The sequence below is a fragment of the Girardinichthys multiradiatus genome, chromosome 3 (assembly GCF_021462225.1).
Source record: "Girardinichthys multiradiatus isolate DD_20200921_A chromosome 3, DD_fGirMul_XY1, whole genome shotgun sequence".
In the NCBI taxonomy this organism is placed as follows: Eukaryota; Metazoa; Chordata; class Actinopteri; order Cyprinodontiformes; family Goodeidae; genus Girardinichthys; species Girardinichthys multiradiatus.
Window position 1 is genome coordinate 46,079,296 of NC_061796.1, and position 144,179 is coordinate 46,223,474.

The 144,179-nt window shown below is 41.2% G+C and overlaps 3 protein-coding genes and 2 long non-coding RNA genes across 7 annotated transcripts; 4 read left to right on the top strand and 1 right to left on the bottom strand.

Moving 5' to 3' along the window:
* Positions 1-3,427: 3,427 nt before the first annotated feature.
* On the top strand, positions 3,428-49,555 carry LOC124865335 (lamin-A-like). Of its 2 annotated transcripts, none has more exons than XM_047360338.1 (13): positions 3,428-3,612; positions 11,215-11,575; positions 35,685-35,841; positions 36,443-36,568; positions 38,665-38,835; positions 39,380-39,505; positions 39,604-39,824; positions 41,668-41,965; positions 44,380-44,487; positions 44,569-44,688; positions 44,774-44,833; positions 45,625-45,777; positions 47,251-49,555. In XM_047360338.1, the coding sequence occupies exons 2-13, from the start codon at positions 11,244-11,246 to the stop codon at positions 47,284-47,286; spliced, it is 1,908 nt and encodes a 635-aa protein (XP_047216294.1). In that variant the 5' UTR covers positions 3,428-3,612; positions 11,215-11,243; the 3' UTR covers positions 47,287-49,555. The 2 variants fall into 2 exon arrangements, with proteins under 2 accessions (XP_047216294.1, XP_047216293.1); XM_047360337.1 differs by lacking the exon at positions 3,428-3,612 and adding an exon at positions 9,339-9,953.
* Positions 49,556-49,585: 30 nt separating this feature from the next.
* pear1 (platelet endothelial aggregation receptor 1) lies at positions 49,586-111,407 on the bottom strand. Its single transcript, XM_047360335.1, has 20 exons — positions 111,238-111,407; positions 77,356-77,466; positions 74,953-75,054; positions 74,777-74,877; positions 69,074-69,166; positions 65,587-65,833; positions 63,944-64,046; positions 63,685-63,821; positions 61,532-61,744; positions 60,216-60,390; positions 59,995-60,115; positions 59,718-59,881; positions 58,440-58,542; positions 56,218-56,370; positions 55,924-56,142; positions 54,459-54,568; positions 54,240-54,366; positions 53,741-53,803; positions 52,360-52,554; positions 49,586-52,045 (listed from the first exon to the last, which is right to left on the bottom strand). Exons 2-20 carry the CDS (start codon positions 77,460-77,462, stop codon positions 51,894-51,896), a joined length of 2,685 nt encoding a protein of 894 aa, XP_047216291.1. The 5' UTR covers positions 77,463-77,466; positions 111,238-111,407; the 3' UTR covers positions 49,586-51,893.
* Positions 65,731-69,153, top strand: LOC124865336. The gene is made up of 4 exons (XR_007037549.1): positions 65,731-65,854; positions 68,267-68,574; positions 68,785-68,921; positions 69,022-69,153. It is a non-coding gene; the product is annotated as an uncharacterized LOC124865336 (long non-coding RNA).
* Positions 111,408-112,819: 1,412 nt separating the features above from the next.
* On the top strand, positions 112,820-114,392 carry LOC124865397. The gene is made up of 4 exons (XR_007037573.1): positions 112,820-112,927; positions 113,627-113,667; positions 113,998-114,175; positions 114,255-114,392. It is a non-coding gene; the product is annotated as an uncharacterized LOC124865397 (long non-coding RNA).
* A 14,012-nt stretch (positions 114,393-128,404) lies between these two features.
* On the top strand, positions 128,405-132,089 carry gpatch4 (G patch domain containing 4). 2 transcript variants are annotated; one of them, XM_047361327.1, is made up of 8 exons: positions 128,405-128,547; positions 128,892-129,018; positions 129,101-129,174; positions 129,262-129,354; positions 129,612-129,731; positions 129,856-129,971; positions 130,953-131,003; positions 131,105-132,089. In XM_047361327.1, the coding sequence occupies exons 2-8, from the start codon at positions 128,940-128,942 to the stop codon at positions 131,721-131,723; spliced, it is 1,152 nt and encodes a 383-aa protein (XP_047217283.1). In that variant the 5' UTR covers positions 128,405-128,547; positions 128,892-128,939; the 3' UTR covers positions 131,724-132,089. The 2 variants fall into 2 exon arrangements, with proteins under 2 accessions (XP_047217283.1, XP_047217284.1); XM_047361328.1 differs by having other exon boundaries at positions 128,542-128,682.
* Positions 132,090-144,179: the final 12,090 nt, after the last annotated feature.

Here is a 144,179-nt window from a genome sequence, read left to right on the forward strand (position 1 = left end):
TAGGCTGTAGGTCCATGGTAACTCTGGGGAAGCTGCAGAGATTGACAGCTCAGGTGGGAGAATCTGTTGACTAGACAACCATTAGTTGTGTATAAGTCTGGCCTTTAGGGAAGAAAGGCCAGAAGAAAACCACAGTTGAAAGAAAGGCAAAATAAGTCCCATTTGAAGATTGCTACAAGCCATGTAGGAGAGTCTGCAAACAGATGAGACCAAAAATAACATTTTTGACCAACATGCAAAACGCTAAGTCTGGAGGAAAAAGTATCACCACACATCACCCTGAACACACCGTCCTTATGGTGAAACATGGTGGTGGCAGCATCATGCTGTTTGGGTGCTTTTTTTGAGCTGGGCAGAGTTGATGGAGAGAATTCCAGGGCAATCCTGGAAGAAAACATGTTGGAGCCTGAAATAACTTTTACTGTGGTGGAGGTTTACCCTCCTACAGGGTCCAAACATACAGCCAGAGCTACATTGGAATGGTTTTAGAGCGTGCAGAATGCACACTACACTAATGATCCACTACTTTGTGTTGGTCTGTCTCAAAAAAATCAAGTTTCCAGGGGTATGAATACTTCTGACACTATCAAGTCCCATTGGTTGCTTGTCATGTTTCGAGCTATAATCTCAACCTTTGTCCTGCTTTAAGACCTCAAACCTGCAGCTCAGATTTAGTTTGCTGATAGTAGCCCTTTGGTAATCTCCAGATTTCATCGTTCCTTTCCTACATGAAGCGTCTCCAGTTCCAGAGGCAGCAAATGAGCCCCAAACTGATATTTTTCTGTCCTTATGGTGTTTCGTATACGGTCTTTTACACAGACCACCATTACTAATTTCTCTGTCCAATAGATCAGAACAACCACCTTTAGTTCTGTTCTTTCCTAAATGCTTTGTTTGTTGTTCCAGATCCATAAAGGCCTACTCCACGTTTGAGACCCTTTAAATGTTGTTAGATGTTAATATTTGTAATCAAGCTTCAACTTTCACAGACTTCTCTTCCTGACCGTTCAGCATCCCATCCTGAAGCTGTTTCTGCAGGGTTTGCAGGATGCTGCTGGGTCCCAGATGCCTAATTCACTGCTTAATTCAGGACAATGAAAAATAAAACATATGAGTTTCATTCATCTGTTTAGTTTATGGTGCTAATTTGTGGTTTTATCTAAAGTCTTTTTTACAACTTTAGATATTTTATTAAATATTTTAATCAGGCAACCTGGACTTGGTTGCATTTTTTTCTAGTAATGTTCTAAATAAAAGTACAGGTCTGAAGATCTGACTTATCTTAATTTCTTCATATTTTCCTTACAGACAACCTAATCTTCTGAAGTTGTCTTGATTAGTAGTTATTCAGGCATTCAGAAGGCCTTTCAGTCATTCTTTGGACTTTGGCCTCTTGTTCACTCATTTTCTATCCAGAACCTAAACATTTTCAGAGGATTGTTACTTTTTAATAAACCACTTAACTCAGAATAATAAATTATTCAAACACTGAAACTGAAGCATGACAAAATTAAAAGAAGTTTTAGACTAAAATCCTTAAATTCACATTAACTGGTAATTATCTCCAGTAGTGAGTAAAAGCCCTCTTTAAATCGGGAAATTCTTCGGTTATGACCCGTGAACTGTTCAATTCAATTAAAAACTGCTTTATTAATCCCAAAGGGAAATTAAATGTTGTTGTAGCTCATATTATGAAGGTTTCTTCAAAGAGTCGTTGTAGATGCTGATGGCTGTGGGCAGGAAGGATCTCCTGTAGCGCTCCGTCTTACAGCAGATCTGAATAAGCCTCTGACTGAAGACACTCTGTTGTTGTAGGACAGTCTCATGAAGAGGATGCTCAGGGTTCTCCATAATGTTCTTCATTTTATGAAGAATCCTTCTTTCCACAATGATCTCCAGAGGTTCCAGAGGAGTCTCCAGAACAGAACCAGCCTTTTTTATCAGCTTGTTGAGCTTTTTTAAGTCCCTGGTTCTGATGCTGCTTCCCCAGCAGATGATGGTAGAAGAGATCACACTTTCCACAACAGACTTATAGAAGATATGCAGCATCTTGCTGCAAACACCAAAGGACCTAAGCTTCCTCAAGAAGTACAGTCTGCTCTGTCCCTTCTTGTAGATGGCTTCACAGTTGCATCTCCACTCCAGTCTGTTGTCCAGGTGAACACCGAGGTATTTATACTCCTCCACCACCTCCACTTCTTCTCCCATGATAGAAATAGTTTTTGACTTATTCCCGTTTCTCTTAAAATCTACAATCATCTCCTTTGTTTTAGTCACGTTCAACATGAGATGATTGTTTCCACACCATGCCACAAAGCGGTCCACCACCTTCCTGTACTCAGCTTCTTGTCCATCTCTGATCCACCCCACAACTACAGAATCATCCGAGTATTTCTGCAGATGACAGGAGTCTGTCTTGTACTGGAGGTCTGAGGTGTACAGATTGAAGAGGAATGGTGAGAGTACAGTTGTACTGCATTGAGTTATCAAGCCAACATAAAAGGTTGACATCTTGTTATTTTATCTCCATTAAGAGAGAACAACACTGACACAAAATTTAATACAGTAGACCAGACATTCCAGTGTTTTTATTGCCTTTAAAATATTTTTAAGGAGAAAAAGCTGGCATATGATTGTATTATTTTCAAGCTGAGCTCATGTCCTTCCTTTTCCAAGACCAGTTAGGATGTCCCACTGATTCTCCAAGAATGTGGAAAATCATGAGGTTAAGGCTAAAGGAAGAAGTGATAATGTATTTGGCCTTAAATTACATCTTTAGACACTTTGTTACCAGCAGCCTGTTACAAAGACACATCCCATTTGTTTTTATTTCTTAAACTAAATGTGTGTAAAATACAAGTATTAGGTTTAAATACCAATAAGATGGTCGCCACCATGATATCAGCTGAAAACGAACAATGAATTGAAGGTGATGCATATCTCAGGTTAGGGCAGGATGTGCTTATATTTCTTAAAGGTATCAGACAATGTTTTGTGCTGTAAATAGTTTTAGTTCCTGACACGTTCATAATGTTCCCCATTTTCCACGAGGATTGTGTAAAACAAACAAACAAACAAACACACAACAAACTTAAATGCACAATCTCAGTTTATTTTGCATGATAGATAAAAAAATGGAAAAGGAAAAACTTAAAGCGGCCTTTATGCTATGTTATACTCTAAAATGTATATTGTTTCAATAATTATGTTTTTAAAGGATGGACATTGATAATAAAAAAAATTTAAAAATAATCTCTTTATCTCGAAAGGAGTAAAAAGCTCTCAAATCAAGATAAATATATTTAAATGTTAAACTCAAACCTTTCTGTAAAAACAATTCCCTCACCACCATAACCTGTTAAATCCTGTCGCCAGAGGGCGCCCGCGAGTTTCTTTGTAATTAGCAGAGATTGGCAGCCTAATCAGCAGCGCAGGTCTGCAGGTGGTGACTGTCTAGAGTCGGCTCGGTTCGGCTCTGCAACTCTCCGTTAAGTTCAAAGCAACCCTTCAGAGAGGAGATAAAGTGATGATTAACCGGCCTGTCGACATTTTTAAAGGTCAGCGGTGACCGTGAAGAGGAGAGGCGTGTTTGAAACAGTTGTAAGATAGAAGGTAAGGCGAGAGACTGAAAGGATCGCTGGCTTTCAGAAGAAAGTTTTTCCTTTTTTCTTCCTGTGTGTTTTATTAAAGTAGGCAGACAGTCAGGGAGTTGAATCAGTTCATGAACTTAGTGACACAGGCTGTGGAAAAGAAAAAAAGTTTCAGTGTAGCGTTTTAGCCGCTAGATGGCGCATCATTTTTTGTTAAACGAGTTAAGGTAGCAGCAGGGGGCGCCAGAGAGGCGCAAACTGGGAGGGTTCAGGATGATTCACGAGGAACCAGAAACTCACATTTTAATCAAACAATGTCAATAGAATTACTCTCTAAACCGTTATTATCTGCTTTGATTAACTAAACAGCATTCTGAGCTTCTCAGACCACCATGATGGACCACCTGTGTTCCTCATGAAGAATGACGGTGTAGAGAGCAGAGTGAGGTCAGCGCTTCTGTTGTGGCCACATTTGGGCATATCAGACAGCTTAGCTCTAAGCAGACGAGCCTTTCTGTTGGATATCAGCTTTCATTCAGTTTCTGTGGATGTTGAGGCCTGGATGGAGGGACTCCAACGCAACCTTGGTCCTCAGATGGTCATCGGTTTGCCAATTTTAGATGTGTCCTTGGTCTAACACACCTAATTCAAACGATTGATTACCTGCTCAGCGTTTCATCAGGTTCTGCAAAGATCTGTTGATGAGCTATTGATTGAATTTAAGTGTGTTGAAGCAGGAAACATTAAAAACATGGATACTACTCTGACTGGTATGGGTCAAACATCTGGATTGATTGAAAATAACGGCTAGTTTCACACATTAGTGCCTTTTAAATATTAGGTTTGATGTACTGATCTAGTTCATTATCAATTTTTAACCTTTTTTCTTTTAGAAAACAAACTTTCTTCATCTGTTTCTTAAATGTCTAATTGGTGGCGGATGTGTTGCTGTAACTGGCCTGTTTCTGTACGATCTGATCGTCTTCATTTTCACTTTTCATTTGGATTAAAAGAACAAAAACGAAGCAGCTTTTCTGGACTAAGAAACACTTGATCTGCTTCTGCTCCAGTATGAAATAAAATGAAAAGGAAGAAAGTCAGTTTGCAGAGCTGCAGCCTGAGTTTGTCCATAATATCTATAAACTGGTAATGAGAGATCGGAAAATATAAATGGGAAAAAAAGAACAAGGAAGTGATTAGTTGGAACATGTACTAAAAATAAAGACATTAAAGTGAAATACTTTTCCATTCTTTCTCGGTTAATAAATACAACATTCTGATACTGATGATCCAAAACAGGGAAGAATTTTAGGTGTTTGACCAATTTTTTTTTTTTTTTTAATTGTAGCATTTTAGTTTTAAAACTCTGACATTTTCAGTTATGGACCTGACTGCAGGCAGAACCAGTTTGATAGCTGTACCCTCCTAATTGCCTTTCCAATGTGGCCAGAATGGGTTTTTCCATTGTTATGGTGAAAAACGCATGGATGTTCCTTGGAAAGATGTATATCTGTGTATAGTAAAAGTCATACAGCTGGGCAGTAATCACAGAACATGTACAGGACTCTTTCTAAAGCACAGAGATGGCAAAGAATGAGACCTACTGATGGGAACAGCTTGTGGTACCAGATCTCATATTCAACTCGGTGAACCACAAGCATAGATTTAGAAACGGATGAGTCACTCTTTCTGAATGTTGGCACTTTGTCACCAGCGTTTCCTCAGATTTGCGTTGGGAGACTTACTTCCTCCTCCCTTCATGGTTTCTATCGCTCAGATCAGTCTACAGCTTAGATCAAAGATGGTCCTGGTTGTTTTCTGTTTGTTCCCATCCCAGATTCTATCAGAACGATCTGAGCCGGCTCCACCCGGCTTAGTTCTAACATGATTTGCATAGGCAGCTAAAGTCACAAAGCAACTTTTGTTGGATGTTGGGCTGCATTCTGGAAACCTGAAGCTACTTTCTTAATGATTTCCATCCATGAGTGAAGGATTGTGAAGGAAACGAAGCAAGCTATTAGTTAAGTTCAGATAATAAATCACGTTTCCAGCCTAACTTCAGTTGTGAATATTTAAATAGTAATTTGAATGAATGTAGTTTGCAGGAATAAAAGAGAAACATGGTTGTTCTGCAGAGCTTGTATGAGCTCTTCCTCAGGTTTTCAAAGATCTGAAAAGGTTTTGCTTTTTTGTTTTTCGGTATCAAAGCTCCTTTTTTCTTGGAAGAGAAAGAAGTAAGAAATATGTAAGTGAGAAATAAGTTAGGAAATGTGTTAGGTTTTATTTTCTCTGGCTCTCATTGTACAGGTCCTTCTCAAAAAATTAGCATATTGTGATCAAGTTCATTATTTTCCATAATGTAATGATGAAAATTTAACATTCATATATTTTAGATTCATTGCACACTAACTGAAATATTTCAGGTCTTTTATTGTCTTAATACGGATGATTTTGGCATACAGCTCATGAAAACCCAAAATTCCTATCTCACAAAATTAGCATATCATTAAAAGGGTCTCTAAACGAGCTATGAACCTAATCATCTGAATCAACGAGTTAACTCTAAACACCTGCAAAAGATTCCTGAGGCCTTTAAAACTCCCAGCCTGGTTCATCACTCAAAACCCCAATCATGGGTAAGACTGCCGACCTGACTGCTGTCCAGAAGGCCACTATTGACACCCTCAAGCAAGAGGGTAAGACACAGAAAGACATTTCTGAACGAATAGGCTGTTCCCAGAGTGATGTATCAAGGCACCTCAGTGGGAAGTCTGTGGGAAGGAAAAAGTGTGGCAGAAAACGCTGCACAACGAGAAGAGGTGACCGGACCCTGAGGAAGATTGTGGAGAAGGGCCGATTCCAGACCTTGGGGGACCTGCGGAAGCAGTGGACTGAGTCTGGAATAGAAACATCCAGAGCCACCGTGCACAGGCGTGTGCAGGAAATGGGCTACAGGTGCCGTGTTCCCCAGACCTGGGCTACAGAGAAGCAGCACTGGACTGTTGCTCAGTGGTCCAAAGTACTTTTTTCGGATGAAAGCAAATTCTGCATGTCATTCAGAAATCAAGGTGCCAGAGTCTGGAGGAAGACTGGGGAGAAGGAAATGCCAAAATGCCAGAAGTCCAGTGTCAAGTACCCACAGTCAGTGATGGTCTGGGGTGCCGTGTCAGCTGCTGGTGTTGGTCCACTGTGTTTTATCAAGGGCAGGGTCAATGCAGCTAGCTATCAGGAGATTTTGGAGCACTTCATGCTTCCATCTGCTGAAAAGCTTTATGGAGATGAAGATTTCATTTTTCAGCACGACCTGGCACCTGCTCACAGTGCCAAAACCACTGGTAAATGGTTTACTGACCATGGTATCACTGTGCTCAATTGGCCTGCCAACTCTCCTGACCTGAACCCCATAGAGAATCTGTGGGATATTGTGAAGAGAACGTTGAGAGACTCAAGACCCAACACTCTGGATGAGCTAAAGGCCGCTATCGAAGCATCCTGGGCCTCCATAAGACCTCAGCAGTGCCACAGGCTGATTGCCTCCATGCCACGCCGCATTGAAGCAGTCATTTCTGCAAAAGGATTCCCGACCAAGTATTGAGTGCATAACTGTACATGATTATTTGAAGGTTGACGTTTTTTGTATTAAAAACACTTTTATTTTATTGGTCGGATGAAATATGCTAATTCTGTGAGATATGAATTTTGGGTTTTCATGAGCTGTATGCCAAAATCATCCGTATTAAGACAATAAAAGACCTGAAATATTTCAGTTAGTGTGCAATGAATCTAAAATATATGAATATTAAATTTTCATCATTACATTATAGAAAATAATGAACTTTATCACAATATACTAATTTTTTGAGAAGGACCTGTATGTCCTCAGGATGAGGGTTATGGTTTACAGCTAACAAGACCATTTCATTTCTTTTCAGTTCTTGTTTATCTGTCGAGTCCGTTCTTGTTTCTGGACCTGATCTATGACTCAGAGTCTGTTGGTGTTGATTGTACAACAGCAGGGGACCTAGCAGCTGTTTCAGTACCGAAACCTTTTTTAACTTTACAAGACCGAGCTGAAGATTATTTCAGGTCGTGCATGAATCCATAAAGCCTGTTTAAAATAACTTTTAGGAAAACCAAGCAGTTGATCATACAGCGATGGAAATAAATGATGAAATCCTCGGCTGATGTTGGACATTTGCTCCATTACAAAGAATAAAACACGCTCTTATTTTTAGGGAATTTTTCATGGAAAAAGTCCAGGAAAAATGTATTTTCATGTCATTGAGTGAAATAAGTAGTCGTTTTTCTGCATCCTAGCATGACCTTAAACAAGGTAGAGAAACCATGGTTGGCCAGCCCAGGATGAAGACATTTCTCAGAGATGGTCACCAGGTTGCACTCATCTCTGGAGGGATTTCAACTCACTAACCTTTACCAAAATGCTCGTAATCCTCCAGGTTTTCTCAAAACTTCGCCTCCCCTCCATAGATCTTGCATAGATCCAGTCATGTCTCATCTCCTCTCTTATGGCTGAGGGAAGAAGGTTCATGTCTAAGATTTTATGGTACATGACTAAGTCCAGTGAACCCTGGATGACATGAAATGACCCCGTACCCTCTGCAAAAAATGGGCCCAAATCCTTATGCTTCCACCTCCGTGCTTCACTTCATGGATGTTCTTTGGGTCTTGAACAGCATTTCACCTTGGTCCACCTGAGCTGATTTAAATGGCTAAGTTACCACCTCTGCATGTCATCTAGCTCTGCAGAGTTCTGCTAATGATCCATTTTATTTAATTCCAGCATGTTGAACATCTAAAGCATGCAAGACATGAGCCCTTGAGGACTTACTGTGGATGTTCAGTGGTAAACGTGGGACAGTCTTCTGGGTTTGGTCTCGGTAACGTAGAGCTTCAAGGTTTCAGTTTGCTACAGCATAGAGTTACCAGTATGGTTCTTGGTATCTGTGGTACCAGCTGCCTTCAGATCATTAACCATGTCCTCCCTGATCCCTCACCTTTCATCCTCATCCTAATCCCTGGAGGTAATATTCTACATTGATCTCCAGGCTGAGGTTTGTTTTTAATGATGGTCATTTTATATTCCCTCCATTTCCCATTAATCACGCAAACGGTTGTCACCTTCTCACCAAGCTTCTTGATGATGTTTTTGGACCCTGATCCAGATGGTGTAGCTCTACCATCTTGTCCCTGATGTTCTCTGGCTGCTCTACATTCCTGGTTTCTGTAGCGTTAAGCTGCCCTCCCCCTAATGTGAGGGCGGTAGCGGCATGTATTTTTGTTTGGTGAAAAGCAAACAGCACAAGATTACAAGATAAGCAGAAACATTTTCTGAAGAAATGTTTTTTGGCCGCCTGCCCGGTGTTATGCTGATGTTGTTTCCAGACAAGCTGGAGAAGTTGACGTGGAGAGGAGGGAAGGCAGAACATGTGAGCTGTGTCTAACAGGGATGTGTGACTCGGAGGCAGTGTTCTCCTGGAAGGCCAACGCTGCACCCGGGATACTCCCTAAGCCACTGCCCCATGCCCAAAAACAGAGACACCGTCCTGCCTCATGTGCACACTTTCCATGGTGAGGAGATAAATTTCCTCTGCATCCCAACCTGATTGGACCTGTGATTTCGAGAACTCCACCCCGAAGAAATAAATATAAGATCTGGGTCAGTTTGTGTCAGATGTCTTAGACTTTCAGGTTAAATGATGGGATTTATTCAGCCGTTCTTTAGAAACATATACTCTTGGATTTGGACTCATTCTGTCTTGGATTCTGCTTGGACTCTACTCTGACTAGTTGTTTCAGTGAGGTTGGTCCTCCTGAAAAGCTGTTCCTTCTGCAGCAGAATTTTCTCTTTGCCCTCAGCTTCTTTTTTCCAGCAGAATAACTGGGAGTTCAGGGTGTAGTCTGCACATTTCACACTCCTTTCAGCTGGCTGGGAGCTGCTCGGCATCACCGTGTTTTATTGACAGACCACTTGCTCCAACCGCTGAGGTCAGTTTGCGCGAAATGAAAAGGGAAACGATAGGAACGGTGCTGAGGGAGCTAAAGCTAAAGTCTGGCTCTCCTGGCTCCTCCTCATGGCCTCCCCTCCCTGCAGCTCCCGCCTCCCCCTCTCCTCTCCCTCTCCAGCAGTAGGTAAATGTGCTGCAGCGACAGCAGACAGTTCAGGGCTCGAGCCAAAGGCGTACACACCCACCAGCCTAGAGCAGGCCTGCATTTTTCCACCGATCCTTTTCACACGCTGCAGCCAACACTCCCTCAGAGCAGCAGATAAACTTCCAGAAATCTCCGGCGCTTTCAGTTTTATTCCCTCCAGCAGACTGCAGGGAGGAGTTTCTAACAGCTACGGTAAGATCCACACTTTCCTCACGTGTTTCTGTCCTCTGAGATTTCGTTCTGCTGTCATATGTACGGCTCATCTATTCCATTTGTTGAGGAGTGTTGTGGAAAACTCAGCTTTTCCTGGCTGTTAAGAGCTAAACGTTTGGTTCTGAAGAGCTTAAATTTGCGCTTCATTAATTCAAAGGTATTCCAGAGATTTTCAGTGTGAGCGAGCGTGAGTTCATTTCTGTGGGCGGGTCTGAGCGTCACCACCCACATGGGTGTGCCTGAGTAGACTACGTAGCGCTGATGATGGGATACATTGTCTGGCCACTCCTGAAACAGAGTGGGCTTCTTCTCTGCACTGTTTAGTGTCTGTTTGGAGCGGCTGCTGAGAATGAAACATTCACAAGTCATACCTGGTCAGGCAGGTTTGTAGGCTGTGATAACAGTGGATTTAACAGTTACAGTTTCAAGGATGGCTTTTCTTTTTCTTTTCTAAAAAGAGTTCAAATAAAAACTTCTTTTGTTTAATCTTTATTTATACCCGAGAGTCTGTATCAATCAAACAAAATATGTATTTATATAAAAGTTTGAGTATTTAAAGAAAATAAAATGAGTATAAATGATTCAGGAAAGTTTTCTTAACTGAATAAATGTATCCAATCCGAGCCTCATCCTCAGTCCTTTAAAATCCTTATGTGGGCATCCTGCTACACTGTTTAAAATATGACTCAACACTCAGATTGGTTTATATTCGGTGGTGCTGCAAGCAGTTTTGTGCAAAGAAAAAAAAGTTACAGCAGAACATGTTGATCTCCAGAGAGGCGAAGCAATTACAGCTTTTTAGCTGTTTTTCACTTTAACTGAAACGCTGGAAACGCCCAGGGAGCAGAGGAGGAGAAGGAAGAGAGATGTTTTTATTTATTTTGCCCTCCTTGGTTGCAGCTTTATGGGTAATTATGGAGGAGTTTAAAAGCCCAACGAGGTGGAAGAAGTTTGTGGATGTTGGCACAGTTTCTACTGAAAACCTGTGATATGTAGGAGAGATGTTGAACTGAAGGTTGGAGGGGAGGTGGTGACTCTAATGCTGCATTTTATATAATAATGTTTTTTTTTTAAGCCCCAGAGCAGGGATAACAACAGGACATGATAATAAATCAGGTTTTACAACTTGCTGCACTAGGAGTGAATATTTTTCCCCAACAGGAGCATTTCCTGTTGATTCAGTGCAGTGTTTCCATTCAAAGCAGTTCCCTTCATTCACTCACCCTGTCCTCACCCACAGCTCACCCCCACATCTGATCAATAACCGCCATGGAAACCCCAAGCCAGAAACGCCCTCGTAATGCCGTCTCCCCGACCCGCATCACCAGGCTGCAGGAGAAAGAGGACCTGTGCAACCTCAACGACCGGCTGGCCATCTACATCGACAAGGTGCGCTCCCTGGAGGCGGAGAATGCCTCGCTCCGGCTGCGCATCTCCGAGTCAGAGTCCGTGGTCACCCGCGACCTGTCGGGCATCAAGACGGCCTATGAGACGGAGCTGGCTGACGCCCGCAAGACCCTGGACATGGTGGCCAAGGAGCGGGCACGGCTGCAGCTGGAGTTGGGCAAGATCAGGGAGGAGCACAAGGAGCTCAAAGCCAGGTAGGAGCAGCTTTGTACGGCAGCAGATTCCCATGTTTACACTCAATAAATCCTACAGATTCAATATGGAGTCACTGTTTTATGACTACTGACTAAATTAAACTGACTTTAATGCAGCGCCTCTGTGCCGTGCAGCAACATCAATGTTATAACAGTTATGTTTGTAGGGGAACTCCCTGGATTTCTGCCCCCTGCTGAGAGATCTTCTGGTTTTCCTGTGTGCCAGGAAAACCAGAAGATTCCTGGTACTTTTGATTGGTATTGCTGGTATTGCTGGTATTGGTTTTTGTGGAACTTTGTGGACAGAACTGCATGAATGAATCTGATGGTAGCAGTTTACTTTGAGGCTGCTCTGCCCGCAGATCACACCCAGTTTTCCGAACAACTGAGGTGGTCCAACAACATAACTCTAACAGGAATGTTGCATAGAGCCATAATGAACACTTCTGATGACGATCCCAGCGCTGAGTCTGTGTGACTCATTGATGAAGAAGCCCAGTTATTCTTCATGCCTCGGGGTGGGGTTTAGAAGTGACACACCTCTGCACGTACCCCTGTTGGGCATTATTCAAATAGCTTTCGATTCGTCAAGTATTGTCCTGTGAATACCAGCCCAATATTTCAGTGGTAGTAAAACAATAAATGAAAGAAGTATTTGACCGCTGGCATTATTGAACTGCAAACTCTGCACACACATGGAATAAATTCACAACTTTGCCCCAAACTATAGGAATTTATTCACAAAACAATTCAACTTCAAGTTAAACATATTTCAGTTAATAAACTCTTTACTAGGCTACAACAATTCAACTAAACTACCCAGAAAAATGAAGGAATACAGAAAACTAATGAACGATGTACAAATAAAGGAACAAGTGAACAAATAAACTGATGCAATGATATGACAGTTCAATGAGGATATTTATGTTTAAGAACCACAGTTTATCTTGAGGAATTTGTTAAAAATAATTATGGACAGCACCTGGTATGAATTAAAATACTCGGGTCACAATGCAAAATAAGAAGGTAAGTAAACGTTAACAAAATAATATTTTAAAGAAAGATTTGCTAGAGCAGTCAGTAAGTTAATGACGTTTTTGAATAACTGATTCTTAATGTTGTTTTAATTAGCCACCATTATTTTAGTAAAAATATTTAAGCAAATATTATTTGCCTAATTAAAAATAAATAATCTTTTGGAAAAATGATCTTAATTTTACTTTAACTAGCCATCACATGGAGTTGTGGACTACTAAAATGGTGCAGAGAAAAGTCTATGGACTCAAGATGGCGACGAGTGGCATGTAAATATTTGACCTCGCTTGCGCTAGCATTAGCAGTTAGCGGTTTTGGTTAATAAAGGGAAGTACCTTCTTTATCAACACTTTTAGTTCCACGCGTGCTTGAATTATCATTAGTACAAGGATTAAGATGTAAATGAGCAGCCAATGTCTGTGGAATCCACTCATTACAATAGTATTTGTTGTAACCTTAAAACACAACAGAACACACTCGCCTCAAGGCTTAGAGGCCTGTTAGCATTAGCTTCACCGGGTAAAAACAGAAAATTCAACATTAACAGGATTTAATCTCTTATTTTTCTTCTTTGAATATAAATGCTTATTTATATTTCTAATGGGGTAAATATAACATTTGAACACTTCAAAATAATATAAATCTGCATATAGCAGATTTTTGGGTGGTAAATAATGTTTAATGAATAAAAGACTGAAGGATTATTAAATGTTCATGTAATTATTTAGGCCTAAGCACAAACAGTCCAGGTTTGCATTCCTAACCTACGGTGATGGAGGGTTACAGGTCACCTAGATGTTCTGGAGTTGATGGAAAAAATGTTTTTTTCATTAAAAACCTGCAGCTTGACTGCCAGTTGGGGCAGAAAAATGTTTATGACACAACATTGTTGCATTATTGGGTATCATTTAATGTAATTAGTACAGGATGATTTTGTCATAACTCAAACATGCATTTAATTCTTCTTAAGTTTTGGATTCTGCTTTCAAGCAGGGCCGACCAGTACTGTCCAGTTGACATCATGTCCTGCTGCTGTAGTTTTTCTATCACATCCATAAAGCTACAGCTCCTAATCTCTCTGTAATGCTGTGATACTTCAGGTAGGATTCAGGCCTGAGATTCTAATGTTACGCTTGAGCTCCTGCTACACAGTTCTTCAGACTTTTGTGTAATTCTTCTTCTTCCTGTAAAACCTACTTATATCCAGACCTTAGGCCTGATGAAGATTGTTTCATATTGTATTTATCTCATTTTAGCATCAGCTGCATTTAGGACCTTATGCTGGTGTTTTTGGGAACTATAATAGAAACTATAATGGAAATGGAAGATGGTAGTTTTGATAATGTAACTCGCAATTAAAAAATAAATATAAAAACCTGAATCAAGACATCTGACACCTTTTCTTTTTTTTTTTTTTACTGTTTCAGGTCAGAGAAAGTGAAAGTACTACAGGTTCGCTATTCGCCCACAGCAATTTACAGCAGCTCCTTTTACAGCCTTTCCTCATTTTTGTAATTTTTTCAGACAGACCACCACTGTTCCTGTAACATCTTAAGGGACGACCATTGAGATTCTATAATGTCATATAATTATTTCTTCACAGTCTGACTTCACTGAAACTGAACATTTTTAAGCTTCTGGTTTGATGGCTGAGAGCCTCACACTGTTTCCTGACAGTTTCTATGTTCTGATGCAGGATTGAAGCCTGCAGAGTTGAACTATAAGCCCTGTGGCTTCAACTTCCTCCACCCATTCATTCCATTCATTCCTACTTGTTTCCTAAATATTTTTTAAATGGTTCAGTTTTTATGCAGTCTTTCTGTTTCTACTTTGAAAGATGCATAAGTAGCTAGAGGACACAGATGTATTTTATCATGTCTCGGTTTGTCCTCATTATATTAGGTTTTCATTGTTCTATCAGTGGTGACTTTGTCTGAAACCAGCCCCCATTAACTGCTGGTGAAAGATGGTTAATATGAAAGTGTTGAACACTATTCAGGATCTCCTGTGTGATTCTGCTGTTTTCTAGAAGCTCATCTTCTGACGTCTGTTTGGAAATGTCCCTCTCTGCTTTTATCTGCTGTGCTTCAGCCAGCCTGTTTGCTGTTTGGTTTCCATGGAGCTTTGAAGCGGCGGTGACTCAGGTTTTTTTTTTGAGGCCTCTGGAATGGGGTGAGTGGACTCTGTGTGATGGGAAGTATTAATAGACTCTGACTCCCTGCTTTGACTTGAGCCAATCTTCAGGCTGCAGACACTCGCCAGCAGCTTCTTACATTTGTTTGGCTCCTTGTTCATGTCCTTGTTTTCCTCTGAATGTGACGATCGGCAACAGGTGAAACTTTGTCCAGCTGAAGGGACACACCTGTTCAGCCTGAAGGCATCACTCTGCATCTCTTCACAGACAGCTTTGTTTGGTTAACTACAACACATGTTTCCTCCCGAAAGAAAAACCTCAAGCTGTCTGCTGAGAAAGCCACCCAGTCTCCCTGCAGCACTAGTTGATTTTGGAAATGATTAAAAACAGTTAGAAACGGTTATGCAAATATGAAAGTAGGTATACTGAGCTGGTTGGAAGCTAAAGCTCCTTTTTGATGGTCTAGGCTTAGAAATATTTCAAAACATTTAAACACGTAGCCCTGAGCTATTTGCTAATTTAGGGGTGAAAGTGTCTCCGAAGGTTGTTGTTTCAATTCACATTTCTCAGTATCTTATTTTGGCAGAATTCACCACAAATTAGACCAGAACACCTAATTTAATGTGGCTTAAATAGCTTTTAATGCATATATATATTTTTTATTTGTTAGGCTTAAATAACCCTCCAGCATCACCTTTTAATACATCTGAAGCTATATGTAATCTAATCTCCAGCTAAACAATATATGCATTGCTGCAAAACATTTATCTAAATTCCACTAGAATTTCACGTTATTTAATCTGATTAGACACTCTGTCTGCGCGGATGAAGATCCACTCACCTCGGCATGCTGAATGCTTGAACTGGCTGAGCTTTGCCCTCAGGGGGAAATGCCATCGTCTCCGGATTAATTCATATAATTATTTGTCCTCTTCAGGGCGCTTATAGACTGTGCTGTGTGCTAATACCACTTTAGTTGCAGCCCAAGATGGTCAGTTGATCAGAGTATAGAGAGAAAGGAAGTGAAACACAGGTGAGGGAAGTTCTTGCATAGTAGCACGTCTTTCATCTCAAAACATACAATATCTGTACGTTTTATAAACTAGCCACAAACGTGACAGTACATGTTTCGCAAAATGTTTAGTTTCTTTCCACACTTGTAAAAATTAGTTTTTTAGACACACGTTCATACATGGTACATACAAGTCGTCCTCAACCTGAAGGAACTTCTGTATGTGACCCGATGAGAACAATTAATTTCCCTCAGTGGTGAAAAGTGTTTCACCCCCCCCCCCAAACCCCACCATAGCAAATATGCTATAAAATCATTTAAAACTATCTGAAGGAAGACACCACTTCAGGCATTTTAAGTTCTCCACAAACTGGATGCTTCAGTAGAAAAGACTTCAGAATCCAGCTTTGGGTCGGTTTGTTTCAGTCTCTCTAATTCATCCAAACATTTTCAGGAGGACAAACTTTTCTGCTGGAGCACATTCCTCCAACAACTCAGCAAGCATGTGAAGACTTGTTGGTGCAGCAGTACCTCTTGCACACATCACTGCGTCCCTGCTGTACCATTGTTCTAAAGCAAACAGCTCTTTTCTGACAGACACTGATACTGATGTTCAGCTGAAGGTAAACAGACAAACCCTTTTCCTGCCCAGACACAAAGCAGAGATCCGCCCCACCTGTTGTGGTACAGGGTGGGGCTCCAGGTTGATGAAGCTTTTAGCTAATTCTTTTATTTTCTTTTGGAAAACTGTCTTTAGATTTGGATTAAGAAAGTTATCTTGTAGACAGAACATGGTCTGACATGTTTCCCTGCATACTGAACGTTAATAATGAAGCAAAGATGGTGCGCATGGTTCTGTGGGAACATTCATCGCCATGCAGGAAGTAGATTTATCATGCAGCACATCCCTGTTTCCTGGGCCCTGAATTTTTCACTACTGGGTTTCAGTATGTGCCGTCAGAATTAAACATTAATTTCTAGGTCTTTGCAGTGTGTGATGAATCGTTGCCCCTTACTAATGTTTCTCATTATGACACATTTAAATTTTCTGGAAATTCTCTCTGTGCAATGGGTCTCATTTTCTGTGTTCAATTTTAGAACTGCATGGTACCAGCCCAAACACGCTTAAGGAACACAGACACTGAGAAACAGAAGTAAGATCATGTTTAATAATAATGTGTGTATTCTGTAGGGGAAGACAAGGAAACAGGTCATCATCAGAAGTGGTCTATCAGTTGTAGGTTGTTTCAGTGAGTAAAGTTTCTATATTTAACCTGAGGGGAACTTCAAGATGTATCTCAGAGGTAAAACATTAAACAACTGTGCTGTTACTGCCGGGCCTTTGAAGGACATCAGGAGGATTCATTAAAGCTGCAGAGATCAAATGTCTCTGTCCAAAAATTTAGAAAAGGAAAATGTGCTCTTCTTCACATCAGCTGGTCAGCCTGGCCCAAGTGTGATTGGGTCTTAAGCAGAACTTGACTCAGGGCTCCTCTCTGTGTTAAGACCATCAGCACCAATGACGGGGTATTAATACAGATTCGGTGGAATCGGGTGGAAGGGGCCAAGGTTAACTGGCTTAGAGGGATCACTGATAACCGAAACTCAAACATGAAGAAGAGATTAACCTGGAAGCTTTAGACTGTAACTATGGTAACACAGTGATCAATGATGATTATTTTTAACACTTTTACAAACTGGCCCACTTCTTTAAATCTTGAATTTTGAATTAATTCACAATTCTTTATTTAATCTTTGCTGAAACCATCAAATCAAATTTAAAATGATTCCCATTTTTAGCGAACAAATATAAAACTTTAGATCTACAGTCTGTGTTAAAATTCAAGCATTTATGGGAGGCCCCTGGTGTTTCTGTGGCCCCAAGCTTAGTTTGCTTATGCCATGGTTTGTTTTTGGTACTATGGAGACATCATTGAACAGTTTGGCCCTCAGCTATTTGGAGAACGTCTGACTACCTGATGACTGGAGCAGATCCAGCTGACGTCAGCAGGATGAAACTTTGCTTGACGCAGCAGCAGCTCTAAAAGGATGGAAACGCTTCTGTTTTTTTTAAATTCTGGGTATATTTATTGGATTCTTTTGGCTTGAATCTTGGATTCTCATAAATGTTTCTAATTTGGCTTTTAGCTATAAATGCACAGATTTGACATTGATAATTGAAGAATATAAAGATGATGATAAAAAATGGTGAAGTGTAGGGATCAGTTGGGACTTTTGTTCTGGATCGATCCACTACCCCTCACCATCAAAACTACCAGCACCAGTATTTCCTGCAGCACACAAAATAGATCCAGCAGTTTGCAAATGTTTTCTGCTCTAACAGAAATAATGTGCAAATGTAACTATGATTGATTAATTTAACTTTTCGGACATCCCCAAAACTTACAATGTGATTGTTGCCAATATTGTTTTTTAATTGAAAAACTGTCCCAAAGGTTTTTAATTAAAAAAATTTTTTTATGAACTGGAGAAAGCTTCATGATTTTCATCAGGAACACTGCAAACCTTTTTCAACTACGTCTGTCTTTTAATTGATCTGTTATTCCTAAATGAGGATCAATAGTGATTGGTGACCATATCAGACCGACCTTCTGCTGCTGTGACCGAAGCTTTAAACCTGACGGTCATCACCAGGTCAGTTGGAATCTCCTGAGGTTATGAAGAAAATGCTCATTACTACAAATCTAAATGATTCGCTGATTAAAATAGTATATATGAACTTATAATACCATTTAGTTTTACAGTCAGTTTTCAAACAGGAAAAATGCCAGAGTTGATCCAACTCTGCCTGGAGACGACGAACAAGAATTTCTGAACACAAAACTATTGAAACAGGCAGCAGCCTTATGGAAAACACTGATAGACTTTAAATGATATATTATATAATTATAGAGAAGCATTGCTCCAGTTCTTTATATTTATTAAATAAAAACAAATGTTTTGTGTTCGGTTAGAACAGCCTCAAGCTTTCCACTGAATAAGAAATGAAATTCACATGATTCATTAGAAACCTCAAATATTTGAATTTAATGTCTGAAAAATTCAACTTCACCCACTAGACAGAGTGCTTGAATGCTCTTCAATGTGAATAATTTTTTTGCCCTAAATAACAAGATGTTATGTTGTTTCTGTTTTTAAATGTTTTTAATTTTAAAAAATCATTAAAACTGTTGAATAATTAAGAAATGAGGACTGTGACATGCTCTGAAAGAACTGGACTCCTACTGAAGCTGCATGTCTGACCACTTGACTCATAATTGACTGCATCACCATTACATTGTGCCTGCAGCCATCACAAAGCGTCTCTCCGCTGCATTTATCCTCCAGGGATCATTGCTTCCGTACGGCTTTCTTCACAGCAGGCATAATGAGCTGAGATTTCAGGAAGAGCACTGGTGGAACTAATAACTGTAATGGTTGCACCATCACATGATGGTGTCCCACTATGTCATGATGGTGATCATTGATTAGTGTCAGAACCATGGCACTGGGTCATTTGATAATATATTTTTTTTCTCAGATGTGTCCTTTCTACAGTTATCAGCTTCCTAAACGATAAATAAGTCTTTAGATTACCGAGCCGAAGCAGGCAGCAATCTGCCCCCAGCTGCATATTTCATCGTCTTTTCTTGTCATTTGATCACATTTCTCCTCCGTTTCCCTTCGGCCTCCGGGGGAGAACCCTTTGTTCTCTTATGATGATCTCAGCTTTGATTGTGTCAGCGGACAATTGTCTGTCAAAGTGAGTCATGACATGGAAGATGTGAGCTCAGAGAGCAGTCTTTTGTCTGGGAGTCATGTAAACTGAATCACAGAGCTCTATCAGCACTGAAGATGCTCGGGGGTGCCAGAAAATACCTTCTATACGAGGCACCATATGAGAAAAATGATTCATAGCTGGATTATCTCAGAGTTGCTCAGTGCTGCAGACAGTTTTCAGTTTTAGGGACATTTCCTGGTTTTATTGCCTTATTAAAAAGAGACATACATAGCATGCTGTATAGTGCAGTGAGCTGACCTGGAAAACAGAACATCAGGTCCGATCAAGCAGCCTTTTGTTCATACAATGAAACTGGAATCCATGAGAAGAAACATGAAGGCATGAAGCTAATTGGGAACTACCTGTAAAAACTATAAAAAAATATTGGATCCGGGCATATAAACTTCCTTCCTTGAGATGGGTGCTTGGAGCCAACAACTCAGGAAGGAAACCCAAAGATTCCTCTCCCCAGTCACACACTGCAGCTCCTAATGGGGAATACCAAGGTATTTTGTAGAGATGTAGTGTCAACAAGTTGTGGGTCTTGAGGGGAATCTTCTCTTAGTGGGATGAACCAGAAAACATCTTATTCAAACACCAGAACCTCCAGTGTAGAGTCATTTTAATTGTATGGGTTAGCATCTCAGTCTGTGAAGATGCGGACCTTCTCGTCTCATCTGCAAGCTTAGCCATCCTACAGAAGAAGCTCATTTTAGGCGCTTGTGTCTAGGACCTCGTTCATGAGTCCCATCTGTAACTACAGTAAACGTATTTGCCCCCCTTGGCTTTTTACCAGTTTTGTTACATTCCAACCCAATAGATATAATTTAAAAAAAAGAAAACACCCCCCTTTGCCACCATGAAGCCCATAAAAAGTTCTGGTGCCACCAATTCCCTTCAAAAGTCCCATAATTAGTGGAATAAAGTCCACCTGTGTTCAATCTGTGTCACATGATCTCAGTATAAACACTTTTTTTCTGCGAGGCCCCAGAGGCTGCAGCACCACTAATCAAGAGGAATCACACCATGAAGACCAAGAAGTTCTCCAAACAGGTCAGGTATAAGTCAGGGTGGGGTTATAAAAAAATAACCGGATTTTTTTATGTTCCCCTGGAGCTCCATCAAATCAATCATCTTCAAATGGAAAGCACATGGTACCAAAACAAACCTGGCAGGAGAGAGCCGCCCACCAGAACTCACAGACCGAGTAAGGAGGGTATTAATCAGAGAGGCAGCACAGAGACCAAAGGTTACCCTAGAGGAGCTGCAGAGTTCCAGATATTCTGGAGCTAAACCTGTCAGTCTGCCTCTGATCTGAGATGGGGATGGAGGTTCACCTTCCAGCAGGACAATGACCCAAAGCATACTGCTATATCAACACTTCAGTGGTTTAAGGGGGAACATTTAAATGTGTTGGAATGGCCTAGTCAAAGTCCAGACCTCAAGATGAGGTCTAGAAATCAGGATTTCTTAAATGCAGTGCTAGGTGCTGAGGTTCTTTGTTCTCCTACATGTGTACCAGACTCAACAGTTGAAATAAAAGTCTATCCTGTTCAGTTTGTGGTGATGAGAACCTGGCTGTTCCGAAGGCTCTTTGTGGGTTCAGTCTCTAACAGAAGCCACATGTGGCAGGCCCGTAAATGTGCTGGATGGAGAGCGTCCATGTTGGCCCCACTGGTGTGCGAGTAATGACAGAGCGGGCCTGCAGCAGAGCGGAACTTGGTACTGATCAGAGCTTTTGGCAGCCTGCTGTACTGCTGGTGTGTGTTTGTAGAGTTTACAGAAATGGAGTTTCCATTTCACAGCCGGCCAAGCTCTCGATGAGTCACTCGCTCAAGGACGGGGTAAATTGATTTAAGATGGTTGGTCTCCCCCCGCCTTTCTCCCAAAGAACTTCCATCTTCTTTGGATCTTTTACTCTGTTCCTCTCCATGCCTCCTATTTGGGGCCTCAGATGTTCCAACTTGGTTAGACATGCAACATGTTTCAGTGTCCTGATCTGCTGAAGCTCGCTTTGTGCAACATAACGGATGAGTGGAGCAGTTTGGATAATCCAAGCAGGGTGTTCTGCCAGCTTTCAGCATCTTTGTGTTCAGCATTAACTGTTGCTTTTGTGTGTTTGGAATGAGAACCAGAAGAAACTCAGATATAGATCCAGCTTTGACCGTTTTGATGTGGTTCCTTTTTATAATGCAAAACTTCTGCATTTATTTGGAGGCTGATTGTTGTCGTTTCACATCTGAATGGTTCATATCTTTGTAGTTTCATTGTTTGAGGCATCTTAACCATTGTTGGTTCATTTGGTTTTTTTATAGCCACATCTGGCAGATCGTGTGGAAAAATGTTAGTTTTACTCGTAACCGTTTGGGTGTGGTTGGCAAGAGAAGACAATTACAGGATACTTGTTGAAGTTGATAAAGGAACATTTCTTTAGCATTTTACAGCTCACCTGACGCTGTGTGAATTATCCTGCAGAGTCCATGTTTTACTCCAACTGTGAAGCTCTTTCTGTCCCCCTGTATCCTGTGGACTGCAGGTTAGGCTTCTCAGCACCGAGCTCTCCCGTGCTTCCAGTATTTCCTGTGTGTCAGTGTTCAATGCCAGTTGGTTGTGGCCTTGCATGTGAACGCCCAGCCACCAGTCTTCTCTCTCAACCACAACTTGATTGAGCTCCAAGTATGAAATTCTTCTTTTTCCACATTTATGAAGCGGCTGCAGCCAAAGATCCTGAAATCTTAAGCTTCATAAGCTCCACATGGGTTTAATTATTCGCTCATCTCAGCTTTCTGGCTTTTTTTTTTTTTAAAGCTCCTGGAAAAGGTGCAGCCATCTTTGACGAGAGGCTCAAAACAACAATCTGTTACTACGTGGAGCCTAAACGAGGGTGGCACTGGATCTGGCAGTTTCTTGGGATTAAAAGCAGTTCTGATTCAGAGTAATATGAAGTTCCAACTGAAGCACTTACAGTAACCTTGCACCTCTCAAAGTCAGATATTCCTGTTTACTCAAACAGAAAGTTTCCAAACAATGCAGCTCAACCTGTTATTAAAAACGATTCCAGCTTTGATCAAGGCTGCTGCCTCAGAGGATGCTAAAAGTTGTCTTTCATTAGAAGTGCAGACGTTTTTCAGGACTGAGCAGGATGTTTAAAATGAAGTCATTTCAGGTCTTTTTCGTTTGCAAAGCTCTGTGTAATTTAGTGGGATTTTATGTAAAAGATCAACACTGAGAAGTTCATATTTTTGAACAAAATAACACTTTCTTTTCTAAGCTTTTTAACAAATGAAAAATCTGAAAAGTGTGGTGTGCATCTGTGTTTAGCCTCTTTTACTCTAATACCCTTGAGGTTAACCTTTCAGCAGAATGACGACTCCACACCTGCAGCTTTAATAGTAGAGCTACTATAGTGTTATGTAGATCAAGGAATATTCACATGTTGGAATGTCCTAGACAAAGTTCAGACCTAATTCCAGTTAAGAATCTGTGGCGAGCCAAAAAACTGATCAGACCCCTTCGTTCCAATCTGACTGAGCTTCAGCTACTATACAAAGGTCAAACCCTACAATGGCTTTATATGCAAAGCTGCCCGAGCCCTCGGACCCGAAGGCTGAATACTTCACGGCACAGCTTTCTGATGTCTGTATTCAGTGTGTATTAATACGTTTACAAGGTGCTGTAGACTTCCCTGCAAACATTAACAAGTTCTTATCTCTTCTTTTTACTAACATTCCTTATCTTTATCAAGTAAAGTTGCAAAACTTTTATTTCAAAAGATCTTCCTGTGAAGAGTCTGTTAACCAATCAGGCTTTATTAAGTTGAGTTTAGTTCATGGTTACACAGATAAAAACAATAACACAACAAATAAAACCATGGTGAAAATGTAAAAAGATATTTAAAATCTGCATAGATATAAAATCAGAGGCAGTCTGACTCACTCTGAGTCATCAGACTATCTGGCAGGGAAGGGAAGGGACAGTTCATGTTTTATGTAAATACTGACACAATTCCAGGCGTTAACTGTGGGTGTGGACAGGTCTTCATTCTTCAAGGACGAATGAATCTTTTTACTACATGAAGTTTGTTTCAGTCTGGACCAAATCACGCGTGCCTCCTGCAAGCCGGCTCTCTGCAACATATCGGACACGGTCGGCATCTGTCCCAGTTTTACTGCCAACACAGAGAGCTGTGTTCTCCACTGCCGCCACATGTGGCGCCGTACTGGTGGCCCCTGGCAAATACTACTCATGACAATCACGAACAATCCCTCTCATTGTGCTCTTTGTCTCAGAGGAGACCCAGAAAACGGTCATCTGCCATCCTGGAACGTTTGTTTTAGAGTGGCCATCTTTGTGAGAAGCCCTTAAACACTGGCTGGAAGCTGCAGGCTTTTGTTTGTTTTCCAGTCCTGCTAACGGCTTCCGCATCACTTCCAGCATGTGGAGAAACTAATCCTCTGCATGTGCCCATTCTGCATATTTCTGTGGGCTATTCCCCAGGCTGTTCAAATGAACACATAATTCTGGGCAGGGTATAAGTGAAGTGCCAGTGTTTTGTGAAGTAAAACATATAAGATCACGACAAGCTGCCTTTTTTTCCACTTATAATGTCGTGTTCCATTCAGCTGAAATACAATCATTTAAAGTAAAGGAAAGAATAAAGAAGCTCAAACATCCTGGATGTTTGACCTCTATTATCGGGTATTTCTGTGTTGGAGCTGATATGATACATATCTGGACCCTGCCAATGACCCGACTAAAGATACATGAACAGGAAATTCAGCATCCAACCTTAATCCAGTCCGATTCAACGATACAATAAATGAGTTATTCAAGAGAACGTGTGGAAATTAAGAATAATTGTTTATAATTCCTGTGCAGTGGAAAATGAATAATCTTTCCTGCCGCAGACGCCATGCTAATCAGCTGTTCAGGGACTCAGCAGTACACTGAAAAAACCATTTTCCACATTATAAACATTCAAATATAAGTTAGCTTTAGAACAAAGCATCCCAATAATTTGAACTCTGTGACTTTTACAGGATGCTAAAAGTATTTTGATTGTTAAAATGGGAAACTGGCTTTACTCTGAATCTTTCAAAGAATATCATAAATAATGGAGGAAGAACTTGTTGAACATTTTAACAGTACACATGAAAATGCACACAGCATTTACCCCACAAGCCATACAATGAGGTGTTTCTGCAGGAATAATAGTTAGTCAACCTGATGGACTGATTAGGTCCTAAAAACACTTTAAATGTAGTCTTTGTCCCATTTGTCGCAGTTCTCTTTCCAAACAGTAGGAGTCGCCACTAAAGAAATAAAACTGCTCCACACCAGAAATGGCAGTAGAAGACTTTCACAGGAGATTAATCACAAAATGTAACTATATTCTGTGTTCACGATGAACCTGATTATAATGATGGAAATATTTACATATGCATGAATCTTGATGTCATCCATAAACTGCAGCTTATCACAGCTGCTCTACAGATTCAGTTACCATGTCCATGTCAGCATCTGTAAATCTGTATAAATTCACTGTAGCTTTACCTAGAGGCTGCACATGAGCAGATGTCAGCTCAATGCGATTCACTGTAATTGGCAGGTAAAACTCATTGAGACTGAAGGCTAAATTTAAACCAAAATATGTGCATCTTTTTTATTTCTCACATTTACTTCCTGAAATATTTGGTCTGTTTTTACTTTTACAGAATATTTCACATTCATGGTGGGAAAAACGTTTTTAACTAATCATTCATCATTTCATTTTTACATCACAAAAAGAGGTGGGGAGACTCTTCTAGGGTCCTCCGTATTAGAACAGAAGATATTTGACCCCTAATAGAGCAAGATCGATTTGAAAATATAGAAAATAAGCTCAAGAAAATGGGTCTCACGAGACAACAAAGCAGTTAGGTGTTTAAAGCCAAAAACAAATCAAAAGTCTAAGGCTTGCATGGATTAATGGGGAAAGGGTGGAAATGTAGTCCCAGACATGCGGCTCTACACCTCTTCAGTTTAAACTATTCTAAGCATTGATTGGTTGAGATTCTTAGCCTATCAGCAGGCAGGGAGGAGTGGACCCGACTGAGTCACTGTTGTCCAAATACAACAGTCAGTATTGTTAAATACTTACAACACCAGTTATCTCAGCTGTCTTAGTACTTATTCAGTGCATTTATTGCTGCCTACAGAAAGTTGTCAGCCAAATTAAAACAAGATTGGATCTTCTCTCTGGAGGTCTCATGAAGCAACAGAGCAGTTCAAACACCACATGATGAACACTTGGAGAAGCAGATGAGGTTACAGACCCTGAAATGGGTGAAGGTCTGTAAAACAAAGAGGAACATTTGTCTTCGGTTTGGATTGATATCCAGTTTGTTGTACCTCTCATAACTCTTTCAATAAATATTATTTATGATGGACATAGTTGTTTTAGAACAGCTTATTCTTACTGAGGTACCCTGAAATGATTAACCCGGTTCTTTTGGACCTACAGGCTCCAATCCCATTTAGCAGCATTTTTCCTCTTCATTGTTCTGCCTATAAACAACTTAGGATATTTTTATGGCTGCATGAAAACAAGCATGGCTAATATTTTGGTATACATTTTCAATTCAATTCAGTTTTATTTATGTAGCACCAATTCACAACACATGTCGTCTCAAGGCACTTCACAACAGTCAGGTTCATACATTCCTATTAATCCTAACAATTGAACAGTGCAGTCGGAGTTAGCTTTTTATTCAGTTTTGAACAGGCTCATTTCTTGCAGCCTCTCAGCTCTGCTGTTTTTATTCTGTTGGCCTTTAATCGATTTCATTTCCTCGTTCTATTCCAGGGTCCCTGTGTTTGTTTATAGAAACCCCATTATTCACCAACCTTCCTCTGAGTCACCCCTTCCCTGTAGGGTTCCTCACATAGAGCTGCTTTGTGAAAGGCTGCAGTATTTACACGGACTGTGGGCAGAGGAAACGTCGACCTTCTGGGGCTCAGGGAGAGCCCGGTCCATTTTCCCATCTGCCCAGTGTTTGAGGAATGAGTCATGGGGAAGCACCCTCCCACACGAGGCAGCCAGATGAAGGGTGCAAGGTCTTTTTAATGGCTGAGTGGTCACTCAGATGAATGTGGGAGGGTTAAGACCAAGGCGTTATATGCGTGTGGGGGTGGGGGGGATAAAACATTTGTCTTTTCCAACTCCGTTTGCAGCAGCAGGATTTCCCTTGGTTTACAGCCTGGGGAGGTTAGATGACCACCAAATCAAACATCTGAAGGAATGGTGGTGCTATTTTTTTATTAAAAATTACATTGCTGCCAGTGAAATAATATAATTAGAGCTGCAGAAGATATGAACCATCATCCCAACATTAGTATTAACAATAACTCAGTATTAGAGGTTGTCATTTTTGTGAAGACATATTTCAGGTGTTCAGGGTTTGGCCCTGATGAATGTTCTTACTAGCTGAGATGCTAAGGCTCATGGAGAGACTGCTGGGGACATTTTATACAATGGTAAACTAAGACGAGTGTCTGCAAAGTGTTCATCAATAATACCGCAATTATCATGAATAATGTTATCATAATTTTGCTAATTCCAGAGATTAACACCGATCTGATATTTGATTCACTGATGCATGTGGCGAGCGAAGGAACCCAGGTGGTTCTGTTGGACCAGCAGTGATAAAATGTTTGATGGTTTAAACGTTATTCCATGCACACAGTGGTGGAAGACTAAAGCTGATTATGAATTAAACGCCCACTAAATTCAAAATAACATTGTAGAAAGTAAAAAGGACGTCCAAGATTACATTTTTATCATTAATAGAAATCTAGAATTATAATTGACTTAGTAAGAAATAAGCGAGCAACTAGATTACATTCAGAACTTTGTCTTATTAAAGCTATTTTAACCCACAGGAACTATATGATGGAAGATTTTAGTGCTTTTAAAAGTTTAAATCTTTTTTTTCCCCAAAGGTGGAGAAATGATAATCTAAAGATGTTGGAAATGTTTGTAAAGAAATGTGTTTTATTCAGACAAGCTGGATCATTAATGCTGAGAAGTTTCTTTAGAGCCAGTAGTTGAATCAGAGCAGGAGGGACGGTAGCAGACTGAGCAGATTTGTTGTGCGTAGCAGCAAAAAACCAAAGATTTGGTGAATATAGTGCAAAGGTCAGACGATGAGCCTGGACAGGCTGGTATATTTGGCTTTCCTCTGAGACATCCAAGATGAGAAAGAAACTCTACAGCTGAGATTTTCTTTGTTTCCTCGATCTTTGTTGCTGCTCTGATCTTTTGAATTCCTTCAGAGTTGCTCAGAGGTGTGTGTGTGTGTGTGTGTGTGTGTGTGTGTTTTTTCATCCGCTGCATCCACAGCCACGTAAGCTACCGCGGCTGATGACCAAGGCCTTGGTTACCACAGCAACAGCATAGCAAAACAGGGCTGGAGTGAGCAGGATTTTTTCCCCCGTCTTCCAGTCGGTGAGGCGGAGTTTGTTTCTTGTTACTGGGATGGACAAAGATATAGCTGTGAGTCATCCTGGTGCCCGGGAGCCCAGCCAAAGCATTCCTCCTCCCCCTTCATCACTCCCTCCTCTTCTCCTCAGATTTCTCAGTTCCCCCTCCCCATCTCTTTGTCTGCCCTTTTTCCATTTTTGTTATGCAGTCCTTCTTTATAAACCAATTTCACCTTCCTCATGAAGCCTGTGCTGTGAAAATGTCCAAAAAGCTTTTATTAGAACAGAAAAACCCCTCCTGTTTGTTTCTGTTAGTGATTCCTGACCTCTGGGTGCAGGATAATACATTTGGAAGCCTCCCCCTTCTGCACAAAGGTCTCCATTAGTTTGCACACTTGGACTGCTCTGCTGCCTTGTTTTTTGTGCAACAGTCTTTGTGTCTTGATCAAACAGGCTTGTATTTCTTCACTTATTCATGCAGTCTGAACTGGAACGTAGTCTGCATGTGTTTGCTCATCTGTTGGTTTAATACCATATTGGTTTGGCTCCTGCTGGTTGCAATGGTTACATTGATTGTGAGATTGTTTGAAAAAGGCTGCAGAGTGGCTCCACACACCGTGACAACTTTCAATGCTTTAAAGCTTTAATAGAGCGAAACATAAACAAAAACTCGGGTTATTTACTGGATTCTATCATTGAAACATGTCTGAATAAAAAGCTTTGACTCTGGATCATCTGAATTGCACATAGAAGCTCATACCTGCATTTATCTCTTCCACCATAAACATTTCATCACACCAATTTAAGCTTTTATCTAATGCACAGATGCAGTTAATCTGAAGGTACTGCTGTCAAACCGCCCACATCATTACACAGTGAAGTACAAAACACAGCCAAGGATTTAATGTCTCAGTTTTTGCCTAAAGGCGCCCTCGAAGTGTTTGTGGCTTAAATCCAGCAACAGCATCCTGGACACAGCGGACACGAGGGAACACAGAAAAGCTAAACTGCTGTCACTTTAAAGCACGTTGTGGGTATTATTTAAGTCAAATCTATTCCTTTATGAGCAGATTTACACTAAGAAACAAAGTGCTGCACATCCTCAGGTAAAAAGTGCCAAAAGAAATGTAAAAACACAACATTTCAATATTAATTTTTATTTTTTAGAGCAAAATCACTCAGTTTAAGCTGTTTCCAGTTGAATTGATAAGTTTCTTTGTGTTGACATTATACAGTCAAAAATGAAGCCAAAAAGGGACAGTAGGGTGTGTTTAAATGCATGCGTAAGCAGGAAAGTGTTACCTATTGAATGGATTAATTAAGTGACCTCTATTACACCAGGAGTTTTGGCAGTTTGCTGCTCTGAGGGATAGAGGTTTATGTTAACACAATGTCAGGACTGAAAGACATCAGCAACGACCTAAGAGAAGCTTTAATTCTGGGAAGGGTTTATTTGACCGATTCCAAACCATCTGAAGTTCATCATTTTAAAGACAAATTATTCAAAAGTGGAAAATATTTAGAAAGCTGCCAATCTTTCCAGGAAACGACGTCCCAGCAAAGTCACCCTAAGTTCAGAGGGTGCACTGTTCAGAGAAATGACTAGCTTCATCTCGGACTCAACGGGCATCAGTTAGGAGGTTAAAGTTCCTGATCAATTAGTCAATTAGAAAAATAATGAAGAACTATGGCTTGTTTGGAGTGGTTGTAGGAGAAAACCTCTTATGGCAGCAGGATTTAGGTTTGCAAAGCTGCATCTGAATGAAGACTGTTCTTTGGACAGATGAGACCAAAGCAGAGATGTTGACCTTCATGCATAGCAGCATGTTTGGAGGAAAAATAAAAGCAGCATTTAAACACCAACTCCTTATACCTGGTGTCCAGCATGGGGGTGGAGGGCTGATGATGTGGGCTGAACGGGGCACCTTGCAGTCATTGAGTCGACCATGAACCCTAAACTAGTGTTTGAGTGTCAAAGGTTAAAGCTTTGTCCAACTGGGTCATGCAAGCAGTGGAACGAAGATATTGGGGCAAAATTAGTTTAGAACAATGTGAAAGACCGAAGGAATCAGAGAGAATATCTACTTGAATGTATTGTTGCTAAAAGTGATTCTGCAGGCTGTTGGATCAAGGGGTGTACAAATTTTCTATTTTAGCTCCATCGTTGGGAAATACCAGCGTGAAACCTGTTGTACACTTGAGAGTACACGTAATTCATTTTAGAACCTGGTTAAAACCAGATTATGTTGTGATTCCCCTGATGCATTCAACCGTAGAAACAAACAAGTTGTACTTTAGTTTTCCCATAACTGTAAAACCACTGAAGGAACAGCAGGAGGGAATTGACTGGGGCCCATTAGAACCAATAAATGTCACTGCAGCAGAACAGCGTAGCCATGATCTGCTGCAGAATCGGACTCTTTAAAGCTGTAACGTCTAATCAAAAAGCTTCATTCTTTCAGCTAGAATTTATTTCAAGTTATAAATATACACACATCATAAATCCAGCTTCTCCCTGCCTGTTTCATATTGTACAAGTCAGATTTTACCCCCTTAACTCTACAGTTTGTTAACGATGATTGTGGCGAGTTTAAAATGCTCAACAAGAAAAACAGCAGCGGTAAAACGAGTTGTCACACCTCCCAGATCCTGCGAGCACCGAGGGTTGCAACCAAAGCAGCTGACCTCCACGATAGGTCATTTTTACTACAGCTGTGTTGTCTTGTTGACCTCGGTTACTGCTCCGTCGGATGGGTGCGTTGTGAAAGCCGCTTGCGGCGGATATGTTGGAAACGACGGGCAACAGTTAGCCAGGAATTCAGGGAATTTTTACAGTCTGAATCTGAAGGTCTGGTACACCTGGATCGTAAAGGCTCTGATCCTCCTCCTGGAGACCAGACCTGGCCATCCTGTGTCCGTGCATGTTGTCAATCTAACATACATGCAGGGTGCCGTGAGGCAGGCATTTAATTTGGACTGCCACCAGCGATGTTCACAGGAAAGCTTTAATACATGAACATCTGTTCTACACATCTGCTCATTTCTACTGAAGAGGGAAGGCCCTGACTGCACTGCTTCTTCTGACATGCAACACGTCCAGCTGTCCAGATAAGCAGATCAGACAGGTACTGATCTCTGAGCTTCAGTGTTTAAAGTTTGGCTTTCTTCTCTGCTTTATGTAAAGTTTCAGCTGCAGAAACATTCTGAAGAACCTTTGGTGATATTTCATCTTAGAATGCTTTTTCCTAATGTTGATGGACCATAATTCAATATCAGCCACTATCAATCTGGATGGCTCTAAGCTCTCAACAGTTACATCCTCTAACCCAGGAGGGATGATTGTACTGAATCCCATCGGACACTGTTGGTTTCTGTTTTCATTTGGTTTCATTTCTTTGATCAGACTTGGGTTGTTGGATTGACAGAACCAGACAGAATGTGTCCTCTCTTCTCCTCCACGTTCCTCCAGTTTCAGGATAAATTCCAGTCAACAATCCAGATGGTGACAGCGGTTCATCCTTAGCATAAATTGTCCTTATGAGGTGAACGGCTTGGGCAGCAGTCGGGTTCTGACCCGACTGCTGGCCAAGCCATTCACGGGCTGGGATATTTTCACTGGCTGGTGCTGATGGTTCTGTGGAGGGTTCCTTCATAGAAGCTGTTCAAGTTTTAGGTCAGAGCTGCTGCTTTTTAGCACCGCTTTTTTAATGTTAGCGGTTTACAGGTCCTTCTCAAAATATTAGCATATTGTGATAAAGTTCATTATTTTCAATAATGTAATGATGAAAATTTAACATTCATATATTTTAGATTCATTGCACACTAACTGAAATATTTCAGGTCTTTTATTGTCTTAATACGGATGATTTTGGCATACAGCTCATGAAAACCCAAAATTCCTATCTCACAAAATTAGCATATTTCATCCGACCAATAAAAGAAAAGTGTTTTTAATACAAAAAACGTCAACCTTCAAATAATCATGTACAGTTATGCACTCAATACTTGGTCAGGAATCCTTTTCCAGAAATGACTGCTTCAATGCGGCGTGGCATGGAGGCAATCAGCCTGTGACACTGCTGAGGTCTTATGGAGGCCCAGGATGCTTCGATAGCGGCCTTTAGCTCATCCAGAGTGTTGGGTCTTGAGTCTCTCAACGTTCTCTTCACAATATCCCACAGATTCTCTATGGGGTTCAGGTCAGGAGAGTTGGCAGGCCAATTGAGCACAGTGATACCATGGTCAGTAAACCATTTACCAGTGGTTTTGGCACTGTGAGCAGGTGCCAGGTCGTGCTGAAAAATGAAATCTTCATCTCCATAAAGCTTTTCAGCAGATGGAAGCATGAAGTGCTCCAAAATCTCCTGATAGCTAGCTGCATTGACCCTGCCCTTGATAAAACACAGTAGACCAACACCAGCAGCTGACACGGCAAGCCCAGACCATCACTGACTGTGGGTACTTGGCACTGGACTTCTGGCATTTTGGCATTTCCTTCTCCCCAGTCTTCCTCCAGACTCTGGCACCTTGATTTCTGAATGACATGCAGAATTTGCTTTCATCCGAAAAAAGTACTTTGGACCACTGGGCAACAGTCCAGTGCTGCTTCTCTGTAGCCCAGGTCAGGCGCTTCTGCTGCTGTTTCTGGTTCAAAAGTGGCTTGACCTGGGGAATGCGGCACCTGTAGCCCATTTCCTGCACACGCCTGTGCACGGTGGCTCTGGATGTTTCTACTCCAGACTCAGTCCACTGCTTCCGCAGGTCCCCCAAGGTCTGGAATCGGCCCTTCTCCACAATCTTCCTCAGGGTCCGGTCACCTCTTCTCGTTGTGCAGCGTTTTCTGCCACACTTTTTCCTTCCCACAGACTTCCCACTGAGGTGCCTTGATACAGCACTCTGGGAACAGCCTATTCGTTCAGAAATTTCTTTCTGTGTCTTACCCTCTTGCTTGAGGGTGTCAATAGTGGCCTTCTGGACAGCAGTCAGGTCGGCAGTCTTACCCATGATTGGGGTTTTGAGTGATGAACCAGGCTGGGAGTTTTAAAGGCCTCAGGAATCTTTTGCAGGTGTTTAGAGTTAACTCGTTGATTCAGATGATTAGGTTCATAGCTCGTTTAGAGACCCTTTTAATGATATGCTAATTTTGTGAGATAGGAATTTTGGGTTTTCATGAGCTGTATGCCAAAATCATCCGTATTAAGACAATGAAAGACCTGAAATATTTCTGTTATTGTGCAATGAATCTAAAATATATGAAAGTAAAATTTTCATCATGACATTATGGAAAATAATGAACTAAATCACAATATGCTAATATTTTGAGATGGACCTGTATACCTTCGACTATTTTAAGTCTTCTAACTGGTGATATTTTTCCATTATGTCATTATTTTTTTTTACTTTTAATAAATTTGTGGCAAAGTGAGCAGAGGTGATCAGGTTGGCTCCACGGATCTGGGCTGGCACACCCAACCAAAAGGTCCAACCAGAACTTCAGGATTTGTATTGTGCTGTTCTCAGTGGTGTGCTGTTTGAGTGAGGGAACCAACACACACACACACAAACCAGTGGCTCCACATACAGTGGGGTTCCTACCCTGACTAGTAAAAGTCACTTTTACCAGCAAAACTGCATTCTTCTAAACGTTTTGCTGACGTTCGGATCAGAACCGGAGCTTCTACCCACCTGTCCAGACCCCTGTGTGTCCCATGAATTGATCTCTGGGCTGTTTTTGCGTGACAGATGAGGCGTTGGCTCATCAGAGTTAATTCGTGGCTGCGATGGTTAATCTTAATGCTTTTATCCTAAGCAGCTGGACTTTGGTCTTTTTAACTGTTGTTTTTACAGTCACTGTTTCATTACACATTAATTACAGTTTTTATGCAAGTCTTGCAGCAGTCATGTTATAATCAGGCAGCAACACATTATGGTTTTTTACTGCAACCGTTGTAGAAGCTGATTCAGAAGTTTTGAATGAATGACCTGCTGTCGTGGTAAAGTCTTGTTCATTGAACACGTATATTTGTTGTTCTCGTCCTGTTTTATGGCAGCTGCCTGTGAACCAGAGCACTGTAAGGTCTGTGTGAGCGGCCTGGAAGCCATCTCCCTCAGCAGATGGTCGTTATTAGTGACAATGAGGACTAACCCACAGGGCCAAATGAAATAACGAGCCCATTTCCTCCTGAGCTCTGCATCAACCCCCTCCCTCTGTCTCCTCCTTCGTCTCCATCTGCTGGAACCGTTTTGTTTTTTCCACTGGTTCATCCGTTTTTTTCCTCAACTTTCACTCTAAACTGATTATTGCAGAGATGTAATGAGGGGGGCAGTGCAGACAAGCACATGTGCAACAAACGTGAAATCGCTTGAGATGGACCTCAGAGGGATCTTATTCAGTTTGGATGTTTTCCAACAAGACCAAGTGTTAAGTGATGTTCAGGGACAGCTGCTGGTCTGATTGGTACCAGTTGGTCCGGTGGTGGTGCTTAGTTTCACTGATTAAAAACTAAGGAAGCAGGATGTGGTTAGTCGTTACAGTTTTGAGTCTTTTATTATTGAATTATTAAATGCTTATTTAGGAAATATGTAAAAATAAATGTCAATACCTTGTTTAATTTAACGGAGTTTAGTTGTTGGACCTCAGATTTCTGTTGGATTCTGTTTGGAGTATAGAAACTGGATTAGTTTAGGATAATGTGGGAATGACCTGATTTGTATGCAGTTTGGTCCAGATGCAGACCAGCGATGGGGATGTAAATGAGCTGGGACGTTTGAAACACACCCAGAGGGTGGAGTGCTGACATCACACTTTAAACAGGCATGTTTTTGTCTTGTAATTTTCAGCATGTGAGGCATTTTCTTTACAGTTTGCCCCCTTGTGTAATGGAGGGGAAACACTGCACTGGTTGTAACTTTGGGCAGCTATAACATCTCTGAGCTATAATGAATAATGAGTTAACTATAATCATCTACCGCTCTCACTGATTTACATGTGGACTTTGTTCATATTGGACAGTTCCTTCCAGCTTTCAGTTTGCTTTAGTAACCAAAACTTGTTTCTTTTTGCATCTATTTATTCATTTAATGCCACCTAATATATTTATTCATATATATATATAGTTATTGTTTGATAATTTGAGGATGATTATAGTTGGTCCCATTTTCCTGTTTATTTTTAAGGTATTGTATTAGTGTGCAGTAATGTGTAGTTCTTACACAGAGTCTGTTGTTCTGCATGCTATGTGACCCTGATACTTTGGGCCGATATCATGTGGGAAGTGTGGTTAAAATATTTCTTTATTCACCGTTTCATGTTTGGTTCCATTTTAATTCATCAGTAAAAGCAGTCTGAACAGGTTATTCTAATGTAAGAAAATAAATCACTGAAATGTTCTTTACATGCAGTTGTACAAGTACAGAACTTTATTTGCAACATCATACAGGGTTTCTAAATATTTTAAAGTTACCATTAAAGTTGAAATACGAAATAAAGGGTTAGAAAGTTTTTATACTGCTTCATTTGTTCGCAGATTACAAAGCTGTTTAATAAAAAGGTCAGAATGCTGTGATGTAACAGAAAAGGATGAAAATAGCTGGTTTGTATTGAAGGATTTGAGATTTTCTCCAGCAGTGGAACGATGAACACATTCAGCAAACTAACGCCCACATCCCATCGCTCCTGTCTCCACAGGAATACTAAGAAGGAGTCGGACCTGGAGGCAGCCATGCTCCGGCTGAGGGACCTCGAGGCCATGCTGAACTCCAAAGATGCTGCCTACACCACTGCCCTGGGGGAGAAACGAAACCTAGAGGCTGAGGTGAAGGACCTCAAGGGCCAGCTAGCCAAGGTAAAAACAGTCTGATTCCAACTAAGGCCTCATGTGGTTTCTGTGGTCAGGAAAGGTGCATTTCCTGCCTTAAAGCAAATATAAATCTCTGGACTGAAGTCTGGTTTGTAGTTTTTGTAGCTTGGCATCAACACAATTCTTCTAAATCACACAGGTTTAGTTTTCCTGCTCCTTTTATGACCAAAAGCCTGCAGGAAAAAAAGAAATCTTGACGTCACCCTCATGCGCCCACAGGGTCGCTCAGGTTTTTTACCATCAGTTTTCCACCTGTTACAGATGCAGCCAGCACTCCCTAACATCTGAAGTGATTATCTCTGCATGCATGCATGTTTTCTTGCTTCATGCAGAAAACCATCATTGAGAGAAGTAATTTTCTATAAAAACCCTGCGGCTGATTATGAATGAGGTGGTGGAGGCGAGACAGAGATGGTTGCATTTTCTGCTGTAGGTTTTATCAATGAAGCTTACCTTCAAACTCAGAGCTGTGGCTGTGCTCCACCTACTGTCCAAATTGAGGAACTGCATCTTTTCTGTTCAGCGTTCAGTTGCGCATATCATAAACTAAACTAAATGTCTTTTTCTCTCTCCTTCTCTTTTCCAGCTGGACGTTAACTTGGGCGATACGAAGAAGCAGCTGCAGGATGAGATGCTGAGGAGGGTGGATGCAGAAAACCGCCTGCAGACCCTGAGGGAGGAGCTGGACTTCCAGAAGAATGTCTATAACGAGGTGTGTGCTCCTCACCTCAACATTTCTACAGGTCCTTCTCAAAATATTAGCATATTGTGATAAAGTTCATTATTTTCCATAATGTCATGATGAAAATTTAACATTCATATATTTTAGATTCATTGCACACTAACTGAAATATTTCAGGTCTTTTATTGTCTTAATACGGATGATTTTGGCATACAGCTCATGAAAACCCAAAATTCCTATCTCACAAAATTAGCATATCATTAAAAGGGTCTCTAAACGAGCTATGAACCTAATCATCTGAATCAACGAGTTAACTCTAAACACCTGCAAAAGATTCCTGAGGCCTTTAAAACTCCCAGCCTGGTTCATCACTCAAAACCCCAATCATGGGTAAGACTGCCGACCTGACTGCTGTCCAGAAGGCCACTATTGACACCCTCAAGCAAGAGGGTAAGACACAGAAAGACATTTCTGAACAAATAGGCTGTTCCCAGAGTGCTGTATCAAGGCACCTCAGTGGGAAGTCTGTGGGAAGGAAAAAGTGTGGCAGAAAACGCTGCACAACGAGAAGAGGTGACCGGACCCTGAGGAAGATTGTGGAGAAGGGCCGATTCCAGACCTTGGGGGACCTGCGGAAGCAGTGGACTGAGTCTGGAGTAGAAACATCCAGAGCCACCGTAAACAGGCGTGTGCAGGAAATGGGCTACAGGTGCCGCATTCCCCAGGTCAAGCCACCTTTGAACCAGAAACAGCGGCAGAAGCGCCTGACCTGGGCTACAGAGAAGCAGCACTGGACTGTTGCTCAGTGGTCCAAAGTACTTTTTTTGGATGAAAGCAAATTCTGCATGTCATTTGGAAATCAAGATGCCAGAGTCTGGAGGAAGACTGGGGAGAAGGAAATGACAAAATGCCAGAAGTCCAGTGTCAAGTACCCACAGTCAGTGATGGTCTGGGGTGCCGTGTCAGCTGCTGGTGTTGGTCCACTGTGTTTTATCAAGGGCAGGGTCAATGCAGCTAGCTATCAGGAGATTTTGGAGCACTTCATGCTTCCATCTGCTGAAAAGCTTTATGGAGATGAAGATTTCATTTTTCAGCACGACCTGGCACCTGCTCACAGTGCCAAAACCACTGGTAAATGGTTTACTGACCATGGTATCACTGTGCTCAATTGGCCTGCCAACTCTCCTGACCTGAACCCCATAGAGAATCTGTGGGATATTGTGAAGAGAACGTTGAGAGACTCAAGACCCAACACTCTGGATGAGCTAAAGGCCGCTATCGAAGCATCCTGGGCCTCCATAAGACCTCAGCAGTGCCACAGGCTGATTGCCTCCATGCCACGCCGCATTGAAGCAGTCATTTCTGCCAAAGGATTCCCGACCAAGTATTGAGTGCATAACTGTACATGATTATTTGAAGGTTGACGTTTTTTGTATTAAAAACACTTTTCTTTTATTGGTCGGATGAAATATGCTAATTTTGTGAGATAGGAATTTTGGGTTTTCATGAGCTGTATGCCAAAATCATCCATATTAAGACAATAAAAGACCTGAAATATTTCAGTTAGTGTGCAATGAATCTAAAATATATGAATGTTAAATTTTCATCATGACATTATGGAAAATAATGAACTTTATCACAATATGCTAATATTTTGAGAAGGACCTGTATTTTATTTCAGTTTGCATCTTTTCTGCAGGGTGTTTATTTTCTTCTAAGAAACTACTGGCTGGTTCTGCATTTCTCCTCCAGAGGTGCTTTGCTGGTGCACTTTTTTCACCTTCCTTCAAGTGATTTCACTAAAAACTCGTTGCTGTGATTCATGCTTTCTTCCTATAATTACCTTTTAATCTTTTGTCGGTTATGGTAGCAGCCAATCAAAAGTAGACTAAGATTCCGTTTAAATTTGATGATAATCTGCTTATAGATTTTTCTGCCGCAGCTCTAAAGTAATTCCAGCACAGCAGTTGACTGATCAATACAATTATGTCTACAGAGGTCTCTACAGAAAGATGGATTAATGTTGTTTCAATGCTGAAAATGCATAATAAATGGAGATGAGTTAGAATTTCTTTAGACTGGTGTTCTTCAGCAGCCTCTGTTTGAATGCCTCTTGTTTCGTGCAGGAGCTGCGCGAGTCCAAGCGTCGACACGAGTCTCGGATCGTAGAGATCGACGGCGGTAGGCAGCAGGAGTTTGAAAGCATGCTGTCCGATGCTCTGAGTGATCTGAGGGCGCAGCACGAGCAGCAGGTTTACATCTACAAGGAGGAGCTGGAGAAGACCTACAACTCCAAGGTAGGAGGCACAGCTCTGTCGCCACCTACAGGTGTCCAGCAGTTTGATTTAAGAAAAATAAAAAGCCTTTAGATGATGCAATGTTCGGCCCTACTTAATTCAGAATCCCCAAGAAAAATGAGTCTAACAAGCGCAACTGCTGCTCTGGTAATAAGGAATTTGAATGAAGAGTTTTTTTCTGCCTGAAATTGAATTCCAAATAAAAGTGTTGCTGAAATAGATTTTTTTGTTTTTTGTTGGAGGAAAAATCTACATCTCAGATGGTTGGAGGAAGTGAGACGTTTATATTGCTCAGAATATTATTTAAAGCAGATTAGAACAGAAAAAAACATGAATTAAGAGCAGAAACAAACTCTTCGGTAAATAAGATGTCAAATATTTATTTACAATTTCTTTCAGTATTCTAAACATTATAAAAGTAACTTTGTTCAATGAAATAAAATGAAAAACCTCAACTTCAGTGCTTGAGCAAAGACTGGTATAAATGAAAGTTTTTATATTAAAGACTGTGTCGCTGTCTTATGTTTCCATCTCCATATTCCAGCTGGACAACGCCCGTCAGTCAGCGGAGAGAAACAGCAACATGGTCGGAGCCGCTCACGAAGAGTTGCAGCAGACCCGAGTCCGTCTGGAGGGCATGACGTCTCAGCTGACTCAGCTGCAGAAACAGGTACCCACTCCTCCTCCTAGTGCTCTTACTGAACCCAAGCATCCATCAGTCGCCGTTTTTTTCTCTGACCGAACATCATCTCTGTGTGTTTGCAACAGCTGACGGCCAGCGAGTCCAAAGCCCGGGAGCTGGAGGAGTCTCTGGCGCGAGAGCGGGACCTGATGAGGCGTCGCTTGGAGGATAAAGACAGAGAAATGGCAGAGATCCGAGCACGGATGCAGCAGCAGCTGGACGAGTACCAGGAGCTGCTGGACATCAAGCTGGCACTGGATATGGAGATCAGTGCTTACAGGAAGCTCCTGGAGGGAGAGGAGGAGAGGTGAGTCGAAGTTTGAGTTAAATATGAAAATGTGGGACAACCAGAAAGCTGCTGGAGGAGAAGCTAGAATGCTAACAAGCCACAGAAGGATTGGATGTTGGCAGAAATAGGTGGATGCTAAGAACAAATTGTTGGATGGTGTTAGATAGATGATGTCCAGAAGGGTGTAGATGTTTTTTTATCTCCACAGCAGTCTGGATAAAACCCTCATCCTCTATAAATATAGTGGTTTTACCCAGCTAACTTAGTTTATACTAAACCTTCATATTACCAGCAGATTTATCATGTTTGAGACTCCCTGCAGCAGGGACTCATTTTGTCCTCTTTTACAGACTTAGAAGTTTCTTCAGCGTGGTCCCAGATGGGCCAGATTTATATGCATTTGCATGAACCTGAAAGACACTTAAAGACCAAATATTTAGTGAAAAGGTCTCAGAACCAATACAAACAGAATCTTCTTTAAGATGGTTCAGATTTAAGGAAGTTTTAGTGTACTTTAGAGACCAATTGGTTTTTCTCTCATCCACTCAATGTTCATACGTATACATAGTCCCCCACTAAGGACCAGACCTTTTGTAGCCCTCTGGTTCAAATCCTAGCTGGATATATGGTCAGTCCTCTTGACAGAACCGAGTCAAGTTGGTGTCCTGGCACAGACCCGGGTTTTCAATAAAAACCTGTTTGGGATCATTGTCCCGTTGGAGCGCCTGACTGTGTCCAAGATTTCACTTTGTGCAACTCATCAGTACCACTGGCAGAGAAGCAGACCCAAAGCATGATGCTACCACCATCATGCCTGACACTTGACTTAAAATTCTCACCTTAACTCTTTCAAGCATACTTCTTCTTCTAGTGGCCAATAACTGTTTGTCTCATCTGAGCATCAAACCTTCAGAAGGAACTTGGCTTGTCTGCGTGGTTCAGCGGCACATTTCAGTGGAGTTCGAATGTGTTTGTTCAGTCTGGAACAAGTGATTTTCAAGTGATTTCAGTCCATGGTGAGGGAAAAGTGTTCCTCCAGTATCTTTCAGTTCACGGCAGGCTTGATCCTTGATGTTTCCTGAACATCCTCACCAGTTTTCCTCCATCTGAGGGACAGTTTTCTTCCCAACTTTGTCAAGGTGGCGCCACATCTGAATAACATATGGTTGCTTGAATAAATGAATCTTTAGGTGGAAACGGCTTCTAAAGACTTAACCAACTTGTGTAGATCTAAGATTCTCTTCCTTATTTCTTGGCTGAGTTCTTTGGACCTTCCCATTGGACTGGTCCGCCCAGTGAGTTCTGTTGAACCGAACCTTTTTTATGCAGCAAAGAGAAACTGCAAGCTGCACTCAATCATGATCACTAACCAGGAGCTAACAGAAGCTTCGGCATCACTTATTAAAAGATTTAACTGAATGTTTGTATGTATGTGGATCATTTTCAGCATGTCTGGATCCGAAGAAATCACTGAGGAATCCAACCATTGCTTTTTTTTTTTTTTTTTTCAATCATTGAAGAGGTTTTGTTGATAGAAACGTCTGGTTGCATATTTAAAGAAGGTTAATATGATTGAAAGTCTTTATGTATTTTCACACCTTAAATACAGCATTAGAAAATAAGATCAACATAAACAATCATTCATACCAAGCACTGGTTAGTGTGGCATAGAGTTTGTTAATATAGGTTTCATTTGATGTAATTTGAAGTGAGTTTCAGATATTTGCAGGTGAAAAAATCTGAGATCTGCTTCATTTCTAAAGTGTTCAGAAACAGTTGAATCAATAAAAGTAGCAAAGTCCAAACTGTTTGTTTTACTGTCTGACCCAGCATATTGAAGGTATCCCTGTGTCCCCCCTAGGCTCCGCTTGTCCCCCAGCCCTTCGTCCACAAAGGTCACGGTGACCCGGTCATCCGGCTCGGGCCACGGCAGCCGCCTGATCCTTTCCTCTGCCGCTGCAGCCTCCAGCAGCCGTAACTCGTCCAGCGCCAGCAAGAAGCGCCGGCTCAACGACAATGACAGCGAGACCTCCAGCATGGTGGGCGGTACCGTCACCAAGACCCGGATCAGTCAGCAGGCCTCTGCCAGCGGGCGCATTACTGTGGACGAGGTCGACCTGGAGGGGAAGTACATCCGTCTGAACAACAAGGCCGACGAGGTAACTGTTCCTCTGCTGCCTCCCAAACTGGGAACTTTTTACATCACTGTCTGCGGGCTTTATGCTCCCTCTCCTCCGGGTTTGTGTGTTCAAGTATGTTGATGAAAATCCAGACCATAAAGTCCTAAAAAGTAAAAGTATTCATACAGGTCCTTCTCAAAATATTAGCATATTGTGATAAAGTTCATTATTTTCCATAATGTCATGATGAAAATTTAACATTCATATATTTTAGATTCATTGCACACTAACTGAAATATTTCAGGTCTTTTATTGTCTTAATACGGATGATTTTGGCATACAGCTCATGAAAACCCAAAATTCCTATCTCACATAATTAGCATATTTCATCCGACCAATAAAAGAAAAGTGTTTTTAATACAAAAAACGTCAACCTTCAAATAATCATGTACAGTTATGCACTCAATACTTGGTCAGGAATCCTTTGGCAGAAATGACTGCTTCAATGCGGCGTGGCATGGAGGCAATCAGCCTGTGGCACTGCTGAGGTCTTATGGAGGCCCAGGATGCTTCGATAGCGGCCTTTAGCTCATCCAGAGTGTTGGGTCTTGAGTCTCTCAACGTTCTCTTCACAATATCCCACAGATTCTCTATGGGGTTCAGGTCAGGAGAGTTGGCAGGCCAATTGAGCACAGTGATACCATGGTCAGTAAACCATTTACCAGTGGTTTTGGCACTGTGAGCAGGTGCCAGGTCGTGCTGAAAAATGAAATCTTCATCTCCATAAAGCTTTTCAGCAGATGGAAGCATGAAGTGCTCCAAAATCTCCTGATAGCTAGCTGCATTGACCCTGCCCTTGATAAAACACAGTGGACCAACACCAGCAGCTGACACGACACCCCAGACCATCACTGACTGTGGGTACTTGACACTGGACTTCTGGCATTTTGGCATTTCCTTCTCCCCAGTCTTCCTCCAGACTCTGGCACCTTGATTTCCGAATGACATGCAGAATTTGCTTTCATCCGAAAAAAGTACTTTGGACCACTGAGCAACAGTCCAGTGATGCTTCTCTGTAGCCCAGGTCAGGCGCTTCTGCCGCTGTTTCGGGTTCAAAAGTGGCTTGACCTGGGGAATGCGGCACCTGTAGCCCATTTCCTGCACACGCCTGTGCACGGTGGCTCTGGATGTTTCTACTCCAGACTCAGTCCACTGCTTCCGCAGGTCCCCCAAGGTCTGGAATCGGCCCTTCTCCACAATCTTCCTCAGGGTCCGGTCACCTCTTCTCGTTGTGCAGCGTTTTCTGCCACACTTTTTCCTTCCCACAGACTTCCCACTGAGGTGCCTTGATACAGCACTCTGGGAACAGCCTATTCGTTCAGAAATGTCTTTCTGTGTCTTACCCTCTTGCTTGAGGGTGTCAATAGTGGCCTTCTGGACAGCAGTCAGGTCGGCAGTCTTACCCATGATTGGGGTTTTGAGTGATGAACCAGGCTGGGAGTTTTAAAGGCCTCAGGAATCTTTTGCAGGTGTTTAGAGTTAACTCGTTGATTCAGATGATTAGGTTCATAGCTCGTTTAGAGACCCTTTTAATGATATGCTAATTTTGTGTGATAGGAATTTTGGGTTTTCATGAGCTGTATGCCAAAATCATCGGTATTAAGACAATAAAATACCTGAAATATTTCAGTTAGTGTGCAATGAATCTAAAATATATGAATGTTAAATTTTCATCATGACACTATGGAAAATAATGAACTTTATCACAATATGCTAATATTTTGAGAAGGACCTGTACTTGGGGGTGTAGCAGTACATCCAGTTAGAGGTGATACATGATGTCTGATCCGTTCCAAGACGAGACAAGATTGTGTTTTTTGAGTTAAGGTTTCATGAATAACCAGCTTTGTTCACAATGGAGAAATTATCTCTGCATTTAACCCATCCTTTAGGGAGCAGTGGGCTGCCATTGTGCGGCGCTCGGGGAGCATTCAGGGGCGTCAGAGTGGCAGGCTGTGGGATTCGAACCAGGGTACTTGTGGCCTCTCCAGGACGCAAATGTTCTGCTCTCTAACCACTAGAGCACCACTCCCCGGGAGTGCTTGGAAAACGCTTCCTGTGTGTCTTTTTAGAAATAAATTAAAGGTTTCAATGATTTTGAAAGGTGTTTTAAACAGTTTCTGCTCAGTGTAGAGTGATACAGTTCATAATTATAAAACAAATAATGATGACATTTTCATAGGCCATTTTTTTCACATTTGTCTGCAGAGATTAAATTAAACATGGCTGAACTCACCAATTAGTTGAACTCGGAAGGCATGTGGATGCACAGGGTTTCATTTGAGGGGCTGAATGCAAATGCCTGCCACCCTTTTCAGTATACAAAGTGTCTGTCACATAAATTTACCTGCCTAATAAACATTTTTCTCCCTGTTCACCTTTCTGTCCTTCAGGACCAATTGCTGGGCAACTGGCAGCTGAAGAGACAAGTTGGCAATAGCAATCCCATCATCTACAAGTTTCCCAGCAAGTTTACTCTCAAGGCCGGAGCCACTGTGACTGTGAGTTCACCTCATGGGTTGCTTGATTGTTCTGGTAAACCAGAACCCAATCAGTGATTAACTCTGACCCAAACTCTGCAGGTCTGGGCTGCATCTGGTGGAGGAACCCACAACCCTCCCACTGATCTGGTCTGGAAGAGCCAGGCTTCCTGGGGCGCCGGCGACCTCCTGCAGACCACCCTCATCAGTGCCGGCGGAGAGGTTTGATTCCAAATCTTCCAGGTTTTATTTTGTTTTTCTTTCAGTTTCCAAGTCTGAACGTTTTTCTTTCTGGATCCATCAACAGGAAATGGCCTCGAGGAAAGTCATGCGCACCCTGTTCCAGGATGAAGATGATGATGACATGGTAAACTCTTCTTCTCTAACAGTCGGTTTTAAATGAGGAGGAGCTGAGTTGTACTTACTAGAGACATTAATGGAGCATGGTGTCTTTTCTGCACCGGTGGGAGAGATGTCTACACCTAAAGTTGCTCAAAACACTCCTGATTGATTGCATATAAACACCAATTGAATGAGAGGTTTACAAAGAAAAATGTCACTTATTCCTCCAGAAGTAGAAAAACCTCTGCCTGTTTATCCATCTTTTTCCAAATTTAACTACGTCACATGTTGCATTCAGTGTCTTTTGGATTCAGAAGTTAGAACTGTTATCTTTTTGCTTTTCTAAAGTTTGCAAATAATTAGAAATTATATATTTGACTTAATTCAAAAAGAGTTTTTTATAATCTGATTTTAATATGTTTATTGTTTAAAACTAACCAAACTGTGAAAAGTCTTTATTTATTGGGTCAGTAAATGCACCATGAAGCCTAAATGAGATCAGTTGTTCCACACAGGAGCCACAGTGAGACTCTGTTTACAGAGCTGATATTCATCAGAGAAATTACAGCATGAGACAACATGTGACTGCTGTTTGTTGTTAGTTCTCAGTGTTTGTAACTGTTATAAAAGCTAAACTCATGGCTTAAAAAGAGACTGTACCAGAACCAAGCTGCAGAAGGTAAACGTATCGCTGCAGAGAAAAGAACTTTGAAATCCTGTTTAACCTTAAAGCATTTCCTTCGGACATCAGAAAATCTCACTTTTTTGATCTAAAAAGGAACTTGTTTATTGACTGTTGTTTGGCGCCCCCTGCAGGGAGCTCACAGCACCAGCGGCGCAGACAATGAATACAACCTGCGCAGCCGCAGGGTTGTTTGCGACTCGTGCGGACAGTCGTCGGATCGCTCAGGCGGATTGGAAGGTTTAGGAGGACATACCAACTTCATGGGAACCAACGAGCCCAGACAGGTACCGCCCAGTTCTAGTGGTCATTATACAGCATAAAGAGGTTTTATTATGGGAGATTACAAGCAAGCAGTTTATTCCAGGTTAGATTCATTTAAAAATAATCCAGTTAATCACGAGACAACGTTTCAACTGGACTTTAAACAAAGAACTACATTTTTTTCTTGACTCCAAATTTTTCACAGAGAACTAATAAAAGAAGGTACATTTTTAGTTACATTTTGAAATGTTGTTCTTTTCTTTTCTTGTCCTTCTTTCTATAAATAAATCAATTAAATTGAATTTGATTTGATGGAGCGGGGAAATAAACTGTCACCCAGGTTAATTTCACAGTTTTGTAACATGTTAAAGTGTTTGAAAGGCCTGACGATCGAACTGGACCATGTTTGAGATGTTCTGCTGTAGGAGCTGTCCTCTATGTTTTAATATCGGTACATGAAGGACTGCATGACACATTTTGAACCACGTTCGCAGCTCCAACATGAACTATTTCTTGTTCATTTACAATATTATGTGTAAAAATCTTCCATGAGGTCATGCACATATTAGTAAATCATTAATCCCACGGCCTGGCAGCAGGTTTATCCTCTCCTGACGTCTGTCGTTTCTCATTAACGTGTTTTAATACTTTTATTGTCAGAAAACAAAACAGAAGATTTGTCTGGAAAGCATCCATTTAGGTCCTCACAAAGACAAAAAGTTGCCAGCATGTGTGCTACTGCTGAACTTTGTCTCTGCATCCTGCAGCTAAGAGAAAATGCTACAGCCCTTTCTGCATGAAGTATCCAGGGTTTACCGATGAAAAACATGCTGTAAATCTTATTCACCCAAATGAAACGGCGGTAAATGACATCAGGCTGAGCTGCACTCCCCTCAAGTTCACAATGTAAAAGACAGCATTGTTCAGTTAAAGGATCTAGAAAGTGAGAGCCACACACAGCACAACACGGTCAGTTCAGTTCAATTAAGGTCATAGATCTGGACTCCACTCCATGCAAACCTAGATTCCATCAAGTGCTGTAAAAGCTGCCTGTTGTCACCCTGAGCCTCATGTGTGTCTGCTGACCTGCATTCACTCTTGTGGCTGAGGGTCACTGTTACCTGATGCCCTGACTTCCCCGTTACTGAGCTCCAGGTGGACTAAATTAACAGTCGGTGAGTTTATAAGAAGCTTCATGTTGGCGTCAATATTAATTCACTGTTGCAGTCATTAAAATGTTTCTGCTGGAAAAAAGTCGGTCCCCTCAAACTGTTGCAGAGAGCAGCTTTGATTCCTCAAAGACGGACTCATCCTGGGATCAAGGAACAGATGTTTGTGTTTCAGAAAGGTCAAATGTTTGACTTACATGCAGGACGAAGTCTGAGTTTTGTTGCGAAACATCCAACATAGTTAAAATAGAAAACACAAAGTCTCACATCTCAGGAGAACAAAAAACACATACATTTGTATTTTTTTTTCTTCTTCTTCTTCCTCAGGGTCGCATGAAGCCGGAGAACTGCTCCGTCATGTAAAAACCAAAGAGCACTTCATCTGAACCTACCAGAGCAGGATCCTTTTCTACCGTCGGGATATTTTCTTTATTTTTTTATATGATGAATTTTTTTGTATTCACATTAATCAGCAGGTTGGATCTGCTTCAAGGTTTTTGGCAATGGGCTCAGGATGTTCACAGTTCCTTATGTTGAATTCATTTTTCCTGCATGTCTGGTGTGCAAAAGCTTGTTCTGGCCTCTGCTCTGTCCGCACACTCAGCTCCACTGACCAGCACTTGGATCCGATCCAATCCGAGTCGAGCCGATCTGGGGAACCCAGACAAGGGGACTTCTCTGCAACCACATGGACGGGAGGAGAACAAACCCCCGCAGCTTTATTAATCATGCTGTTTGAATACTTCTGTTTACACTTTGTTTGTTGGAACAGTTTCACTTCTATGTTTATGTACATCAGACAAAAATCCTCAAAGAAAGACTGTTGGCTCAGGTTATCAAACAAACGTCTTGTATATTTGCTTTAGGTGATATAGCAGTGCAGCTGTGGCGCACAGAAATTATGAAATTATCTTAAGCTTGATCACACAGATAAACATAAGTTATAGTTTAGAGCATCTATAGAAGATGGTGTGCAGAGTAAGTTTAACTCTGATATTTTGCCTTTACTTCCTTTTCTCTTTGTAAGGAGGCTTTATTATTGCAAGATTCGCACAGATTTATCAGGACCGTAGGATCACTGACAAACAGCCCAGAAGGAGTGGTTTAACTGGTCCAGAAGCAGAGCAGCAATGGGAGAAGGTTTTATTTTTGCAGAGATCTGGCATTTCTAGACCAAGCATCAGACGGCATCAAGAGTGGAGTGATGGGATTATCAGGCAGTGTGTGGAGTATCCAGCAGTCAGTCCAAACGGTGGATGACGGTCAGGTAATAGAGGAGACCTTGTAGACACAATAGACAGCTTTACCAGCACCTAATGCAGTTTTATAGGGGTTTAGTAGTGGGTTTGCTTGAGGCTGGTTGATTGCATCTTGCAGACCTTTGGCATGTGGACCGTTTTCTCTACAACTCATTGCAAGATGAACCAGCATACCTGGGTTTCCTCACACACAGAACGTTGGGTCATTGTGAATTCTGTACGCCCCACACACACCGGGCTGTTCAACAATTTGTCCTCATGCAAACCCACCATGTGACCCCTACCAAACTCCAACAAGTGCTGGTAATACTTTCTGATGCTTTTATGCGGCCTCCTCTGTGTCTGCTGAATTTAACTCACGGCTCTGGATGTACAATGCTCCAGAAACTGCCTGTTGTCAGTGTTGCTGCACTCATGAAGAACCTCTCTGGTGCCAAGTCATTGCAGATCCAGTCATGCACATTCCCATCACTGGGCTGCATGTGGACCAAATGAAATCATTCCTCTGGGTTTTGCACTCTGTCAGTGAGAATAGGAAAATATTTTTTGGGCTAGGATTTGGTTAAATAAAACAAACAGGAAGCTGTTGGTGGCAGAGTCCAGCAGCAGCTATACTTTTCTTTCCTGTTGGCAGATATAAATGCACCTTCAGAGGAAAAAAAACCTTCTCTGGTCACATGATTCCTGCTCCAGTCTTGTGACGGTCAGCCGTCCTCCTCGGATTGAGTCGCTCCTTAAAACTGGTCACAAGGGCTTCTTTCTTTTCTTTCTTCCTATTGAGCTTTGTGGCTTTAGAAAGATTTTTGGGATCTCAGATTTTGAGACTTTTTGACTTTATGCACTGCTTTTGTAGAGAGCTGCAGAATATATGCAAGCAGGTAGGTTTATGCATTAATACTGCATGTAAAAGTTTATCAATACCAAAAGTACTTGAGTTTTTCTTGTTTTTTGACTGATTTGTCATTCAGGCCAAATATATTTTTATTATTAAAATCTAATGTTGAATCCTAAAGTGCCTCAGCAGCTACTAACAAGACCCATGACCTCCATCTGAGGGAGCAAATGTCTAGTTTTGGCCGTGTTTTTATGCACAGCTGTTTGCTGCAGCCTCAGAGTTCAGATGATTTTATATACAGAATTAGTTTTTTCTGACTAACCAGGCAGTTTCAGAAAGACTAGCTTTTCTTCAGGCTGCAGATTGTGAAGGTCTTCCTGTTTAAGCCTCATTAATCACCTGAACATCTCAAAGGTTTAAAATTTTATCCAAAGTTGTTCTTCCATGAAGTAGAACAATGATTAGAAATGGAACAGCCATGCTTGACTCGTAATTATTGTTTTTCCTAAATGAAGCTGAATAAAAGTTATTTTTCCCAGTTGTTTTTCCTCCAGTTCATCACAACAGCTGAAAGTGTGAACATTTTTATTTGCATTATAAAAACACATACATGTACCCACAGTTACATTGAGAAATACAAGATTAAATGTTTTTAAAAAACATGAATATTTACAGCATAAAGTACATTCAGGTGGAATTGGAGAAATCAAACATTTTCTGCAGGTTAGAAGCAGCTGAAGACGTCAAGAAAGGTCTACAAACAGGTTGGCTTGACTCCACCGGGCTACCAAAGTCAGTTGGCAGAGGTGAAGAGGGCAACCCGTGTCACTTCTAGTCTCTGGACAACTTCATGGCAAATAACGTACATGCTCAAAGCAAAGCTTCTGCAGCCTCCCAGTCGCACAGCTCCATGACTGGCAACAATATGCAGGTTTTGTGCATCTGCTGAGAGGTCCATTAAAATGCAACACTAACATTAAAGCATTTATGGTTTTTATGGATGGAAGTCAATAAGGCCATTCCTGGACATGATGGTGTCGACACTACATACATGCATACATATGTACTACATAAATATTCAACTATATTTTGTTGCTGATCTTTGGCTTATCCAAGACTTGCCCCTTTTGTCAAAGCCCAATTCCCCTTCAAATGTGGAAAATATATTTTATATTGCATCAAATTTAAAGGGATAAAATCCTGAAAAGGACTGAATGTTTGACAGCTTTGAGCAAGTTTGAGAAGTCATTTATGAAAAAATGAGCACTTTTTTTTTTTTTTTGCCATGAAGCCCTCTAGAAGGAGTGAAATGCTTCAGGGTGTAAAAGACATTTTACTGAAATTAAAAGTTCAGTAACATCCTGTAGAACGACCAAAATGATCACAAAACGTTGGGACAAAAGTCCTAATAGGGTTCAGGGTTGATCTAACCGAAGAAGGGAGGTACAGCTGTATGATAAACAGACCTTTATCTGATGAAACATCTTTATGTTCCTTTGTTCAGGCTCCTAAACACTGTGTAAATGAACAGTTTATATTGAGTTGAGTTTGAAAACTGATTATTGTTGCTTCTTTCATTAAGAAATATGACAAAAATGTAACAGGAAGATTATTTTCACTTCAAGCTAAATGATTCCTAGCTCCAGAGAGGAAAACTTCTGGTCGAGCTCCTCATGAAGGTCCTTCAGACTCAGGTTACCATCAGGGCAGAGCTTGCACAATATTGGCTGCAGCTGCACAGACGGTGAGGTGAAGGCCAAGAAAATGAGCAAAGCTTCTGTCCAAACCATTAAGGACAGAACAGATTCTGAAAAGAAGCTTTCTAGAGAAGAAACTATCATGAGTACTGTGTGGTGCCAACAGTGAAGTATCCTCTGACGGTCTTAGGTTCTTCGAGCACCATATCACAGGGCCAAAATGACTTCAAATGTTGGTCAGAAAACTCCCCAAATCAACCCTGACAAACTGGGATTATTTATCCGAAAAGGTGGAGAAACCAAAGCCAACAAACTGGGAACAAGTCCAAGCACTTAGCAGACAAGATTGGGTCACTGATAGAAGAACGAGCATCACTCCAGAAAATATCAACTCTTTGCATAAATTAGATGTTAGATAAAATCCTTTTAAACATCTGAACTGTCTTTAAATCTCCCACTTTATGTTAACCCAAAGAAAACAGAGGCATCAAGGTCTCAACAGGAGTCTTCGTCTCCTTCCAGCCGCCGCCTCTCCAACTGGGACTTAAGATGTAGTAAGGAAAGAGATTTGGACTTAATGGATCTTTAAATACTGTGAGATATGAAATAAAGTTAATTTGTAAGCACAGAGAGCCGCTTATTTACAACACTCCTCTGTTAATGAGCAAATCAACAATAGTCCTGGGAACAATTTAAAGAAAGCTGGTTGTTGAAGACATATTTACGTCCATATTTACAGAGTTTTCATCCGGCAGCAGAAGGAAGCCACATTTAGGAGCAAGACTGACTCAGTAATTCTGGTGATTGATGCTTTTCTTCAGTTTTCTTAAGAGAGCAAAACCAAAAAGAGTTCATGAGAAGCTGCCGGCTGCAAAGCTTTTTTGTTATTAATGTGTTCTACCTAAACAAATTTAGAAAAACAAACTGAAAACACTTCCCAGTTTTCCAAAGGTTTAGAAGCAGCTGAAGCCCCTCTGATGTCACCAGCTTTTCTCACCTGCTGGCTCTGGATGTCTGTCCTGGTGACAACAGTACCATCCGATGCCCACAGGAGGGCATTGCTGCTCTCAACCAGGGCACCAACAGGACCTACTGAGTTTATAGGTGAAGAGCAAACAGTCTGCTCTTCTTTATCGTCCCCAAAGGAAGGGGGATAAACTTGCTCTGCCACCCCTCCTCTCACTGAAACGTTCTTCTCGGGGCGGGCCGGGGAGAGGGAGGCCGGCGGACTGGAGGCAGGTCATAGTGTCCGGGGATGTGGCTGTTCACAGGGAGGTCATAGTGGCTCTGGGGGTCTTCATGGGATTCGTGGCCGAGGGAGCTCTGACGCTCTGAGGATGAATCAAGACAACAGGAGGGTGAGGAGATCTTCACACCTGAAGACAGAATCTTACAGTTCCACGGCCTTAAATGCAATCTTAAATCAGAGTCAGGCCCTATGGGAAGCATAAAAATAAATATTTACTTTGACTTTTATTCTAATGAAAATATATCTAACCTTGATTATATTCATCTGCTGACCAACATTTTAATATGTTTAACTGACAAACATTATTTAGACTCTGATTATTATTACAAGTGGTGCAGAAATATAATAAATGGATGATCTAATTAAATAATTAACTCCTGGTAAGGCGGGGCTCACCTCTGCGTAGCGTGGCCATACTGAATGGCGGGGAACTGATCTCGGTGTACGCGCGATCTCGAGGCACGGCCGACTTCATCTCCATGTAGCTGCTCTCTGGAGGGCAGAACGGCAGGCCCGGCAGGTCCTTGATGGTGGCGTACGGATTCTCGCTGTTCAGAGAGCTGCTGCTCACCGCCACAGAGTCCTTCAGCTCTGCTCACAGACGAAACATAAAAACAATTAACAGGTCCCTCTCATAAGACTGGGCTTGAAAGGCCCATGTACTTGAATTACTCATTGAAGTTCATTGAGCCTAAATGTCTTTAATGAGTCAAGTCAAGGCAGGTTAATTTCTACAGCATCATTTACACACAAAGCAATCCAACACAAAACCACTTTTGTAAAACATGACAAAAGCAATGGAGGAACAGAGTATAAGATTATCAGCAGGTTATTGGAGGAGGAAACATAATTCTTGTCTTATTCGCTGAATTATATCTTTAAAAAGTCAGCGACATGTTGGACAAGAGTTCAGCAGGGACAGGCGGCGGGGAGTTTGTCAGCCTGTCAACAGCGAATAAAGTTAGGGTAAATAAAATGGTGGAGGATCTTTGTGTTTAACTTGTTGCTATGAAGTGTGTGGATTTTCTTCCTGGTCGGTTGAGGGAGAAAGAGGATGTTGGAAAGGTCCTCTCTGAATTTCAGCTTTGATTAGGAGTTGCATCTGTTAAATTCTAGCAGTGGAGAATCTGGGGTATTAACTCTGAAGGAGGATGACCTGGGAGAGGCTTCAGATGGTGAAGAGGGCAGGCAGGCAGTTTTTGTCTCTCTGTCGGAGCGTCCTGTGTGATGAGACACCACTCCAGCTGTACCGCATCCTTCACCTGTTGGCTTATTTTCTGTTTTTTATTTTTTTTATTTCTCATGTCTCTTTCCTTTGGCTGGAAGGACAGCTTGGAGACCCAGAGAAAACACTATATGTAAAGTGAAAAGTTTTGCCCTAAACTTGCCAGACATTTCACAGCGCCATCTCCGACAGTCAGAATTTGAAGATCACTGGCCTGCTTTCTCTGCACAGCTTCAGCTTCATATTGCTCTCTCTGTGGCGCTGTAGGCTTCTCTCGTTCTTCAAATGCAGGTGCAGAGTTTTATACGAGTGGGGCAAACCTGCTCTATAGCCTCACGGACTGTTTTGTAGGAGAATTGGTTTATCAGGCAAAAACAATCCAAAAAACTAGAACATTTTATAGAGTTAAAGTCAAAATGCAGAAAAAGGAAATTTGGACTATAAAGGTAGCAAAAAAATCTGAAAATCAGGCAGAATGTTTCAGGAGCGAGGAGAATTACAAGCCTGTAGGAAACAGGAGAGGAAAGTGGAGAAAGTCAGATGATAAACTACCTTTGTTGTAATATTTTCCGAGGCTGGCACTGTAGCTGTAGCTCCGGTCGATGCCAAACGCTCCTGTAAACAGTAAAATAAACTATTTTTTCTATCCGGGTCAGACTAATAAAAAGCAGAAAAGCTGCTTTTGGAAATGTTAAAAATCAACACCAGGTGGGTGAATTCTGCTCCCAATCAGCTTTTATGAAGTTCCTGGTGTGTATGGCCTGAGATCAGGTCGCTATTACGAAATATGTGACCAGTAATAAAGTGGAATTAGAGGAGCAGGTTTGCTACTATATATGTAAAACTTTTTGCTTCCACTCAGGGAAGAAGCAACAATCAGATGTTAGGTTCAGGTTTTGCAGATCAGTATTTGAATGTTGTTGCAGTCAGGAGGTCAGGAATCCACCTCTAGACTTTAACTTGTAAACGTCGGTCCACTCCTTTCATTTGACTCTGTAGCCGAATTCTTTGGTGAGAATGAAGACTTTGTAACTCATTCCTGCGAACGGACCTGAGTCTTTGCGGGTCTCGTGATGTTTCCAGTCCGCAGGCAGGGTCGCGTTGGTCTCAACCCCAAACAGGCCGCGGCGCTCCCTCGCTGCGTTTTTGACGCTGCAGAACAGCTGGTTGTTGGTATTCTGACAGACACAAAAAGAACTCGGTGGTGTCAACTGTCACTGAATGGTTCCGGATCACATCCAACAGGTGGCGTAAGTGAGCTGGGCTTCACCTTGATGATGCGGTCGTGGTTGTTGGGGAGGTGTGGCAGGGGAGGCCTGTTCTGGCTCAGTGTGTGGTAGCTGGGGTTGGAGTAGTAATGATGGTAACTGTGAGGAACATCTGCAGACACAAAACCAACATGGTGTCACCGCTGCTGCTTTTTAATCCTCTCAAAGTCAGGAAAATGAAACTATGTGAAACAAAAACAGAAAGTTCTGATACAAAGTCAGTCTAGAGAGGAAAGTATTTCAGGTTGTCTTTTACTATAGACGGTATGAAAATGACAAAAGTTTAAAAATTAGTAACTTAATGCAACAAGAGTCCAGCCACACTGACTGTAAGCTCTGGTGTGCTGCACTAAAATGACGGAAAGCACATTAGGCAGTTTAGCTAACTTGTTCTAAGTATGTATCACAGTAAAATAGGATATTAAGTAAAGTTCTTCCTTTCTCACAGGGGTTGGTCCTTCATAAAGTAAATCCTAAACCTCATATCAGGCAATGATTAAAAGAAACCGGTTTTAAATAAATGTGGTACATTAAGGGAAAAATGAACCAAACCACATAATTTACATCTGTCCCTTATCGCTTTTACTTTAGCATTAATATGTAAATACAAATTAAATCAAATATAACTAGTTGTGAAGTAGGTTAGATGTTTGCTTGCTAAATGCATGTTTAGGCTTTTATGTATAAAGGTCGCTGCAGTGGGCCGCTATTTAAAACCTGTTTTTCTACAGGTGAACTGGGGCTGATAGTGAACTCTAGTGTCGTTTCATGCGCTGCCACCTACTGGGGAGCCAATGTAAGTTCACAGAAAATTAAAATAACAAATGAGGAATAATATAATTGTTTAATTTGTCATTTAAAGTGGACATCATGCATCACAGGCTGTATTTTCGGTGAAATTTACTCTATTTCTGTGACCCAGCATATTGATTTAAAAACACTTCACCAGAGTCGAGGTGAAGAGCTGAATGATGGAGGGATGGAGGGATAAGACAGAAGCTTGGCGAGAGGAAAAGTTCGAACAGGTTATTTTATTTTATGTACTAAACTCTCAATATTAAAAAAATATTTTAACTCAATATATAATATTTTTATCCACCTGAGTGGGCATGTAATCTACTCGAAATCTACTTGAAAAATACATGTTTAGTCAAATTTATTTGTTCCCTGAGGATAAAAAGTGTGAGGTTAAAAAATTAATGCATAAAAGAGTTCAAAGCCTTCCAATCAGAAGAAAATTTGTGTTACAAAACCCAAAATTTAAAAATGTTTTAGTCAATTATTATGACACCTTAGGTTGTGCTAAGAATTATTTGTTCCTATATTATGAAAATGTAAACTTTAAAAGGTTCCAGTGGTTAATGTTAGATTTTAGCTCAGAACTGGTGGCCAGTTGAAGGAGGGTGTGAAGTCACTGTGGCTGTAATGTGGTTCACACAGTTTTTGTTGAGATGTTGTGCTTCACACCTGGAACAGCGTATTCTGAGTTGACGGTGCGGCTGGTGGAGAAGGACACGGTTGGTGTGTTGTTCTGCTTGTCCTTCTGCCGGCGGCGGTAGAGAAGCAGCAGAGCCAGCAGCAGGACCACCAGCAGGACGAGCACAGCGATGCCTCCGATGGCCCCCCACGACTCCTTCTCACCCGGGGGAAGAGGAACCATGACGCTCCCCGCCTGTTCTGAGGAGTCTGAAAGTCAAGGAGGTGAAAGGTGCAGTAACCAGAGGAGCCTTCACTCACACCGCAGCTTAAAGTTTGACTTACTGTTCTGACAGGTGGCGCCCCAGTACCCTGGGCGACACACACACTCCCCAGTTTTCCTTAAACAAGTATCACTGTTGGGACAGTGCATAGAGCAGGTGTGGTTGCAGTGGGGGCCCCACAGGCCCTCTGGACATGGCTCACTGCAGTGGGGGCCTGAGAAACAAATGAACTGATGAGGTGGTGAATGAAACCGTAACCGGACCAATATTTGCAATCGCAGACCAGAAAACGTGGACATGCTAACTAAAATACTAAACCCAAATGAATTTTCTGTGCAGAACTTTATTAATTCATTGTTCTTCTAACACAAAAAACAGATGAACGAATGAATGAATTAACAGGGTGTTAGCATGATTAGCAAGCTAATCTTCAGGAACAAACTAGAGTACTACTACTAGAGTAATTGGAAATAGAAAGTACACCCTGGATCAGTTTTAGGATTTTACCATATTAATGATCTGGTCATTACCCGGTTTTAGAGATATTTAAAACTAATCTTACAAGTGTTTTCTTTTATAATTGCTGTAAAAACCAACACATTAATGTGATTGTTGTGCCAGGACAAGAAAAAAAAAAAATCTGTGATGTTTATCCAGAAAGAATCCATAAAAAGTCCCCTGTTTGGAGGCGAGTGGCTGCGATCAGCCACATTGATGCAGTAATTCATGCAAAAGGAGCTCCGACCTAGTCCTGAGTGCATAGAAATTAACATCATTTTCAGAAGCCTGACATTTCTGTTCAAAATATCCTTTTTTATTGATCGGATGTCATTTTTGAATTTTCTGAAAATATTAAGTTTGGGTTTTCATTCTCTGTAAACCAGAATCATCACACTTACAAGAAATAAAGGCTTGAAATATTTAGGTCTATAATGAATGTATATAATCCATGTTTCTTTCTGAAATCAATAAAATATATTGAACTTTTTTAAGATATTCTAATTTTTTTAGATGTGCCTGTAGTAAAGCATTAGTTTATGGATGTGCATACTTGTGCATCCAGGTTATTGCAGCCTTTTTAGTTCTGACATATCTCACTTTAACAGATCTGTTTTCGTTTCAGCTGAATTATAAATGATATACGTTGGATTGCCAAACAGTATTATATCTGTCTACTTCTACATGTGCATGAACTTTGATGACATCCTACTCTTAAGCTATAAGGTCCAGTTTGTTAACGGACCCACCGTTGCCATCAACAGCAACTTGTAAACATCTTCCGAGGTTTAGGAGTGTTTTCATAGTTAGATGAGAACACCAGAACTGCAGCCTCTGCTCTAATTCATCCCAAAGGTCTGCAGGAAGGTTGAGGTCAGGCCAGCAGGCCAATCAAGGTTCTCCACACTAAACTTTATACACCTGCAGCCATGGAAGAGATTGGAACACTAGAATTTATTGATTTGCTGGCGCGACCAAATCCGGTTTTATTTTTTATTTTTGTGGCACTAATGGCCTTTATTTTGTAAGTTGACTGACAGGAAATTGGGTGGAGAGAGGGGAAGACATGCTGCGAAGGTCAGCGGACCAGGACCTGGACCCGTGATGGTTGCATTGAGTACTGTACCCGCCCTATATGGGTCGCACGCTCTCCTGCTGAGCTTCCGCCACGTCTAGGCGGAACGGTTTTTAAAACGATTTATCATGAGCTCATTTTTTATTTTACAGAAACCCACCATGATGGAGTGTGGACACTTTTTAGATGTACTGTACCTAGAAAATAAACTACAGTTAATGGTGATTTGTTGAGTTTTCATTTCAGAAAATACCCTTTAAATGCTTCATATTCAGCAGCTGGTTAAAATACAAAGCAAAAGAGCTCTTTCTTCTGTAGAATTAGGTCTCATATTTGTACAAACATTGTTACCTCCTTACATTTGAGTAATTCCTGCTCTTAATGAATTTCCAATTTTGCTGCATTGATCTGTAATGACAAATTTTTACAAACACATTTTGTTTTTACAGGTGGGCTGTTTCTAGACATTTATGTTTGTTTGGCTTCTGAGCTTTGTTCTGATATATTTTCATGCATGTATTTCCATGTTTGGTGTAAACCTTCTGGTGAAATTCTCTGGTTAGAAAGCTCAAACTGAAAGGTGTCATTTAGAAGAACAGAAGACTTCTCCTTGAGGCTGTTAAAACCTGTGGCTCGCTCCGTCCACTTGGACCTCTCCTATGAAACCAAAGCCAACCTGGTAGTGAAGGCGGCAGGACGTCATCACTTACCCATCCAACCTGGCAGACAGTGGCACTCCCCGTTGGTCGCCTGGCAGCCGCTGCCGTGGACACAATCGCACCTCTTCAGGCAGCCCGGCCCAAATGTGCCCATCTGCATGGAGAACAAGAGCCAACGGGCAGAGAATTGTCAGGGGATTCTCTTCATTGTTGGGCCAGCTCAGTCAGAGTCAGACAAAATACTACACTGGCACTGTGGGGTTGGGTGGACAGCCGGTCAGGTTGGCATGATAAAGGCAGGAGGGATATGTGTCCAAAACAAAGATTAAAGCACACAGAGAGGGAGGTGAAAAGAAGGAATATGTCCTGTAACATGTCTATGATCCATGCATTATTCTTCTTAAAAATATCAGCTCATTGAACCAACTCTGGGTGATATTAACATAGGATTTCTGGGTTGTGACATGTGCTGTGACCCGAGTCCAAGATGACTCAATGCATCTCGGTTGGTATTATTTTATTGTGTCATTTTAGTTTAAACAACTGTTTTTTTTTTTTATCTTAATAAGTGTTTATAGTTTCAGATGAAGAACAAATATTATTTTATTCTCATGTCTTTTGAAGCACAAGAGTGTACAAATAACTACTGTATAACAGCTTCGGTTTATTGAGGTTAGTTTCTGCAGCTCTCTTATGGTCCCACCTCAGCCTTTCTGCATTTGAGGTCTGGACTTTGACTGGGCCATTTGGACATTGATTCTTTTCTTTATCAGCTGCACTGTTGTAGAGTCACTGCAGTTGGGGATCATGGTCCTGCTGATGATCCAGTTTGGACCCAGCTTTGAACTGTTGGACCCTTATTTGACTCTAGAATACTTTGGTTTACAGAGGAGTTCATGGTCCTTTTTATGACTGCAAGATTCCCAGGTCCAATGGCTGCAAAACAAGATCAAATCACTATACCTCCACCACCGTGCTTGACATTTGGCATGTTGTGTTTGGATTTCTTCAACCATGGGTCTCCGGGAAGGATTTGCTGCTGTCTTTAATGTTTTCCACTTGTAAACCCTGTTTTTCGCTATAACATTCAGGACCTCTGGTAGTTGGACTTGGTTTATGACTCTTCCTAGACTGATGGTTCCTCCTATCCATCTTGTGTGAACACACACATCTAAAGCAGAAAACTGACAAAACTCCTGCTTTTACAAGCATTTGATCAGTTGATGTTTTCCTTTTTTATTTGATAGAACCAGTAACGATGATTTTATTCGTCCACACACAGCTCCTGCATATTGGATTCACATTTTGGTGAAAAAATAATGGTCTTACACCACATGGCTGGTCACAAAGCGCCCCCTGCCATCCAGCTGGGCATTTACATGATCCATCTGCTGGGTCACATTTTGCCCCGTTGGTGCAGCGACAGGTGGCGTTGCATCCTGGGCCCCAGGTGCCCTCAGCGCAGGGGACAGAGCAGTCTGACCCTCGCCAGCCTGCAGATACAGAGAAACAGTTAAATATGATTTACCATCCTTCTTTTCCTTTAACAGCTCTAGTTTGTGATGAACATTTCCAGACTCTTAATGCTTCTGACAGAGTGAGTTACCCTCTTTGCAAAAGCACGCTCCATCAACTGGTGAGCAGTCTATGAAGTTTTCACAGGAGCACTCCAGGGAGCAGTTCTTCCCATAGGTGCCACTTTTACAGGGACTCTCACAGTGAACACCCTAAAGTTGCAAAAAAAAAAAAAAAAAAAGATATTTGCCACAGGTCAGGTAAGAAAAGAAGAAATAAAAATCACTTTAAATTAGTCAATAGGTAAATCACCATGAAGCCGGGAGGGCACTGGCATCGTCCTGTGGCGCTGTCACACATGCCTCCGTTCACACACAGACACGGTTCCACACAGCCGTGACCGTAGAAACCGTGGGGACACGTCTCGTTACAAAACAGACCCGCCCAGCCCGGCTGGCATGTGCACTCTCCTTTCATTGGGTGGCAGCTGCAGAGTGACAACACACATTTAGGTGTTTGGATGATGTGTCGTCCAAAAAGACCAGCAGAGAGGGGGATTTTCCTCCAATCACTGGGGGAACTAAAGGTTCCTGCTGGGTGAGTTTTTTTCCTTTTGGGCATTGACTGATCCTCACAAACCTAAATCTGTTCAATAACCAGAAGGAACTGACATTAGACTGGTTTGACCTCTTAGAAGAACAATCTATGTGCACAAGCTCTGAAATGCAATAATAACCCACTGACTAAAAGCCAAATGAATTCACTTTTAACAATTTAGATATCATAGAATGAAGGGCAGAAACTTTTCTACCATCTGAGAACTTGGTGAGAGTGCAGCACCAAACTGCAGATCCAGGTGTGCAGGAGTTAATCAGAGCCTGATACATGCGAAATCATTTAAAATGCTGCAGCAGCAGGAAAATGAACAGAGATCAGAGAAAGACGAACCACAACAAGACATAAACATTTAAAATGATGAACAGATGTGCAGCAATCAGCAAACAAATGACAGTAATTCAGATGTAAAACTGAGGGAACCAAGCAGGCAGAGAATTACAAAAAGAAACACAAGGTCCCATCTTCCTGAACAAAAGCCGTCTTAGCAATAAAACCACAATTAACCGTATGAACTAGGAGGTAAAGACAAAACACAGCAGACAAAGTCAAAAATATTCAATATATATATGAAAAAAATCAGGAAAGAATTGAGGTATTTGTAGTGAAGTTCAGGGCCAGAAGATTAGTCATCAGGTTTAAATCCCGACACCATTACAGAAAATAAAATAACATGTTTATCAGGGCTGCTGCAGTAAAGGCCAATAATGACATGAGGAATAAAAAACAGTTTTCTCCTGTTTAAAAATCACAAGATTTAGAAACTTCTGTTGCTTTTTTGTAGAAAAATGCTATAAGAATAAATGTCTAGTTCTAGTTTTATTTTAGCAGTTCTGAGCTCAACATCACAAATACCCATGAATGTCTTAGTCCAAAGTCCACACTGTATATAGTAACATCTGTTAAATAGAAAGAAGGGTGTTCACCACAGTTAAAGGTCAGCTTATTGAACATAGCTACATTTAAAAACGAATATTAAGATCTCCACATCCCAGAGCCCGTCTCCTTCTCACCTCAGAGTGTGTTTCTCTTCACAGAGACACGTGTGTTCACAGTGCATGCCGTAGTTCCCGGCCGGACACATCCGGTTCCTGCACTGCGGGCCGCTGAAGCCCGGCTCGCACAGACAACCGCCGTCGATGTTGTAGCAGCGGGCGCCGTTAGCACAGTCGCACACACCTTTACAGTCCTGACCGTAAGTACCTGCAGTGCACTCCTCATTACACCTAAAAGATGAACAAACAGATTCACTGAGGAGCTCCTGCTGATTTCATCTGGACCAGGAAACACAAACTAAAGATTCTGTTCTGTTGGCAGAGAGATAGCGTGACGTCACATTTAATCTCCTGTGTCTGATGTTTGAGAAAAAGGAAACTTTCATTTTAAAACTTCCTACTAACTGGGCAGCTGTAACTGAAATCAGGTCAGAATGAAGGACAAAACAAAAGGAAAATGCACATAAATATGAAGAATGTTATTGTGACTTATTAAAGTGGCATTGAGCCATAGTTCTCCAGGCTTTCTGTAAGGTTATTTATTACACCTTGTGGGCTTTGTCGGGTCGTTGGGGTAAGTCAAGATTATTAGTAGGCTACTGCACCACTCACAAACCAATTGAATCCCTTACTGAAAAAATATAAATCTGACACAAAATTCTAACAATACAAACACACATAAATGCAACAAATAAATGGAGAAAAACACACAGATACTGTTAACTGATAAAAAAGCTTTTGTCTTCTCAGAAAATAAAGTTTTGAGACCTATTTTAAAGGAGCCAACAACTTCTGCAGGTCTCAGGTTTTCAGGAAGTTGGTTTCAGTGCTGAGGAGCAGAACCACTAAATGCTGCCTCTACTTGTTTAGTTCTGGTCCTGGTTGACTCTGAGTAAACAGGTCTGATGACCTGAAGGATCTACATGATTCATGCCTGACAAGTACACTACCTGCCAAAGCTTTTCAGAATCAGAATCAGCTTTATTGCCAAGTTTGTACAAACAAACAAGGAATTTGACTCCGGTACACTTTGCTCTTTGGTTTTGTTTTTGCATTACAGAATATACATATTTACAATGTACAACATACACATATATAATAAAAAGGTGCATTTGCAACATCTGTATGCTGTTGTTTTGTACTTTATTGAATGTTCAACAGAGAAACAGTCTGGGGGAAGAAACTGTCTCTGTGGCGGCTGGTTTTAGTGAACGGTGCCCTGTAGCGCCACCTGAAGGTAAAGCTCTGATACGCTTTTAGATTTGCTTTCTCACTTAATGGGTCTCTTTATTTTCATCACTATTTGCATAGTAGATTTTCACCAAAGGCAACAAAACTATGAATGAACATACATGAAATTATGTGGTAAACAAAAAGTGTGAAATAATTGTAAACATTTTTATATTTTAGATTCTTCCAAATAGCTGCCCTTTGCTCTGATGACTGCTTTGCTCTCTTGGCGTTCTCTCTGTAAAAGATCTTCCCAGAGGTTCATTAAGAGACGGCCAAAGGTTAATATTTCAGTCATCACTGCAACATCTTCTTTAAAGAATCTAAAACATAAAAACTTATTTTGCTATTTTTTTTAGCAACATATTTCCATATGTGTTTATTCACTGTTTTGATGCATTAAGTGAGAATCTACTTACAATAGAAACAGTCATAAAAAAAAACCATTCAATGAAAAAGTGTTTCTAAAACCTTTACCGGCAGTGTAACTGAGATAGATTTACACCAAAAATCATTCAGTGCCTTATAGACCAGTAACAAGATTGTACACAAGTATCATCTGAACCAGTGCAATGATGTAATAACTGGTGTAGTTTTTGTTTTTATGAGGCTGTTAGAATTTAGCTCTTGGTCCATAACTACACCTCAGTTTCTGACATGCTCTGTAATGTTTAACCTTGTTGAGTCTGAGTGCTGATCAGGTAACATGTTGCACCTGAAGTGGAATTAAGCTGGAGGAGGACCTTCTTGCCCAATCACTCATTGACTCTAAAGGCCTGTGGCCATACAGCTAAATATAAAGCTAGGACTCATCTGCACATGGTAAGAAGTGCAACACTGTACAATCTGAGGTAGAGGGATTCTATGGAAATATAAAAAAAAAAGGATCTGAGAATGATGCCTTGAGGAACCCCTCATGTTATTTGCTTCTCCAAACCCACCTGTTGCCTGTGAAACCTTCATTACACTGGCAGTGTCCAGTTAAAGGGTCACATTTACCACCGTTGTGGCAAACACAGTCCCCTGTGCAGTTTTGTCCAAACCTTCCCTCAGGACATTGTTCCGTGCAGACCGCACCCTGCCAAGCAATATTTGATATTAGATCCAAGCTAGCGTTACAGGAGAGAGTCCAGAGGTTTTAGCTGCACATTTAGATATCTGGATATGAGAAAAGATCCCACTGGGACCACGGGAACATACCGTCCATCCAGACGGACAGGTGCAGACCCCTGTGCCCTTACAGTGGCCTCCATTCTGGCAGGGGCATCGCGGCTGGCATTTCTTTCTACACATCTTCTCACAGCTGCAGGAGTGACAGAGAGGAGGAGACAGCTTACTGGCTGCTTACTGTATCTGCATAAAACACTTTGTGAGCATTCCTGAGGACTAAAGTCAATGTTTTTGTCTTGTCTTCGTGAATTTGGTTATTAAACCATGAGTGCAGATGTTGAGGCGTTGATTCTGAAGTAACTGCCAATTAACAGATATTACATTGTCTCAAAGAAGCAGAAGGAAACAGTTTTTATGACAAGTTTTTTTGTCACATCAGCTCAGTTGGAAAATGTCTTCAAGCAATCAGAGCAAAGATTGTTTGGCTAAAACAACCAGCACCACTTCCATTTCACTGATGTTTTACTCATTAACGCATCCTGGAGGTAAAATGGGCACATTACAAATGTTCATAACTCATTACAGAGCTGTAGCTCATCCTCCCTGTTGCCAAGTTTCTGCTTTTTCCTTCCTGAAAGTGAAAAGTGCTGAGATTTGAAATTGGCAGGATGAAAGCTTTCACTAAGTGCATTGTGGGGAAGAGTTTTGTTTACTGGTCTTCTGGGGCAGCTAAACAGGGTGTAACGAATGACTCATGGAGCAGCATGGAGTAGACCATCGGGGTGTCTTTTACATCTTCAAATTAAGTTGGGAAAACTAATAAGAGCAATAAAAGATTTGTGTCTGACATACCTAAAGGGAAAATTAAGATAATGAAGGGATCTGTAATGAAGTTTGAGTGTCTCCCTAAAGAAATACTTAACCACACAGAGTGCTTTAAAGATACCTCATACCAAATCAGGAAACAGATCGTATTTATTGAAGCTCTGATAAGAACACTAAAGATGGAAGTGTTGAAAACCTAGAGCAGAGATCGCTGGTCTCCACCTGAAAAAACATCCACAAATTCTGCCTGAAACTGCTCAACAGCTGTAAACAAAAGAAACACGATTCTAAGGGGTTTTTATGTGAGGCTAAAAAGTGCAGAGCTTTGATTTACAGTCATGTTAAAAATAAAGTACATACTCTTTCAATGTGATAGTTTTATGTTTCAGGGCATAATTTTTATTGTCTTGTCTTTTCCAGGCTCAATTTTACCTTAAATGTAAAAAACACATGACAGTTTCCACACTGACATTATTTATTCGCTGAAATTACAGACAGATTGTAAAAGCTGGGAGTGAAAAACTAAGTATGCCCCATGATTTAACAGCTTGTAGAACCACCTCTTCCATACAACCTTGCTTCATCGCTTGCATGACGGGCGGAGGTCGTTAGATACCAATCTACAGTATCTTAAGGCGGGATACGGAGCACACTATGCATAGGTCTCCTGTCTATGAGGCGCAACAGAAAGACACACAGGAGAAATAACCATACAGAAACACACTGATACCTAAGGGTAATTCATAGCAACCAGTTGACCTAACAGTCATGTTCTGGTACTGTGGGAAAAAGCTGGAGTACCCGGACGGTACCCACACACACAGGTTTTCCAATTTGACCTGTTTAGTTAATAAATAATGAGAGTGTGGAAAGCATTCTGTGTTTCTGAACAAGCTATCAGAACTTACAAAGTCCCGGTGGAGCCATTGCGACATCTACATTCTCCAGATGCTTTATCACAGGATCCTCCATTCGCACACTTGCACTTCTGCTGACAGCCCTTCCCAAAGGTCCCCGCCGGACAGGAGTCCTCGCAGAAGAGTCCGATGAACCCTGGAGGACACTGACAGGCTCCGCTCACAGGATCACAGAGAGCTCCGTTCTCACATTTGCACTCCTGACGGCAGTCTGGACCCCAGTGTTTGTGATTGCAGGCTGGGGCATAAAAGGACAACAGTAAATATGACAACTGTAGCTTCCCTATTAATGGATGTATTTCCTGCTTTTAGTTAAAACACCATTAATAATTTTTACAAGCTGTAATGGTTTTAAAACCAGCTGCTGTATTTCCAGCTCTGTGAATGTTCTCCCATATTTTAATCTAACTAAAACGTCTTTATACTCTTTGCAGCTTGAATGCAGGGATTGCTTGGTCAGTTCTATGTTTTTTAATCTTCTAATCCAGTCATCTGTCTCAAGCAGCATGGTGCAGAGTTCATGGCCTCATGTCAGACAAGCATCAGATTCATTTCAGGAAAGCACTGTAGGACTTAGGTTTGCTCCTCTTGTTTCTACTCCCATATCTGTCCCCTTAGCCTGGGGTGTCAGATCACCAACTAATAAACATGAGATTTGCATGGAGCTCACACTAAGACAAGCTCCTCATAGTGAGTATCACAGAAGCCTGATTGGCTCTGGAGGGGTTTGCCTGCACACAGAGATTCACACAAGTTTTGGATTTCAGTTCATGATGAAAAGATCTCAGATTGGTCAGGGCCGCATACTTCAGATTTCTATTCAATTACTTCAACTGTGTCGTACTCTGGTTTTCACCGCAAACACATGATCTGCAACAACACTGATGAAACTGATGGATGGACAATGGAAATATTTTCACAGATTTCATGCTAAATAATACTTTGTTATGTGAGCAACATGCATTCGAACATCTGAGCTGCAGATAATTTGTTTTCACCCTGCCTGCCAACACAAACACACCTTCCTGTCTGCAGTCTCCATGCTCGACCATGACTAAAAAACACACTGAGTTCTGCAGATGATCCCTCTGAGAGCGGAGCAGAACCAAATTAGGCTTGAAGTGAAGCTCTGCCACGGACTGCAGTGTTTATTACACTAACGTGGAGGAGGACAAGGTGCCTCCTGCTGTTTATAAAGAATCACAACGCCACTTGTTCTCTGTAGGGCACTGGGAAACGGTTCAGCTGGACTGTGTCAGGTTGAGTAATGAGAATCTCAGCTGGAGCAGAGGTTGTGTTTAAACAGACATTCTCCAGATCAGTGAGGGTCTGCAGGACCATAGGTACTGACAAACAGCCACACAGAGATCCAGTGAGCAGGAAAAATTGACCTGAACTGAACCTACAGCTACAGCCAGAGGTTTATTAATAGTGGGCATGAATGTTAGGTTAATTTGGGCCTTTTTTGGATTTATTTAAACAGTTCTTTTGGAACAGTAGAATAATGATGCAACATACAACAGTAAGGATTTTAGGAAAGAAGACCTGTGTGAACTTAGGGTCAATATTATACATACAGGCTTTAATATTTCCATATACTGTCCCTAATGTTTGATTAAATGTCCCTTAGCATGTTTCACCTCAACCTCACACGTGTTGCACCCATCAACAGACTGTTGGCATCATTCTGGTTGGTTCTTTGCAGAGTTGGGAAGGTTTGTTTATGCTGCCTGGTCTCCTAGACAGACACAACTTTAAAGCATAGTGCAAAAGTTTGGGCCATCCTAGACGCTTATTGTTGGCCAGCTATATCCATGGATGATTTCTTGGGATGGCTTCCCTGCTGCCGTTTCATTCATCGGTGTTGGAGAAGGGATACATCTAAAGGTTGCAGGACATCGTCCCTCAAGGACTGGGTTTTAACACGTCTGGTCAAGCAGTTGATTTAAGGTGAAGTTGAAGAATTGGAACTTCTGTAGTCCTCCTCTTTCATTATTCCATTCACTTCTCTAATGCACCATAACCCACAGCAGTGAAACTGCACCACACCATGATGCTGCCACCACCATGCTGAACAGTGTTCTTGAGTCTTGAGAGCCTCACCTTGACTCCTCCAACTATATTTCCTATTATTGTGGCACGTTAATCTTTATCTCATCTGACTTTAAAACTTTCCCCAGAATGTGTTTGGCGTGCCCATCTGTGCAGCTGCAGGCTTTAGTCTAGCTAGTTGATTATAGAGCGGATACTGTTTGTTTACTTCAATGTGGGGGAGGTTAGTTTTTGTTTTAGTTAAATCAAACTTTCTGCAAATGTCAAGTTGGACTAACATGTCTTATGTAATATAAATTTAAATTTGGATCCACAAAGAGATTTTTAGGGATGATCCAAATTAGAATTTGCATGAAAACCCACAATCAGCCATGTATGTCAGGGCTGGCATCTCTTCAGATGAATTTACTCTCATACAATGAAGAAATATTTTGTCCTCATAGTTTTGTCCAAATGGTTGCTTGGAGTTTGCTCTCAGCCATCTTCATGTATGATCCTGAGTGGTAGTTTGGTTAGTGATATAAACTTCCAAGCTTTATACCATCTTAAATATTTACCATACTAATGAGCATGAGGTGTTCAGTATGAAAACACCAAAACTATCCTTTTTTTCCCACAGCTGAAGAAGTCAACACACAGGCATCCAGGAAGGGTCGGCTTATATTCAGCCAAAAATGGCTCCGTTTCAGAATAACCGAGGAGAAAATGGAGAAGGAGGACAGAAAACCAACACAGAGACAGAAAAGGAGAAAGAAAGACAACTTAAAGGAGGGTTTGGAAGGCAATGTAAGAGGATACGTGCAGTAGGAGAGTGGGGTCATATTTTCCATTTCCTTCTCCCATCCTCCCCCTGTCAAGGCATCGGCCGCTACACACTGATGGGAGGGGGGGCAGTGTACTATTGACCCAGCTGACAGAGGAGAAAAGGTAGTGGAAAACTTCATTTCATCCTTTGGAAAATGTGGCTCTCATTTAGGGCAGAATGACTGAAGTTATATAACAACTCCGCTCCGTTCAGGTTTCAACATTAAAGCTTATCAGGATGTTTCATCTATATTATACTTCAGTGTTTTTATTCAAAAGAACTGCCCAGATTGTTATTAAAATATACATCTTTTTTCGGTTCACTCCGAGCAGAACAGTGAATTTAAGAAGCGTTACTTTCTCAACTATTAAATCGTTTCCTGGACCGAGACCTTGATGATTCATTGCTACAGTTGTATGTCGTCATGCTCCCTTGCTGTTTCCACTGCAAAAACCTTCTGTGTTATGAGGTAATGGAGGCAAAAATCTGCCACTTTGCTAAAGACACTTGTAATTTCCTGTTGTTTATTTTAGTTTTACACTCTCAAAAGTTCTTTGTTTTTTTTGCAGAGGGGAGAAAGAAAAAATACATGCAGAAAAATGAAAATAAGCAGATTCTCACAGCTGGAACAATCGTCACCCCGCCATCCTTTCTCACACTGGCAACGGTTTGGAGCAACACAGCGACCGTGGACGCACTCCTTGCTGCAGTGAGCTGTTAATGAGAAGGAGAAAGATGTTTAAAATGAGCAACCTATGTGCATTTCATTGTTAATGCAGACCTATTGAAGACTAACAGGAAGCATATACATTTCCTTTCCAACAAAGTTGCAAGGAGACAAAGGACTTTAAAATGAAGAGGCAGTGACCTTTATTGTCAATCAGTGGGAGAAGATGTACCAGCAGCCAAACACACACAAATGGAAACAAAGAGACATTTTTGCCCCAAGTCAGGCTAAATAAAACTCATTTAGAGTTGTTACATGACCTTTTGAAAAAAGACAACATATAATGTTTTATAAATTTCTACTATAGAAAGTTTGTCTTTATTTTAAAATAACCAACATTTTCTTTCTATTTTTGGGTTTTAAAATGAAAAACCTTTTTCAAAAAGAGGATTTTGTGTTATGGGAAGTTGATACTTAAATTAATTCACGATGTTCTTCAGCACAGGAACATGAAATAATTTATTAAATTGTGACATAATTGTTTATGCTTTTTTAAAATAAAATCAATACATTTATTGAGGCACATATAATTAATTCTATATTTAATAAATTATTAGTGTATTTATTTCCAGTTTTATTAAATTAACAAAACACTTAAGTAATTATTTCATGACTTATTTGTTTATTGTAATGTGGCACTCTGAACCCTCCATTTTATGCTACGCTAATAAAGATTAAAAAATGATTTTTTTTTTATTTGACTCATCTTTACCAGGGGTGCCAATAAATGTGAAGGATGCTTTGCATTCATATGCAGAAAATGCTTCTTTTTGGATTTTTATACAACAGGAAACATTACCTATATGTAACTCTGTTTTTTATTTGACTTAAAATGATCAGATTTTCATGGACAGTAAATGCAGTGGAGCCAAGCTGCTGTTGTGGATTATAAATTCATTTTTAAAAGCTGTGAATGTGTTATCGTAAATATGTGTGGCTGACAAAACATAGTTTTTTCTTTTAAAAATAAAATGGTTACTTTGCTAAAGAAAACTATGCAACACCAATCCTTACCACTAGAGGCTGCTTATAAACCATTAACGTAGGCTTTAACAAGAAATTAATTCGAAGATCGTAAACATGTTTGAAGATAATCTGCATGAAAAGAAACTGAAGAGAGCATCAACGTGACAACTGCTGACAGTAATAATAAAAACAACAAATATATTTGTTGCATGTTTGGAAATGTGAGGAAAAACCGTGTCATGAGTCTGATAATGATGATTTCATGTGACACAAACAGACACAGGTTAAATGTCACCATATTCAAAGATAAAACTTACTTTCTGTGTTAAGAAGAAAAATACAAATCCAAAGTCAAACTATGGTCCTTCACAAAGATTTCAGATGAGCTGCATGACAGAGCGCCGGTTTAAAACCTGCTTGCTTCAGGTTGACATAAAACACACATCAGGAAAAGCATCTCATCTGTTGTCTGGATAGATAATTAGATGTTGGAAAAGGAAATGATGCCAATCATTTTCCCAAAGAAGAATGACATCTTTGTGTATTTTTTCTGATGAACTGAGCAAATCCCAAAGATATTTGATGACAAAGAACCAACATGCAACCAGTTCTCAAATGCCTGCTGAACCAATCAAATAACTGGGATTGGCCTTTTTTCCTGATTTTGTCCTTGTTACTTCAGATTTCTTCTCTGCTCTGTAAGAAAAATTGATTTCTTCTTCATCTTTTTGTAAATCTGAAGCACCATCAAGCAGAATCAAGCAGATTTTTAAAACCAAAATCTATTCATCTAAATGTTTTCCACCTCTTCAGCAGCAGTTTGTAAGTTGCCAGCAGGACAGCTGGGCTCAAGCTTTCAGCTGAAAGCAACAGTGTTGGGATGCAGCTCATGCAACTTCCTCGTAAATAGTTCCTCTACTTATTTAAACAGGCATTTATGACTGAGGACAATTATTTACCACAAATCTCTAGATGGTTTCTTGCAGAGCTCATCATTCAGATGCTATAAACAACAATTTCACTGATTATTTTCTCCTCTTTACTCGACAGCATGTGGAAACAAGGCAGAGCCTTGGGGATCTGACATGTCATCAAATCCAAGAGGTAAGTATGATTATATATAATTAGATATGTTTGGAATAATTAAAAATGCTGCTCTGAGCAGAAAGAAGCTTTGTAGAGAAGATGACATGTTGGTGGGAGAAATGACAAACTGAAAACAGCGATCAGCGGACTCCCTCTTGGCTTCTCATTGAAATCAAAACCTTTTATCTTTGATGACAAAAGAAAACACGAAGTCACTGAGGCAGCGTGGAAAAACACTGGTACTGTTTCAGGGGATTTACAGCAGAGACCATAAATGCAAATCATCTCCGCTGAACGACAAGCATTCATCTTCAGGATGTCAGGCTTTTCACTACAGAGCGGTGAAACCTTGTTATTACCATCCAGCATCTCTGAAATCAGCCAGAGATGTTTGCATACAAAGGTGGAATTTTCTCAAAATGTGTGAGCAACTTATGGTTTCACTGTATTTAAATAGGTTGGTGCTGAAAGTGAGCAGAAACAGGGCTTGAAGAAACTGGAGACCGCTGCTCTGTTTGTCTGTAAGAAGTTGAAAGCAGGGTTGGATTCTAAACCAATATACTGCAAGCTTTGAACATCTAACCAAGTTCTATTCAATCTTTCATCTGAACATGGAAAGAGAATGAACCAACTGCAGACCTACCAAGACATGGGCGCCACCTAAACCGGGTGGCTGAGCATAGAGAGCATTAATCAGAAAAGCAGCCAAGAGGCTCATAGTTACTCTAGAGAAGCTCAAGAGATACATAACTGAGTCTCTGTTCAGACAGCCCATACAGTGAATCATGGTGGTGGCAGCATCATGCTGTGGTAATGCTTTTATTGAGCAGTTGGTCAGACCTAAACAGAAGATGGTTTGAGCTAAATCCAGGACAATCCTGGGAGAAAACCTATCAGAGGCTGCAGAAGACTGGAGACAGGGGAAGAGGTTCACCTTCCATCCAAGACCATGTGTTAGAATGGCCCAATCAAAGTCCAGGGAATCTGTGTCAACTAACGTCCATAGAGATCATTCATCAATTCTAATGGAGCTTCATTTATTATTTAAAAAAGAATGGGTTCAGTCCCCAAAAAGGTGATTTTATCAACGATTAACTCAGGGGGTCTGAATATAAATGCACACCGCACTTATCAGATTTTAACTGTGAAAAATTAAAAACCATACATGCTTTTATTTGCACTACATAATTTTGCACTACTTTGTGTTGGTCTACCACATAAAATCTCCAAAGAAACATTGAGGTTTATGGTTTTAACGTGACAAAAGGTGAAAAGCTTCAAAGGGTGTAAATACATTTTCAAGGGGCTGTATAGCTAATTGTAGCTAAGTACATACGGCAATACAGATATGGATTCCGAAACTTTTTTCCGACTCCTTAGAGTCATTTGCTGAATTTAAATAATATAAACCACTTTTTATGATTTTGACAACACTGTGTTTTTGTCACTTCAATGCAATTTCCCCCTGTTACCACAAGGTGGCAGTAATTCATCACGTTATTTGTTTACCATGTAATGAATGACCAACACTCAACCCATACATGCTACCCTGCTGCATGAGTCAGTATGAGATGACAAGAAGGCCACTTGGGTCCAGTTGAAAATTAATTTACAGAATCAGAAATATATGATCATCAGAAGGGGAAACTGGCATAAACAATTTTTCAGTAAAATATGTGTTGACTTTCAACTCCGATGGAAATGGATATCTACATCTAACAAATTATTTTGCAACCTGCTCATTACTTCTATTTACTTCATACTTTATATTTTTACTTTATCCTGAATGATACTTTTGGAGATGAACATTTTTACACTTTGAATTATTTTTTAAAACAGCAAATACATGACATTTATAAGAACTATTGCTTAACTGTGGCATAATTGTGTTTTGGGATTTTATGGCTCCTTTTGCAATCTGTAAAGCACCTTCTGCTACAGTTAATCTGTATGAAACCTCTAATAAAAGTCTGGGTGGCAGCTGTGGGCACCCCGTGCCCCCCTTTGGCTACGCCCCCGGTGGGAAACAAGCTTGCTGATGCGACTAAGAGTCTAAATCAGCAGATATTTTCATTTGAGCTTTGCAAGTGACAGAGCTCTACTTCTTAAACTCAAAAAGATGCTTAGCCAATAAAAGCTGGGTAATGTATGTGTAAAGTAAGCCAAACACATTTGATATGTTTTAGTTTGAATTTCTGAAGCTCTGGTGGAAATCAAACCCACAATTTGGGTTATTTATGTCCCAGAAGCTGCTCAGATTCAGTGTGGAAAAAGAAGCAGCTTTCTATGAAAATGAGCTGTTTCAGTGAAAAACCACAACACCCATAAGCAGTTTGCTACTCCAGTTAATTAATGCAGGGTTGAGTATTTTCCAGCAGCTTCATCAACATCCAGACTCAGGTCAGGTTTCACTGTGATCATTCTTATCTTTTAACAGAGGAATCCTACTCTGAGAAACCAATTTAAGGAGGTCAGTTGAAAATATTCACATTACTACCATTAGAAACCTTTGGGGAATTAGTTTTGAAGGAGGAATATTTTGTTCATGTACCAGATCACATGATTATAGAGCAAAACCAAACTCATCTCCCCTGTCATGAACAATATATAAAGAAAATGGCTGAAGATATCTTTTTAGCTTGTATGGAGTTAATGTTAGTTTATGGGATGTTTTCAGTCAGTTTGTGTTTAACAAATAACCTCTGACCTTTCAATGCAGGGTTAGGTTCTAACACAATTTCCCAGCTTTGAATATCTCCCAGAGCTCTGCTCAATCCATCATCTGAACATGGACCAACTGGAGGATTCTGGGGCTAAGGGTCTTGCTCAGGGACCCAGAGAAATCTGTGGGATACGAACCTGGCCCCTTGTGTGCCCTCCGGAATGCAAACCTCCTGTTCTAACCACTATGCCACCACTCCCCAAGACATGGACGTCCACCTAAACTGAGCAAGGAAAGCATTAATCAGAGGAGTGGCCAGGAGGTCCGTGGTAACTCTGGAAAAGCTGCAGAGAACCACAGCTCAGTTGGAGAATCGGTTGACAAGACAACTATTAGTTGTCCACTACCCACATCTGGCCTTTATGGAAGAGTGGAGAGAAGAAAGCCAGAAGGAGTCCTATTAGCTGCTTGTCAGAGCCCTGCAGGGGAGGCAGCAAACACGTGGAAGAAGGTGCTCTGCTCAAATCAGATCCAAATTAAACGTTTTGGCCTAAATGCATAACACTTTGTGCAGTTAGGCCAGAAGTTCCCAACTCAGGTCCTCCGGAGCTACTATGCTGCAACTTTTAGATGCACCCCTTCTCCAACACACCCGAATCCAATGAATGTCTCCTTACCAGGCTTCTGCACAGCTGAATGACTAATGAGGGAATTCAGCCATAACTTTGAATCTGTGGCAAGACTTGAAACTGACGCTGTTTTACAAAGAAGAATCTGCAAACATTTCCCATCCAGATATGTCTGAGACATTAACTATAAACCTTGCATGTATGAAAGTTAAGTGTTACATAAAAAAACACAGAATTTTTCCACAGCCACTTGCCAACACATCGGTCTCCGCTCTCGTAGTAGCCGGGACAGCAGTGGTATCTCCTGCGGTACTGGGTCTTCACTGCCTGCCTGTAGGCTGTTTTGTAGGTGATCCTGAAAGATTCCCACAGTTAAACAGGATGTTTGGACATAATGACCAAAAGACAGGAACAGAAGGTGAGTCTGAACCTGTGACGAGTGCATCTGTAAGACGTCCGGGGGTCCGAGCACGGCTCCTCCGTCACGTGGTCGTAAGGATGGGAGTAGGACTCTTTCACTGAGGTGGTGTAGCTGAGAAGCAGAAAAACAAGCAAAAAACATGATTAAATGAACAGTTCTGGTTGACTGAAGAGCAATCAGAGAGAAAAGAGTTTTCTGTGGGATTTTAGACCAGTTTTAATCCTCAGCCCTCATTACAAAAAGCTAATTATTGCAGGAGACGCTGTTATTTTCCCTCAAATGTTTAAACTAGTGAGCAGACTGGTGGTACAGACATTCAAGTCCAAATGTTATCCTGAATTTGGTGATCCAGTAGTGACTTCCAGACCTCAACCGGAAAATATTCACTTAAATGGTAAAATATATCCACATCTGTTTTTTTAAATTAGGGGGAAAAAGTGGAGACTGACACGATTCCCAGATGGGTGACGCCAAATGATTTTGATTATCCATATTTGTGGCTTTCAAAGGAATAATTCAATAAACTGTCCAGGATGGATTTTTAGAAAATGGGCACATGCAGTAAATTAAATCCATCATCACTGTAACTGCCAGGAGGCTTGTTTCATTTAGCCTTCATTTCAAGTTCATCAACAACTTTCCAAGCTCAAAGACTAGGAGGTCATCAGAGGTGGAGAAGTCTTTTCATATGCTTCCTTATTTACATTCAGAACTACTTAATTCACCCGAAAGGAAAATTAAATGTTGTCATAGCTCATATTCTGCATGTTTCTTCAAAGAGTCGTTGTAGATGCTGATGGCTGTGGGCAGGAAGGATCTCCTGTAGCGCTCCGTCTTACAGCAGGTCTGAAGAAGCCTCTGACTGAAGACACTCTGTTGTTGTAGGACAGTCTGATGAAGAGGATGCTCAGGGTTCTCCATAATGTTCTTCATTTTATGAAGAATCCTTCTTTCCACAATGATCTCCAGAGGTTCCAGAGGAGTCCAGAACAGAGCCAGGTTTCTATGTTAGCTTGTTAAGCTTTTTTTAAGTTCCTGGCTCTGATGCTGCTTCCCCAGCAGATTAATGCATCACCAGAGCAAGTCAGTACAACTTGGAGAGTTTCACACCAGACGTGTTTCCTGACGCAACCAGGAGTCGAACCAGGGTATCTAAGATGAGGATTTACCCCCATCACCATGGAGGGATCATCAAAGATACATTTTCAAAATATCAGAGGAAACATGCAAAAAGCTGAGCAGGAATTATAAAAATTATTTGATTGCTGTAATCCCAGTAAATATTTTTCTATTAATTACTGACATGGTTATAAATAATGTTCTATATGTCCATTTTTTATAAAATCTAAATAAAACTTTGTATATTTACATTTATTTTGTAAATGTGCTGAGAATTTTGTTAAATAAATTGAAGAAAATTGGAAAAACCAAAAACAGAAACATCAGCTCTTACTATACAACCTGATGAAGGAAATATAGAATCAAATGATAAAAAAAACACATTTTTTAGATATTTTCTCAAAGACTTTTTCTTGCGGCCTTTTTTCGTCATTTTTTTCTTGAAAGTAGGCAGACAGGAAACAGTGAAAGGAGAGGGGGAAGATATGTTGCACAGGTCGCCGTATCGGGGACTCGAACCAGGGACCAACCACGTCGAAAGCCTGAACCTCTTTATACATGGGTCCACTCCTGCACCAGCACCAAAGTGTGTAAAAGAAATCTAGTTTGTTAAACAGGAGTTCATGTTAATACAATTCAATTGTTTTCTCGTACAGAACCAAATTAAAACAAAAAGTCGGTTAAAGTCCAGTTTATTTAAAGAAAATCCTCTTCAGTCACACAATTATTTACCAGTTCACTCCTGTTCATTTGACAGAAATAAATTTAGCTGAGTGTATTGCAACCCACATTGAGTTCAGCCCAGTAAAAGCCAGTTAATATCCAGTTTATGATCTATTTATCGCCACAGGAAGAGTCTTTATTAATTCCTTGATGTTCTAATTTCATCTGCTTCAGGAAATTAAGATGATTCTAATCATCTGCATTCAGATCAGGTTGCTTAGAGTTCAGCTTATATTTCTGCAGCCATTTTCACTGTTTTAGTAGTTAGAGCAACAGGAAACTGGTTTGTTTCACAATTGACAGGAGAATTAGATGTTTTCACCCAGTGCTCATGGCCCATATGACAAACTGACTGTATGTTTCCCTGAGGCATGATTTCACCATTAGTGGAGAATTTAATCTTCTGCATTAAAAGTTTGAATAGTTGTACCGATACTAGAGTCCAACACGTGTGCAACGTGGTCTACCTGCAGAGGCTCTTGATTTGTGTAGGCCTGTTTTCATTGGCAACAACACATGCACAGAATATGAAAACATGATCATGCATTTTGCAAGGCGATGGGGCCTCACCTCTCCCACAGACTGCACACATTGGGGTCTCTGGGGTCCAGGGAGCTGCTCAGTCCAACCAGGAAGCCAAAAAGATGCAGGACTGCAGAGAAGAACAAAGTCTGCATGGTCCTGCGGGGCGAACACAAGGAGAGATGGATAGATTGGACTGCAAAACCACTTCAGTTTGGACAGAACAAGGTAAAAAGAAATCGTATTGCTTTAACAGATCAACTTTATTTCTAAGTACCGGTTCAGGCTGCAGTACGGCATATTAACGTCCCTACTTACTCTTAGGTTTTTTAAACAAAGATAATCCTTGGAGAAGTGACAGTTATAGCTTTTAAACAAGTTGGTGAAAACTTAGCAGTGACTCTTAGCCCACAGAGTGGAAAATATTGTCCAACTGTTGATTTGGAGCCACTGCTTTCGTTTTCATTTATGATAATTAACAATTCCCACAGTGATTAATGGAAAGATTTATTGTAAACTGGTTCTGTTTACCGACAGTATAATCTGCGGTTAAACGTTATCCTCCTGATTATAAAAGGAGCTAATAAAAGCTCAGCAGAGGTAAGGCAAAGAGCCAGAAATGAGCGTAACGCTGTCTGCTCCCTGCTGAGGTCCACACCGTCTCAAAGCAAACATCAGGAGACCTTCTGACAGCAGGCAGCAAAGCTGAGGTTCAGTCACCACAAGAAAGGGACCGGACTCCAGAAATGTGACTCCCAACATCATCCTGACCCCTCTGCATCAGAGCCTCCACACCCCACCCATGTCCCCATCCACACTCCAGAAACATCTGGATCTGATCAGGGAGCCAGCCAAGTACAGCAGCCCAGCTCAGGGACTCCGTCAGGCTCTCAGGGAGCAGCAGGGAACGCAGCTTTTCCCTCCATCATATTCCCTAAAATATCCACACAAATGAACAGAAGTTCAACAGGCCAGATGTACGATGTTTCTGACAGAAGCATCATGAGAACATAACGCCTCTCTGTGGAGCGGGAACATTACGTTGATACTAGATTATTATGTTGTGTGTCCCTCTGACAGATCTACAACTTCACAGCTTCTCGGATCATTTGATGGAAGCCCAGGAGGTAACTGGGATTTTGGGAGCTTCAGCTCAGGATTTACTGAAGACATACAGATCAGAGAAAGAGTAGAAATTTCTGTCTCCTACTGTAACAACTCGCTCTTTATTCTTCTGGGTTTTTATAGATTAGAAGTTTTTAAATACGCTTGATGGAAAGAATGAAGAAATTAAAAGTTTCTTCACTTAAGGAATGTTCATGAGATTAAAAGTTTTACATTTAGATGCTGTTTTCCCCTAAAATCTGGATATTTTAGTAAATTCGTTTAGTTTTAATATTATATTTAATATTTGTGTATTTTGAAAAAAAAAAAACAACAACAAAGAAAATGCATTATTTTCATATTCATGAAAACGTTTAATTGCTTTATTGATGTTTGTGTAATTTTAACATGTTGCCCCCGGTGTAAATACAAATCATCAAGAAGTTCCAGCAAGCAGCAGACGACTCCAGACCAAGTCACCATTTCCATTCAGCACCGTCGCCTATTGTCTCCACCTAACATTTCATCCAACTCTTTGTTTCATATCTTAAAATGTAACTCTAAGTAAGTAAAGTTTAGCATCTAAAAAATAACTAGTGTTTTTTTTTTCTCATCAGTCAGCAAACAATTAAATTAAGTTGTCAGATATTTAAATTAAATTAAGTTGTCAGATATTTTACCATATAAAGCTGATAATCTCTCAGTTTTAAAAGTATTTGATTTTTGTTTTCTAATCTGCACCAATTTCATAAAAAAAGACAAAATACAAATACTAATGGATTATCTGTGGAAGCCTACAAGCATGGTTTTTGAAAAATCAGGCTATCCAGATCGAAATGAAAACTGAGGCTAAAACATTCTGGGGACCTAAAGAGTAAACTTTGCATCTTCTCTTTGTTTGGTTTAAATGATAGGTTAAGGACTACTGTAACTCTGTGGAAAGCATCCTGACTGGCCTTTGCCTATGGTTGCTCTCCGAACATTTACCATGTTGTCTTTATGTTTAGTTGAACCAAACCAAATCAGTTCTTAGGTTTTAATTTTCCTGCATAGAAGATACCTGGGTGTCACTGTATAACACAGCTTGTACTTTTCCAGAACTTAAACGTTACTTTCTGGAACCTACCAGATACTTTCAAGGAATTCAGCAGGTACTTTCATGGAACTGGTAAATGACTTGAAAGTACCAGGAATGTACCTGGTACACTCCATGAAATACCTCACAAGTTCCTTGATTCCTTACATGATTGTTGGGACACTGAATCTGAAAGGAGCAATAAGCATAAAATAATTATCAAAAAACTGAATCATTCTTGTATAGGAGCTTTGGCTGTGCAACATTCGTGGGAGACAAAATCTAGAAAATGTTCAGTAAGAAAAGTTTTTTTCTAAAAACTGAATCATTTCCTTGCTTAGAGCCAACCTCTGACTTCATAAGAAATTAATGTGATGAGTCTACTTACATCACTTTTACAGCCAATCAGTTTCTGGCCAACTCTGCCTTTTTCATTCATGGTTTTGTCATTTGACTCTTCTGGCACATTTTACTTGTAAATGGTATTATCAGCAAAGTTCGTGAGGTGAAGTCAAGAAGATCATCTATACAAGGCCAACATCTGTTTCAAGTTCAAAGGATTAGGGGCAGTTCCCAAGCATCATAAGTCTCCATATAAGCACCAAGGATGCAGTTTGATTATTTAGAGATCAAATAAAATTATAACATTTTGTTGTCTGGAGAAGCCCCAAAGGAAAATTAAAGCTGCAAGCAGCGTTGAAGGCCCTCGCACCTGAGCGCAGCGACCGCGGGAGCCTGGCATCGCCTCCTACATGCCACACACGATGACACCGCTTCACTTCAACACGTCGCCAGTAGGTGGCATTTTGAGCAACATGTCATATGATCTTCGGTCATGCAGAGTTTCGGTCTGGCAAAAAGCATTGAAAATTTCGAGTAAATCGGACCTTCCAGAAGAACGCTGCAGTCGCTTGTTTGTTTGTGGGCGGGGCTAAAACAACATCATCAATTGACTGTGTCAAAATGTCCATCATTAAGTCATGATCATGTATACTACATTTCAAGTGGATCCGATGATGTATGAGGGAGATATAGCCCTTGAAGTGTCATACGGGACGCTGTTGATCCAAATTCCAATGCAATCCAATAGAGGTGTTTGGGGGTTGACAAAGATGAACTATATTTATTTTGGAGTGAATGGGACCACACATGTGTAATTTATAGCCAAACGTATGGCCGTGGCGTGACATCAGAATCGGCACGCCATCATAGCCACACTCTCCAGCTAAAGCAGTCAGTACTGGTGACTGTGTAAAACCATCGTGTTATCTGTTACTTGGGACAGTTTCACATTGATAAGGTGAAGAACATCAAACATTGACTGTCTAAATGAAAACGGGACACTTCCTGTTCTCAGGGGGCGGGGCTTCGATGATGTCAGCATCTGACAAGTGAATATAGTTCAGGCCTAGAGGCAGATCAATCCCAGAAGGTTTCATTTGTCTGTGACTTTCCTTGTAGGAGCTATGTAAATTTAGTTTTGTATGGCGAGAAGTCATATTTTGATGCGTGGCCACGCCCACACGCTTTCATGTATCAAAAAGCTTTTGATAACTTTTGATCCCCAATCCCTTAAGAGTATACTGAGTGATTTTCAAGTCTCTAAGTCAAAAGCTGTAGGAGGAGTTTGCTCAGATATGCGGGCTAGAAACAGCCAAATAACGGTCAAAATGGCAACTTCAATCCAAAATGACCGACTTCCTGTGGGGTTTGGACCAATGCTCCAAGAGACTTTTTTGTAGGTCCTGACAAGTTACATAAGTGTACCGAATTTCAGACTCCTCGGTCAAAGCATGGCTTGGGGCTGATTTTTTTAAATTTTGTAGGGGGCGCTGTGGACGAATTAGGCCACGCCCACCGAACATGTCATCAGATCTTTGTTGGGACCTGGACAAGGATCAATCACATTGAATTTGGTGCAGATCAGATGATATATGTGGAATTTAGAGGCAAACGTATGGCCATGGCGCGACATCTGACTTCGCCGCGCCGCCATGGCCACGCCCTTCAATGAAAAGACACTGTGCTTCAAACGAAGTTAGACCCACTAGTTATCAGTCTTCTGACACACTTTGAAGTTGATTGGGTCAAGAGGGTCAGAGGGGTTTGTTTCCAAGTGAAAAAAGTGACTTCCTGTTCTGAGGGGGCGTGGCTTTGATGATGTCAGCATATGACCCCATAGGATTGTCGGGAACCCGACTGTCCTCCTTCATGCCAACTTTGTTGTGATTTGGAATTTTTTTGGGAAAGTTATTGCAATTTTTAACTTTCAGCGCGAACGCCAAGTTCGTGGCCTGGCCACGCCCCCTAAGCATGGCCAAAAACTCACGATTTTGATAACTTTTAATCCCCCATGCCTTAACTGCACGTTGACCAAATATGAACCCGATAGCTCAAAATGCCTAGGAGGAGTTCGTTAAAGTTCGAGGTGAGTAAAAGCGAAAAACGGGCAAAAATCGGCCTTTGACCCAAAATGGCCGACTTCCTGTGCATTTTAGGGCATACCCCCAAGAGACTTCTCACGTTTGGGGGCGTGGCTAAGTGGTTTGGCCACGCCCACTGACGACGACATTAAAGAACAAAAATTTCATGCGGGGGACAATTTTGGGTAAAATTTGGGGCATGGCAAAGTCCCCGGAAAAAACAAAGAATAAGAATTCCTACGATTACAATAGGCCCTTGCAGTTTTCCTGCTAGGGCCTAATTACTATTTAGTGGATGATGATCCTGTAGCAGAGAGTTGAACTTAGAATATTCCAGAAGATGTCTCCACATCTACTGAGCTATGATCTCAAAGTTATTTCTGTTCATTTATCTTCTATACCACTTATTCCATAGTGGGTCACAGGGGAGCTGGTCTCCATCTCCAGCAGGAGGACAGGTTGCCAATCCATCACAGGGCAATACAGAGACAGGGCAATTTAGATAGACCAACCTAACAGGTCATGTTTTTGGACTGTGGGAGGAAGCCAGAGTACCCGGTGAGAACCCATGCATGCACGGGGAGAACATGCAAACTCTATGCAGAAACAACAGTGCAACAGTGCTACCAACTGCGCCACCGTGCAGCCTGCAAAAAACAATAAAGGCTAAAACTCTGCAAAAATAAAGCACCATCATGTTGCACACATTTGAATCACATTTACAATGTACAGAATCACAACCATCATTGCTGTATCAGTACCTGGAATATGGCAATGTTTAGTAGGCTATTATGCACCATGCGTCATGCATTAAAACTTTACCTGCCTATAATAATTTTTCCACTGTATTTGTAACTGTTGTCTCAGAAGCTAATGCCCAGGGGGAAGAGTGGAGACTTTGTGATCACACTAAGGAAGAGAGTGGTGTCAATGTGGGCTAATCACACATTATTATGACAGCAATCTTATACGATAGTATCACAATCTCAGCATATATCTCTGTCACACTATTATGTATCTGCCTTTTGTTTTAGTGACTTTGAGAAATGATGCTCAAGCATCACCATCCATTGCATTAAACACTGTAGCATACAGAATTTTACCACCAGCTAACCCTGGCTGCAACATATTTTTAGGCATGTCAAAAAGCACGAGTGCCACAGCTCTCACATATACATAACTGATGCTACTGCAACTCAAATACTTTAGCAATTACTACTTATGCAAGCGCACTGTCTGCACTGATGAAAATTCACTCTCCTTTGGATGAAACTGAAAAAGATACTAACAATACGTCTTTCTTTCTGATTAATTTGGCTCATTTTTATCTGACCACTAGGGGGCACTCATAGAGCATTGACATTTTTTCCCAGACAATAACCTTATCATATCACAGCAAAAGTAATGTACCCTATCAAACACTAGATTTCACACACTTGATCCCAATACACACATACTATTAAAAGTGGAAGCGCATCAAAAGCCACATAGACAAAGAGACAAAATCTGCTAAATTTCACCATGTTTAGACATCCATAATATTTTTTTTCAGTACTCTAACCTATATGACAAGACAGGAAGCAGCAGATGTGTTCAGTGACACCTAAAGAGTTAAACTTTGGTCTCATTTGGCCAGGCTATATTTTTCCTGTATATCACTAGCTTGTCCAAATCTTTTGCAGCAAACTTGAAAAGAGCTTCAACATGCTTTTTTTATTCAGCAGTGGAATCTTGTGTAGTAAGGGTGTGGTGGATGAGTGAATCATATATTGTTTTCAAGAGAATAACTCTACCTGCTATTTTCAGGTGTTTCTGGAGTTCTCTGTGAACGCTCCTAGGCTATTGGACAACTTATTGTTTTGACTGTACTATAAGAACAAGGTTTAAGGTGATATGAAGTTCATTCCACGCCTGGATTATGGCCCCAAAAGCACTCAGTTGAACATTCAGAAGTTTAGAAATGCAGCTGTATCCATTGCCATTAGTATGTAACAGTAAGATTTTTTGGAAAGGTCCTTTTGATTAAGATTTTTATTATATCACCCTGTGAAATACTTTGGTAATGAGCAACCTTATAATAAGGGACATCAGTTAATATTAAACCATCTGATATTGATTTGCACATAATATTTGTGGTTAGTTGTTTTCAAACAATGTAAATTATTTAGAATATTTTTATTAACACAGTTTATCAGTCCAAAAAGTCCAAAAAGGAGTATACCTCTGATTTTTGCATCTTCTTCTTTGTATTCTTATGTTCCAGACTCTAAAGTTTTTGTCTTTAGTCTGGTTATTTGCTATAGTAGCTCCTAACCAGGTCTTGCTTTATGTTCACTTGACATTTCCTCTAGTTTTTGTTAAGAAACAACAAAACTAGTTGACTTTAATGGGGATTTGTATTCCCTCTGCCTTACAGACTGTCCTTTCTGTACTATTACTAGTCTGTTCCAACTCTACTCCAGAAATGTTGTTTGCGGAATATTTTCCCTTCCCGTTTCATAGACATGTTTACATTTTAAGCAACTCTGCGTGGAAAAGCAGGGAAAATGTGCTGAAATGAGAGGAAAATTTGCCTGTGGCTTGATGAATAATACATGGGTTTAATATTAGCAAAGTTAGTGGTTCAATTCTCAGCAGAGACACTTCAAGTATGTTTATAAAATAGGGTTGTCTTATGAAATGTCATTTAATATTTATCTTTTAGCAGTATGTTTGAGCAGGAATTGGACAGCAGTGTTAGACAGCAGTCAGAGTGATCTCAGTTTGGAGAATCAGGGAGTGAATCTCATTGGTTAGTCCAGCTAACAGCTTCTCAGCTTCATCACCATCTAAAACAACTTAAACAGAAAACATTCATAGCTAGTTTTACAATATTTCTAATATGGACCATCTCCCACAGCCAGGCCTGCTCAGACAGGCTTTACAACTACAACTTAGTTCATGGTCTGCAGAAAAATGCTTAATACTTACAAACCCTCATTACTAGTGGACATGAAATCAACTGAAAAACACCTGTGTTATAAACTCTTAATGGACATAAAAATGGTTCATGAAATGAGCTTAGCCGCTTTATATCTAAACCTAGTGGGTGTGACAGCTCAACAACACAAATTGAACTCATGTAATTAACTTAAAAATGTAATATTAAAAAAACTAAACTGTAAAACATGGTGGGAACTAAAATATCGGTCATGTCGTTTGCTGTTTTGAAACACATCTTTACACATTTTCTATGTACATAAATTACTTAAACTATCATCATTGCATTCATTCACTCGTTTATCTATGCATTTATGCAGCTTCATAGTAGTATTTAGAAACATTATATTCCAGAATGGTTTATTATATTAATACTGATTATTTTATTCACAATGGGAGCCTGTATTCCCACCATCCATGTATAAGTGCTCCAGTATATCCAACTTTAAATATCAATAAATGTAATAAATAAATCACATCACATTGTGGGCTATTTTGGCTAAAAATGGCTGTTAATGGCATTGAAAGAAAATCAGTTTGAGGCAGAAAGTTTTGGGATGTAATTCAGTTATACGTTTAAATGCAACATTCCTCAAGACATTTGTTAATAATAAGGCAGCTACATATCAGACTGAATGCAAGTAATCACACAATGAAAGAGGAGAGTAAACATCTGACATAACCAGATCAGTCTGTAGTCCAGAGAACTGAAATCCAGATCTTCAGTTCTTGGTTGTTCTCACTCAACAGGAATGCTGTTCATCAGAACCATAGACTACATTCGCTGATATACACTCACCGGCCACTCCACAACCTCGCCTGATCCGGGAGGATCCCGTGGGCGGGCTGCCTCCACAACCAGGTCCGGAACACCTTATGGTTTTTCTTTGGGGGGTGTTCCTGGCTTTACAGCCTGACACACAGCCTGACACAGTTCCTGGAAGGTCATCCACCCTGCTTGGCTGACCTCCAGATCTCCTGCCTGGGTCCAAGCCTCCACCATGGTTCTGGCCACATCACAGACCACAGAGGACCTCGCTTCTTGGGTTCGCCTGGCCTCGCCGCCGGCCTCCGGACTGCCTGCATCTTTGTCGCCGCCGGTTTCCTAGACGCCTGCTGCCCTGTTTCTGGCTCATTAGCAGCCAAATTGTTGGACCCTTGTTTTTTTATGTGCCCCTGGACTCTGGATCTAGGTTTTTTGTTTTGGACTCAGGTTTCGCCCTCATTGGCTTTATTTTTGTTTTGGACTTTGGCCCTCCTTCCTGGCCTCCTCCGCCCACCCTGGTTGGGTTGTTTTGTTTTGGACTATGTTTGTGTTTTTGTGGTCGTCTGTATTACTAGATGCTCTTGTTTGAAGTTTTGTATTCTTGTTCATCACTTTGTGTTCTGACAATTCTGGTTTCCTTTTGCCTCCCTGTCTGTTCTCCTTTCATCATTAGTTTTCCTCTTTTAGTTGTTAATTACTCAGTTTCTGTTCCCTTTACATTCATTGTCCCTCTTAGCTCTGTTTCTTCTGTTTATCTTTATTCTCCAATTCCTCCTTTAACAGGTTAGCTTTAGTTACTGTTTACTTTTATTCTAGTCATCTTTTCTCCTGTTCTGCTTGGGTCTGTGTTTCTCCTTATTGGTTAATCTGTTTCACCTGTTCCCTGTTCCTCTGATTACCTGCCCTATTGTTTCTTGTCCACCTTTGTCTGTATTTAAGTTTGCCTTCGTCCTTTGTTCCACGCGGTGTCGTTATGTCTTTTCAATGTCCTCATGAGATGTCTTTTGGATTTTGTCCTTGAACTGGATAATCCTGTCACCCTGCACCTCGCCTGCATGTAAGTGGACTCGCTTTAAATTAAAGGAGTTTTCGACCACCTCTCTGCTTTTCTCTGTGCTTGTCTGCCTTTTGGTCCACCACAAAAATAGAACTATGACACAGACTTTAAAGAGAAAGTTAGTCTTTTGTTATGTTTGTTCTGGATCTTTTCTGTTTACATTTTAATTGCACAGCTGTGTTTTTTGTTTCCTTATGATGGATTGTTTTTGAGCCATTTCAGCTGTTTAATAAATGTGTCTGCATCTGGAGCAGAGCTTTGACTTTTTATATTTACTTAATGGAAAGAAATGTATTTTAGATATATATCGCATTTGGCCATTTAACTTAAAAATATCGAGATATTATTTTTGGTCCATATCGCCCAGCCCTAGCTGCACATCCATGATGAGAATCTCCCGTTCCACCACATTCCAAAGGTGCTCTATTGGATTGAGATCTGGTGACTGTGGAGACCATTTGAGTCCAGTGAACTTATTGTCATGTTCAAGAAACCAGTCTGAGATGAATCGTGCTTTATGACATGGCACGTTATCCTGCTGGAAGTAACCATCAGAAGATGGGTACACTGTGGTCATAAAGGGATGGACATGGTCAGCAACAATACTCAGGTAGGCTGTGGCGTTGACACGATGCTCAGTTACTAGGTACTAAGGGGCCCAAAGTGTGCCAAGAAAATATCCCCCACACCATTACACCACCACCACCAGCCTGAACCGTTGATACAAGGCAGGATGGATCCATGCTTTCATGTTGTTGACACCAAATTCTGACCCTAACATCCGAATGTCGCAGCAGAAAACGAGACTCATCAGACCAGGCAACGTTTTTCCAATCTTCAATTGTCCAATTTTGGTGAGCTTATGTGAACTGTAGCCTCAGTTTCCTGTTCTTAGCTGACAGGAGTGGCACCCGGTGTGGTCTTCTGCTGCTGTAGCCCATCCGCCTCAAATTTCGACGTGTTGTGCGTTCAGAGATGCTCTTCTGCATGCCTTGGTTGTAACGAGTGGTTATTTGAGTTATTGTTGCCTTTCGATCAGCTCGAACCAGTCTGGCCAATCTCCTCTGACCTCTGGCATCAACAAGGCATTTGCGCCCACAGAACTGCCGCTCACTGGATATTTTCTCATTTTCGGACCATTCTCTGTAAACCCAAGAGATGGTAGTGCGTGAAAATCCCAGTAGATCAGCAGTTTCTGAAATACTCAGACCAGCCCGTCTGGCACCAACAACCATGCCACGTTCAAAGTCACTTAAATCACCTTTCTTCCCCATTCTGATGCTCGGTTTGAACTGCAGCAGATCACTTTGACCATGTCTACATGCCTAAATGCATTGAGTTGCTGCCATGTGATTGGTTGATTAGAAATTTGCGTTAACAAGTAGTTGGACAGGTGTACCTAATAAAGTGGCTGGTGAGTGTCCTCCAGCATCCTTCCCACTCATGCCTGTTGCTTTGCAAACACTAAGTTTCATCAGTGGATGCGGAGAGTATCAGGGAATGCCATCAACATTTATAACTGACCACCAACCTTCTTATGCTTTTTTAAATAAAATGTTGAAAGGATGATGCCGCATTTAAAATAAGTTGAAAATACAAGACAAACTTTGTCCTGAACTGATAAACAGAGCAGCAGACACAATTTCATTGTAAAATACGGGACCATTATGTATTTTAAGGAATGTGGGACAACAATGTCCATAGCAGCTCAGTCAAACAAAATGTTAGGTATTTTTAAATGTTATTACTTTTACATAAGACAGTTTGATTAGTTATCACCAAGGTTGTGTTCCTCAGGATTTTCTTGTCCTCAGTGCTGACTCAAGTAGCGTAAGAATTACTTGTGATCAGACTGTTGCAGTTTGCTGCAGATAAGATACTGACAAACACTACTTACACCAGGCAACCCCATAACAGAAAGAAACATACTCCTTTAAAAGAATAATACTGCTTTAAACTCAATTCAGTGGCTGATTATCACTGACTGATGAAGGTTTGGCATGATGAGGACTAAAGCATAAAGTCAGACATTTTCTGTTTCTGATTAACATCGTGTTATTTCTTTTCTACCCACCGTCAGGAGGTAATTCCCTCTTTGGCACAAACGCCTGAGAGATCTGTGCCACAAAAACAACATTTTATAGGAACAGACATGTGGTTTTTATTAAGAGGACTCATCAACTTCAGCCACCACTTCATTGGACTGGGGGTAAATATTTTTCATTACCTTCTCTCTGTTTTAATTGACCTTTATTAGAAAAAGTCTTCTAACCACATGGGAATTGTTAAATGCTCAGAAACAGAGCTTAATGAGTGCAGGCGGAGTTGTTTTGAAGTCTGCTGATGTTTGGCGTGTTTGATGGGGTTCCCTGCAGGAGGGATGGATGGAGTGGTGGCATGGGGCAGGTAGATGTCTGGAACTGCAGGTGGTCTTACCATCAGCTGAAGTCTTCAGGGAGGCAATTCATGTTTTGGTTGAATAAAGGGAAGCAGGTGCTCTAAGACTGGAGTTTCACAAAGACTGCTTCATGCTCTCTTCTCTTTTCTCCATTACTTCACAAATTCAGCCAGAAGCAGCCATTGCTTCCTTTGAGCTTTATCCAAACTGCAGCTCTGAACCCTTTTACTTGGACAAGTTTGGCTGCAGCCAAAAGTCTAAAGGCCGTGATGTATCCCCAAACCTGATGCACTGGACTGGATGTTAGCAATGTCTTCACACCTCCACAAAGTTTGGCCTTAGATGAGTAAAAAACAGCTGTGTGGATGTATTTTTAGATGTGAAAGTGATGGAAACAGCAGACAATCTTATTCAAAGCAGACATGGATTCTTTGATGTGGTTCAATAAACCAACAGAAAATGAGCAAATAACCACAAGACACACAATGAAATGTGCTCAAACATTCAAACAAGCTCCAGAAAGTCTTACATGGACTGACGGTATGTTTTCATGATTTCGAGAAATAACACTTCAAAAAAGTCCCACACAGTGAAAGGAGCTCAGGAAAACAAACTATTTTTAGTTCTGTAGGAAATTCTGCTGATTCACTGGGTCCAAATGGACTCATACTCTCGATGTCTAAGGAATCAACCTACATTTACACACACAGCGGTGTAGGAATGCTTTGAGCCCGCAATACTCTTTCCAGAACCGCACACGAGAGTCAGAACACAAAGCCCCAACGGTTTTATATTGACCTGGTGAGAAATCTTACTCATGCTGTTGCCGTATTCTGTTTCAATTACAGACTCTGAGGCATGGTGGAACAAAATTATCATTTTGAGTTGATTTTATGCTATTTGGTGATCATCTCCAGAAATAAATTATTTTTACTGGACCTCAGGTTCAGAGTTATCATGTTGAGATGCTTCATTGACATAAAGTAACGAAAGACAAAGAAATACACTTACTGACAAAATACCCAAAATGAATGGTTCAATTTAGGACCAAACGCACACCAGCATTGGGTACGTAAATGATTTATTCTGTAAGGAGCTAACACCTGAATGCCATCTCAAATTCCCAGGGGTTCTAGAGCACCACCTCCTCATATCCTGACATGGCAACACTAGAAACCAAAACCAGATAGTTTCAGACTCCATCAGGTGCAGATAATGTTGTCTAATTAAAGTATGGTGCATCCTCTGATTCTGCTTAATTTCCCTCACTGTTTTGACTGGTTAGAAGCATCCAGCATGCACAGATTTCTGTTTTCTGTATATGTTTCTGCATGGCTTCAGGGCTAATTAGGGTAAAAATATTAGTCACACACTAGAGAGAAAATGTTTAAGAGGAAAAATAAAGCTGGATGGAAGTATTGGTGTGCGTATTATGGGACACAGTGAGAGGAAAAGAGAGGAGCTGGACTACTAGTTGGGTTAGCAAAGTTCATGTACATGTCAGATTCATCAACTGCAGAACAGATTTTCCCCTTTCTTCAAAGCTTCTGCAAACTTCAGGACTTCTGCAATTAATAACCTGAAACCTTTAAATGTCTGTTTTCTTTGAACTGTTTTAGAACTCCAAAAAGGGAAGTGAGAAGCAAAACGTGGAGGTGAAATATTGTTGTTTGTCTTGCAGACCCTTTACTCCGGATTTAAAAAAATATACACTGCAGGGGAATTTGATTTAAAGTTCAACCTTGCTACCTTGGAAATAAGTAACCCGCAGATTCTCTCAAAGCCATAATGCCCCATATAAATCAATTCATTATAGGACAATGAATAAAAACAGTTTGACAAAGGCTCATTGTCAGGTCTCAAGGCAAATACAAACTCAAATGAACTGTTGGAGTGCAACACAAATCATGCAACACAGAACAACCTAAAGGTTCATCTTTTGGAGCTTTAACTTGAAATACTGGTGTTCAGTTGGACTTTTATCAGCCTCCTTTTTAACTTAAAGCTTTAGATTTGTAGGTAAGGCTTTGCTCTTGTAATGGTAATTTATAGATTTAATGTAGAATTGAATAATTGATTGATAACATCTGTCCTCTGTATCAGTTTGCATAAATTTTTCAGCTCCTTTTGCAGGTGCCTTCTTAAAAAAAATCCTTTCAAATACCTTTTTTAATACAAAACCTAGACAAATTAAGGTCTCATTGTTTTTTTTTTTTGTTTTTTTTTACATGGACCAATTGCTGTTACACCTCTGAGCCTCCACAAAAGGCAGCAACATAATTGAGTCAGCAAGCAGATGTAAAGCAGTGAACTGGTTCCAAAATGCCAACTTCATTTGTTTAAGTGAACTTCATCCCAGGACGTGGTCTGCTCAGCCTTTAGCATCATTGTTGTCCTTTGGTTTTAATGTTGAACCATTTAATGAAAAGCTGTACACTGCAAAGCAACATTTGCTTCTTTCCAAACGTCATACTCAACTGTTTTCCAGTTGCAGGTTGAAGACACAATAAGATCCATTTACTGTTGTGCTCGGTGACAGGGCTAGCTCTAACTAGCAATAAAAGCTTACAAACATTACACAGAATTTTATTCATTCATGCACTGTGTCAACAAAGGAGCAACAGAGGGATAAAAATTAACAAAAATGTTTACACTGCAGCAATCAGCACTGTTTATCAACCCAGCGGCCATGTTGGATTTTAAAGTCCTAAATTGTGAGGAACCTCATAGACTTCCAAGTAGAGTCAGAAACTTCTCAGATATTGACTTCTGGCTTTGAACAGAACCACAGGTGTGACCTATAACCAGACATGTTCACAAGTCATTTTCACTGGTCCAAGTCAACTCTCGAGTCTTTTATGACTGCATGGCATATACAGGTCCTTCTCAAAATATTAGCATATTGTGATATAGTTCATTATTTTCCACAATGTAATGATGAAAATTTAACATTCATATATTTTAGATTCATTGCACACTAACTGAAATATTTCAGGTCTTTTATTGTCTTAATACGGATGATTTTGGCATACAGCTCATGAAAACCCAAAATTCCTATCTCACAAAATTAGCATATCATTAAAAGGGTCTCTAAACGAGCTATGAACCTAATCATCTGAATCAACGAGTTAACTCTAAACACCTGCAAAAGATTCCTGAGGCCTTTAAAACTCCCAGCCTGGTTCATCACTCAAAACCCCAATCATGGGTAAGACTGCCGACCTGACTGCTGTCCAGAAGGCCACTATTGACACCCTCAAGCAAGAGGGTAAGACACAGAAAGACATTTCTGAACGAATAGGCTGTTCCCAGAGTGCTGTATCAAGGCACCTCAGTGGGAAGTCTGTGGGAAGGAAAAAGTGTGGCAGAAAACGCTGCACAACGAGAAGAGGTGACCGGACCCTGAGGAAGATTGTGGAGAAGGGCCGATTCCAGACCTTGGGGGACCTGCGGAAGCAGTGGACTGAGTCTGGAGTAGAAACATCCAGAGCCACCGTGCACAGGCGTGTGCAGGAAATGGGCTACAGGTGCCGCATTCCCCAGGTCAAGCCACTTTTGAACCAGAAACAGTGGCAGAAGCGCCTGACCTGGGCTACAGAGAAGCAGCACTGGACTGTTGCTCAGTGGTCCAAAGTACTTTTTTCGGATGAAAGCAAATTCTGCATGTCATTCGGAAATCAAGGTGCCAGAGTCTGGAGGAAGATTGGGGAGAAGGAAATGCCAAAATGCCAGAAGTCCAGTGTCAAGTACCCACAGTCAGTGATGGTCTGGGGTGCCGTGTCAACTGCTGGTGCTGGTCCACTGTGTTTTATCAAGGGCAGGGTCAATGCAGCTAGCTATCAGGAGATTTTGGAGCACTTCATGCTTCCATCTGCTGAAAAGCTTTATGGAGATGAAGATTTCATTTTTCAGCACGACCTGGCACCTGCTCACAGTGCCAAAACCACTGGTAAATGGTTTACTGACCATGGTATCACTGTGCTCAATTGGCCTGTCAACTCTCCTGACCTGAACCCCATAGAGAATCTGTGGGATATTGTGAAGAGAACGTTGAGAGACTCAAGACCCAACACTCTGGATGAGCTAAAGGCCGCTATTGAAGCATCCTGGGCCTCCATAAGACCTCAGCAGTGCCACAGGCTGATTGCCTCCATGCCACGCCGCATTGAAGCAGTCATTTCTGCCAAAGGATTCCCGACCAAGTATTGAGTGCATAACTGTACATGATTATTTGAAGGTTGACGTTTTTTGTATTAAAAACACTTTTCTTTTATTGGTCGGATGAAATATGCTAATTTTGTGAGATAGGAATTTTGGGTTTTCATGAGCTGTATGCCAAAATCATCCATATTAAGACAATAAAAGACCTGAAATATTTCAGTTAGTGTGCGATGAATCTAAAATATATGAATGTTAAATTTTCATCATGACATTATGGAAAATAATGAACTTTATCACAATATGCTAATATTTTGAGAAGGACCTGTAGTCTGCCTATAGCAGACTATATATATGCCATGCATATTGCCTAATTTACAGATCGACATTTAAGGATAATTTAAAAATCTTTTAACCTTTATATAATTTCAAAACTCTTATGAGCTGCTTTAATTGATCTAAAAAGCAATAACACTTAAAATTTCCCCAATTAGAAATATAAAAATCAATGTTTTTAAAAAAATAGAAATATATGGATGCCTGTAACTTGAATTTCAGAATGAAATGTTTTCTTAAATGGTCAAGATGTTTTTATCAACAGTGTCATAATGCTTCAAAATAAAAAAAAGAACTAAGAATATTTTTTTCATTGTCTCCTGGGTTGTGGTTTTAAAATAGTATTTGTCTGGCAGCCACACACTGACCTTTAGGAAATGATTTAATGAACCGATGGTCCCTAAAGGGACACAAAGTAGTGGCTAAACTCCATTAAAATGCCATTAAAACAGCAAGAAAACAGAAATAAATATGTGCTGCTTTCCTATCAGAATTTTTCCCAGGAGTTTATAATAACTAAAGACAACTCAAAATAAAATCTCATCAAATAGACTAATTCTGACCCCTTTGAGAGGCCCCTGAACTGAAGAAGTCTGATCTGGTACTTTGTGCCTTCCAACCTGGAAAACCTTCCAGCAAAAGACAAAATAAATGGGGACCAGAGAACAGAAATCAGCTGATACGTTTCCTGACTGCATGCTTGACACGCTGCTCATGATTAAAGCAAAGCTCTGCACCATTACACATGAAGCTGCCCTGTAAAGTTGTGATGTGTATCACTGCATTAAGCAGGTTTAACTAATCACAATCTGATTGCGATCATCACAGAAATCTGAAAAGTCTATCATCTAGAAGAGTCAGCAGTCAAACCTTTGCATCAAAAATATGCAGCTCTGTTAAATAATAAATCCATTAAGTGGCTCCAGCACAGAATCACACAGAAACTGGAATAAATTCCTTCATGTGACACTTCAACCACAGCCACAGACCCCTCCTCCACTACCACCCTCACATTAAACTAGAGTAACTGCAAACTGAATATAAAACCCATAATCCTCAGCATCTGGGTTATCGTATTGGCTCGCAGAACAGATTCTGCAAACCGCTCTGAGGCTGGCAGAGCACTCTTCAGTTGCAGCCATGCCTCACGTTCGCTGGGTGGGGGGCAGGAGCCAGAGAGAGACCCCTAATGAGACTCTGGGGATTTGCAGAAAACTCGACAGAAAGTACCACACCCAGAAACGCGAAAAAACAAAAAACAAGAGCCCACATTAAGAAAACACACCCACAGATTTAATGACATTTGTCAATTTTCCACTTTATTAACCCAAATTTCAGTGCCTGCTGGCTCACACTTCACAGTTTATAGCAAAGTCTTACAGTAAAAGGTGGTACGCTGATGCAAAAGAGAACCCCCACACTGGAAAAAGGTTCTGGGTGGAAAGGTTTTGGCAGCTTGAATGCAGATGACTGCTTTCATGGGGAGTTGCATGCATGACAAAATGGTGATCTAGCGAGGGAATGGAGAGGAGGAGGCGTTCCAGAGGCCTTGGCAGGCTGGATTTCGCTGAGTGAGCCCTGCACTCTGTGCTATCTGCAAAACTAATGAAGGTTAGAGGAGAGTTCCTGAACTTCTGGTCTTTTGAACCAGCACGCCACTGAATCTTTTGTCAAACATTTCACACACTTGTATTCATTTGGCTTCATTATTTGCAACAGTGTCTCATAAATATCTCATGGAGTCCACAGTGAAAACACCGTCAGAACTTATGTGGATCATTGTACCGACAGGGTGTTAAATTTGATGACAGATGCATGGAACATTGTCTCCTGAGTCTGGTTTAATTTGAAGGGGGCTGCAATGAAACATCGTGCCCACGCTTCTTCATTTTAGAGCAACACTAGGGAAGCTCTTCTCAGATACTTCTTACTTTCTTATTTAAAATAATTTAAAACAAAACAAGAAAAAAACTCATGGTCATGTTCTTGTAACCATGGCCTGGAGATTTTAAGAAGTTTTGGTTGAACAAGTTCAAAGTGAAGTAAGTGCTGCAGAGCTGAAGCAGATTTGGACTGAACAAATCTACGGTGATGCAATGAGACGGCTCCACCTTTACCCCGTTCTGGTAACAGGCTGCTCGTTAAACTCAACGTGTTTCTCTTGGAGAGAGCTCAGGAGGTGCTGCAGCTCATGTTCACACAGTGATGGAGTACAGAACGCCTAGATAACAGCGACTGCACTGATAAGGTCACCAGGACGATGCTAAACGTTGGGACATCAGCATCATTTAAATAGACATTGGGCAGACTCTGTGTCACTCAGGTAACAGGAGGAGCTGCAACAACACTGATACAAGTCCAGCTGATTCTCTGATTCTGATACTGTTTAGTTTGCAAAGAAGCATGCAGCTTTGTGAGGAATTTCTCAGCAAAACATCCACAGAAGAATCAAAAACTCTGATTGAAGATGGTTTTAGAGAACTTCAAGCTGGTGTTCAGTTTTTTTACTATGTTGGGTTGGGATTAGCACCTCTGAATCTGAACAAGTCCTGGGAAAAGGGACTGGATTTTCTCTGCCTGTGGAAAGACATTTACTTCCTCCCAAAGGGAAAAGTTCTCCTTGATTTTCTCTTCTTGAACGTATACATGCTGGATTAGATTGATGGGAGCTCCATTACTCACAGTTAAGGAGGAAGGAGGATGGCGCTTAGCTCCAAATGTAAACTTCCTTTTGACTCTAAAGGGGCATGTCCACTACAGGAACCAGGGTTACAGTCTGGGGCCAATATTTACCCCTTGCATTTCCTCTGGGGAACAGCCAGTTACCAGGGTAGAAAAAGGCCCTGGTGGGGAGCACGGTTTGTGGAGGGAAACTCCTAAGCTTAATGCAGAGCTGTCAGAAGGATCAAAGATTATGGCTGTCCAGTTTAGTCTCATTTTCCTCCAGGTTCCTTAACCTGGTTAATAACAATCTGCACTTTGCAGGGAGCAATATACAAATCCCTTCTAATCTATACTTACTGCTTAAACAGTTAAACTGTTTTTACATTTTTATTCTCCCTGGCTTGATTCAGCCTTTATGTGTACTGATCACTAATTGTCACATTGTTAAATTAACAAGGATGTTCAAAAAGCTGAAAGTAGCAAAGGCAAGACTGTTTTTTTTATTTCTGCAAACAGAGTTATGCAGAACAAATTTTTCTTGATTTATAACAAAAATAACTTATAAATGTTCCAGTGAATTATTAAAAGCAATAGTTGCCCAAACAAAGATGTTCTGAGACAGAAGTCAGTGTGCTGCCTTTGTTCTTACTTCTTTAACTCCAGCTGTTATTATCAGCCCTGCACATAAACAAATACACACTGAGGTATAAGGCCAAATAATACAACATTAGTTACATTCTAGCAAACAGATTTATAACGAGGGCTTTCACAGCTCTCTCTGGGGACTTCGATGAGAAAACAAAGAAAACAGTTTTTGTTTTTTCACTCATTAAGAGTTTGCTTTCTGCAGATGTGTGATCTGTTGTGGTTTACTCTGATACCCTGTTGTTTTTTTCTCTCTGCCTGGGCTTGGTGCCCATTTTAGCCCTTTTTCTCCCTGTTGCTTCAGTCCGACACTTTTAAGCCTCCAGCTCTCTTACTCACAGAGCTGTGGCGCAAACAGCTGCCTAGTCCTCCACACTGCAGACCCAAAACCACGGGCAGGATGGCTGTGGCTTTGCTGGTCAGAGAGAGTCGAGAGGTCCGCAAAATAAATCTCACCTCTGCGGAGCAGAAATCAACAGCCGAAGAGAGCCACTCACATTGGACTTAAGCTGGCCTCTTTAAAAGAGACATAAACCGAAGCTTCTGCGAGTGAGATGGTGGAAAACCCAAAATGGAGCTCCTGGCTGAGGTTTCAGGACATGACCATACAGTGCTGTAATTATATATGCTCTAATGCTCTGTGGATCATGCTGGCACAAAGATGCACAGAGTTCTTGTAAAATAAAAACACAAGTTCTCCACAAACTGTGACCAAAAACACAGCTTTGCATTCTGCTGCAGACTCACAGCATGGAAGGGGTGAGAAGCCTCCAGATTATGGGCCAGCTGCTTGTAATATAGATTAACGTGTGGGTCAGTGCTCACCACATGGGCAGGTTCATCCCAGTATCATTTGATTTATTGCATTAAACACCAACAGTGTAACTTTTAGTGCATTCAGGCATGTGAATGCCACGTCTTTATCAAGTAACAGCAATGAATCAGACAATCAGCATTAGCTGTCCTTTAGAGCCACTGAGGCGTCACATCATCCAGCATGGCTGTTTCTTGCACAGAGCAAACCCTGCACAGCCTTTCAGACCAAGATGTCTGTGATGCACTGGTGAAGCTAAAGCAGTAGTGCCAAAGCACAGGCTGGCTGTCTTTTGAGCTCTTTTCTTTGTGGCTGATTTTAGGAGCTGAGACACTTAACTTTTCATGATTTATAGCTAAAGTGAAGATGGGAAGGAAGCTTTTCTCCTGCTCTGAGCTGAAGCGTTTTTACTGGGCAAATTTAATTAAATGTCATCTAATTGCAAAATAATGTTTCCACTTTATGTAACTTGGTGCTTCAAAGTCATCACAGCCAAAAGTAGGGATATTCAAAGTGGAAAAAAGGTAATCTGTTCAGATTATCTAAACTTCCTTTAACAGTTTACATTTTTCTTAGAACTTTTTCATGTTTTATTTTAAAGCAGTTCAATGATAATTTATAGTAGTCATTGTAAGATTAAACAGAAACCTCAAAATGGTATTGAGTGAACTTTAATAAAAAGAATAGCTTTCTATTTAGGTGAAAAGAGTTTTATTTTTACCAGATTATTGTCCAACCATATTGAAACCTCCCCTGAATGGATTTACTCTGAGTGGGATGTTTCTTTGGGCTGTGAGGTTTTTCACTGATCCGTTGGAGCATCCTCTGTCCCATTGTTCCAGCATGGATCTGTTATTTCAGACGCAAACTTCCTCCACTTCTTTTCCTGCTACTGAAACTCAGGAAACTCTCCAAACGCTGCTGATGAGAGCGAACTGATCAGACATAACCCATTGACCACTGACTCATTTAACTGCGTAACAGTTTCTATATATCTCTGAACTGATATTAACTGATATATGACTGCTATGATGAATTTGAGCACAACTAAAAAGAAACAGGTGTGAAAAATGATTAAATATGTCATTTAAATAGAAAACATTAAATTTGAATGTATTTTCATGGCCTTTGGTTGGCAGTATTTGTAGTCTTTGTTTAGGCAGAATGGCTTAATAAATAAGATTACTGGCTTTGGGTTGTTCGCATTAACAGGCAGAAACTGAATGAAGAATCAACAGAAGTGGCTCCAGAAACTCTTAAAAAGAAGGTCAGCCGAGTCAAATTAAACATCAAGGAAAGGACAGAAGAAATTGAACCGTAACAGTAATTTGTTCATCTTTTCATCTCATCAGAGACGAATTTCTCCTCACAAAGCAGGGATTCAGGCATCTACAGTTTGTGATGGTTCAGAGTTCACTGGAGGCTTGTTGTGTTTTTATAACCTCTTCTAAAATTTTCTGAGGGCTTTTGACCTCATGGCCTGCTCTGTAAATGTTTGTAAATCTACAAATGAATTAATGTTGCATGACAGGGAGGCCTGTGTACGACGCAACAGCCTGTCTTATTCATTTTCTGTAGCTGTTCTTCCCACAAACGACTGAAAGGATTAATTTCCACACTGATATGGACTAAAGAGAGATGCATTAATGATCAAAGAAACTGAGTTTCATGGAGGAAAATGAAGATAAAGATTGGGCTCTGATGTTGAAGGAGAATAAAAACCAAGGCATTAGAAAGGATGATTGTGTAATTAAACTTTCCCGAGAAAGTGGCTGTGCAGCTGCAGATGTACATATTTTTTATACATAGAATCCTTTGTATCTCAGATGTTTTATGTAAAAAGATCAGGTCTTTTTTATATGTGGAAAATAAATATAATCTTAGCATTAGCATAACCAGATATAAACAGGGAAAACACAACTAAAGCTTTTAAAATGATCTGACTGAGGAAAATCTACAGGTGAGTCAGGTGATCATGCAACACTTCGGATGAAATCAGAATTTTTAATCTGTGTTCTGTTGAGAGGTTATGAACAGTAAATATCTTACCTATGACAAATATTTCTCTTAAAATCTTCAGCTAGTTGAAACAGAGGTTGCTTTTAGAGCTGAGCCCCAGTCAGAGTGATACCAAGCCATCGATGATTTCCATCGTCACACATACCTTCCTACACCCTTCAGACCTGGTGAATGTTTTACCTGGTGGTCAAAGCAACATGCTAGCTGCTGAATAAACCACAGGTACAGTGGGCTTCATAGACTCAATACAGCACAAATGTGAACCCATATTCAATGCAGACCAAGGTGGATCCAAAAGTAGTTCAGAAGGTTATTATGGGGCTCAGGGTTTACCAATACCGGGTTTCATGCTGCTCTAGAAAGTTGTTTAAAACATGAGGTTTGACCGCCTTATGTTTTTGTGTTTGGCTTTGGAGTTAGACCAAACGCAAACACGAACGTAGGATGAGCATCAGGACAGTTTAATGAGAGGAAAACTTATAGAAAACAGAACAAGGAGAACAGAACTTGAAGAATAACATACAGGACTTCGGGAGGAACAGAAGTACAGGCAGGCAAACGGATAGTAATGGGAGGACCCAGCAAAAAATAATGACATTCAAAGAGCTTAAATACTGAGGGAAGAACGAAGAATGACATTGGATGCAGGTGAGTAAATCAGAGGATAATGTGAAGCAGCTGGGGCAAAATGGAAGCTTCAACACAGAAGGAGCTGATCTAAGACACAAAAGACTAATACTGACCAAAGGGAATACACTAGAATACTCAGGGAACAGAACACAAGAAATAAGTAAGAAACTAAACCTAAAAGAATGAACTAATATGGCAAGACGTTTTAGGACATAATACACATCAGGGAGACTAGTTGTTTTGCTCCATTCCATGTTTAAAGTGTGTGGGAATATTTTCAAACTCACACATTTTCCTTGCAAGTGAAGTAAAAATCTAGGAGCTATTTTTCAACCAGCTGACTGGCAGTGCACAACATTGGGTGGAAGAGGGTCAATACGGGAGAGGAAACTCTGCAATTTCAGAGATTTCACAGTTCAGAAATTTTAGTATATCTTCATAACAGTAACCGGGCCATTCAAATGATGGAAGCAAGTAAAGGTTAATTTATTTAGATGTTTTCACAGACAGATGAAAGTGATTCACATAAAGGAAACAAAACAATACAACCAGAGATGTCCAAGTCTAACAAAAAGCTTCTTGGAATAAAATTGTCTTTAGCTGCTTTATAAAAGTATCAACAGAGTCCAAACAGTCTGGGCGCAACAGATGGGAAGGATCTGTCTCCTCAAGTCCTGAAGCGTGTGTGTGGAACCACTAGAAGGTTCTGATTCCGATCACCTCAGACTACAGGAAGAGGAATATAATTGAATGAAATCAAAAATAACGGAAGAGTCTACTACAGACAAAGACTGGTTGTCAGCTTTCAACAGAATGTTATTTTATTAATGTTTTTGAACGACAACCTTAAGAACCAATGGATGTGGTGAGGACAACTACCAACCATCAGATTAGACAACCTGTTGGCTGCTATTGAGACTTTGGACACAGGGCGGTGGAGAGACATCGCTGAACAAGGAGTCCGTCACTGATTTCTCAGGTAGGTTTTCTGCTGCTTGGACATGAAAATATGACACGTTCTGCTCTCCACCCAAAGTGCTGTTTAGTCTCCTCCATCTAAGGAAAATAGCATTTAAACAAAATCCTCTCCAGCTTTGTAAGGTTTCTGTATTTGTGGAAGTACAATAAATAACTTGTAGCTCACCAAATGAAGGAATGAATATTAAAACAGAGTGTTGAATAACTATTGATTGATGATTGGATTAGTAGTCATCTGACCGTCCCAAAAATCAGAAGAATTCCCAAAAAACACACTTTTATTAAACCATCTTAGTGTTCAGATTTTATACACATCAGCATACCTAAATATAATCTATTTCCACATTTCCTGCTCTACAGTGGGGGACTGACCAGAGGTGAGAAGTTTCCAATCACTTGTTTGATTAGTAGGTTTTTATGAGGGGAAACAGGCCATCTGATCCTCTATATGGAAACGCTAAATCTACTGCGAGGGTCAGAACCTGCCAAGTCATCACAAAAACCCTGCATCATCCCCCAGCCCTGCTGTCCTGCTCCACATAGCTCAATATATACATTAGTTTTGTTATTAATGTCCATTGTGATCTTTGTTTGGACAAAGATTATGCTTACTCCTGCAGTCCAAACTCTGTTAGACAGATGTGAAATGAAACCAGATCTTCTACAAACATAGAAACTAAAGGAAGTCACAAATTGTTAATGTTCTCAAACTGAGCAGATAAGAAGCTTCTCCAAGCAAGAATAGAAGAACACAGAAACTGGTGTAGCAGCTCTGCATACGGGCCAATCTACAGCTGACTCTCTGGGGGTTCTGTGAAGACTGACAACATTACCCTGATGTCCCTGGAGGTCTGTGGGAAGAGTCATCCTTTGACTCAAGGCTTTGGAGATACATTTGGATGTCTTTGCAGATAACATTCTTGTGCTTCGACTTCAACATAAACGTTTGAGTCGTTCCTGCATGAAGAACGAGGTAATTTACGGTAACAGTCTCTAACGTCGCCACATCTGCTTCTGCTTAAGGCAACACATCGCTTGTGACTGGATGGGATCTTTTTTTGCTGCTTCTACGAGCTGAAACGGTTTGAGCATCATTTTCTGTTTTCTGGTTGTTTTTCTGACATTTGTTTTTAAGATGAAGGTGCTGGACTGGTCCTGTTACACATGTAACACCTGAAAGATTTACCCTGCACTAATGTGTTACTGCATGCAGGGAGGTGACGCCGTTGAAGCGAGTATTGTGAGAGCTGCTCGCTGTGAGGCGAGATATGAAGCCTGAATAAACTCCAGCTGGTCTGCTGTAAGTAACTCACTGAGATGATCTGCTGAAAACAGCACTGATAGAAGCTGCAGAAGCAGCAGGACAGTTCAGGGTAATCAGAGAAGCTTTTATCAGCTAATAACTTGACAGCATTTTCCTTCTCCATCTGAATTTCCAGGAAGCCCAGTCTACGATAGTAAATTCCTAAAACCTTAACTCTGTCGATTTACAGACCAAACTCTTCTGGAACAGTTTGTGCTGCCTTTCTGGAAGACGAAGTTAAAATCCTGAAACTTATTAAGGTGATCACTGCCTTTTCTTCCAAAAACTCTGCCTGTAACTCCCCCCTCTCCAGATGGGCCCCATCCTGCAGCATCTGGACGTAAAAGCTTTATTTTCTTCTCTCTAAAACTGCAGCCACGTGTACAGCCTGAAGGTGAACCTTTGGAAATGTTCCTGCTCTTGTATGCAGTGTTTCTGGACTGAAACCATTTCAGCCCCCACAGGTGGTGCTGTTAGTTGTCCCTGGCTGCCTTGTGACAAACAGAAAAGCTCTATTTTAGAGATAATTCTGGCGCTGCGCACCTCATTTGTCCCATGAAACACTTGAGTTTGACACCTGTGTATCTGTCCCACACAACAGGAAGCTGAGGAAGGCCACAGAGGAGACAGGATCCAGATACCAGTCACCACACAGGGCAAACAGCAGCGTGGGAGGGCAAGCAGTGCAGGGTCCTGCAGCCTGTCCTCGTGTGTGGGCACAATGTGATCAAGGAAACCGAGCTAACTCTTAACTGGTTTCTTTTTTTGGACACCCAAAGGTAAACAGAAGCAGCAAGAATCACAGCAGGTCGTCTCCGAGTCATTTTTTACCATCACAGTGGGAACTCTTACATGTTTCCAAGCGCTGCTGCAAATGATTTGATCATTTTAGGAGCATGGAAGCAGTTTTGTTGTTACAACCTTAATAAAGCGGAGGCTACCACTGAGCATTTCTTCAGACATTTATTGTTAGTTTCTTTGAAGGAAAGCATCCTTTACTAAGTACTCCTTTATTACTCACCTTAATTCTGCCTAAAAAATGTTGCCACATTTCGTTGCGTTTTTGACAGGCGTCAGTATATGTTGTCAGGATTCTATGTCACAAAGCAACACATGGTAGAGCTGAGTTGGGATGAATGATACATTGCTTTCTTTTCTTTTCTTTATTTTACAAATATATATCTGCAAAGTGTAGCAGGCATTTGTATTCAGCCCCTCTGAGTCAATACTTTGTAGAATCAGCTTTCACTGCAAGTCCTTAAGGTTAGGTCTCTCCTAGCTTTGCAAATCTAGAGGCTGTAATAAGTCAGATAGAATGGAGAGCAACAGATATAGGTCTATACTTTGATTAGACCATTCTAACACATAAATCTGCATTAATGTAAACCACTCCATTGTAGCTCTGGCTGTATGTTAAGGGTAGCTGTACTGCTGTAGGATGAATCTCTGCCCCAGTCTTCTGCAGCTTCTACCAGGCTAACTGATGCCACCACCATGTTTCATTCTGGGTATGGTGTGTTAACGGTGATCTGCAGGGCACGTTGTCCATTACAGGGCATATAAGCAAAAGACCGAGTAGAGATTTGTGCAGTGCAACAGTAATAGTTGTCAACAAAATGTCCCTGATCTCTGCAGCTCATTCATAGTTACGATGAATTTATTCACTGTAACTCCGAATACAACTAACTTCTTCTCTGATTAATGCTCTCCTTGCCAACCCTTGTTGACCTCCATGTCTTGGTAGATCTGCAGGTGCTTTGTCCTCTCTCCCTTTTCAGATGATGGGTTGAACAGAACTCTGTGAGACGTTCGGAGCTCGGCATGTTGTTTTAGAACCTAACCCAGCTTTAAAGTGCTCCACATCATTCTTCCTGACTTGTCTGCTGTGTTCCTTTGTCTTTATGATGCCGTTTGTTCCCTGATGTACTCTAACAAACCTCTTAGGCCAGAAACAAACAGCTGCATTTAGATTCAGATTTAATTAAGCCCAGGTGGATTCCGTTGACCGATTAGGTGACTTCAGAGTGCACTACAGCTTGCACCAGATTTTATTTTGGGGTATGAAAGTAAAGGGGGGAAATACAAATGCATGCCATACTTTTCAGATAAAAAAACTGAAAACGTTCCATTTCACCATTTTGCACAACTTTGTTCCACTTAAAGTACCAATACAACACATTGAAGTTTCTGGTTTTAAACATGACAAAATGAAAGAAGCTCAGGTGGTATGAGTATGTTTGTAAGGCCTCGTATATCAGTCTCGTCTTTTCACCTTTACCTAATTTCACAAACAAAAAAGCAAAGAAAGTCCAACCCTGGGCCCACGCCCCCCCTTTCCTTGCTCTAGGTTGCAGAGCACAACAGGAATAAAATCAGCTTGGAACGACAGGAAACACAAAGGCAACATATCGCTGCTGCGTCTCAACAATTATTTCCTCTGACATGTAAATAAATGACAATTAGAAAGAAAAGCTCCCTGAAAGACACCATCAGACCTACTGCTTCTACCTTTTCCCACAGTCACTCTTTTAGGCCCCTGATTGCTCCTATTTTACAAATAACTCCATTTTTTCCAGGCAGAGCTTGTGTTCTTTGGAATAATTTGGATGCTGACAAACTGATATTTTTTCGACGTGGCTTTTCTGGGCTTGAGTTTGTCTTTTAGAAATGGACTGGAAAATGAAGCAGTCAAGAATAGGGAAAATAAGTAATAAGTCTCTAATAAAATGCAAGATGGACAACTGTTAGTTTGAAACAGCTGGTGAAGTGGATCTGCGTTTGAACTCAAGGAAAAAACATCAAGAGTCCTCGCAGTTCATGTCCATGCAGTGCCAAGCATGACATAAAGGCCATTTGTTTTTAACATGCAAAGCTCACATGCTGAACACTGAAAGCCTGAAATTTCATCTCTAAACTGACAAACATTGTGCTCAGGCTCCCACGGCTAATTTTATTAGCACCTAAATCAAGCAACAAAAACAAACATGACCCAAACTTCTTCAGAACGAGTGAGAGCCCCCCTGATCACTGCATGTGGAGCTGCATGCCCTGTAATTCCACATCTCAGGTTACCCCTGGTTCTAGTCGTCCTGCACACACACCACAGCAAGACCCGAGTGAAATCTTAATGAGCAATGTCTCCACTGCAGCTCCACCCACCAACCACCACCATAAGCAGCTTCAGGAAAGACCCTCACCACAGTACAAGGAGTCTGTGGTCACTCTGTCAGCCCATTGGATGCCTCCCTCACATGTGCCCCCAAACCCCCCGACCTCTCCTTTTTTTATGATTTGAGCCGAAGCCCAAAGAAACTGCTCGTGTTCTAAAGCCAGAGCAGAACGAACGACCCAAACCCCCCTTGCAGGATGGCTGCAGTCCAATCTGCTCCAAATTATTTGCACGGCTGTAGAACATATGGAAGTGTAAGCCTTATGTAAGCCTGTGGTAGGAATATTCAACAGCGTCACCTTGTTTTGAAATCCCAGAGCTCTTTGTTATTTTCAGCTGGGCTATTTTTACATCAAAACGGAAAGTTTATGAAAAACGTTCGCTGTGACTTTCATACAGCAGGGATGGACAGAGACAAACAAGCTGAAACATATAAACACAAGTAGGTTTCAATCTGCCGATCTTTGATGAGAAAAACTAGTGAAACACACACATCAGGGAAAGAACTGCCATTCATATCTGATTATCTAAATGTTTATTTTACTGTCATCACAGAAGTGACTTCTTCTAACCATGGGTTTTAAACATTGTAAGACATTTGATCAGTATCACCTTAATGATCTGATTGCACTGGTGCACGGACCCAGGGATGTCATGCAGAACCTACAGTCACGTCAGAACTCACCCAGGAGGGGATCATTACTACAAGAAGATGTTGCACAGTAAAAATCAAATGCTTGATAACCAGTGTTGACATCATTGTTAATGCACCATTTAAACATAGAGACACATTTTGGATTTTAAATTAAATAAACCAAGTAAAAAAAGCGTGTCAGGAAATGTTGTGGCATTCAGAAAAGACGTCCTGCAGACCCTCTGGCTGCCCTGTGTGGTGTTACAGTAAACTATTGTAAAGTCCAGAAGGATCAAGTTCATGTAAATGACTCCAGCTCTCCCTTTTAAATTCATTCCTCATCTCTTTGTGTCTCTGGCCAGCATCATCTACTACCAAAACATATCCAATCCCTTGCCTGAAACCAAGCCCTCCTCTGGACAAACACATGCTGTTAAACTAGATCTCCAGCTGCCAGGTGAAGAAAAGATTGAAGCTGTAATGTTTCTGATCTCTGAAACAGCCCTGAAGAGGGCAGATTTCAACTAATGGGGATCTCATATGAGCACACCGAAGACAAAGACTTTTTCACAGCACAGTTCAGCTTAATAACTGGATCCCGGAGAACCATGGCACGTTCGGATGCCTTTAGGAATTATTGGAAAAGAAAGAAAACTTCCTGTTTGGGTGCCAGAACAGATGTGAGGTCAGGGGTCCAGACAGGAGAGATTCTCTGACAGCTAATCATACCTTTTTCAACAGTTTCTTTACAGTCACAAAATGCCAAAGACTTCTTAATCAAAACATTGTTCGTTCTCAGACATTGATTTAGTGTTATTTTATGGCTCCAGTGTGGAAAAGAAATTTGTTTTTTCTTGCCAAAACAGTATGCTTCAATGCAACTGAAGTTAATCATTCTGAAGCTCTAAATCTAACTGTAAATGTGTCAGTCTGTCAACACGTAACTACAAACAACTGTTTACAGTGGTTTATCTTTAATTTGGTGCCTACCTTGTCCATTAACATACCATTTTCTGAAACTCTGGACCACAATGTCTCAGAATAATCTCTTAACCAATTCCACATGATGACCCAGTCAGCTGAAACGGGCCAGAGAGCCTTAGATGTTATTGTCTTCAAGGAGGCTGAAACCAAGCATTACTTCATCTGTTTAACTTCTCTGACAGCTCATGACAGTTGAGTCACCATCACGCAGCCGCCACGTTTCACAAGCTCGACTTGCTCCTGAACCTGGAGCGAATCGCAGCGGCTTAATGAAAATCAAACGGCGGCAGAGAAGGGTGAGGAGAGAAGGAGGAAGCAGCAGACCAACTCCCAGCCACTTCCTCTACAATTAATTGATGAGGGAGACTTGGCAGAAGAAAACAGTTTTTATGAGTCACACTTCGAATAAATCTGGAGAGGTTTTCAAAGCAGCAGAGGGACGGCAAAAAACAAAAAAATGAAAGGCAGGAAATCGTACAACACAATGAAAAATGTTCAGTGAAAACCACAACACAACACTTAACACAAAACCATTACCTGGGTTTGCTGGAGGTCCGGTAAGACTGAGCACAGCAATGAAATCTTATGCTCTTACTGAAGCATCAACATTAGGCTAAAGTTCTGTTTATTTCTAGATAGGAATAAATCATGGCTGATGAAATTCAAAAGATGTAGCAAAAAATGTTGAAGTAGAAGGAAAATAATAAATACATTTTCAGCATAAAAATCTGCTTTACTCAGCTATTCCTAAATTAAACATGGTGGTGGCAGCATCATGGATGTAAAAACCTATGTTTACTGATGCTCACCATCCAATCAGACTGAAACTTCACTGTTCTGTGAAGAAGAAAGCAGAAAGGACATTAAAAAAAAAAAGTCCAAAAAGGCGTGCCGCTGTAAGGTATTGGCTTGAATACAAATGCACACCACACATTTCAGATTTTTACCTGTAAAAGATTTTATAAACCATGCATGCTTTTCATAACCTGTGTGCTATTTACTGTTGATCTGTCAAATAGAATGAAATACACTGCTGTAGTTCAAAGAGTCTAAATACTTTAGCATAGCTAGTCACAAAAGTAAGTAAACTTGAACAAATACTTTTACAGCTGGAGTCTGAACACAAAAGGACTGTGAGTTGTGACAATATATTTCAGATTATTCGAGGATGAATAATTTTAAACCACTAGTCTTCACTTTAGGTCTGCCTGCCAGAGAATTTAATATCATAACGATAAACTCTACCTGATTATGTTGGCAAACCCCAAAATTTTAACTTTTCCTATATTGTTACTCTGATGGCTCCATTAGAGGACCAATAAATATGAATATTTAAAAAAATATAATTAAATGCAGTTATTGTGTGCTGTGTAATCACTATTGACAGACTGGACCCAGTGAGAGCCGGCCCAAAGCGTAAGCAAACTAAGCCACTGCCTAGGCACCTCCAGGCCAACAGGGGGTGCCGCTGAATGCTTGACACAGACTCCAGACATTCAAAACTCAAAATCTCAGGGTGTGTTCCAATTCAGGGGCTGGATCCTTCGAAGGACCCTGCCTACGTGGGCTGGGTCCTTCGTTGACCGCTAAAACCACGGAGGCTGGAAGTGAGTGGCTGCGGATTGGGACGGTCTAGCCTCACCGTCGGTAAGGCTGGCGAGGCAAGCCGGCAGTTACTACGCCGGGAACGGAAAACTCCAAACACGTCGGAGCACGTTTGAAATTAAGCGATGTCTTGATAAATCAAGCAGATTTTTCACGTCTACATAGTTATATTCCCGCACTAAAAACATTGTAGAAGTTCATTTGTGTCACAGAAAGTGTAATTTTTCACAATTTAATCACAGCTTTTGCCGCTGCGGTCCGCCCCTGCTTGACCAATCCGCTTCGACCCGCAATGAATCATGGGAAATGATAGATTGCGAAGGATATTCACGACCCATCCTTCAAATCGGGCTAAAGGAGGACACATTTGTCGGACGCATTTGAAGGAGTCTCGGAAGGATTCATGAATCGGGACAGCCTTCGTCGCCGCGCTGTAACGAAATCAGCCAACAAATACGGCCTTCGAAGGATGCAGCCCCTGAATTGGGACACACCCTATTCTGGATTTAAAAGAACTGTCAAATATACAAGATGTAATCCATGTTCATTTTCTTTATTATTTCTGCTGCTCTCACTGTTTTGGAGTAAAATGTCATGCCTACTGTAAGTTCAAATTAGTAAGTAACAAAGGACCATTTTCTGTGCAGGCTTGCAACCACAACTAATAAAACTGGCCTCTCCTTTCTGATTGCATATTAGTTCCTGAGTCCATATTATAACTCTATAAACAAGACACAACGGCCAGGATCAATAAGTCAGAGACATATCTTTGTAATCCAATTTATTTACAGTGCTTTATGAAATAGAGTGAAGAGGCAAATTGGGGCAAAGAAAACACATTCTGTGATTATGTTAGTGTAATTTCTGGCTTGTTATTAAAACATGAAATCTGGGGGGGGGTCAAGTTTGGATATAAAACATTTCAGTGGCGTTGTGGAGGCGGCTGGGCGATGAGCTTAACTAAAATGAAAATCTGCTCAGGGCCCAATAAATTCTTCCGATGGTTTTGGCTCCGGTTTAGTCAGTCAGTCAGTCATTTTCTACCGCTTATTCCATAGTGGGTTGCAGGGGAGCTGGTGCCTATCTCCAGCAGTCTATGGGCAAGAGGTGGGGTACACCCTGGACAGGTCACCAGTCCATCACAGGTCAACACACAAACAACCATGCACACACTCATTCATACACCTAAGGACAATTTAGAGAGACCAATTAACCTAACAGGCATGTCTTTGGACTGTGGGAGGAAGCCAGAGTACCCGGTGAGAACCCACGCATGCACGGGGAGAACATGCAAACTCCATGCAGAAAGACCCCCGGTCGGGAATCAAACCCAGGACCTTCTTGCTGCAAGGCAACAGTGCTACCAACTGTGCCACCATGCAGCCCGGCTCCGGTTTATTTACAGGTAAATAGAATCCAAAGCAGCCCAAATTGTATTAAATCAATCCAATTCATCCCAGTACAGTCAAATGATATAATCACATTCAAACCCAATCAAATATGTAGTCTAATTTAAACCCAATTATAATAGAATACAGTCAAATCCAGCTGATAGTTTAAAGCCAATTGTTAAAAAGTTAACTAACAAAGGAAACCCAGCAGATTGCATGGAGTCAAAGGATTGACAGCAACCCTGATGAAAAGCAGAGAGAGACTCTGCAAAGAATCCATGAAGCCATGATATGAGAGACAAGTCTTTAACAGATTTAAGCCCCGCTGACAGCATCAGTAAGAGTCAAATACCAGCCGCAACATTTCGATCACTTCTGCACTTCTTAATGGGATAATTAGTTTAATCTAAAGAACTAAACATCTTTAAAGTTCATTTTCCTGTTTAGGGACACTTCTAGTCCATTATATCAAAACAGCAGCTGCCTCCACAAGACGGTATATTTTATAAAGAACATAAAACCTCGGGAAATAATTTGAACTGCATGCATCAGACTTTCCTGCTGTAGTTGGTTATTTAACTACTGAAGTAAAAGCTGCTGTTGGGAATTAAAGGCTGCCAGCGCATCACGTTTCTTCAGCTCAGCTCCATCTTCCCCAGTTTGGGACAAAGTTGTTGGATTTTCCATCATTTTCCAGTCCAGTAAACCAGCAGCCACTAATGTTAAAGGTCCGAACAATAAAATTAACATTTCAGCATCACTTCGCGTTTCAAATCTGATTTAGAGCGTTTTACTCACCTACTCGGCCAACAGCATCGGAAATAGTTCAGTTCATAACCGACTTCCAGCCCCGAACCGAGAATAAAACGACCCGTTTATTTACGAATGTTGCTCTTCAAAAAAGCTCCGAGTTCGTGTAAACATTAAGAAGTGTGCAAAAAGAAATCCGACCGAGCATCCAAACAGGGGAGGGTCCTGAAGCGGAGCCAAAGAAAATATTCCTGACAGGAGCCAGGAGACCGGGGGAGGAGGAGGGATGGGGCAGAGAGCAGGTCTGGGAGGTCTGGGAGGTTGTCTTTACCTCCACTGGGCCTCCACACTGATGTGTTTTGGAATTTGAAGGGAATAAGTGGTCCGCCGAGATAATACCTGAAAAACAGATGAGCTGCTCTTTGACAGTGCAGGTGAAAAAGTCGTTTATTTAAAAATAAAAAAAAATAAAGAAAATAATGGTTATTTATGGTAATTCAAAACAAATTATTCAGTTGTTATTATTTTCAGAATACAAATTAATAAGTTGCTCATTTTACTCACCTGGTCCTAATTTTTCCCTGATCCTCACAACTGATTTGACGTCCCTCCTTCACATACACTCGCAGATTTGTAGCTTTTTCCTGTGTGGTCCTGAGTTTATGTTCTTGTCACCTTTTAGTTCAAGAAAACTCTGGGTTTATGTTCCTATGCTTCCTGCTTCTGCAGGATTGATGTTGGGTTTAAATAAACTTTATTAAACTGCAGACTGTGCCGTCTTTGTGGTCCTCTCTCCCACTTTAATCATCACTACCTGACCCGTCCAAACGGGAACAATAAGGTAAGTGTGGGAAAAATAAGAAATGTTCACTGAAGCTTTCACCATTTGAAGGCACTTTGAAGGCAGCAGCTCTGGCTCTAAAATCTCTGCTGGACTTTTCTGAACTACTTGTTTGATGCTGAAGAGCCTGAAACAGGAATCTTTCTCTGTATGAGATATCCATTAAATGTTGCCTGTTTAATCCACACATAAATGATTCATTTGAAGTATTTTAGGGTCTGACAGGTACTTTGAATGCTGACTTGGTTAATAATGAAGGTAAACTTTGAACCACCTTCTGCTCTCAGCCGCTGAACGTCTTGCTTCATTCATTTCTTTTCTTTTAAAATTGTTCATGCTTGCATGAGAGAGATTCACAAAGAGACTGGATATGACATCAAAGCTGCATGAACTTGTAGCTCTTTTAATATACAGAGATACTTTGTGTCTGCAATAGTTGAGCATTCTGCTGCAGTGCAGGACTGTTAAAAGATGAGGACTGAAGTGACGAGAAGTTGTTTTTAAGTAAAACTCAGGTGGATTTGCTATAAAGACCTGAATTCGTCAGGACATCTCTGCATTGTAAATTGTAATTTTGCACTTTAATTATGTCAACATGTCATTCTGAGTCAGTTTGGGAAGTATTTTATTGAGCTATTGTGATAACACACATTTTTTCATTGAAAACAGTTCAATTACTCAAAAAAGTAAAAAATGGAACTTGACACTGAGTGAATTCTGAAATGTTTTTCAACTGAACTATCTCTGCAATTATGGACGTGTCTAATTTAAAATAAGGCTGCATCATCACGTTTATCTGACTGTTGGAGACTGAGCAATGGGTGCAGGCAGAGAGAGAGACACTATTTTCGCCTCTTCGCATATTTTGGAGCTTTTTTGTCGTCATTTGCTATTAAGGTGAGTAAAGTAACACATTTTGACATACTGAATAATAAAATTAGCTAACGCTAAATAACTACTACAAATAACCGAGCCTAGCTAGCTTATGTAGCTTAGCATTCCTGGTGATATGTCAGGGCATGTGCTCCTGGTACACTTCACTTGACTGCAATTAGGATTCAGGTAACTTTTAAGATATTTTTCGTTGTCTTTGCTGAACATAACTCTCGCCACAGCTAATGTTTTGTGTAATGCACATATTTCCTGTTGGAAAAAGGTGCCATGTTGGTGCTGTTTGTAATGGCGTTTGAACAAAATCAATGATTAAATAAACACAGACCATGCATGGTTCCAGCACATGTGGTGTATACATTTTGTGAAACTAAAGAGCTAGACAGGGCGCGAGTGGCGCTGCGCTTGCCGCTGTGTTCAGCGCAAAGTTGAACTATCTTGAACTTTGACCGCAGCTTGCGCGGGACTTCGCAACGCGGTGCGCTTTGCTTCGTGCTTGTGCTTTGCCCATTGCAGCGCGAAACTGCCCTTGCTCGTTGCAAGCCATTAAAAATAAAAGGTAACAACGTAACGGCCATGTTGTCATTGTGCACATGTGGAGGGCAGTGCGCAAATGCTATTGGATCACATGGTAATATAATAGACAATGTATTAGGCATTATGCCCACATTACGAAGAAATATTAAAATTATCTTTTTATTTTAGCTTCTTGTGACAGGTCTTTCTGGAACAGTGAAGCTGGACAGGTATGTTTATTTTTTTTATCATTGTCACACCTTTTTGGTCGGATGTAAATGGAAGCTGAAGGTTAGACCTCTCTTATAGATAATATAGATACTTGCACTGTCCCAAACAAATAATATTGTCAATGTTGTAATGTATTCATAAACACACAATTTAGTCATATTTCAGTAAACACACACATAGAAAGGTACAAATGTGGCTTGATGAAGAGCCATTTATCTCCACTACAAAATAATATTTGCCATGTTAATGTTGGTTAAAACAATGACACTATCAGTGAAGCACACTGTAATTCTATTACATCTTTGATTATTTCCTTAATTTCTACGCAGTTACAGCTGCCATTATGCAATGAATAACAGTGAAATGAAGAAAAGAAAAATTGACTGGAAGCTAGTTGACAAAATGACGGACAATACTTACTCTTTGCGGAGGAAGGAGATCGTAAAAGATGAGCCACTGGTCGCACAAGTTCAAGAAAGGTGGCCTGCCTTGTTCTTCGTACCTCAGGTGTGTTGAATGGATTATTTAAAATTGCGCTTTGATGGAGTTTTCTTTTTTGTGCCTTGACCCCCATCCTTTTATGCAGATTGAATCAGAATTTGCTCGCCTCACATCGGTAAACCTGAAAGAAGTCTTCTTCTCTGGGCTTGACCAGTACCTGGACAGGTTCCTTGAGCTTTTCAAAGCCAAGAGTGGATTGCCAGAACTAACCAAGCTTACAAGAGCTCTTGATGCAAGTACACCCTAAGAAGAAGATTTTTCTGACAGGGGGAAATTATAATTTTATTAACGTGAGAAATGTTTGTACTTTTTGTTCTGTTTTTTAGAACTCTACTCACACAAAAATAACCATTCTTCTGTTAGGCCTTTCTCATTTCCTCAGAGATGATGCCTTGGCCAAGACTGTGGAGGTAGGTACAGTGGTTGGACAATGAAACTGAAACACGTGTCATTTTAGTGTGGGAGGTTTCATGGCTAAATTGGACCAGCCTGGTAGCCAGTCTTCATTGATTGCACATTGCACCAGTAAGAGCAGAGTGTGAAGGTTCAATTAGCAGGGTAAGAGCACAGTTCGTTCGTCGTCTTCCGCTTATCCAGGACCGGGTCGCGGGGGCAGCAGACTCAGCAGAGACGCCCAGACGTCCCTCTCTCCAGACACCTCCTCCAGCTCCTCCAGGGGGAGCCCAAGGCGTTCCCAGGCCAGCCGAGAGACATAGTCCCTCCAGCGTGTCCTGGGCCGTCCCCTGGGCCTCCTCCCGGTGGGACGTGCCTGGAACACCTCCCGAGGAAGGCGTCCAGGAGGCATCCGGTATAGATGCCCGAGCCACCTCAACTGGCTCCTCACGATGTGGAGGAGCAGCGGCTCTACTCCGAGCTCCTCCCGGATGGCCGAGCTCCTCACCCTATCTCTAAGGGAGTGCCCAGCCACCCTACGGAGGAAGCTCATTTCAGCCGCTTGTATCCGTGATCTCGTTCTTTCGGTCATGACCCAAAGTTCATGGCCATAGGTGAGGGTAGGAACGTAGACCGACCAGTAAATTGAGAGCTTTGCTTTTCGGCTCAGCTCTCTCTTCACCACAATGGACCGGCACAGCGCCCCCATTACTGTGGCAGCCGCACCGATCCGTCTGTCGATCTCCCGCTCCATTCTTCCCTCACTCGTGAACAAGACCCCGAGATACTTAAACTCCTCCACTTGAGGCAGGAACTCCCCTCCAACCTGAAGAGGACAAGCCACCCTTTTCCGGTCGAGTACCATGGCCTAGGACTTGGAGGAGCTGATCCTCATCCCAGCCGCTTCACACTCGGCTGCGAACCGCCACAGCGCATGCTGTAGGTCTTGGCTAGAGGGGGCCAGCAGGACCACGTCATCTGCAAAAAGAAGAGACGAAATCCACTGGTCCCCAAACCAGACCCCCTCCGGCCCTTGGCTGCATCTAAAAATCCTGTCCATAAAAGTTATGAACAGGACCGGCGACAAAGGGCAGCCCTGCCGGAGTCCAACATGCACTGGGAACAGGTCCGACTTAGTGCCGGCAATGCGGACCAAACTCCTGCTCCGCTCGTACAGGGACCGGATGGCCCCTAATAAAGGGCCCCCGATTCCATACTCCTGGAGCACCCCCCACAGGGCATCACGAGGGACACAGTCGAATGCCTTCTCCAAGTCCACAAAACACATGTGAACCGGTTGGGCAAACTCCCATGAACCCTCGAGCACCCTGTAGAGGGTATAGAGCTGGTCCAGTGTTCCACGGCTGGGACGAAAACCACACTGTTCCTCCTGAAGCCGAAGTTTGACTATCGGTCGGACTCTCCTCTCCAATACCCTGGCGTAGGCCTTACCAGGGAGGCTGAGGAGTGTGATCCCCCTGTAGTTGGAACACACCCTCCGGTCCCCCTTCTTATAAAGGGGGACCACCACCCCAGTCTGCCAGTCCAGAGGCACTGTCCTCGACCGCCACGCAATGTTGAAGACACTTGAGGTACTCAGGGCGGATCTCATCCACCCCCGAAGCCTTGCCACCGCGGAGCTTTTTAACCACCTCGGTGACTTCAGCCTGGGTGATGAAAGAGTCCAACCCCGAGTCCCCAGCCTCTGTTTCCACCACGAAATGCGTGATGGCAGGATTGAGGAGATCCTTGAAGTACTCCTTCCACCGCCCGATAATGTCTTCAGTCGAGGTCAGCAGTCTCCCGCCCCTACTATAAACAGTGTTGGCAAAGCACTGCTTCCCCCTCCTGAGGCGCCGGACGGTTTGCCAGAATCGCTTCGAGGCCAACTGGTAGTCCTTCTCCATGGCCTCACCGAACTCTTCCCAGGCCCGAGTTTTTGCCTCTGCCACAGCCCGGGCCGCAGCACGCTTGGCCTCACGGTACCCGTCAGCTGCCTCAGGAGTCCCACAAGCCAACCACAGCCGATAGGACTCCTTCTTCAGCTTAACAGCATCCCTTACTGCCGGTGTCCACCACCGGGTTCTGGGATTGCCGCCACGACAGGCACCGCAGACCTTACGGCCGCAGCTATGGGCAGCAGCATCGACAATAGAAGCAGAGAACATGGTCCACTCGGACTCTATGTCTCCAACATCCCCCGGGATCTGGTCGAAGCTCTCCCGGAGGTGGGAGTTGAATACATCCCTGGCCGAGGGCTCCGCCAGGCGTTCCCAGTAGACCCTCACTATGCGCTTGGGCCTGCCAAGTCTGTCTGGCTTTCTCCTCCTCCAGCGGATCCAACTCACCACCAGGTGATGATCAGTGGACAGCTCAGCCCCTCTCTTCACCCGAGTGTCCAAAACATGCGGCCGAAGGTCTGATGATACGACAACAAAGTCGATCATCGACCTCCTGCCTAGGGTGTCCTGGTGCCAAGTGCACTGATGGACACCCTTATGTTTGAACATGGTGTTCGTTATGGACAATCCGTGACTAGCACAGAAGTCCAATAACAAAACACCACTCGGATTCAGATCGGGGAGGCCATTCCTCCCGATCACGCCTCTCCAGGTGTCACTGTCGTTCCCCACGTGGGCGTTGAAGTCCCCCAGCAGAATAATGGAGTCCCCGGGAGGGGCACAATCCAGCACCCCCGACAGGGACGCCAAGAAGGCCGGGTACTCTGCACTACCACTCCAGTGGGCCCACCACCTGCAGGGGGAACCATGAGGGACCGGTGCAAAGAGGATTGGGTGGCGGACGAAGGTGGAGACCTCAGCGGCCCGATCCCCAGATGCTTAGGCTGGTAAGAGCACAGTTTTGCTCAAAATATTGAAATGCACACAACATTATGGGTGACATACCAGAGTTCAAAAGAGGACAAATTGTTGGTGCACGTCTTGCTGGCGCATCTGTGACCAAGACAACAAGTCTTTGTGATGAATCAAGAGCTACGGTATCCAGGGTAATGTCAGCATACCACCAAGAAGGATGAACCACATCCAACAGGATTAACTGTGGACGCAAGAGGAAGCTGTCTGAACGGGATGTTCAGGTGCTAACCCGGATTGTATCCGAAAGACATAAAATCACGGCAGAATTAAATGTGCATCTCAACTCTCCTGTTTCCACCAGAACTGTCCATCGGGAGCTCCACAGGGTCAATATACACGGCCGGGCTGCTATAGCCAAACCTTTGGTCACTCATGCTAATGCCAAACGTCGGGTTCAATGGTGCAAGGAGCGCAAATCTTGGGCTGTGGACAATGTGGAACATGTATTGTTCTCTGATGAGTCCACCTTTACTGTTTTCCCCACATCCGGGAGAGTTACGGTGTGGAGAAGCCCCAAAGATGCGTACCACCCAGACTGTTGCATGCCCAGAGTGAAGCATGGGGGTGGATCAGTGATGGTTTGGGCTGCCATATCATGGCATTCCCTTGGCCCAATACTTGTGCTAGAAGGGCGCGTCACTGCCAAGGACTACCGAACCATTCTTGAGGACCATGTGCATCCAATGGTTCAAACATTGTATCCTGAAGGCGGTGCCGTGTATCAGGATGACAATGCACCAATACACACAGCAAGACTGGTGAAAGATTGGTTTGATGAACATGAAAGTGAAGTTGAACATCTCCCATGGCCTGCACAGTCACCAGATCTAAATATTATTGAGCCACTTTGGGGTGTTTTGGAGGAGCGAGTCAGGAAACGTTTTCCTCCACCAGTATCACGTAGTGACCTGACCACTATCCTGCAAGAAGAATGGCTTAAAATCCCTCTGACCACTATGCAGGACTTGTATATGTAATTCCCAAGATGAATTGATGCTGTATTGGCCACAAAAGGAGGCCCTACACCATACTAATAAATTATTGTGGTCTAAAACCAGGTGTTTCAGTTTCATTGTCCAACCGCTGTAAATCACTACTATCTGGCATTTTCATATTATACACACATACAATCATGGAAAAGTCATAAGACCACCCTTGTTTTTTTCAGTTTCTTGTTCATTTTAATGCTGCTACACCTAAAGGTATAAGATTACAATTCCTGGGGTAATGTATACCCCCCGTATACAATTAGGCTTAAACATGTCAAATAGGGAAGTAGTATGGAATCAACTGCATCTTTTGTGGTGTTTATTATATTCTACAGGTGATAAATCTTTAGTGGTACCAGCATTAAAATGAACAAGAACAAAAAGCAAGGGTGGTCTAATCATTTTCTCAAATAGGAGTTGCCTGCTATCGCCTTGTCACGGGTGACGGCTTGGGTTGGGGTTGTTAATGTGTAATTCCAGTGTAATCAGTGGTTCCCAGAGCTCTAATAAAGATTATATTTCCAGGGTGTCTGCAGGGTCTTAAAAAGTACTACAAGTTAATAAATTGATTTCAGGACAATTAAGACCATAAAAAAAGTATGAACGTGTTCAGTTTTGCACTACCGTATTTTACCGTATAAGTCGCAACAGTAATAAAAATGTGTCATGAAGAGGGAAAAAACATATAAGTTGCATTTTGACATTTTATTTCACAAAGTCCAAGAACAAACCATCTGGAAAGTCAAGTTAATCAACTACCCAATAGAACACAACAACAGACTGAGTAGGTGTCCGCTATGTTAACGTGTGTTAATGTCAAACATTAAGTTTTAATACCTGGGAGGCAGAATAGGCTAAATTAACATAGCAAGACAGCGAGTCCAGCTAGCTACCTGTAAGCAAGTTTGCCAAGCTCCCGATCGCATTCCACATCACTGAATCCATTAAATTCTTCATCCTCGGTGTCGCTTCTGAACAACTCCGCCAACTCCAGAGGAATCGCCTTCTCCTCTTCTGCAGAATATTATTTTCTTTTTGGGGGCATTTTGTTCAGTCTCTCTCTCAGTTGTCTTTAAATGAATGTTTCGGTTAATTTTTCAGTGGTACAGGAGCAGCATATACCATACTGGTAGTTGTCACCCACTTATGCCTCTGGTCCACTGGATGCGGAAGCGTTCGCAGAAACGCTTCACTCTGTTCACTCTGGCTGCTCATTGTGACACCTTTGTGTTTATCTAACGCAGTTCCTCATGACACTGACTCCGCCCCTTTGGTGCCCCGCTCATTTTCCCCCAGGGTCCTCCAAGCAACATTGATACTGGCTCCAATTTTCAAACTGCAAATGTGGCCGAAGTTGGGGGGTATAATTGTACAGTAAAAAATAAATAAATCTGTTAGTAACATTTGTTTATTAAAATATTTATTTCAAACATTTTTCTTGTAATCCATATACATTTTATTGGTGTAAAAATGTAAACGCGCTTGTCCTTGATGTCATGAATTCAATTTACAACTAGTGACCAACAATACTTTATTTGACAACTCGTTATTTTTGCAGGCTACTGAAGATGAAGGGGTTTTCTGCAAAGGGATGAAAGTTGGTCTGGTGATGGTGAAAGATGGAGAAGAGATCATTGATGTGTCTGTGGTCTTGGAGGAAGCGGTGGTCCTGACTGATCTTAAGGACATCCCAAGTGCTGTTGTCATGCTCATGGGTCTGCTCTACTGTCTGAACATGGACTACCCTAAAAATCAGAAATACGCCTTTGAGGTGATTCAGAAGGTGTTCATGAACATTGGCGGAGGGCAGTGTTCATCCCTCGTTCATGGCCTGAGAAACAGACTTTTGCGGAAGACAATGTAAAACCTCAGTTGAGTTCGGATCTTTATTGTGGACTGTGGCTGATTCAGTTTTTCTAGTTTTTCAGCATTGAATTAGATTAAGATTGTTAAATGGCTCGTTAGAAATATTCAAATACAAGGATAGTGATAGTGGTATACAATATGTTGTAGTGTTGCTTTAGATTTAGATATAAAAAAAACATTGCTTATAAATATTTGAGCCATTTTGATAGGCTTGGTTGAACTTGACCTGTAGGCTGCTATGAGGTCGTTCTTTCTGAAGAATGTTTTTTTTACTTCAGACTAAATTGTCCTAAGCTTCAAAGTGGTTTATTCCATGCATGGCAAATAATTAATAAAAGTTGCTCATTTAAAAAAATCATTTTTGAGGAAGTTTCATTGATTTTTATTATGGGGTAATGGGGGTAGATGCTGTTTTCATGTCAGTGTCTATATCTCAATTGACTTAATTGACAAATGTTTAAGATGAATCAGATTTAAGAGTTATAACAACTAATTGAAGTAGTTACATCAAGTAATGAATTTATATTGATTTAATTCACAGAAATATTGAAGATGAAATATATATCAGTGTTTAAACAACTAGTTTAACTAGCTAAATCAACTACAAAGGTTTAATTAGTTCAATTAAGACAAATAGTTAAGATAAAATGCATTTTCTAGCACAAATGACTACATCAAGCATTTATGTTAATGTATTAATGCAGATTAGCTCAACTCAAAGAAGAGTTTAAATTGATTGAAGTTGGCATGTTCTGTTAATCTTTGACAGTTTAGTAAACTAACAACATTGAGTCAACTATACTGTACACTTTTACTGGACTTAATCTAAAATTTTGAGGCAGCCCTTGGAATTGTTTTTTTGAGTTAAAACAACATGTTACATTTTACAGTGTGCTGAAAATAACGTTTCTACATGTTTCTTATTGGTCAGCAGGTTTCTGATGATCTTTTTTATTGTTCTTCTCTCCCAACCTCTTTTTACTGTTTCTCCAATTCACAAAGCATTTGTTCATCTTTCACATTAGGTTGAGTTTGGTAATGCTAGAGTGTAATATTAGATGTGTAATAAGGATTCAAACAAATGGACAAGTAAAGGTTTTAAGAACATTTTCTAATCATTTCTGGAACGTGTTCATATGTGAGATATAAAGGAGAATCCATTATAAACGAGGAAGTAGGTTGTGAATAAACCAGGACAACTCTTATTCTGTTTAGTTGTGAAACGGTTCCTTTAAAGGAGACATTCTCTGTGTCTTCCCTGAACCACACAGACAAAACCGACGCTTAAAGGCTTTGAATCTGACTTTTTAATTGGCAAGACTCCACAACTTTATTTGTACAGCCCTATTCTGACACAGAGGAGTTCAAAGAGTTTACAAGAACAACAAAATAACATGTTAAATGTTAATATAAAAAAGAAAAGTAAAAAGACAAAAATAAGCAAAGTAAAAGCTAAGACACGATAGAACTGATAAATCTTTGGTCTTATAGGTAAGCAACAGTAAACAGTGATGTTTTTAGTCCTAATATAAAAGACCCAACAGTTTCTGCACATCTCAGGTTTTCAGAAAGTTTGTTCCAGAGCTGAAGAGCATAGAGACTAAATCCTTCCTCCTCTTGTTTAGTTCTGATCCTGGGAACACAAGGTGAAGATATCTCCGACCTGAGGGGTCCACATTGTTCATACCTGACCAGCACTTCTGAAATGTTTTTAGGTCCAAAACCATTCAGTGCTTTATAGATTGCCAATGAGATTTTAAATAGTATCCTTTCTAATACTGGCACAGCTGGGAGCTGGTGCAGGAATTTAAGAAGTGGGATGACAGGAATCATTTTCCTGGTGATGGTCAGGACTCTGGCAGCAGCTTTTTGGAGAGGCTGCAGCTGCCGGATTGATTTTTACAGAGACCCTTAAAGACACTTGCAGTAATCTAACCTACTGAAAATAAAAGCATGCACCATTTTCCTGTTTACCAACCCCTTGGTATGATAATATGGTAAGTGGTAGAACGCTGATTGGTGTAACTGGAATTTTTCCCTACTGGGTAACCAGAAAGAACTGTGTAAGTGACTTGGGATTTCCCCAGATTGTGGATCTAGTGCAATCCAGTGGTAAAATGTCTTTTCTTTTCTGCTGTCAATGCTTCCAGTCATCTAGAAACACACATCATTTGAAAAATGTGTCTTTTTAAACGAGACTCTGTGACGGATGTTATTGACAGCCGTATAATGGCGTCCTCTTCCCAAACAGGAGGCCGGGTCTGATAACCAATGAACGCACAATGTGTGTTTTCCTCCCTGCTGGGTGCTGACACAGACAAACAGTCCATGGATGGAGGTCTGCAGGAGCAAACATCCTCACAGCATGGAGACCAGTTCAGGAGGAAACAGGACATTTTCCTGTCAAACATCCAGAAAGGCCCTGATCAGCATTTCCAATCCTAGGGAACCGAGGAGGTTTAACAGGTTTCAGGTTTTGGAAAAAGGTCAGAGAAGTTCTGCCAAAGCTGAAAATTTCTGGGTGTAACTGTCTTCATTCCTAACATTCAGATTAGTTTGATTTCCTAATCCTGGAAATGTTTCAGCAATGTTGATGATTAGTTTCTGCTTACTGAGCAGATCCAGATAGACACCAACATTGCTGGTTTTTTAGCTTTTTGAGAAACAGCAGTAAAAAATCAGTTTTTATTTTGGGGTTTTAATTATGATCAACCAAAGTATACATAAAAAACACAGTGTCATTGTTGGGAATTTTGACTCAGAAAAGTCCAAAATAAAGTAGATGTTTAATCTCAGATAATCCTCATCAGAAACAGAGAATCTAGCCATTAAGTTGTTTTAGATGCAAAACAATCAAAATAATTTTGTTCTGTATGTTTTGACTCTGTAGTGTGGTCATTATTAAATTTGAATTTGCTGTTTCATCACTTCAATGATCTGTCATGTTTTTCCCTTTTTGGTAAGAAATCTGCCCCCTGCTGACAATTTGTTGTAAGAACACTGAAACATGAACACAAAGGCTTTTCCTCGGTTTAAATCAATCAATCAATCAATCTCTCTATCTCTCAATCAATCAATCTCTCAATCAATCAATCAATCTCTCTCTCTATCTCTCAATCAATCAATCTCTCAATCAATCAATCAATCAATCTCTCAATCAATCAATCTCTCAATCAATCAATCAATCAATCAATCAATCAATCAATCTCTCAATCAATCAATCAATCAATCAATCTCTCTCTCTATCTCTCAATCAATCAATCTCTCAATCAATCAATCAATCAATCTCTCAATCAATCAATCTCTCAATCAATCAATCAATCAATCAATCAATCTCTCTATCTCTCAATCAATCAATCTCTCAATCAATCAATCAATCAATCTCTCTATCTCTCAATCAATCAATCTCTCAATCAATCTCTCTATCTGTCAATAAATAAATAAAGAAGAAGTATTTATATAACATTATGAGGAAGGAGATATATTAGGCATCGAGAGGGTAAATTGGTTCACAGGAGATGATGAAGGAATTGAAAACTGTTAGTTATTTAAAATCTTTATTGAATCTGAAGCCTGCATTAGTAAAATGAGAACAGTAGACAGTTAAACCCAACAATATTCATATCCCAAGCACCGATTTAGATTTAACATGATTTTCTTTGTTTCTGATAGGAAAGGCGGCAAATAGACAAATTACAAATCTTTTTTTATTTATTTACATTTTAACAAAATAACATTTGGAATGGCCTGCATGGTGGTGCAGTTGGTAGCACTGTTGCCTTACAGCAAGAAGGTCCTGGGTTCAATTCCCAACTGGGGGTCTTTCTGCATGCAGTTAGCATGTTCTCCCTGTGCATGTGTGGGTTCTCACTGGGTACTCCAGCTTCCTTCCAAAGACATGCCTGTTAAGTTAATTGGTCTCTCTAATTTGCCCTTAGATGTATGAGTGTGTGCGTGGTTGCCCTGTGATGGACTGGTGACCTGTCCAGGGTGTACCCTGCCTCTCATCCATAGAGTGCTGGAGATAGGTACCAGCTCCCCTGTGACCCACTATGGAATAAGCAGTAGAAAAATAATTTTGAATTTTTTGAATATTATTTACGCCCTACTCATTAATTAGTAGCGGTTTTTACATGTTTCCACTGGTATTTTGAAGATTTGTCTTTAGTTGGTGCCTTTGAGGTTGAAATGTCTACTTGCAATCACCCTTAATCTTCAGCTCCATTTATCGTTTCTCTATAAGTTCTAATTAAAAGTTAGACACTCCTTTAGTAAATTACTGAAGAACCTTAACCAGTATAAAAGTGTTTCTGTAGTAATAAAAAAGTCAAAGGTTTCACTTGCAGAAGAGAAGTGAAAAGAGACACTGAAACATTTAGTATTCAGACTGAACAGAACCAGCTGGTATATCTCTATAAAGCCCATCCATCAAGGCCAAACAACCAGAGGATGGAGCATAAAATGATCTGATAAAGAAAAAAATGAGGAATGAAATGTTTAATAAAGAAAATTAGACTGGACCCAGTGTAGGAGGTCATGTTCTCCACTAGATGGCAGTAATGTAGCAAATACCATAGATCTATTTGGATGACGTTTATTGTCTATGGTATGTTTTTTATGAAATGGGATTCATAAATTAAACCCAAGGTTCAATGATTTAATATAGAATAGTAAAGAAATATTAAGTCTGCCATTCAACCCTACTCTTTAGACCAGACACATTATCATGTAGAACACAAGCAGCACTTGTTGGGAACTCCTGCAGCTCCTTCAGTGTTGCTGCTGGTGTCGTGCCAAGGTAGTTATCCCCGACAGAATTTGTACCCCTGCGTCAGCAGCGCGTATTCGTTAGGAATGGGGGACAGACTCTATCAGGCTGACCCTGCCATAATTTAAATCCCTATCAAAATACCGGACCAACAGTAACCCACATTCTTGATTTTTAGTTCACACTTCTTATGATGACCTACTGCTGCTGACATTTTGGAGCTGTTAGTTTGTTATACAGTAAAGTTACATGGGGAAACCAAAAACAGCAAGCTGATCCTGAACAGTTTTCCACATTCTTGATTTTTCTGCTTAAAAATATTTCTTATCATGATTTTCTACTCTAGAAACTTTGGATATTATCCCTCCCAGCAAGACCAAGCAGGGGAAGAAGACTCATTTTCTCGCTTGGCTGCAAAGGAACATACAAGTACTTTCTCAAAATTATAATTTTATTTTTCTACAAGACTACAAACATTACAATAATGCAAAGTAAAGAAACCAATTACCTGTTTTTTGGATGGCAGCCTAAATGTAGATCTGTCAAAGAATACTCAGCTTACCGTGTATAAAACATGTTATTGTTAACAACACTGTCAGTCAGGTCATCTGTAGAAAAAAACAAAAAAGCCCATACCCCACAAAAGAACATTTGTATTACTGCATGTAAAAAGTACTGTAGTGGAGAGACTGTAAGGTACTAGGTTAGGTTTAATCACCAGGTTCACACTAGGGTGCCGGCCAGAGCACTTCTTATTCGGGTCGCCCACAACTGTAGCCTCACATTAGATTTCCTTACACAAAGTTAAACGGTGACGTCACTAACAATGCAAACAATCCCCTGAGCGAGCTCATCCTGAAAGATTAGCCCCTATTCTGATTACCAGTTAAGTAGAAGCACTTTAGCAATAACTGAGTACTATAACTGGTGACTTTGGGGCCTTTTCTACAAGTACCCTGTTTATTTTAACAATAATTGAAAGGGAGATATTAGAGTTGTCAGAGATTTGAATGGCGGAATGGTGAATTATTTATAAAGCACATTTCAGCAACAAGACTATTTAAAGTGCTTTACAACTTTGCAGTGACAAATAAAAGAACATAAAAAGTACATTGCAGTGGCATGATAAAGAAAAATAAAGAAAAGTTGTGCTACTGACTGAAATTTATGAATTTGAATATTTTAGGATGGAACGACCCCCGCTGTTGGAAAAAATTCCTCCTTTAACCTATTTATCGATGGGCTTTGTGCTTTTTTGGACCATATACCATAGAGTGAAAAAGTGTCAAACGTTTTTCCCTGGGGAGAAGGCAGTTCCTTGGAACTCTGCTTCTGTCCCATTTCAAAACTTTGCTTCTGTCTCCTGACAGAACTCTGACAGAACTTTAATTCTTACCCTTTAGGTGTCTGGGTAATGGGGGGAGAATAGTGCTTTGAAACCTGCAGACGTCTCCACAGGAGTTTAGAGCTTTCTGGCACTCTAATCGCCTCCTAGAAAACACATCTTCTCAGGACAGCCTCACTCAACCAACAAGGGGAGGGGTCTTTTTCTGGAAGTTTGTTCCAGATCATTGGAGCATAAGGACTAAATGCTGCTTCTCCAAGGTTGGTTCTGATTCTGGAGAGTAGACTTGAACCAGAGGACCAGAGTGGTCTGGAAGGTTGGTACAATGACAACAAATCTTTAATGTATTTTAATGCTAAGCCATTCAGTTACTTATAAACTAACAGAAGTATTTTAAAGTCTATTCTTTGAGATACAGGGAGCCAGTGGAAGGACTTTAGAACAGGGTTGGTGTGGTCTGCTCCCTTAGTTCTAGTGAGGACGTGGGCATCAGGTCTGGATCAGGTACAGCTGCCTGATAGACATTTTAGGCAGACCTGTGAAGACACTGTTGCAGAAATCAATTCAACTAAAGATAAACCCTTGGATGAGGTTTTCTAGTTCCTGCTGAGGCATTAGTCCTTCAATGCTGGAAATGTTTTTCAGGTGATAGAAGGCTGGGTTAATAATTATCTTAATGTGTCTCTGAAGGTTCAAGCCTGAGTCCATTACTCTACTCACAATTTAGACCTGATCTGTGGTTTCTAGCTGTAGCAACAGAAGCTGTGTGCTGACTCCTGATCGCTCCTCCTTTGGTCCAAAAATAATTACTTAAGTTATGTTTTTATTCATCCGAAGAAAATTATGGCAGATCTACGCATTGATTTGTTCTATGCATCTACCCAACGCTTGAATGTCAGCTGGTGACATTGTAATTTAGAGCTGTGTATCATCTGCCTATGGTGATTTATCTTGTTGGTAGGATCTGAGCTAGGGGGAGCATGTAGATATTGAATAAGAGGGGTCCCAGGAGGGAACCTTGGGGAACTCCACATGTGATTTTTGTCAATTCTGATGTAAAGTTACCTATTGACACAAAAAGTCCCTGTTCTTCAGACTCAAAGCAGTCAAACACTTTATTCAGTGTTTATTTTTTTACATTGGGGATCTGTTTCATCTGATCCATTTATATGGATCTAGCAAAAAATGTGTTTTAAAATAATAAAGTAGACAACTGTTCATTGATGTACTCAAGAAGGTGTATTTTTGTTATCAGGAGACAAAAATATGGCGATCTGTAAATGATCACAGATCAGTTTACGTTGTTGACAATGTGGTTTATCAAACGTTAATGTTTTTATGAATCGAGTTTATACTGACCTGATATTCATCTTAATAGGCAAACGCTCTCGGTTTGTTCAAATAATCACGTACGATACCACGTCAGAACAACACTTAGTGGTTTCTGTTGAAACCACTAACTGAACGATTAAATAAGGACACTCGTCTTTCACTAACGTAAAACTTCACTACTTCCAGGTCTAGTTGGTTAGAACTGAGGTGGAAACAACTGGGTCTGCCCTTCCTGCCGAATGCGTGCTCTCGACTCAGGGGATATAAATGCTGTCGGGGAAGCGTACATTGGCATGACACCTGCAGCTTCCCTCACCAGATTACATCCCGTCTTTTCAACAAGTTTGGAGACAGTAAGGTCCCTGTTGTCCTATAGTTTGTCCAGTAGTTGGAGACTCCCTTCAATGTGCCATGGAGGATACTTTGTTTCAAAAAGGATGATGGGAGAGCTAAACCTTTATTAATTTGTTTATTTTTTCCTTTACTAAATGTGTTTGTTTTATTTCGTGATATGGAACTATAGGATAAAGTTAACATTACATGTTCCACATTTTAATTGTTCATATATCAAAGTATCTTCTTTTTTTTTTTTTTATATCACTGAACTGAACACTTTTGAGCAACACTTCTTTTCAGAGCCACTGAACTTTTCCTCCTTGGTTGGGGATTGTTTGTTGTGCGCAGTTCGTTCCAGTAGGTGGCGGTAATGCGTCAAGACGTTCAGTGAAGAATAAATGTATTTCCGGTTTCTTGCATGAACCACATGGGACTCCGGCGAGAAAACTAACACAACAAGACGTGAAGATCAGGTCTTAAACATTTCTTCTGCGCTGTTAATGAGATGAAAATAGTTTGATTTTTATAGTTTTAGTTTTCTTCCGGGATTGACGATGCGATCTGAAGGGCTGATAGTTTAGATTGCATCAAATCCTTTATATTTTAGGGTAAAGTTCCGAGTTCTTTCCTCTAAAACTGCATCTAACCAGCATTTCATTCTGGTTTCCACCTAAACTGTGAATATGTTCTTGTGTGGCTGATTCTGATGCAGCGCTGTTTAGGTTTGACTTCCAGGTTGCAGTGAAGTCTGCCTGCTTCACCATGTGAGTGACGTTTGATGCAGTAACTAACAGTTTCATTCGTTACTTTTATCCAGCCGAACCTCGCCGTTTGTCGTCCTGCTCAGCGGTTCCAGTCAGCTCAGATGGCTGAAGATGGTCAGGAGAAAAGCCGAGGGTTCAAGTTTGCAGAACAGATGCTTTTGCGTCACGGCTGGGAACAAGGTGAGACTGTTGTTCTCTCATCTTTCCCCATCAGATGCAGGTTAGAAGGCTGAGTTCTGGTCTCTTACTTGGTCCTCTGCAGGTAAAGGACTCGGACGAGCTGAAAATGGCATATCAGAGGCCATCAAGGTCAAAGTGAAATGTGACAAAGGAGGGGTGAGTCACTGCTGGTGTCATGCAGCTTCTGGGTCACATTTCTGCTAAACATCAGAAACAATTACAGCTAGCTCTTTGTTGCTTCAGATTGGCCATAGAGAAGGTGAGCAGTTCAGCTTCCACTGGTGGGATCATGTCTTTAATAAAGCCTCAACCAGTCTGCAGGTGGAGACCGATCAGGTGGGTCCAAACTAACATCAACACAATATCACATCACAGGTACTTTTGTCCTGCTGCTCAGGTTAGTTATATAGATTTAGCTTATTTTGCTGTAATCAGTTGTTATTTTTAGCCTTTTTGCTCTGCTGACCCTTAAAATGGTTTTACTGGTGAGTCTAATGAAACCTGACGCTATGATTAAACATTTTGCAGGTAGCTGTGGAATCTGAAATCTTTGCAGTGGAGCGACTGATTCTCTTTTATTCTGTATCAATCAGAATGGGATTAAGTTAAAAAAGACAGCAGAGGAAGATGAGAAAGAGGATGGAACAATCTCAAATAAAAAGCCACGGAAATCCCTGAAGGACAAAACCAAGCTGTATGGGTGCTTTGTGAAGGTAAAGGTTCTGTTTGGACTGTTTTTCTCAGTTCTGCTCTGCAGGACAAGGAAGCGTTACAGTTATGGATTAAAATTATACACCCAGTGGTAAGAATAACTGTATCAACCTGTCTGTGTTTCAGTCGGCCACACTTCTGTCCGGTCAGGAGGAGCCAGAGCCAAAGTCCATGGTTTCAGATGACAGCAGCAGTTCCGACGAGGAAGAGGAGCAGAAACTGGATCTCTCAAGCACCACCAAGTAAAGTCTTCATCCTTTACAGTTAAAACTATATTTTTTAACACTTCAGTTTGTTTATATTGCACCAATTGACAAGCAAGGTCATCCAGACGTCATCACAAGAGAAACATTTCAATCGATATTTATGTCAGAAATCCCTGACGACTATATCGACTTGTCCTTGTTTTATATCCTAGGAGAAGACAAATAAAGTCTACATAAAGTTAGTGACAGACAGCAAAATCTCTTATCAATAGCTTTGTCAAGGAAAGAGACACAAGAATGCACTGAAGCACTGAACCAGTCCATATCACCCCTCCCCAGTTACCACGAGGAGGTTGAGGACTTCAGTAGCGCAGTCTTCTTGTATGTGTTTTGCGGAGAGAAAAAGATTCATGTCCTGATGCAGAAAGTCAGACACATCATTGTGACCTAAAACTGTTGCAGTCGGCAGGTTTTTAGTTGCATGTGCGCTCTGGGGGCCTTTAAGTCGCAGGATAAACCTGCTGATTTAGTTTTTGTTACTCAGTTTCAGGTTCTCAATCTGCAGCTGCTTCATACAGGATAATAGATGCTCTAAGAGATCCATGCATCCTATGATTAGTGATGCACCGACATGCAAATCTCCCCCGATATGATTTTAATATAACTGTTAATGTAGATAACCAATATTTACTGATATTATATACATTAACTTAACCTTTTGGCATTGTAAATAAATGACCACACCAACAACATTTCTTCTCTGCTTCAGTTAAACACCCACAATCCTGTGCTGCATCACTATCACATGACCAAACAAAAGACAAACCACAAGAAGATGGAAATAAACATCGATTGTTAATATCGACCCAGTTTTACGTCTGGGGTCGATACCAAAATGTTAATGCTGATATATCATGCATCTCTAATTATGATGTATGCATTCTAGCTTTGATTCTAATATTCACTCAGGTTTCAGTTTTTCAGATTCAAATCTGACCGTTTTCTTTCTGTCGACAGGCTCTCTGATGCTGATCTAATGAAGGTTTGTGGAGGACGAACAGCTCACAAGTATGTCGAAAGTAAAAATAGTGAATCAAATCCTACACAAAGAAGCTTAAAAGGGACTAATATTTCAATATGAATACCGGTGGTTGTCATCTTGTTTTTAGGGGGGCTCGGCACGGTCTGACCATGAGCGCCAAGTTAGCCAGACTGGAGCAGCAGGAAGCGGAGTTCCTGGCCAAGTATGGAAACAAGAACCAAACACGAAATTCTTTAGCAGTTAGTGTCACAGCGACACATCCAACGGAGGAGACGACGGAGACGGGTCGCAGAAAGAAGAAGAAGAAGAAATCCACTGAGAGCTGTGGTGAGCTAAACGGTGATAAAGTCAGAGGACGTCCTGAAACAGATTTTCAACAAAAGAAGAAGAAAAGAAAAAGGAAAGATAAAACTAAGAGAAGAAATGAAGCAGCAGATGAAGATCTTATCCTTGTTGAAACCAGTGAGGAGCAGAATGAAGACGGAAGAAATCTGTCTGCTGCAGAAGAAACTGAAGAGCATTACTCTGATCGTAATATGAGGAGGAAGAAGAAGAAGAAATGTGCTCAACATGATGCTGAATCAGCAGAGGAGAGTTATGATGCAGAATCCATCCAGTCAGACCCCAGAACACACGAAGCTGATGCTACCATGACAACAGAGAAGCAGAGAAAGAAAGGAAACAAAAAAAAACCTGTTGACCAGGAGGAGCTTCCTTCAAAGAAGAAGAAGTCAAAGAATCAATAGTTGATAAAAACCAGTTTACGTCAGACTGAGAAACTGGTTATTATCTACATTTATGTGGAGCTCCAGTTCAGTTCCTATATCTGTATGAAACCAACTCAGTGATTCTGGGAGAATCTTCAGACCCGTTCGATCAGGAACCCAAACTTCCAGACGGTGTAGGATTTCTCATCACTGCCGACATAGAAAGTAAACCTGAGGAAACTTTTCTCTGCAGAGACAAAAAAATCAAGGTCTCTCGTGTCTCATATAGCATCTAACATGAGGTTCTAGAGAACCAGTCGCCTGGGCTGCTAAAATGTTCTGAGGTTTTTAATGAACCACACAGAAGAATGAAATCTGAAATAAATTGTGATGAAAAACACGAAACAATCTTTTAAAATGTTCTGATTTATGAAATGAGACGAGCCTCGGCTCCATGTGATACTTTCTGATGTAATTAGCCCAGTTTACTCTCAGCTAAATGTCTCCACCCTCAAAGCATCTGAGTGATGGAAGTAAACGAGTGTAAACCCCATTTTTATTAACATGTTAACTAAAGGATTATTATAAATAATACAAGAGGCTGATTCACATGAATAATAGTTTATGTTTTACAACACATTTCTGCTTTGGAAGAAATCAAATCACTTTTACCCTTTAAACAAAAGACACTGGATTTATGCTTCCTCACATAGCTGAGACGTTACTTGGCTTTAAAGATTTCCAACCATGTTTTCAGCTTATCACTGAGCTTACAAATACAACTGTTATTAAATGTTCAGGTTTTCACCTGAAGTTTAGGAATTATAGGTATAGAATAGGATGGATGGATGGATGGATGGATGGATGGGTGGAAGGATGGATGGATGGGTGGATGGATGGATGGATGGGTGGAAGGATGGATGGATGGATGGGTGGAAGGATGGATGGATGGGTGGATGGATGGATGGATGGGTGGAAGGATGGATGGATGGGTGGATGGATGGATGGATGGGTGGAAGGATGGATGGATGGATGGATGGATGGGTGGATGGATGGATGGATGGATGGATGGGTGGATGGGTGGATGGATGGATGGATGGATGGATGGATGGGTGGATGGGTGGATGGATGGATGGATGGATGGGTGGATGGGTGGAAGGATGGATGGATGGATGGGTGGATGGATGGGTGGATGGATGGATGGATGGATGGATGGGTCTAAAGGGGATTTAAAAACAACCTGAGGAAACTCGTTCCATTATCAGATTCAACACCGGTCTTTAAAATCATCACTGTTAAAAAGACATCTTGCAAGGTGTGAAAATAATACCAATAATTTCATTAAATAGAGACTCACTCCAGATGATGATGCTGATGCTGGCCACCACAGTGACAGAAAGTATTCCCAAACTCAACCGCAACAGGCAGAAATGAGAGTTTTTCACTACTTTACCATCTGGTTCTAAAAAGAAAAGCCAGTTTTCTGTCATTTTAACTTTTAAATTATTATTTAAAATGAACAAAACAAAATATGTAGCACAATTTCTGTAAATACTATTAATATTAGTGGTGTGTGCAAGTTCCTGTACAGCACAATATTGGACAAGTTGTATTTAAGATGTGTTTTGAAAAAACACAAAAAATGTTAATGTTCTTGTATTTTGTTCTTTCAGAGAAACTGATTATAAATTAAATGAAGATAAAAACTCCCTTAACTACTAAACTGCTCGAGAGTAAAATGTTTGTGTTATTCTGGAATATCCTGCAGAACAGGCTAAAAAATCCCAAACATGTTAGGAGATGTCCTCCTACACTTTTACAAGGTAAAGGTCTCAGACTTTTAGAACTTATAGAAAATTTCAAACAACTTTTTTAAAGGAAGACAAACACATACATCCTGCATTTACATTAGAATAATCTTTTTTAAATGTATAAAAGCTTTTAAAATACCTAAAACATATTTTAATGTACTAAATAACATAACTAACTAGTAAAAAGAAACAAGTAACTAAATAATAATGTAACAAAAATAGAATGTCATATTTTATTTATTTAGAGTAGAGCTGCATCACGTTGGGATCATAACACAGGAACATTAGAATGAACGGCTGTGCTTGATAGTTCATTAGAGATGCATTATATTTATTACATTTTGGCCTTTTTGTAACAAAGCTAGAAAACAGTTTTCCAACAGAGCTTCTTACCTTTTCTGGTTTTCTGGACAGAGTTTTCATAAATACAACCTGAAGTGAGTTCCATAGCCATCGTTAAATGTTGGAAAACAGAAGCTGCTGCAGACACTTTTAAAGCAACGACTGAACAAAACATCATGTTTGTTCTTCAGGAAGAAGAAGCAGAAGGTTCCTCTTCCTCATCTCACACACATCACACACACACGTTTGACTTCTGCATGGTTCCTCTGTGGAAAACAGGAGCAAGAGAAGACAACACGTTTTTTACGCTTAAACTTTTATTTTTAAATCAAAAAATGTAAATGAATAGACAGATTAAATCAAAAGCAAAAAGTGGTTCGATGGGTATCAACGTTATATTATTTTTTACTTTAAATGATTCATCTCAATATCTATTTTGACAAGGGTGGAATAACACACAACATGTAACTAAAAAGAAGTACTGGCTGCACAAATTTAAATATATGTTTTTTTTCTCACCACATGAAAAAGTGGAAGATGCTGGAACACCAGTTCTTTTGTCCACAGAGAAACCAGGTGTTATTTTATCATGCACTGAGAGGGTGCCAACCAAGAAAGAAGCTCCTGCTCAGAAATCAACTTCTAAACGTCAGTCAGTCATTTTCTACTGCTTATTCCATAGTGGGTCGCAGGGGAGCTGGTGTCTATCTCCAGCAGTCTATGGGCGAGAGGCAGGGTTCACCCTGGACAGGTCGCCAGTCCATCACAGGGCAACACACAAACACTCATTCATACACCTAAGGGCAATTTTAGAGTTACCAATTAACCTAACAGGCATGTCTTTGGACTGTGGGAGGAAGCTGGAGTACCTGGTGAGAACCCACGCATGCATGTGGAGAACATGCAAACTCCATGCAGAAAGACCCCAGGCTGGGAATTGAACCCAGGACCTTCTTGCTGCAAGGCAACAGTGCTACCCAACTGCACCACCGTGCTACCCAACTGCACCACCGTGCTACCCAACTGCACCACCGTGCTACCCAACTGCACCACCGTGCTACCCAACTGCACCACCGTGCTACCCAACTGCACCACCGTGCTACCCAACTGCACCACCGTGCTACCCAACTGCACCACCGTGCTACCCAACTGCACCACCGTGCTACCCAACTGCACCACCGTGCTACCCAACTGCACCACCGTGCTACCCAACTGCACCACCGTGCTACCCAACTGCACCACCGTGCTACCCAACTGCACCACCGTGCTACCCAACTGCACCACCGTGCTACCCAACTGCACCACCGTGCTACCCAACTGCACCACCGTGCTGCCCAACTGCACCACCGTGCTGCCCAACTGCACCACCGTGCTGCCCAACTGCACCACCGTGCTGCCCAACTGCACCACCGTGCTGCCCAACTGCACCACCGTGCTGCCCAACTGCACCACCGTGCTGCCCAACTGCACCACCGTGCTGCCCAACTGCACCACCGTGCTGCCCAACTGCACCACCGTGCAGCCCAACTGCACCACCGTGCAGCCCAACTTCACCACCGTGCAGCCCAACTTCTAAACGTTTGAATGATATTTGTCCTTATGGACAACCAAAATGCCTCCTGGAGAAATGTTTTAGCATAAAATGAAACAAAGATTGAGCTGCCTTGTCACAATTACATAAAGCATGTCTGGAGGAACCTAGGTGAGGCTTTCTTACCTGAGAACACTGGACCAACTGTCAAGCATGGTGGTGGTAGGAAATTCTTCAGCCTCAACTCAAATCACCAGCTGAATTATAACATGTTTTTTGGAGTACTGGTGGCTTTTATTTTCTTATGGTTTGACAGTGAGTTGACAGGAAAGCGGTGGAGAGGGGCGGGAAGACAGGCACCAAAGGTCAACGGGCCGGGATTTGCACCTGTGACGGACCGCGCCCATACCAGTTGAATTATTAAAACTTGGACATGATGTGGTGTTAAAAGCATGATTGACCCAAACTCACATGGGAACCTGTTTCGGAATGTGCATTGGGGTTCATGGCTGGTGAAGTACAGACTCCTCTGGAGTCGGATGTACAAATAAATAAACCCAAAATGGAGACCTTTCTGTCAATTTTTACCTTAAGTGAAACATTTAATTATTTTAAAAGCTTTTAATTAATGGGATTATTATGATTTGGCCAAATTTGATTATTTTATATTATTTTTTTCATTTTGGCTGATCTCTCTTTTTTTTAAATTAAAATTAAAGATTGTTTAAGATCTTATCTTTATTTGCATATGATGTCCACGAAAGCAGGTTGTATTAATCTAAGTCTTTTAAATGATCTCCCACGCCCTCGCTTTGTGGACGCTAATATTCAGTATGTGCTGCCCATTCAATGCCAAGTTAAACCCGTTTTGACTTGGCATTGGTGGGCCAATAAGGTTAAAAAGAGCAGTTACCCCATGTTTGAAGCAGATCTTTCCATTCCAGAGTTGGTCTTCCGCTCTCTAAAACCTCCTGTTTTGACTGAAGAGTTTAGTAAAATCTTTTTCCAGTTTTGAGAAGTAATCTTCTATTTTGTCAGACCAAATTTAAATAAGAGTTAAAGGATTTGTTGGTGAAGTCCGGGCCTCAGTGTACTGGAAGAATAAGTAGCTACGTGTGACACAGTGCCATCGGTAGTGAGGCACAGCTATTCACTGCCTCACATTTCTTTTCTCCCTGCTAGTATTTTACTAGCAATGATCAATTCTGATATTTATTAAATAGAAATTATTTTAATAACTGTAACTTAAAAAACAGGAAATATTTAGTCTGATCTATGTGACACTCTTAGAAATGTTGGTTTGACTCAACATGTTAAACAGTAAACGCACAAACAGGGACATATTTTGGACTTGATCATCATTAAGGGTCTAAACATTTCCAAGGTGTCTGTAACTGATGTTGTTCTATCTGACCACTTTTCTGTTATTTTTGAAAGCATCATCTCCAATGACTCAGTTTGCCAAAGAGACATGATAAGAAAACGCATCTTTAAGGACGGTGCTGCTGAAACCTTTAACCAGATTTACTCTTGTACCTCCACTTTGCCCTGTAACACTGTAGATGAGCTGGTAGATAACTTTCATTCTAAAATCTCGGACATCATTGATTCAATTGCTCCAATTAAAGTGAAAGTTGTTTCTGGGAAGAAAATGTCTCCATGGAGAAGTGCTCCACCAGTCAGAAGTGAATAAAAGGAGTGTCGAAAAGCTGAACGCAGGTGGAGAAAGACTGGACTCAAGGTTCACTATATTATCTATAAAGAGAGACTATACAGATATAACCTACAACTGAAAAATGCAAGAGAATCTTTCTTTTCTGAGATCATCAGCAAAAACATTAACAATGCTGGTGCATTATTTGCCACGGTCGACAGGTTAACAAACCCTCCTGTAACTGTAGCATCTGAACTCCACTCTACCAGGGCCTGCAATGAATTTGTTAAATTCTTCACTGAAAAAACCCAAAACATCAGAGAGGCAGTCAGCACATCCACATCAACTCCAGTACCAATGTTGTCTCCAACTAGAACTGATTTCTTTTTCCTGCTGTCTTAATCTTTTACCCACAGCTTTCCTTCAGAAAACTTTGCCTGAACAGGCAAAGCTTTCTGAAGGAAAGCTGTAGGAAATATTTGATTTAACAAACACCTCCCTTTTGTCAGGTGTTTTCCTCCAGGCCCTGAAAACAGCAATTATCAAACCTCTATTGAAAAAGAGCAACTTGGACAAGCTGCTACTACAGAACTACAGGCCTATATCAAACCTCCCCTTCATCAGCAAGATTATTGAAAAAGCTGTGTTTCAGCAGTTAAACAACTTCCTAACAACGACCAATCGCTTCGATGTCTTCCAGTCAGGCTTCCTGCTCGCCTAATACTGCGCCTTTGAGTTGGGGAGGGGTCTCTAACTGTTGTTTCGGGCATACAGGCCCTGTCGGGGGTGCTGCATAGTGCGCCTCTCGGAGACTCTGTCATTCTGCTCGGGGACTTCAACGACCACGTGGGAAACGACAGTGAAACCTGGAGGGGTGTGATTGGGAGGAATTGCCTCCCTGATCTGAACCTGAGTGGTGTCTCATTATTGTACTTCTGTGCCAGTCATGGATTGTCCATAATTAATGTTCAAGCTTAAGGGTGCTCATCAGTGCACTTGGCACCAGGACACCCTAGGCAGGAGATCGATGATTGACTTTGTTGTCATGTCTTCAGACCTTCGGCCGCATGTTTTGGACACTTGGGTGAAGAGAGGGGCTGAGATGTCCACTAATCACCACCTGGTGGTGGGTTGGGTCTGCTGGAGGAGGAGAAAGGTGGATAGTCTTGGCAGGCCCACAGTGAGGGTCTGCTGGGAACGTCTGGCGGAGCCCTCGACCAGGGATTTATTCAACTCCCACCTCTGGGAAAGCTTTGTCCAGATTCCGGGGGGAGGTTGGAAACATAGAGTCTGAGTGGACCATGTTCTCCACATCCATTGTCTATGCTGCTGCCCGTAGCTGTGGCTGTAAGGTCTGTGGTGGGTGGGTGTTGTGGCGGCAATTCCTGAACCCGGTGGTGGACATCGGCAGTTAGGGATGCCGTCAAGCTGAAGAAGAAGTCCTATCAGCTTTGGTTGGTTTGTGGGACTCCTGAAACGACTGTGAGGCCAAGTGTGCCGTGGCCGGGCTGTGGCAGAGGCAAAAACTCGAGCCTGGGAGGAGTTTGGTGAGCCCATGGGGAAGGACTACTGGTTGGCCTCGAAGCGATTCTGGCAAACCGTCCGGCGCCTCAGGTGGGGAAGCAGTGCTTCACCAACACTGTTTAGAGTGGGGGTGGGGAGCTGCTGACCTCAACTGGAGACATTATCGGGTGGTGGAAGGATTACTTTGAGGATCTCCTCAATCCTGCCATGACGCAATCCCCCAGTTGGAAGCAGGGGTTGGACTCTTTTATGACCCAGGCTGAAGTCACCAAGGTGGTTATAAAGCTCCACGGTGGCAGGGCTTCAGGGGTGGATGAGATTCGTCCTGAGTACCTCAAGTTTCTGGATGTTGTGGGACTGTCATGGTTAACACGCCTCTTCAACATTGCATGGCGGTTGAGGACAGTGCCTCTGGACTGGCAGACCGGGGTGGTGGTCCTTCTTCATGAGAAGGGTGACTGGAGGGTGTGTTCCAACTATAGGCGGATCACACTCCTCGGCCTCCGTGGTAAGGCCTATGCCAGGGTATTAGAAAGGAGAGTCCAGCCAGTAGTCGAACCTCGGCTTCAGGAGGAGCAGTGTGGTTTTCGTCCCAGCCGTGGAACTCTGGACCAGCTCTATACCCTCTACAGGGTATTCGAGGGTTCATGGGAGTTTGCCCAACCGGTCCACATGTGTTTTGTGGACCTGGAGAAGGCATTCAACTGTGTCCCTCGTGGTGCCCTATGGGGGGTGCTCCAGGAGCACAGAGTCGGGGGCCCTTTATTACGGTCCATTCGGTCCCTGTACGAGCGGAGCAGGAGTTTGGTCCGCATTGCCGGCACTAAGTCGGACCTATTCCCGGTGCATGTTGGACTCCGGCAAGGCTGCCCTTTGTCACCAGTCCTGTTAGTAACTTTTATGGACAGGATTTCTAGGTGCAGCCAAGGGCCGGAGGGGTCTGGTTTGGGGACCAGTGGATTTCATCCCTTCTTTGTGCAGATGACATGGTCCTGCTGGCCCCCTCTAGCCAAGACCTACAGCATGCGCTGTGGCGGTTTGTAGCCGAGTGTGAAGCGGCTGGGATAAAGATTAGCTCCTCCAAGTATGAGACCATGGTTCTCGACCGGAAAAAGGTGGTGTTAGGGTTTGAAAACTTTTGTATTGTTTATCACTCATGTCTGCTCTAAGTGCTTTTCCCTCCTACATGCCACAGAAAGGAATATGTGGGGGATGAATGAGTTATGAGGATTAGTCCTCACTCCCTCTCTGTTTAAAATCAAGACACATGAACCCTAACCTTTCTGACCCCACACACACACACACACACACACACAAACACACACTGAATGTTTGTTGAACTGTATGTGAACCAGCATGTATAAATAAAGAGACAGGGGTGCCAACACTTTGTAGTCTGCACTGCAGAGCTACCCTTGCAAGTAAATTGACTGTATCGTTCTTGCCTCTGAGTTGACTAAATAATACCTAACATTAACTTGGTCCTTCGAGCCGGATATTATAAGAACTAAACTGATCTTATCTTTCTTTGCAGTGACTGGCGGATCCCCAGGAACAGCCTGACGTTGAGTTAAGCGCTGCCACACAGCCGCACCTAGGCCTGGTGGCTGAAAGTCCCGGTGTGTGACATTCGCATCTGGCCGGTGGGTTATCGTGTTGCTCGACGCCGGGTGACTCTGGGAGGTCCGACAGAGTCACCTAGAAGTTAACTCCGAGGTGAGATAGTTTTAAAATACAGTACATGAGATAAGAGTAAGCGCTATATAAATAAAAGGAAAGTATTTAAAAGTTGTTGGTAGTGTGTCGCCGGTAAGGACACTGCATTGGATAGGTTTTATTTCGCCGCAAGGAAGTAGCAATAATTTTAGGTAGGATCTCGCCGCAAAGAGATCAGAAACGACTAGGTAATTCCGCCGTAAGGGAACTGGATAATTTGGTTGGTAACATTTTGCCGGAAGGAAATGAAATGAAATGTTGCATAATAAGGGAGCTCATAAACTAAGCTAGGTCGACCATACATATTGCTGAAGGGACATAAATATGTCACAAATACTAACTGTGTGAGTGCTGCTGTGTGTGTTTGGAGGACTAAGCATTTTGGAAGAATTATAGATTTTGTTGGTCCTGTTTTCTTTTGCCCAGATTGAAAATACCTTTTATCTGGGACATTCATACTCTACAAATATATCTGGGTGAGAAGTTGCTCTGTATTATTATTATTATTATTATTCTTTATATTTTGTTTATTACACATTAACCATCATCTCCTAAAAAATGAAAGCAAAAGGTGGGAATGATTGTGTTAAATGTGCTTTAACTTGGGAAGATAAGTTTGGTTTTTCACAGAGTGGGAGTTTGAGTGTAAATCAGTTAGATAGTTTAAATAGTTTCAAGTAAAACAGTTGATGGATGGAGATGAGAAAAATAAAAAAACACAAGAAAAAGATTAATAAGCACAGAGTGCATCAATTAAGGTGTTAAAGAGTTAAAACTTTCCTGCAGGAAGTTTAGTTTGTCTTAAATATTGCGATCAGTCGGAAAAGAAAGTAGTATAGTGCATGTTATGGTGGACAACTGACTGACTGACTGATAATATTTCTGTGAGCAAAATCTGAACCTATACTAAACTTTTTCTTCTGCCTCTCTCACACACACACATATATGGGATTTGAGAGCAACATCTGCATTTTTGAGTCTGGACTTTAGAAACCTGCCCTTCCCATGGCTACTCCACCAGAGACGCTTCTTCATCATGGCCTGAAAGAGAGAGGGTCTGTCTGCCTGCTGCTCCAAATCACATTGAGTTTCCACCAGAACGAAACTCAGAAGAAGTCTGGCCCCAAACCCACTGAGATGGACAACTATCCATGCTGTTTGCCAGAGCCAGAAGAGCGATACACTGGATTTATATTGAAAGCACATCTTATGCGGGCAGAAGAGAAACAGGCCGGAGCAAAGTTCTTTCTCCCTCCTGGAGAAGATAAAGTGGACAAAGAAGGAGTGAATGTCCCACCAACACACCTCTGAAGGGCCTGGGTTGTTTTTGGACTGATAGAGGACTCTGTGCCTGACAGTCTGACTCTGGAGCGATTAAGAAACTGATGGGGGGTAATGTACAAACACACACACATTTGCATAAATCTTTTCCTATTTTCTGCACTGAAGAACGCTTATTAACCGCTGCTCATGTGACGCTTGCTTGACGTTGACAGATATAGCGGGTTAAAATATTATTTTAGGGTTAGAAAAGTATCTTCAAAAGGGTGATAACTTAGCTCATTTGATACTTTCCAGTTACTTCTTTTAGAGAAGCATGTTCTCTTTCGTCGTGGAATATTCAAGGTAAATTATTATAGTTATTAAAAGTTATTAAAATGCAGAGAAAGTTACATTTCCAAAACTCAGCAGTAACCATGTGTTTCTATGTCATTCTCGGGACAGATCTCATGAAGGAGTATTTTCAAAACCCATTGCATGTGTAAAACCTGATGGGTTTCTCCTTCAGATATTATTTTCTGTTGTCAGAGTTTGTATCCCATAAATCTAATGGGTAGAGACCTCATTAAAACAGGCTTAGTTCTACTGCAGATGGTCTTCATACAGTCTCTGACACAGTATTTACAGTTTGCTGCAGTTTTTGTCCGCAAGTGCTAACTGACGCTTATGGAAGGTGCAAATTCATTGTTTTTCACAGCAGCTGATGGGAAGAGGTTATATTAGGCTTTATCTTTCCCTCTTCTGATTCATGCAGCGTGTTGATTTACACTGTACCTTATATCAGATCCTGACAAGAACTATGAAAGGTTTGGTTCTGCAGGTTCTTCTTTCTCCCTTTGGGGAAGGAAAGGAAACCTAATCAGTTCTGTGCTGCACAGAATTATTAAAACACTTGTTGTTTTCTAAGATATCACCAGCTAAAAACTTTTAAAACTTTTGAGAGTAATTGGTTTTGTTAAACACATTTCCCTTGGTAAAACAAACCTTTAAAATAAGAATGGGAAAAATTGGGTTATTTTTGAAGGTATGAAAGAATCTGATTGGACAGTGGTACCACACAAAAAAAATTAAAACAGATCTAAGCCAATGATGAGTTCCAGTCATTTGGTGGCTTTGAAATGCAATAATACTCAAAATTTCTACTCTGGGGGACACAGATTGGGGTTGAAGAGTTTTGTTTTGGAACCAAGATTAGGATTTTTAGAACGGAATCAAGAAAATCCTTCATTTTATGAAAAGAAAAGAAATAAAGGTCCTCTCAACACTAAAGAGGATGGTTGGCTCAAACTCCAGTTTCCTTGTTTGATTTCTTAGGGTTTAAAGATTAAAAGAATACATATGAGTAGAAAGGTACACAAGGTAATTTCAGATTACTAAATCATGAAATATTGGAACATTTATCAGCATTTAGATTGTTAAAGAGGGGTTCTAGTAATAATTTTCTCCCCAACTCTCAAAATTTAAATAGCCAAATTAAGGACAATTATGTGTGTCTTCCCTTTGAAACACTATGTGGATAAAAGTCCAGTTTGGAGTCAAGTTTCTTATCTTAATTTCTGATTAAGTCAAACACTGCAGTTTTTGTTTTGTTTGGATATACCATAAAATGTCAACGCCGGCTTAAAATACTTCTTTGCATTTAACCTGAGCAGAGAAATTCTTGAATGCAGCTGCGATCAAATTGAGCCAAACAAAAAGAGAATTATAACAATAACTCTCAGGATTGTAGTTATTATTATTACAGAGTTACAGTACAAAGAATTAGCAAAAGGTTTCAGCATCAGTAAATTTGGGTTCATGTTAGAGAAAACTGTTGCTGTGCTTCTAAATAGTTTGTGCACTCATCTTAAAAAGGATCCTGAAGATTGTCATAACAAAATTGATCAATTACGGCATTAAAAGATATGGCTGAGAAAACATATTCTGAAAAGAGATTGTTAAAAATTTCTTTGAATTCTTGAAGCTTCAAATTTGGCCATTTGTCTGTCTTTGATGTTTTGTGTTTGTTTTGTTGGAATGAATGTTTGTTTATTTGTTGCATGAAACAATAATCCATGTTTAGAATAATGTTTCTAAATCCCAGATTGATTAAAACTTTGAGTTTTCAGGAGAGTTAAGAAGCAGCTTGTTTCTGAGGTAGGTTCATGTTAACAGTTTTGCAGTTTAAGGTTCACTAAGATGGGTTGGAATGAAGAAACTGTGGTCCCGCCCATAAGCTGCCAATCAGAGGTTAGTTCTGCCTGACTCCGCCCACCTACCAGGTTGGTTCATGCCTTTGTTGTCATGGTAACGCTCAGCACCTCCCTTCCTGAGTTTTAACATTGTTTAAGAGACAAAAGAATCAAAATGCTTGTAGTGATTGTTGCCTTAAAAACATGTTTTTATATAATAATTAAGGATGTAACATGACTTTTAGATTTATGTGTTTTACTATTAAAAGGTGAATGAAATAGTTTAAACTAATTTGAATAATTAGTTTTGCATACAGAATCATTGGTAATTTATTAGATTGAAAGTTTCCCCTGGTACCATTAAACTAGCTGACAGTTCAAGATATGCCAAAAGTAAGGCATTTATTTTTGATAAAGAATCAGAGTCATGACTTCATACTTGACAGGAATTATTTATTAGATTAA

Bases quoted from the DNA above. Each gene is read 5' to 3' on its own strand.
- LOC124865335 (XM_047360338.1), top strand. From the start codon at position 11,244: ATGGAAACCCCAAGCCAGAAACGCCCTCGTAATGCCGTCTCCCCGACC. The intron at 38,836-39,379 runs GTAGGAGGCACA...TCCATATTCCAG, and splicing joins AGAAGACCTACAACTCCAAG to CTGGACAACGCCCGTCAGTC. The intron at 45,778-47,250 runs GTACCGCCCAGT...CTTCTTCCTCAG, and splicing joins GAACCAACGAGCCCAGACAG to GGTCGCATGAAGCCGGAGAA.
- pear1 (XM_047360335.1), bottom strand. From the start codon at position 77,462: ATGCAGACTTTGTTCTTCTCTGCAGTCCTGCATCTTTTTGGCTTCCTG. The intron at 65,834-69,073 runs GTGAGAATCTGC...TTTATGCCCCAG, and splicing joins GGGTGACGATTGTTCCAGCT to CCTGCAATCACAAACACTGG. The intron at 61,745-63,684 runs GTGGGTTTGGAG...TTCATCTTTTAG, and splicing joins GAAGGTTTCACAGGCAACAG to GTGTAATGAGGAGTGCACTG.
- gpatch4 (XM_047361327.1), top strand. From the start codon at position 128,940: ATGGCTGAAGATGGTCAGGAGAAAAGCCGAGGGTTCAAGTTTGCAGAA. The intron at 129,175-129,261 runs GTGAGTCACTGC...TTGTTGCTTCAG, and splicing joins TGAAATGTGACAAAGGAGGG to ATTGGCCATAGAGAAGGTGA. The intron at 131,004-131,104 runs GTATGTCGAAAG...TCTTGTTTTTAG, and splicing joins GGAGGACGAACAGCTCACAA to GGGGGCTCGGCACGGTCTGA.